This window comes from Primulina eburnea, chromosome 6, assembly GCF_022965805.1.
Source record: "Primulina eburnea isolate SZY01 chromosome 6, ASM2296580v1, whole genome shotgun sequence".
Lineage (NCBI taxonomy): Eukaryota > Viridiplantae > Streptophyta > Magnoliopsida > Lamiales > Gesneriaceae > Primulina > Primulina eburnea.
In genome coordinates this window covers 23,421,821-23,565,999 of record NC_133106.1, presented here as the reverse complement: position 1 = coordinate 23,565,999, position 144,179 = coordinate 23,421,821, and the positions used below count along the sequence as shown (strand labels likewise).

Here is a 144,179-nt window from a genome sequence, read left to right as displayed (position 1 = left end):
TAGTTTTGGCCAATTTGCCAATATCTCCTATCTCAGGACTCGAATATAAATCAATAAACAATACATTACATAATCAAATGTAATAACAATCTAGTATGTGATTTAGGGAAACTCGTATCAAATCTGAATCGAGTTGTGCAATCCCGTGACCACATGAATTATACCTTTCGTCGCACAATGTCTGTCGAGATCTTGAAGTCGGAATGTCGAGTCTGACAATAACAACTCTGAAAGGCAATGTAGACATACAATATCAATTCCCAACTCAATTCAGCACATATACAATTCAATAATCCATCTCGATACAATTTTGACAGTATAACGGCGTAGCCTCGCGATACCGATAATTCAAACTCAACATAACAATATCATAATCAATCCCAATAACTCATAATCTCATCTAAACATCAACATACATTCTGAAATCGGCATAATTTTCACATAACATAAGCTGGAAAATCAAAACAGCATCATACGACGTCTGAAAATCGATCCGTTCACGTTTCTACGATGCTTATAATCTCAAGAACACACATTATACATCATATCACAATTTCCTCAACACACCTTTTTCAAACCATGCTGAAAGTTAAAAATACTCACATCCTTTTGAAGCTCTTGAGGAGAGGAATACAAATCTATGCTTGAATCACAATTTGGATTGGTAATTCTTGCACTAGGTGATTTCTAAGCTATGAAGAAGCTTGAGGGTATGAACTTGTTCTCGTTTCTTGCTGCCAGAAATTGAGGAAATGAAGACTCAGCTCAATTCATATATATATATACACGCCATGTGTCATCATAAGAAAAGGAGATGGATCTCTCGCATGCAGCACGCGGGTGCGGTAGTTCAGGAGCGGGGGTGCGCTGTGTTCACGGCGAGTTCATCCAAAAGTGCAGCACCTAGACCGCGGGTGCGGTCCCTGCATGACCGCGGGTGCGGTCTTGCTTGCACCGCGGGTGCGGTCTTGCTTCGGATAAATTCACCAACTTTCTGTCTAAACACCACGGGTGCGGTGCTTCCTAGCACTGCAGGTGCGGTGTGGCTTCGGCCAGGCTCATTCAAAATTCCATAATCCATGAAATCTTTGATATTTTCTTCTTACGACATGTATTCTCATATCCTCCGAGTATCATGTTAATGAAACTAATAATCTCGAGCCTTACAGTATTTTCTCGTTATCTACGATTTATGCATGCTGAGTCTTTAGGCTCACTAGACTTGATTGTTGTAGGTACCGATGAGGTCAGGGCCGAGGGCGGGGATCAGTGAGCCAGCTTGGGTCGGCAGTAGTGGCACCCGAGGACCTCATTTGCAGCATGTTACCATTTTATGCAAACATTTTTATCAGTTGTTGAATATTCTTAAATGGTTATTTTTGGCAAACTTTATTTTCTTCCGCTGTTATATTTTTAAACATTGAACTTGATTTATCAGTTGATTTTATGAATGAGGCAATTTAAGTTCTTTAAAAAGAAAATTTTTAATTTTCCGCAAATTTTTAAGCAAGGATTTTCGGGCCTTCACATATACTCTGTCTATTTCTTCTTATTTTATTGCATTTGATCACCACTCACTTAAGTATGTTAATGTGCAGAAAAATGGAGAAAAATCAATTGGAAGAGAAGCTGGGGATAGAAGATGTCGCGCTAGGGCGAGTGCCGCAAAAGAAATGAGTGTCATGCAGACGACCTTGCGCTAGGGCGGTCAAACTTTACCGCCCCAGTGCGAGAGGCTGCGGAAAACACCAGTAGTACAGTAGATCACGCGCTGGGGCAGGAAACTTGACCGCCCTAATGCGAATCAATATAGGAAAGTTTCTTATTTGGATTTTATTCAATTTGGAAGGTGGAGGGCTAAAGAAAAAAATCCTAGGCACGAAAAAATGACATCATTCAGGAGCCACCACAAGCCTTGGAGAGGATTTCGCGCTTGGAGTTGAAGAATCAAATATTTCCGGGCATCTTTCTTCACATTTTTTGTCAAATCTAGTATTTCTAATTTAGTTTTTAACTTTTAAACGTTGTTGACTTTATTTCTACCATGAATTCTAGTTGCTAAACAAACATATTTGTTGGGATTTAAGGGGATCCTACACCAAACTCTTATTTAGTTAATTCATAATATTTCAATGGTTGGTTTACTCATGATTGTGCTACTGTTTTCATTATCATTATTAAAGAATAGCTAACTTTAATAATAATCTTATATTGCGGGTGAGCTCGAGAGAATAGCTTGCGATAGGAACGAGTAGCATAGTTTGTGGATCTACAATTTACATAAACATATGAAATTAGACACGCGCCGATGGTCATAGTTCATTCGGACGAAAACTAGGGGATTTCATAGATCGATCGACGATTCACTCTTGATAAATAATTAAAGACATTTAATTACTTCAATGAGTAGAATTAGTTTGGCATAGCTCGAGAGTGTGTGTTCAATTGAATAGGAAATCATGTCGGAAGTGTAATCACTATCAAACAAATTGATAAATTAAGGAGGGGTAGGTGAACTGAAATTCCCAACAAATTCATTTCTCATTGAATTTTAATCAACCATTCTAGATAATATATCTCATTACTTAATTCCTGAACCGTTTTATTTGCATGTTTATGTGAGCATAATAGTAATAAACAACCATTCAAATTTCGTTGCTAAAGATTTGATAACTATAAAGTCCCTCACATGTTACATCTTCATTGTTTAAGAAAAAGCTACGAGCTAGAAAGCCATGTTGCAACCAGTAGTTGCTCCAACCACTACAGAGGAAAAATAATATGCCATTATAGAAGTTGTGAAAGAAGCCAAGTGGATGAAAGGATTTTGGAGGAACTTAGTTATGAACAAGCTACTGTGAATGTATATTGTGATAACCAAAGTGCAATTGACTTATCTAAACATCTAGTTTTACACGAAATATCAAAGCACATAGATGTAAGACTACACTTTGTAAGATAAGTAACTGAGAAAGGACAAGTGCAAGTATGCAAGATCAGCACACAAGAGAATCCCTCATATATGTGCACTTAGTGATTCCAAGAAACAAGTTTGATTACTGCTTGGAAAAATAAAGGTGTGCATTAATGAGGAACCTCGAGGAAGGGCAGATGGAGGTATCACTATGATAAATTTGAATTGACAACCAGGTGGAGATTTTTTGAACAAAAAGTGTTGTCAATTCAAAGAATGGTCAATGCATGGTGTGACTGGAAGAACCAATGCAACACATAGTTGGTTGGAAATCTGGCTCGAGTGGTTAAAGGCACAGTCACCTAATGTTCAAGATTGCAACAGATAACCAATCACTCAAACTTTTACAAGGCTGCAATGTACAAGAGGCACAAGGGAAGGTGATAAAACATAGCATGATTTTATATCTAGAACAATATACACAAGAGATTTCCAAGAAAGCATTATGATCACTTCTGGAAGAATTCAAGAGATTTTCTTTTCTGTGTAATTGAGTGAAAAAGGAACATTAGTGCATTCATGATGAAGCTTTGTATCGAGATATCTCCGGAGGACGTAGGCCATCTTTTTGAGGTCGAGTCGCCTAAAGTTGTGGTTTTCTTATCATTTTTTGATTGCATATTTGTTTATCATATTCCAGAAATCATCATCCTTTCATTAATCAAATTCATTCATCACTTTATAGTCAATCTTGGTTGTGTTCTTTCAACAACAAGAGTTGATCACATAGCTAATTCATAACAATCAAAATTGGAGAATGGAACCATTTCGGCTGCCGAAGTTAATGACCTTTTTCTACTGGATAAACACTATTTCAAGGCTAAATCAGACTATGTAAGAGCTCCCATATCAAAAACTGAAATAACGTCATGCCATCAAGATTCTTGAAAAAGAACCAAAAACTGAAATAACGTCTACTACTCATTTTTCTATAAAATGTATTAATTTTTTTATATATATTTTAAATATATTTTGCACCATTTAAAATAGATTCACCAACTAATTATTTGAAAATCCAAAAACGCAATTCCAAACATAAAATCGTAAATCATCAAACTAAATCTAAATCTAGCATTTTTCAAACATGGTTAAGCCCTATAATCGACCCTTAGACATAACGTCAGACAATGGTTAAGCCCTTTTTCACTCAGAACCAGTGCCTAGGCTCCAAACATCAGAACCGTGATAGCCCCTCATGTGAGGCCAATTCTATTCAGCTTTCGAGTTTCTGGTTCTAGCATTCTACCCGACCATCTAGACCATGAACCACCACCACAAGAATCCTCCTAGAACCCTAAGACATGTCCCAAACTATAGCCAAGAGCCCTGGTCCAGCCCTGACTGAAACCCTAAGGCCGAATTCCTACAGCCCATCCATGAGACCCAATCTGCGCATCTGTTGGTTTTCTTATTCCAGCGCTTTCCCTAGCCAACCAGACCCTAAACAACCCTAACTAGTCTCATCCTAGGACCCTTATAGAATGCATAAACCATAGCTAAGAGCCCCAACCCAGCCCCTGGCCTAAAACCATAAGCTCGACCCTACAGCCTACACGTGTGCAAAGAAAAAATATCGTATATATTTCCAATGGTTGCGCTGTCCTTCCAGGCCCTTTCTAACCCTTATCAGATTAGTTAACCATGTCTAAACACATTTCAAATCATAGCCATACAGCAGCAGCAGCAACGTCCAGATGGATCCAACCGAAGGATTGATCAAGAAAACCAAGAAACGAACCAATTCATACATAAAAAGGATATGATATATGATTATTGGGAATAACGTTTACGGGAGAAGGACTCAGAGGGAGCACAACGATAGTATTTCCATTTACGTTGGTGCCTATTGCTCGTCCCTGTGCGCAATGGTGAGCTAAGACTGATTAGTCGACCAAATGATACAGCTAGTCACTTCCAATGATCAAACTTTTCCCAAAGCGATAAATGATGGAAAGTTTTATGATTTACCGATTTATGATATTTAAAAATTTATGCTAGCTTATTTTGAATAAAAGTATGATTTTTAATGCATGTTCTTGTATATGTATTATTTGCTACTCCTGTTTAGAATGTGCTGAATCATTAGACTCACTAGTTTTAAATGTTGCAGGTGAGAATGAGATTGAGGGAGGCGCTGATGTTTGAGTGGATCGAGTCTGGCAGTACACTCCCGAGGACATCATTTTCCCCATTAGCTTGATAGTCAAAGTTTTAACAATTTTGTTAATGATTTAATTAGAGATTTTTATGCTTTATTTTGAAGTTAGTGTTGATCATGTTAATGGTTGACGTATGATTTTGTTAGACGAGTTAGGGATTTTATGCACGTGAGGTTTCAAATGTCAAATTAATTTTTATGCATTTACGATTTTTTAAAAGTTGTGTGGTTTTTAATTAAAGGTTTCAAATTTTATAAAGAAAAAAATTAGTAAGAATTTAAGGTTTAAAAATAGTGGACGTTTCAAAAAGTTTTTCTAAGAATTCAACTAACTACCAAGCCAAATTGATAGTGTCAGAGAGATACTGATAGACAAAATGATATAAGGATAACTGATAGAGCCTAATTGATAGTTTATTTTGTTCGATCAGTCACCTCAAATCCAAATATTTTGCGAAGAATATCACTATACTTAGTGATTAAGAATCAGAGTCCAGGTGAAATATCGGACATACTAACAATCACTGATTCTCAAAAGAATGTCAGAATCCACGTGCACTAATAGAATTTGTCAAAAAGAACGAGGACATAGCAACAACGACATCTGTATTTGGAAACAAAAATATGATCTAAAAATATTATAGTTGTAGATAAAATCTATAAGTAAGTCAGTTTGACAAGCTTTCAAAAGTTATCCATCTCTAAATTTCTGAAATAACTGATTTATTGTATCTTTTTGACAAAAATTCTGCGAGCTCAACTGATAAAGGCAAGTGCATGCCTATAGTTATTATCTGATTATTTTAAGATCAATACGTGTTTAAACTTTATTCTGAAATAAGTTTAATTGAGAGTAAAAGTCTTACTTCTCATTTTGATTAAGATTGAAGTTTACTAAGAGTTTCAGATAGGCAGTGTTAAGTCTTATTGAAGTCGGTGGTTTCAAATTGATTGTAGTTTTCAAAGTCTTTTAGTTCAATCCTTCTGTGAGGAAGAAGGGGTGATGTTGGAATATTGAAATCTCTGAACATCTAGAAACAAACTCGTGCCAATTTACTTTTCATTTTACTTTCTTTACCTCTCATTTGATAATCCAACTTAGTTTTGATAAGTCATTTCGTTCACTCAATTTCTGCACAGTTCTCACTGTTGACGTACTAAGAACCTAACTGACAAGAATTTCATTTCAGTGTTATTAGCCCAACCAAAATATTTGTAACATTGTTGAGAAAAATTTATTCACCCCTTTGTAAATTTATTTCCTATCCTTATAATTATTATTATTTATTGTAGTTTCCAACAATATTATATTTTAATTAGTCAATCAGACGTTAACTTTAAAAAAATATAAGTGATAAATTTGTGAACTTTTAAGGGGCAAATTTCAAAAAAATACCTCTATACATCTTTGGTTTAAAATTCAGTACCTAAATGATTTTTTTTTTACAAATCAATATCTGACAACTCTACAAACTTAGTTTTAGCTCCCTACAAAGATAAATTTACATTTTTGCCCTTTTATTATTTAAATAAATATATAATTTTATCCACCTAATTAATTGTGTGTTTTCTATCTACCAAAGTATTAGTACCTATTATGGGGTTTCAGATACTTAATTATATTATTTGAATACTCCAAATATGTAAAAAAAATACTATATTTTTGAACAATAACAATAAATTCAGTCATTGTTGGGTTTTCATTAAAAATATATTATGATGACTTATTCATGTCATTTTATTTTTTAAAAAATAATTTTGACATATAAAGTATCTATTTTGAAGTTCCAGATACTTGATTTGGCTCTTTAAATATTCTGAATGTGTTAGAAAATACGACGATCATCATAAATCCAATCATTGTTTGTCTTTTCATGAAAGGTATATTTGGATGATATATTCATCTCATTTAATATTTTTTTTGTAAAAAAAATTAAATTCCCAACTAAGCATGTAAATTTAAAAATACTTAGTTTTACTTGAGAAATACCTATTTTGAGTTTGCAAATATGATTTCATAAATGAGATACTCACAATATATATTAAAATACTGGATATTCGAATAGACAAAGTAAATTCACCAAGTATTGGTATTTCAATATAAAATGCATTTGGATGACATATTTATCTCATTTAATATATTTTTTGTAAAAAAAAAACAAATTCTCAAATAAGCATGAAAAATTTAAAGTACCTAGTTTTACTTGAGAAGTACTTAATTTGAGTTGACAAATACTTGATTTCGTAAATGAGATACTCATAATATGTATTAAAATATTATATATTTGAATAGGCAATGTAAGTTCTCCAAGTGTTGGTATTTCCCTGGAATATGCATTTGGATGAGAAATACATAATTTGAGTTTGTAAATACTTGATTTGATATAAGAGATACTCATAATATGTCATAGAATACTGCATATTCAAATATGCAATGTAATTTCACCAAGTGTTGACTTTTCATGGAAGATGCATTTGAATGACATATTCATCTCATTTAATATATTTTTTGTAAAAAAAAAACAAATTCTGAAATAAGCATGAACATTTTAAAGTACTTAGTTTTACTTGAGAAGTACCTAATTTGAGTTGGCAATACTTGATTTCCTAAATATTTGGCAATACTTAATAAATACTGGATATTCGAATATGCGATGTAAATTCTCCAAGTGTCGGTATTTTCATGGAATATGCATTTGGATGAAAAGTACCTAATTTGAGTTTGCAAATATCGATTTAGTACAAGAGATACTCATAATATGTAATAGGATATTGGATATTCGAATATCTAACATAAATTCACCAAGTGTTTGCTTTCCACGGAAGATTAATTTGGATGACATATTTATCTCATTTAATATATTTTTTGTAAAAAAACAAATTCTCAAATAAACATGAAAATTTTAAACTACTTAGTTTTACTTTAGAAGTACATAATTTCATATTGCAAATACTTGATTTGGTACATGAGATATTCATAATATATAATAGAATACTGAATATTCGAATATGCAACGTAAGTTCACAAAGTGTTGGTTTTTCTATGGAATATGCATTTGGAGGACATATTCATCTCATTTAATATTTTTTTGTAAAAAAAAAACAAATTCTCAAATAAGCATGGATATTTAAAAGTACTTAATTTTACTTGAGAAGCACCTAATTTCATATTGCAAATACTTGATTTGGTACACGAGATACTCATAATATGTAAATAGACTATTTGATATTTGAATATGCAACGTAAGTTCACCAAGTATTGGTCTTTCCATGAAAGATGCATTTGTATTACATATTCATCTTATTTAATATTTTTTTGGTAAAAAAAAATTTCTCCAATAAGTATGAAAATTTTAAAATACTTAGTTTTACTTGAGAAGTATCTAATTTGAGTTTGAAAATACTTGATTTCGTAAATGAGATACTCACATTATGCATTTAAATAATGGATATTCGAATATCCAAGCTTTCCATGAAAAATTCACTTGGGATACTTATTCATGTCATTTAAATAAATAAACATAGTTCATTATTCATCATGGACTAATTGGGAGATGCATTATAAACATATTTCGTAAATGAACTTGAAGTTTGCATTTTAAGTATATCTATCGATTTTTGGATTAATGATTTAAAAAATACTCATCAATATTAATTGACAATACTTTTGATATTCATTGAATGACTTATTTGATAATTATTCTTATTTGACATAATAATATTGGTAATTATTAATTATACTTATTAGTATTTTTTTCTTTATACTTATGAGTATTAATTTATAATATCATTAATATTCATTCACAATACTTGTTGGTATTCATTAAATGACAAGGCAATACTTTATTTGATATCATCCTCATTAGTATTCATTCATAATATTTATTGGTAATCATTCATTATATGTATCAATATTCTTTCATTATACTTATTATCAAATTTGAGTTTTTAAATGATAAAATCAATTATCAGTTGAATCTAATTATGTAATACTTTTAACAATTTAGGTAACACATTTTTATTTCACGGATCTCATCATCAAAGGTCACTCAATATTGACTTCAAATTATATATTTTGACATCATCAAATAATCGAATTTGAGTTTTTAAATGGTAAAATCAAGTATTTGTGGACTCGTATTAGGTATTATTTGTATTAAGTTAAGTATCACACATTTTACTTTACGAATGTCATCATCAAAGACCACACAATATTAGCTTCAAATTATATATTTTGACATCCCAAAATAGTTGGATATAAGTATTTAGAGAGTAAAATCAAGTATTTGCGAACTCGCATTAGATACTCTTTGAACTAATTTAGCTATCATATTTTAACTTCGCCAATTTAGATACTCTTCATATCAATGCATCTTCCATGAAAAGAACAACACTTGGTTAACTTACGTTGCTTATTCGAATATCCAGTATTTTAATATATATTGTGTATCTCATTCAAGATATCAATTATTTACAAACTCAAATTAGATACTTCTCAAGTAAAACTAAGTATTTTAAAGTTTAAATACTTAGTTGGGAATTCGTTTTTTTTTTCAAATATTAATTGAGATGAATATGTCATCTAAATGCATCTTCCGAGGAAATATAAACACTTGGTGAGCTTACGTTGCATATTCGAATATCCATTATTCTATTATATATTATGAGTATCTCATTTACCAAATCAAATATTTGCAATATCAAATTAGGTACTTTTCAAATAAAATAAGTACTTTAAAATTTATATGCTTAGTTGAGAATTTGTTTTTTGTTTTTTACAAAAAAAATATTAAATGAGATGAATATGCCATCCAAATGCTTATTCCATAGAAATATCAATACTTGGTGAACTTACGTTGTCTATTCGAATATCCAATATTTTAATATATATTGTGAGTATCTCATTTACGAAATCAAGTATTTGCAAACTCAAATTATGTATTTTTCAAGTAAAAATAAGTACTTTAAAATTTTCATGCTTAGTTGAGAATTTTTATAAAAAAAATATTAAATGAGATGAATATGTCATCTAAATGTATCTTCCATAAAAATACCATGCACTTGGTGAACTTACGTTTCTTATTCGAATATCCAGTATTTTAATACATATTGTGAGTATCTCATTTACGAAATCAAGTATTTGCAAGCTCAAATTAATTACTTCTCATTTAGGAAGTAAATTTAAGTATTGATATACTCGAATTAGATACTTTTTGTACAAATTTAGGTATCATATTTTAACTTCACAGATGACACATCAAAAGTAACTCAATATTACTTGAAACTATATTTTTTATATCCAAAATAATCAAAATTGAGTCTTAAAAGAGTAAATCAAGTATATGTGAAATCAAATTAGGTACTATTTGTATCAATTTAGGTAGCACGTTTTTTATTCACAAATCTCATCATCAAAGAACATTCAATATTATCTTCGAACTATATATTTTGACATACTCAATCGAATTTGAGTTATTTATAAGGTAAAATCAAGTATTTGTGGACTCGAATTATGTATTATTTGTATTAATTTAAGTATCACATTTTTACTTCACGAATTTCATCATCGATGTCACTTAATATTAACTTCAAATTATATTTTGGCATCCTCAAATAATTGGATATGAGAATTTACTGGGTAAAATCATTTATTTATAGACTATAATTAGATACTCTTTGTACCAATTTAAGTATCACATTTTAACTTCACAAATGACACCATCAAAAGTCACTTAATATTACTTGAAACTTAAGCATTTTATTACACATTTTAAGTATTCAAATAGCCAAATAAAATATTTGGAACCCCAAAATAGGTATTTTATCGACCAAAATAAGTACTTTTTTTTTTCTAATTCAACAATGAGTGAAAAACTATGTTTTTTCAAAAATTAGATGACATGAATAAGTCATCTTAATGCATTTCCAATGAAAAGACCAACAATTATTGAATTTATTGTGATAGCTCGAAGATCCAGTATTTTCTTACATATTTAGAGTATTTATAGAGTCAAATCAAGCATTTGGAACTCCAAAATAGATATTTTATAGGTCTAAATAAATATTTAATCTTATTTCATGATAATTGATGACCTATGTTTTTTTTAAAAATAAAATAAAATGAGATGAATAAGTCATCCTAATGTATGTTTCATGAAAAGACCAACAATAACTGAATTTATGGTCAATGCTCGAAAATATAGTATTTTCTTATATATTTGAAGTATTCAAAGAGCGAAATCAAGTATCTGAAACCTCATAATAGGTACTTTGTATGTCAAAATAAGTATTTACTTTTATTCCTGATAATTGAGAAACAATATTTTTAAAAAATTATATTTTAAATGGAAAAGACACATGTAATGTTTATGAATAAAAAAATATATTTATTTAAATAATAAAGGATAAAAATGTAAATTTTACTTTATAAGGGTTAAAACTAATAGTATATAACTTTCAGGTACTAATTCCTAAAAAAATATGTCTAGATACTGAATCTTAATTAAAATGTTGACAAAGTCATTTTTCTTCAAATTACCGACTTTTAAGTTTCTTTTGTACTTTTTTTTTTTAAAAAAAGTGTTACTAATAAATTAATATATTATCAACTTCCTTGTCAGTTTCGGATTCTTCAGAAAAGCTAATTTTTAAAATTTGTTATAATCGTTTTACAGTTGATATAGGATATATGCAAATTTAGTAACTGATATAGGCCAAAATATTGTCTTGTGAGCTATTGTTTGTATGCAGAGAAACGAAAAAAATTAAACCTTTAAAGTATCTTACTTGGAAGTTGTAGCCCTCACTGAATCCGAAAACAAACCACAATCTACGTAGTAATTATATAGAGTATAACTGTGATATCTTTGTTTTTGAAGGTTAACGATAAATCACGGTAACGCAAGATTATGCTTCATCGGTAATTCAAGATTATGCTTGAGCAATGTATGTTGTTCAATGAATTCATTTTGTATTAATTGATACTCACGAGAAATTTAGGGTCCGCTCCCAGCAAGTGTCACTAGTACAGACGCAGGGTTTTGAAATTGTTCTGAGTCTGAAATCACGAAAAAAACTGTTAAAAGTGGTCCAGGAGGGTGTCCGGCATAGTCTTTCCGACGCTCTAGTCAGTGACTGAAGATATATGATGGGAGCAGTTAAGGGTGCTGCTGAAAACAATATAGTCAATCCATAATTAGACACCAAAACCTCGTATTTATAGGAGAATATCTGGACTCTTAGTGGACCTTTCTTCTATTTAGACTAAAGATGAGCCATGGGTGATGGATCCATCCAGAGTATCATTAATAAATATTCATGTGGACATGGACTATGAAGCATTTTGACTCTCCTCGATTTCAGATTCGTACCTGCGATCCATGTGGCAAATTAAGAAAAAAATTTAAAAAACGGGACTGTTGTTATAAATATTGTTAAAATTCACTTAGCGAATAATAAATGCAATAAATATTATACAAATACATCAGAAACACTATATTAAATAAAATAAACAAGTCAATAAAATTAACATTCTTTTTTATTTAATATTAGATCAAATTAATTTTTTATTTCAATAGACCATCAACTCAACGTATACGATGAAATAAAAAAAATTTGGGCCCTCTCCAGAGCAGGAATTTGAGGCGGTTGCCCCTTGGCCTCGTAGAAGGTCATGAGTCATGACATGCTCTAATTAAGCTGGTTCTTTTGATTAGAGATGAAATTTTGGTTAAAGCTGGTTCTAACTCTCATTGCGGCAACGACTCTAGATTCTTTATTCTTTACTCTTGAACGTCTCTCCTGGTGCTAATCGTGCTTGTCCATGTTTAAGGCCTATCAAAGCTCAAGTACCATGGGCCTCTGTTGTTTGGGGCCCCTATATTTTAGACAAGGATGCATTCATGCTATGGTTATGTGCGAAGGAACGTTTTGACACTCGGTATCGTCTTCCCTTTGTCTTAGAAAAGGGTTATAGCTAGTCTTTGCGATTCTAGACTTGATAGCGTGGATCGTCTCTCCTTTGAGTGTGCTTTAGTAAATACTTATGGGGGAGAGTTCGTGCTTGAATAAAGATGAGTTATTCTATGACCACTGTTAGGAATGTGTTGACATGGTTCAAGAAGACTTTCTGGGGTACTTCCAAAATTACAAAGGCGAGATAACTTGATTTTTTGGATACTGTTTATTTCCTTTGGTCTACCAGGAACGCCAAGGTCTTTGACAGGGTGATTGCTGATTTATAACGTTTTTTTCTCTATGTTTCCGATATATGTTACATCTATATCCCCTGGATGTACATTTGGGTGACGTGATTGTTGTGTACCGTTTTCTTGTATTCAAGACGGAGAATTTTAAATTTTTGTTTTGACGTTCAAAACTGTCATTTGGCGTCGTATGTTAAACCATCCATAGGGTGCTTAGTTTTTATACTTTTGCGTTTATAATGCTAGACACCAAATCAATCTGTGGCTAGTAGAGTTTACCCTTCTGTTATATCCCTATGAACGAATATTTCTTCTCTTGATCATCAAATTATGTCCTCGATCAGATACTGTGTACTTTGTTTGAATTGTACTAGAAATCATAAACAATTTCTTCGTGGAGACTTCAAAAATCCGGAGTTAGTGCAGCAGCACGGGGCGTGGCCGTGGAAGAAGTCAATTAGCTGAAAATTTTCTTTCAATTTTTACAAAAGTTGCCGAGTGTTTACTTTGAGGGAGGATGAGATTCTGGTTGTTTTTGGTGGTCAAAAATTCCTTGTGTTATATACCCCTAATGATATATTTATAGAGTGACATACTTGATCGGATTCCTTAATTCCATTATAATAAAATTTTCATATTATTTTTATCATTAATATATCATGTATTTATCAACTTTTGATAATACACGATATATTAAATGTTGTTTATGACAATTACAGAATCCTTCTCCACATGACATAGTAGGTTAGATTTACAAGATTCAGATTCTTGACTTTTCCATAGATAGTGTGCCCCAAAAGCATTCAATTCCTATCCTAAAGGAATCGCCACAAGTTGGGATGCTAGGTGTGACAGTTAGCTTTGTCCTCCACTCATTATAGAGCTTTTATATAAAGGGAGTTCATCTTTCACAGTCCAATCAATCAAGAAACAAACCTAAAATCATTTTTCTTCCATTCTCAAACAAGCATTGCATGCATCATGGGTCTTTTTTCCTCAGCGGATGAAAAAATGGGAAAAAAGGGGAGGCCTTCCACTAGAAAAAATTCAGTAAATGGTGCATCATGCACCGGACCTGACTGTGTGTACCAGTATCAGGCACAAAAGACTCATCTTTGTCTGGTAGAACCCATGCTTGCAGCTGAAGAGACCATGAAACAATACGAAGCGTCTGAATCTAGTGATGGAGTGTTGAACACGGACGATTCTATGAGGAAATCTACTGCTTTGGCTTATTAGAATCTCGGGTTTTTTCATGTATCAGGATTTGTACATGTAGTTAATTATCAGTTTTAAGTGGTGTAGGCTTAGTCTACAAGTTATTTTTACCTCGCGAAGTGCTTTTGGCTTTAAGACTTTGATGATATGATATATTTGGTGAAAACTTCCAAGGCATTATTGTTCACTAAATTAAAGCTCAGCCAAAATATCAAGTAAATTACAAATGCATATATGGAAATTAACAACATCTAAGACTATAGTAACCTAAGTAACCACAGCACCATTATGGAACATCAAATATCAGGAAAGTAGATAAAGGATAAGCTACGTCTTTTACTCAAACCAAGCACGAGAAACCTTCCATTTCTTTCACCATAAATTCCATAATACATCCTCTCTTATTCTTTTTCCTACTTCAAAAATGTAATGACCCAGCCCATTGTGAAATTGTCCGTTCTGACCCAAGCTTCATGGCTTTAAAAGGTGTCGTAAGAGGTTGGTACACACTAATTTAAATGTCCAACATATCTCTCGTGGTTTGGCAATTTTGGGATTTCGCCTAAGGGTCTTCGAAACAAAGCGGAAAATTTCACAAGTTGTCTGGACCGTTACATTTTGTATTAGAGCGACTCCGTGTGAGTTTGGGATGGTGGGGGAAACCTCAGCGAGGACGCTGAGTCCTGAAAGGGGAGATGAAGGTTCTTAGGCGAAAATCTCACATCGCAAAATTACGGGAGAGATGCTGGGCATTTAAATGAGAGCATATCAACCATTTGTGACACATTTTAAAGTCGTGAAACTCTTGGCCAAGACGGACAATTTCACAAGGGGACTGAACCATTACATTTTGTATCAATTTCACAAGTGGGCTAGGTTGTTATATTTGATATCAGAGATCCTCCATGTGAGTTTCGATGGTGTTGCAAACCTCAGCAAGGACGCTAAGTCCCGAAAGGAGGGGTGAAGGCCCTTAGGAAAAATTTCACGTCGCCAAACCACGGGAGAGATGCTAGACATCTAAACGGACGTGTAGCAATCCATTGTGACGCGTTTTAAAGCCGTGAGGCCCTGGGCCAAAGCATAAAATTTCACAAATGAGATATGCCATTACATTTGGTATTAGAACTACTCCAAGTGGGTTTGGGATGTTGTGGCAAACCTCAGCGAAGACGCTGAGTCCTAAAGAGGGGGGGGGGGGGGGTTTAAGTCCCCTAGGCGAAATCTCACATCGTCAAACCACAGGAGAGATGCCGAGAATTTAAATGAGCGTGTAGCAACCCATTGTGACGTTTTTTAAAGCCGTGAGACCCTTCGACAAATCTATTTTAAGAAAAATGTACTTGCTACAAGTATCGGTTCGGTTTTGTTCTTACCTACACAATACTCATAATGGCATACTTATTCCGTTTACTATCTTGTCTTTACTAATGTAATCCAAACTGTGCAAGACAAGAGATTTCAACTCCAATATGGGTGGTTTATCTTTGTTCTCATATTTTTCCTCAAATTCTTTCTCTGAACCTAGTAACGAGTGATACCTGAAAAAATCATCAATTTCAATATTTTCTTTAACAGTATCAATTGAATAAATATCTAATTGGTCAAGAGTACTCCCTTCTTGAATGTTTTCTTCCACAAGATTTTCAATAAGATTTTCATCTTCACTTTGATCTCCTTTGTCATGTGCTTGCTTAAACGGTGAGCAAAAATGGTGATGTTAGTTTACCTTGCCTCAGGAGTATCAATCCTCTTTTTCTCCCTTGGTCTTTCATTAATCCTTGATAGACACTTAGCAACTCCAAGAGAATTGGAGGATCATGCATATTTTTCAAAGGGCGGCAAAAACAGCTGCTAAATCACTAGGGGAATTTCCATGGAAGCACATAGGTAAAAACCTAAATCATCGTGAATTTCGACATCAATATTAAGTAGACACAATTAACACAAATTGTAATAATGTTTGACATTAAAAACTTGTAGAAAGAATACAGCAGTTGTGCAACACACACTGTGACGAACAAAAATGAATTCAAAACTCGTGATATCAATGCAGTTTAAAGAAACAAAATGAACTTATCCCTTGTGCATTGAGTTATGAAGGACGATATATGGCATCTGGCAATATTATAGCTGAAAAGAATACCACTTGTGGGAGAGGAGACGAATAATATTATTCCAAAAATACACTGAATTTTGAGGTTGTTGAGTACAAATTATAGCAGCAAAAATGGATCTGAGAATCCAGAATGTCACTTTCCTGCCATCTTAATCAAGCGATGAATGGTACTTCTTGCAACACTATTACCCGGATCAAGTTTCTTTACATTTCTAAGGTCTTCAGCTCCAAGTTTGTGTTTCTCCATGCTCTCATAAAGAATGTAGTGTTGCACAAGGCTGACAACTCCTTCATTATTAGGCTGAAAAAAAATTCACGAATTTTGCAACTAAGTTGACACACTCAGAGGAGAATCATCAAATATTTAGTTTAATGTTGATGTACCAAGACACATTAAAAATGATATTAAAAGAAATTAAGCTTGTTATTTGGACAATCCGGTTGCTGGGGATTTCAATATTATCAGCTGCAAGGTTAAGAAATTATTGTAAGACTTCATCGATCGAATTTCGTTGCTTTATGTGACTTTTGGCCAGAAAATTTGATTTTGAAATTTTCTTGAACTGAAAATGAGAGGCTAAGAAAAAATTCACTGGTGCTAGATTTGGATGTGTAAAATTACAATGTTACATGTTTGGTCAACCATTGCCAACCTCCTTTGTTGTGCACAGTTTGGATTACATTAATAAAGACAAGGCAATAAACGAAATAAGTGTACCATTATGAGTCTTGTGTATGTAAGAACAAAACCAAACCGAGGCTTGTAGCAAGTACAGTTTTCTTATAACAGATTCGTCGAAGGGTCTCATGGATTTAAAACACGTCACAATTGGTTGCAACACGCCCATTTAAATGCCTAGCATCTCTCATGTGGTTTGACGATGTGAGATTTTGCCTAGGGGCCTTCAACCTCCCTCATACCTTAGGACTCAGCGTCTTCGCTGAGGTTTGCCCCAGCATCCCAAACCCACTCGGAGTAGTTCAACTACCAAAGGTAACGGCATATCTCATTTGTGAAATTTTATGCTTTGGCCCATAACCACAAGGCTTTAAAACGCGTCACAAGGGATTGCTACACGTCCGTTTAGATGTCTACCATCTCTCCTGTGGTTTGGCGATGTGTGATTTTTCCTAGGAGCTTACGCAATAATGTCAATCGTGATGAAATTGATGTTAAATATTATGAAAAACAATGATAATGTCAATGGTAGCGTAGTTCTTAGTGATGGAGTGCGACAACGCGATATAGATAGAATCATAAAAATTTCATAAATTAGTTTATCGTTTTCTTGTTTGTCATGATATTTTTAATGATTTTATGTTTTTATGCAGAAAACGGAAATGAAACAACCTTTGACCCATGTGATATGCCAAATTATAATATATTTCATTTTTTCCAATTTGTTTTGTAAGTCATTATGTCACTGCTGATGACATTCTCATTGACCATGTATGTTGTCCTAATAAATTTTTTATTGCGATGGATATAACTTCTTTTTGCTGATCATTGTTGCAATAATATCTCTACTTGATATTATTTTACCAACATATATAAGAACAAAGTTTCACAGATGTTTATATAGTGGTTCATGGAAAGGATTTGCATCGAGGGTAGCATTAATTGTTGTACTGACGACAGTGGGTGCCGTGAGATTAATTCACTGTTTGAAAGGGCGTGCTAGTCTTTTATATCTAGGAATTAATATCGCGGCAATGATAGTTTTACGGATCACACAACTTAATGACGTGGATCATGAGTATCAAATATGCTAATAGAATTATTCGTCGGAAAAGTAGATGTGGCATATAAGTATTTCAGGCCTATACACCTACTGGTGAAAATTTCTGCAGTTGGCAGGATTAATTTTCGGATTACTAGGATGATGGTGATGAAAGAAAGTAAGGGTGAGAAAAATGTAAAATAAACTCCCTCATTATTAGGCTGAAACAAAATTCATGAATTTTGCAACTAAGTTGACAGACTTAGAGGAGAATCGTCAACTCTTTAGTTTAATGTCGATATACCTAGACACATTACAAATGATATTAAGAGAAAATTAAGGTTTTTATTTGGACAATCCGGTTGTTGGAGATTTCAATATCATCAGCTGCAAGGTTAAGAAATTATTGAAAGACTTCACCGATCAAATTTCGTAGATTTATGTGACTTTTGGCCTGAAAATTTGATTTTGAAATTTTCTTGAACTGAAAATGAGAGGCTAAGAAAAAATTCACTGGTGCTAGATTTGGATGCGTATAATTACAATGTTACATGTTTAGTCAACCACTGCCAATGTCACGCCCCGAGACCGGGGTTAGTCGACACCGGCGTTATTCAACAATCACATATTGCTAAACAACAAGCTCCGTAGTACAGTATAAACCAAAACCAGTTTATATCATAAATGCCATAAAAATGGAATCGTCTTTACAATAGTAACTCTGAAAACGATAAAAATCTGCGGAAGAGTTTACAACTTGAATTAAAACTCACAAGAACATATTCTTAATTAAAATTCTTCATGCGTCCACTATCAGTCCAAAAACTGGTGTCTGATTCTTCTTTCTCTATTTCTTCCTCTGATTTATCTGGGGAGGGTAAAGTAAGGGGTGAGTATTTTGGGAAATACTCAGCAAGTGGGGGCCGTTCGAGTACAACAAAACAACATACAATTTCGAATATACATACCATGCAAACATAATTCTTATCATGTGCGCATCATTAACCCGACACTGAGATTCATCTACTTTCAATGGTTTACTGATATCAGTCCCTAATTTTTACTCCTCTAAGGGGACGAGGTCATATAGCGGTTATCTCCCCCACCGCGTAAGGGTATGTATGGTTGGGATTCCCACCCATATCAAGTTGAATTCTCACAGTGTCAAAACATTTATTCATGCAAAATATCGTAACCAGAAGGGTGTAGAAGAAGAATTGTTCTCGCCCGAATTTTTATAAAACCGAAAATATATGCATCGAAATTCAATAATTTTAAAAAGTCCACTTACCTTAAATTCTTGATGAAAAACGTAAAAAGGCTAGGGTTCTTCGAAATTCCTCTTCACTGGTTGGACGGCGGCAGGGCTTCGCTGCGTTCGAAAATTCCTAAGGAGACTAGAGCACAAATTTTCGAAAATTTGGTGTGATATGTGGTGTGATTTTCGAGTCTACAAGGCCCTCCTATTTATAGGGGTTTGATGCTATCGTGATCGAGTGATATCGCATTTGAATCTGAATCAAATCTTTATCGAGAATCGTGATCTATCCGTGATATAAATTCGAACTCTAAATCTTTTATCTCTCAATTTTCGATAATTCTCAAATATATACACTGTAAATTTCGAATTCTAGGGATTTTACTATCCTTTGCCTGATTTTTATCCCGGTATCTCTATCTCAACTCAAATCTTAGGCATTTATCTGCAAAATTTCAAATAATAATATACACGATATTATTATTCACTCAATCTTGGTAAAATCTTACAAATCTCACATCCTCAAATGAGATAAATCCTGGTATCCAAAATATACTATCTTGATAAAATTTAAATGATAAAACCTGGTATCCAAAATATACTATCGTGTTTTATAAGTCATTATGTCACTGCTGATTACATTCTCATTGACCAAGTATGTCGACCTAATAAGTTTTTTTTTATTGCGATTGATATAACTTCTTTTGCAGATCATTGTTGCAATAATATCTCTACTTGATATTATTTTACCTACATATTTAAGAACAAAGTTTCGCAGACGTTTATATAATGGTTCATGGAAAGATTTGCATCGAGGGTAGCATTAATGGTATTGCATATAGTATTGTTTGTATTGACGGCAGTGGGTGCCGTGAGATTAATTCGCTATTTGAAAGGGCGTGCTAGTCTCTTATATCTAGTAATTAATCTCACGACAATGATATTTTTAAGGATCACACAACTTAATGACGTGGATCATGAGTCTACGAATATGCTAATAGAATTATTCGGCAAAAAGTAGATGTGGAATATAAGTATTTATGGCCCATAGACCTACTAGTGAAATTTTTTGCAGTTGGAGTAGTTCTAATACCAAATGTAAGGACATATCTCATTTGTGAAATTTTATGCTTTGGCCCAGACCTCACGGCTTTAAAACGCGTCACAAGGGATTGCGACACGTCCGTTTAGATGTGTAGCATCTCTCCCGTGGTTTGGCTATGTGGGATTTTTCCTAAGAGCCTTCGCAACAATGTCAATTGTGATGAAATTGATGTCAAAGATGCTGAGAACAACAATGATAATGTCAATGATAGTGTAGTTTCTAGTGATGGAGTGAGAAAACACGATATAGATAAGATTTTAAAAATTTCATAAATTAGTTTATCGTTTTCTTTTTTGTCATGATATTTGTAATATTCTTAAGTTTTTATGCAGAAAATGGAAATGAACCAACCTTTGAACCATGTGATATGCCAAATTATAATATATTTCATTTTTTCCAATTTGTTTCGTAAGTCATTATGTCACTGCTGAACAGATTCTCATTGACCAAGTATGTCGACCTAAGAAATTTTTTTTTTGCGATTGATATAACTTCTTTTTGCAGATCATTGTTGCAATAATATCTCTACTTGATATTATTTTACATACATATATAAGAACAAAGTTTCGCAGACGTTTATATAGTGGTTAATGGAAAGGATTTGCATCGAGGGTAGCATTAATGGTATTGGATATAGTATTGTTTGTACTGACGACAGTGGGTGCCGTGAGATTAATTCGCTGTTTGAAAGGGCGTGCTAGTCTCTTATATCTAGGAATTAATCTCGCGCTATTGGTATGTCGATGAGAAAATTAAGGTTTTTATTTGGAAAATCCGGTTGTTGATGATTTAAATTTCATCAGCTGCAAGGTTAAGAAATTTTTGTCAGAATTCATCTATCTAATTTCGTAGCTTTATGTGACTTTTTGGCCTGAAAATTTCATTTTGAATTTTTTTTGAACTGAACATGGGAAGCTAAAAAAAAATTCACCGGTGCTAGATTTGGATGGGTAAAATTACAATGTTACATGTTTGGTAAACCACTGCCAACCTCTCTTGTCGTGCATAGTTTTGATTACATTAGTAAAAACAAGGTAGTAAACGGAATAAGTATAACACTATGAGTATTGTGTATGTAAGAAGAAAACCAAACAGAGGCTTGTAGCAAGTACTGTTTTCTTAAAATAGATTCGTCGAAGGGTCTCAGGGCTTTATAACACGTAAAAATGTGTTGCTACGCGCTCAATTAAATGCACAACATCTCTCCTGTGGTTTGACAATGTGAGATTTCGCCTAGTGGCCTTCAACCCCACCCCCTCCCTTTAGGACTCATCGTCTTCGGTGAGGTTTGCCCCAACATCCCTAAACCACTTGGTGTAGTTCTAATATCTAATGCAACGGAATATCTCATTTGTGAAATTTTGTGAAATATTATGTTTTGTCCCAGCACCTCACGGCTTTAAAACGCGTCACAAGGGATTGCTACACGTCCGTTTAGATGTCTAGCATCTCTCTCATGGTTTGGCGATGTGGGATTTTTCCTAAGGGCCTTCGCAACAATGTCAATTGTGTAAAATCGATGCCAATGATGATTATAACAACAATGATAATGTCAATGATAGTGTAGTTCTTAGTAATGGAGTGCGACAACGCGATATAGATATGATTATAAAAAAATTTCATAAATTAGTTTATCGTTTTCTTGTTTTTCATGATATTTGTAATGATTTTATGTTTTTATGCAGAAAACTGAAATGAACCAACCTTTGAGCCATCTGATATGCCAAATTAGAATATATTTCATTTTTTCTAATTTGTTTTGTAAGTCATTATGTCACTGCTGATGACATTCTCATTGACCAAGTATGTCGACCTAATAATTTTTTTATTGCGATTGATATAAATTCTTTTTGCAGATCATTGTTGCAATAATATCTCTACTTGATATTATTTTACCTACATATATAAGAACAAAGTTTCGCAGACGTTTATATAGTGGTTCATGGAAAGGATTTGCATCGAGGGTAGCATTAATGGTATTGGATATAATATTGTTTGTACTGACGACAGTGGGTGCCGTGAGATTAATTCGTTGTTTGAAAGTGCGTGCTCGTCTCTTATATCTAGGAATTAATCTCGCGGCAATGATAGTTTTAAGGATCACACAACCTAATGACATGGATCATGGGTATACGGATATGCTAATAGAATTATTCTTCGGAAAAGTAAATGTGGAATATAAGTATTTCTGGCCCACAGACCTACTAGTGAATATTTCTGCAGTTGGCAGGATTAGTTTTCGGATTACTAGGATGATGGTGATGAGAGAAAGTATGGGTGAGAAAAATGTAAAATAAACTCCTTCATTATTAGGCTGAAACAAAATTCACGAATTTTGCAACTAAGTTGACAGACTCAGAGGAGAATCGTCAACTCTTTAGTTTAATGTCGATGTACCTGGAGACATTAAAAATGATATTAAGAGAAAATTAAGGTTTTTATTTTGACAATCCAGTTGTTGGGGATTTCAATATCATCAGATGCAAGGTTAAGAAATTATTGTCAGACTTCATCAATCGAATTTCGTAGCTTTATGTGACTTTTGTCCTGAAAATTTGATTTTGAATTTTTTTTTAACTGAACATGAGAGGCTAAAAAAAATTCACTGGTGCTATATTTTGATGCGTAAAATTACAAAGTTACATGTTTGGTCAACCATGCCAACCTCTCTTGTCGTGCACAGTTTGGATTACATTATTAAAGACAAGGTAGTAAACGGAATAAGTATACCATTATGAGTATTGTGTATGTAAGAATAAAACCAAACAGAAGCTTGTAGCAAGTACTGTTTTTTCTTAAAATAGGTTCGTAGTAGGGTCTCACTGCTTTATAACACGTAACAATGAGTTGCTACGCGCTCATTTAAATGCACAACATCTCTCCTGTGGTTTGACGATGTGAGATTTCGTCTAGTGGACTTCAACCCCCCTCCTTCTTTAGGACTCAGCGTCTTCGCTGAGGTTTGCCTCAACATCCCAAACCCACTTGGAGTAGTTCTAATACCAAATGTAACGACATAACTCATTTATGAAATTTTATGCTTTGGCCCAAAACCTCACGGTTTTAAAATGCGTCACAAGGGATTGCTACACGTCCGTTTTGACGTGTAGCATCTCTCCTGTGGTTTGGCGATGTGAGATTATTCTTAAGAACCTTCGCAACAATGTCATTTGTGATGAAATTGATGTCAATGATGATGAAAACAACAATGATAATCTCAATGATAGTGTAGTTCTTAGTGATGGAGTGTGACACGCGATATAAATAGGATTATAAAAAATTCATAAATTAGTTTATCATTTTCTTGTTTGTCATGATATTTGTAATGATTTTATGCTTTTATGCAGAAAACAGAAATGAACCAACCTTTTACCCATGTGATATGCCAAATTATAATATATTTCATTTTTTCCAATTTGTTTTGGAAGCAATTATGTCACTGCTGATGACATTATCATTGACCAAGTATGTCGACCTAAGAATTTTTTTATTGCGATTGATATAACTTCTTTTTGCAGATCATTGTTGCAATAATATCTCTACTTGATATTATTTTACCTAAATATATAAGAAGTATTGGATACAGTATTGTTTTTACTGACGACAGTGGTGCCGCGAAATTAATTCTGCAACGTACCGTATTTTTACTACTCAAAATGTGCGGAAGAATTAAAAATTTTCTTAAATAAAAACATTAGCATTCAAAATTCGATAAAATAAATTATACGTCTCAACAAAGATCTAAAATAGATTTTGACAAAAGTATTTGAACATTTTCAAAAAGACTTAAAACATGGCGGTCCTCGGGTTTAGCCTCCCGCTCAGTCCAAGCCTGCTTCTTGGTCCCCACCTCTTGTCTCCTCATAAACATCCTCACCAGTATCGATAAAGTCTAGTGAATCTAAAGACTCAACACGTATAAACTGGAAGTTACAAATACTACATAATAAGATCACACACAACTTTAAAATAGGACATACATACTTTAAACTTGAACTTGCAAGATAAAACTTGAACATACGTACAAACATACTTAGACGTGCCATAAACTTTTCTTAAACATGCTTGCATACTTGAACATACTTAAACATACATAGCTTCATTATTTTGCGTATATGCATGTTTTAAAGCAAGTGACCCATAACATAATTTCCTGATCAGACTAAACCACAGTACTGGAATGACAGGGACGTATCCACTGCCACATACATGAGATCCCCGTTCATAATTTAATGGGCTGATTGGTCCACGTTCATAATTTAACGCTTTCCAATCTCGATCTAAACTCGTTCATAATTTAACGGGCGGATTGGTCCCTGTTCATAATTTAACGCTTTCCAATCCTAAACATAATTTGGTCACAAGAAATTTAGCATACCTCAAAAACTTAAAATATTTTATTGCACGTCAACATACTTACTTGGCGTTGAGGGATTCGTTGGATTTCATTTGGGGCCGCTGCTGCACATACTAACGTAATTACATGCACTTACATTTCATAGCTTAGACGTAGGTACTCGTGCTCACCACCGAAGTAATTAAATATCTTATAACATTCTAGATCTCTCGCGACTTGATCTCATTAAATCATCGTAGTAACCCATGACATTGAACCCCGAACAATCTCTAAAATGATGTGTGAACCTTTCCCAAAAATAAAAGACATGCACTTACTATCAAAACTTGAAAAGAAGAAAGGGCAAAATATTTGGACAGAAGGGGTGGCGCTCGGGCGGTAAAACTTGACCGCTCGAGCGGCAGGGTCTGCGCTCCGGCGGTAACAAATTTACGCTCGAGCGCCGAGGTTTCTGGGAAGAAACTCGGACAGAAAGAATGGCGCTCGGGCGGCAAAAAGTTACCTCTCAGGAGCCGAGCAAACTGGACTACGCGACTCATAAACTTATACTCCACAATTTCGATTATATATACAGTAATCAACACCTCGAGACTCATCCTAGGACACTATGATCCATACTCGACTCCATAAAATGTCTCAAAAGTCAACGCACTCCAAACTAGCAACAAATCCGTAAACTCAAATTTTGACACCAACTCGTTTCCTACGACTTCTAATACATTCGAGTGCCAATCGACACTACGCGACATATCAAATAACATCCCAACATCATACTAAGCATACCTAGATGCAGCAACGATCACTCGTCGATTCCCAACGAAGCCTGCAACAATAAAATCTCAAGAACGCATCAATACATAATTTTTTGAAAAACGCAGTTTGAGCAGTCCCACGAAAAACGTCATAACTCACTCAATTTTTATCCAAATATTTTGAATGTACTGTCAAATCGAAGGTATAAAAAAGTTCTACAATTTTCACGTTGAAAGCTTTCATACGTGCCTTTGATATTTAAAATATCGTAACGACGATACCGAAGCGGAGATGGCACGAGGATTGATCCGGGACGAACGTGGCGCTAAAATCTTTGAAGAAAACACACGAAAGTTTGCTGGACGATGGAGAGGGAAGGGGCGGCTGCAAAGTTCTTAGAAACCTAGGTTTTCTCCTCTCAAAACTAATAAAATCTGAATAATGAAGTGTGTGTATGTGTGTTAATCGGTTTTTAGTGTGTGTAAAAACGTGTAAGTGTGTGTGAGTGTATAAAACGTGTGTGTGTGTTTTAGTTAGGGGAAATTATAGCTAAATTAACTAACTAAAATACTAATTAAAGGTTAACACACACTAATCTAATCAAACTCTTCAATTAAAATAATTACACAATAATTTTAAAAGTTTTAAACTCTTAAATCCACAAAATAAATGAAATAGGATTTAAAAAGTGAAACTTAATAAATTATTTTAAATTGCCAAGAATCGACCCCGGTCTTTTCCTCGATTCCGCCTCGAATAATCGACTGAAACATGAAACTTGGAGAACATTTTAACGTGCATCACGTAGACATTAAAATAATGCAATTAAATAAATCATGCACTACTAAGACTCGTTTTAAATTTAAATAAATGCTTTAATAATTAAATAAATGCATGGGTTATACGTGTACTGAATTTGGGCACTACAGTTCCTCCCCCACTTATAAAAATTTCGTCCTCGAAATTAAGTCTTACCGAACAACTCCGGGTAGCGAATCCTCATATATGCCTCTGACTCCCAAGTGGCCTTTTCCACTGATTGGTTTAGCCACCGGACTTTGACTAGCTTAGTCACCTTGTTTCGAAGTCTTCGCCCTGTCTGTCCAGGATCTGGACGGGTCTTTCCTCATATGACAGATCTGAAGCAAGTTGCAACGGCTCATAACTCAACACATGTGAATGATTAGCTAGATACTTCCTCAGCATTGATACGTGGAACACATTGTGTACCCCGACCAGATTCGGCGGAAGGGCAACACGATAAGCTAGTGTCCCAACTCTGTCAAGAATCTCAAAAGGTCCAATAAACCTCGGACTCAGCTTGCCTCTTTTCCCAAATCTCATAACATCCTTCATGAGTGCTATCTTTACAAAAACGTGATCACCTACGGCAAATTCGAGGTCTCTTCTCCTCTTATCGGTATAGCTGTTTTGACGACTCTGGGCGGTCTTCATTCTGTCTCGAATCTTGACCACCCTGCAGTCTGCTGAACTATCTCCGGACCAAGTTCTGCTCTTTCACCAACCTCATCCCAATGAACTAGTGACCTGCACTTCCTTCCATACAACGCCTCGTAGGGGGCCATACCTATAGATGCTTGGAAACTGCTGTTATAGGTAAACTCCACTAGAGGTAAATTTGATTACCAAGTCCCCTGGAAATCGATCTTACAGGCCCGCAATAAATCCTCCAAAATCTGAATCACTCGCTCAGACTGGCAATCTGTCTGCGGGTGAAAAGCTGTCCTGAAAAGTAATTTCGTCCCCATGGCTGCATGTAAGCTCTTCCAAAAGGACGGTGAAAACCTCGTGTCCCTGTCAGACACAATAGAAACTGGGATTCCATGCAACCGAACTATCTCCTTGATATAGAGCTCCGCATACTGCGTCACGGAGAAAGTCGTCTTCTTTGGCAAGAAGTGTGCCGACTTAGTGAGTCGATCCACTATAACCCAAATAGAATTGGATCCCCTGACTTACCTTGGCAAACCAACCACAAAGTCCATTGTAACATTCTCCCATTTCCACTCTGGGATGGGGAGTGGCTTAACCAATGCTATTGGCCTCTGATGTTTTGCCTTCACCTGCTGACAAGTGAGGCATTCAGACACAAATCTGTGGATGTCTCTCTTCATTCTTGGCCACCAATACAAAATCTGTAGGTCCTTGAACATCTTGGTACCTCCTGGGTGAATAAATTACAGAGATGCGTGTGCCTCTGTAAGAATATCCTCTCTGATCGAATCAACACTAGGCACCCACATTATACCTCTGTATCTCACAATACCATCTGACACTGTGTAAAGTACATTGCCATTGGCTTCATCCTTCAGCCTCCACTTATGCAACTGCTCGTCTGAAGGCTGGCCCATACGAATACGATCTAGCAAGGATGATTGGACTGTCAGATTAGACAGCCTTGGAGCTCTGTCCTCGCGATAAACTTCTAAATCAAACCTCTGAATCTCAGACTGAAGAGGTCTCTGTGCTGAAAACTGTGCTACAACTGCCACTTTTCTGCTCAAGGCATCTGCCCTTTTTCTGCTCAAGGCATCTGCCACAACGTTAGTTTTTCCCGGATAGTAGCTAATCTCGCAGTCGTAGTCTTTCACCATCTCTAACCACCGTCTCTGTCTCATGTTCAGTTCCTTCTGCGTGAAGAAATACTTTAGACTCTTGTGATGGGTAAATATCTGACACTTCTCGCCATACAAGTAGTGTCTCCAAATCTTCAACGCAAATACGACAGCGGCTAGCTCAAGATCATGATTCGGGTAGTTCTTCTCGTTCACTTTCAACTGCCTGGAGGCATAGGCTATAATCCGACCCTGCTGCATCAATATTGCGCCTAACCTGAGCTTAGATGCATCAGTGTATAGCACAAAATCAACTTGCCCTGTTGGCATGGCTAACACCGGCGTTGAAATAAGAGCTTGTTTCAAAGTATCAAAGCTCTTCTTACATTCATCACTCCACACAAACTTAGTATTCTTCTTGTTCAGTGAAGTGAGTGGCACGTCTATCGACGAAAACCCCTGAAAATACTTACAGTAGTAACCGGCTAAGCCCAGAAAACTGCGGATCTCTGATGCATTCTTCGGCTCAACCCATTCCTTAACGACTGCCACCTTGGCTGGATCCACCTCAATTCCACTGCTAGATATTATATGAGCCAAAACTGCTACTTTCTCCAACCAAAATTCACACTTACTGAACTTCGAAAATAACTTGAGACTCTGAAAGGTCTGTAAAACTGTCCTCAAGTGCTGGTTGTGCTCTTCATGGCTCTTCGAGAATATGAGAATGTCGTCAATAAATACTATGACGAACTGATCAAGGTAAGGTTGAAATATTCGGTTCATGATGTCCATGAAAATTTTTGGAGCATGCGTCAGTCTGAATGGCGTCACTAAGAACTCGTAATGTCCATATCTGGTCCTGAAGGCTGTCTTGTGCACATCTGCATCTTTCACCTTCAGTTGGTGATACTCTGATCGAACATCTATCTTAGAGAACACCGTGGCTTCCTGAAACTGATCAAACAAGTCTTCGATCCTAGGAAGTGGGTACTTGTTCTTTATCGTTACCTTGTTCAACTCTCGGTAATTGATGCACAGACTTATACTCACATCCTTCTTTTTCACAAAAAGCACTGGTGCGCCCCACGGTGAGAAACTAGGGCGAATGAATTCCTTGTCTAGAAGCTCCTGAATCTGTTGTTTGAGCTCTAACATTTCAGCTTGAGCTAACCTGTATGGTGCCTTAGAGATTGGCATAATGCCTGGCATAAGATCGATTGCAAATTCCACATCTCTCTCTGGTGGAAGACCTGTGACGTCGTCAGGAAAGACGTCTGGAATGTCTCTGACTACTGGCACCTCTGATAGTGACGGAGTAGGTACGTCAGGTGTTGAAATGATGCTGGTCAAGAAGGCCTGACACCCCTTGGAAATGAGTCTCCGCGCCTGCATGCAAGAGATCATGCGAGAAAAACTCCTCCATCTAGCTGGCTCGAAGAGAAACTGCTCCATATCCAAAGGTCTTACTAACACTGATCTCTTCTGGAAGTCAATAAGGACTCTGTTCTTGGTTAGCCGGTCCATTCCAAAAATAATGTCGAATTCTGGCATCGGCAAGACAATCAAGTCGGCATACACTAGGTGGCCGTGCAATTCCAGATTGATATCCCTGACCACACTAGTAGCTGATAATTCTTCCCCGGATGGGATTGTTACTGAATAATTCACATCAAGGCCGATGGTCTTTATATCCAAGTGACTAGCAAACGTCTCTGATATGAAAGAATGGGTGGCTCCTGAGTCTATCAGGGCTTGAGTGTAAGTCCCTGACCACACTAGTAGCTGATATATACATGTATGCTAAGCATTTTTAGCGACATGGTTGAAATTTTTTGGAGATTTTCAAGGATGATTTAAATATTTTTTGGAATACATTTGATAATTGTCTTGAAAATTTGGAAAAAGTTTTAAAAAGATGCGAGGAAAAATGTCTTATTTTAAATTTAAAAAATGTCATTACATGATTATTTTTGGGATTTTTTTGGGACATGTCGTGTCATATCATGGAATTGAAGTTGATAAAGCAAAAGTTGATGTCATTGCCAATTTACCCCATCTAAAAACTATTAAAGAAATTCGCTCATTTTTGGGACATGTTGGATTTTATAGGAGGTATATAAAGGACTTTAGTTTAATCTCTAAACTCATTTGTAACCTCTTAAAAAAAGACACAACATTTGAGTGGACTCAAGAATGTCAAAATGGTTTTGATAAAATCATTCCACATTTAACATCAGCTCCTATCATGCAACCTCCTTATTGGTCTTTACCATTTGAAGTCATGTGGAACGCGAGTGATTATGCAGTCGGTGCAGTATTGGGTCAAAGAAGAAACGGTAAGCCTTATGTGATATATTATGCAAGTAGAACTTTAAACAATGCTCAAATGATTACTCCAAAACTGAAAAAAAAAAACTGCTTGCTGTAATATGTTCATTAGATAAATTTCGTTCTTATTGATTGGATCAACGACTATTGTTTTTACTGATCATTCTGCTATTAGATATTTATTGACCAAACAGGATGCAAAGCCACAACTGATACGATGGATTTTGTCGCTCCAAGAATTTGACATTGTGATAAAAGATATAAAAAAACCGAGAATATCGTAGCCGATCATTTATCGAGACTAGTAACAAGATCATCTTGTGAAATGACATCAATTAACAATAATTTTCCTGATAAACAACTATTTTCAGTTACTACTACACGTTGGTTTGCTAACATAGTAAATTTTCTTGTGACAGAAAAAACGCCACCGCAATGGAGTTCTCAAGATAAAAGAAAATTTTTGAATGAGGTAAAAAAAAATTATTGGGATGATCCGTATCTGTTCAAGTATTATCCAGATAAAATTTTTCGACGTTGCATACCAGATAATGAGGTAAGTAGTGTCATTAAATTTTTTCATTCAGTAGAATGCGGAGAACATTTTTCTTCAAAGAAAACGGCTGCAAAAATCTTGCAGTATGGATTTTATTGGCCCACTTTGTTTAAAGACACCCACAAAATCTGCAAGATATGTGAAAATTGTCAAAAATTGGGTGCAATTTTCAAAATGAAACATGATGCTTTTGAATCCTATCATTGAAATTGAAATATTTGACTGTTGGGGAATTGATTTTATGAGACCTTTTCCACCGTCGTTTGGATACTTGTATATTTTAGTTGTAGTTGATTAAGTTTCCAAATGGATAGAGGCAATTCCATGTCGAACAAATGATCATAAATTGTCATCAAATTTTTGAAAAATATTTTTAGTTGATTTGGAATTCTTCGAGCCATGATAAGTGATGGAAACTCACTTTATTAATAAACCATTTTCTTCATTAATGAAAAAATATGGTATTACTCAAAAGTAACTAATCTTTATCATCCTCAAACAAATGGACAAGTAGCTAATAGGGAGATAAAGAAAATTTTGGAAAAAAACTGTTAACCCAAATAGAAAAGGTTGGTCTCTGCGACTTAATTATTCACTTTGGGCATAACGAACAACTTTTAAAACATAATTGAATATGTCTCCCTATAGGTTAGTTTACGGAAAACATTGTCATTTGTTGTAGAATTGGAACATAAAGCTTATTGGGCGATCAAAACTTTTAATTCAAGCATGGATGATTGCAACAAATTGCGCAAATTGCAACTTAATGAACTTGATGAACTCAGAAATGACGCGTATGAGAATTCAAGGATTTATAAAGCAAAAATCAATTCATTTCATGATAAAACAATTCTTAGAATTTTTTTTGAGATTGGTAAAAAAGTTTTGCTTTATAATTCTCGAGTTCACATATTCCTAGTAAAATTACGATCAAGATGGACATGCTCATATGTTGTAAAACATGTGTATCCTTATGGAGCTGTGGACATTGAAAATCCTAAAAATGATGATTTCTTTAAATTAAAAGGACAAAGGCTTAAAACATTTTTAGAAAATGAAATTTTTCAAGAGGAGTTTATTTCCCTTACCGATCCTTGATTTTTTTTTTTGTGTTGTATTTATTTTTTTGTTTTTATTTGAGGCTTCCTTAATATTTTAATTTTCCCGGTTAAATGGCGGATAACGGTACTCTATGACTCTTATAGTCGGTTATATCAGTTTCCCACAATTGATGATTAATTTTTTTAAAAAAATCATTTCTTTTCTTTTCAAAATGGATGAAATTGTCTCAAAAATTTGTAAATAATTTCCCTCTGTTTCTGAAAATGTTTTAAGAAAAATTTATGCAGTTAGGTGCGAAAGATTGAGATTTCTAATGCAAAAAGGAATTTCAGAAGAAATAATAGAATCTAAGGTCCGATTAGGAGGAGAAATTTAACAATCATTGCTCATTCGGTGTTTCCCTGGATTAGGAAAAAGCACTAATGCGAAAAAGCGAAATGCCAAAAGGTTAGAGGTCATACATGTGCAAGATGAACTGTGACAAACGATGCAGATCCTTGGGATGTGTTTCCAATAACAGAAAAGATAAAATTGGTTTCATTAAGAATGAACTGAGTAAAGAGTCTTTAGATAACATCTTTTTGACTCTTGAAACGCATTCTAGTGGACACGTTCTTATTGAAATTTTCCGTTTATGGAAACAATTCCAAGATAAACATCATCTTAATAGTCTTGGGAATCTGACTAAAAACAACTATGTTTGCTAATTTATAAGAAAATTGGATGGGAAGCATATCCTCAACTCATAGAAGGCGTTGAAGTTGTTTCTGGACGTAAAACCAGAGGAAATTGTCGAGTCCTGGAAAAAAATGAAGTGTTTGTAAAAGCAGCGAATAATCTTGGAAATATATTGGCTGAGAGAAAAATTCACTTGGTATATGGGGGAGGTAATATTGGGTTAATGTGATCTGTTTCAACATCTGCTCATGTTGGAGGTAGTCAGGTTTTGGGTATTATTCCTATAGCCTTAGCTGAAGGACATATTACAATTGTTACGATTGGGGAAGAATTAAAATTTCTTCTATGTATGAAAGAATCACCACAATGATTGAAAATTCTAATGCTTTTATCGCACTATAATGTGGTTTTGGTACATTAGAAAAAACATTTCACACTGTTTCTTGGGCACAACTTAATATCCATAATAAACATGTGAGCTTGTTGAATATCAATAATTATTATGACAGTTTGTTGAAATTTCTTGATAAAGCTTTGGAACAGAATTTCATTTCAGAAAATTCACGACGGATGCTCATCTGTACTTTGACTGTCGACCAATGAATTGATAATTTGGAAGCTTTTGTTCATAAGGCCGATCCGAGAAGAGTTAGACCCCTAACCTTGAGTGATTAACCATTGTGATAAACCATTTGTTCATAGGGAATTTATAAAATCTTTTTGAGTGATTAACCATTGTGATAAAATCAGTTATTAAAGTATATTGCCCAAGATATACCTGATAAGAGTGCCTAAAATTTTTAAACTGACACATTTTGTGAGTGAGTGGAGAGGATTGAGAAAACAGCTTCCGAGATTTTATTGATCATGATAGAGACTATCTATTATTTAGATCTTAAGTACTTATTTTGAAAAAAACAATATTTCCTGAAAGAAAAAAAAATAAAAATGTGGAAGATCTATGTAATTTTAAGTTATATACTACGATCCATTTATCTCTCATAAAAAAAGAAAAAAAAATAGAAAGAGAGAAATATATTGTAAAAATTAAATAAACATGTGGTCAAGAAGCATAAATTTAGTCTGATTCTGTGATGTTATAAAAAAAATCAGGAAAAATATATATAATAAGAAGAACTAGATTTTGAATCAATGAATTTCCCATCTTTTGATTAATTTGGCTCGTTTGTCTGTCTGTATTTTGTAAACCATTTTCCTGGGCATTTATCTGTATTCCAACTCCATGAGAGAAATCGTTCCCATGAATTGAAACATTTATTAACATGTGAGGATATGGAGTTGAGACTCTTACTAGGAATTTCTGAAGACCATGTACATTTAGTTACTTCAAAATAAGCTTTGAATTGATCAGCTTGGATTATTTCATAAAATATAATCATGATTTTGATATAACTTTGACAGTTTTCAAATTTAACTCAAACACTTGGATATTTCTGATTACATTTCTATTTAAATTAATCAACATGTTTTATATTGTTATTAAAGCTTAAATTGCTAGAGACTAGCAATAAGCTGGTTGGGAGTGTGATAAATATAAAAATTGTACATTAATTAAATGTTTTATAATATAAATTTATAGTTTTTTTTTTATTAAATGTTTATGTAAAGGCCCGTATTTCATACTCGTATTTTTGCGGAATTATAAAATTTTTTCTAAATAAATTATCATCTTGCCTCATTTAATAATTTTAACTTTAAAATAACAGCGGAAACAAATATTGTTTTCAACCAACAATTTAAAAACAATCCAACGTAAACCACAATTTAAAAATACTCCAACGTATTAAACTGAGTTTGAATAATAAAAGGTTCATAAACTAAATCATGAGGTCCTCGGGTTTACTATTGTCGTCCCAAGATCGCTCACTGGTCTCCGCCCGCAGTCTCGGTCTCATCAATACCTACAACAATCAAGTCTAGTGAGTCTAAAGACTCAACATGTATATATCGTGAATAACAAGTAAATATATCATAAAATCACATGCAACGTAAAAATAAAGTATCGTAAAACGCATTGTAAAAATCGTATCATGAATAATTATATCTACGTGCATATCTGATAATCATACGTAAAAGCTTTGCTCAATAGAGCTATGTCATAACATATCAAAAAATTTTTGGTAGAGATAATGTTTCTAAGCTAGTGGCCCATAACATAACGTGAGCGCCTGATCAGACTAAACCATAGTATACTGGACGGTAGAGATCAATTACAGCCCTTAGACTGGATGTCCGCACCCATACATAATCATAAACCGCTCGTAAGTCACCGGGCGGAGAGGTCCTCGGTTGCGCCTACCGACTTCCAAACCCATAAACGTAAGGTGGCCACAAGACATATAGCATATATCTAAAAAATAAACATTTTATATTTTTATGCACGTAATATAATTATAACCTTATTTTTACCGAATGAGTTGGATCGTTCCAGGCTTGCTGCGACTTACTACTAATATGTGACACATGCAATAAATCTTAACTTGACAAAATTTTAACAATAGAACCAAAAACGAGACGATTCGGACCAACAACTTGATTTTTAATCATGGCATATACCAACCCGAACCAACATTAAACCGACGTTTAACCATGATTAAAAATACCCCAAACATACTGAAAAATATACACAAGGACTGTAAAACACGAAAAATAGGTGAATGGAACTCAAAAACATAAAACACTCTTTCGAGAGTTATTTTGGCACCTTTCACTGTAAATTCTCGTACGACCTCTAAACTCGACTAAATCACCAACGGCCAAAAGCACGACTTTCCTAACTCATTATGGTAGTGTCTAGTCCAAGGCCATAGGCTAAAAGCCCACCAAGAACTCACACAAGCCTTCTGAATCGGACTCACAGTTGCTGTCACATACAGAAATTTCAGCAGCAGCTATGGTGTGTGCATGAGGTATATAGATGAAACAAATGGCCGTGGGCTTGAACCATCAACCAGAGACTCATACCAACATCATAATGCATGGCTTGGACCATGGATAAGGGCTAAAAGCCAACCATAACCCAAACCAATACCTAGGACTAAAGTCAAGCTCTTACCGAAAGCCCACTTGTTGTGTAGTGTTTTGTATTGCAATATTGTACTATCTTGTCTCGTTCCAAGGGCCATTTGATCGACCTTGGCTCGATCTAGACATGATGGAGAGTTGTATGAATCATGGATATGGGCTAGAAGCCAACCATAATCCACACAACATCCAAAAACCGAAACCACCTTCATAAAAAAAACAGAATTTTAGAACCGTGGGACACTTGACATGTTGCTGTAAAAAACTGAATGATCCGTGAACTAAGCTTGGAGAAACTGATTTGGTCACTTCCTAGACATGATAAGGTATGGTTCTAACCATGGCTACAGTCCCTATGACAGCCATGATTCGAACACACTCACCTTACCCGCTCAATGTCCAAACCGAGACCCATTCTGCACATAAGGGAAATTCTGCTGTCATTCTTTCGTTTTGTGAGGGTATGGACTGAAACAAATGAACCAAAAACACCCTAACACATTCTAAATTATGCCTAGAAGCAGTCATAAAGCCTGGAATCGAAACAATTCCTGAAACCAACCAAAAATACAGCAACCGTGAAGCACAATCAAAGGTAAAGGTGCTGTACAGATTTTTCGAAAGTTATTTTGCTGTCAAAATGCATTTGTCACTAGATTTATGATCATATACTGATTTAAAATAACTAATATAACTTGATTGTAGAGCAAAGGAATGATATATACATGCCTGGAATTTGTTTTGACACAAAACAAATAAACACGACGAATACGAGCGGCGGAACGGAGTTGGTTTCCTTGTTTCTAATTCAGCTGTTGTTGCACGATTTTTAGCTGTTGTTCTTTTCTGAAATTTCGAACGTAATGGAGTGTGTTTGCTAGAAAATAGAGATGAGTATTATAGGAGGTGTTAAATGGGTATTGAAGTGCATTTAGTTGAGAGTTACAAGTGAGAATTTGAATTGTTTCTTCCAACTTGCTGTAGTTGTTCTTATTCTCTCTTTGTTGCTGTTAATTCACGCTTTTATCAGCTGCTTACTTCTGATATATTCGAGCATATAGTTGTAGGATATGTAGGTAAGGAAAATGAATGTTACAAGTAGTGTTAAAGGTGCCATAGCATACATTAAAATGGGAGTTACAAGTGAAGGATTTGAATGGTTTTGAATTGTTCCTTATTCCCCTTGCTGCCGTCGGTTTTTGTTTCTTATTTTTATGCTTTACACGTTGATCTGATAGGGAAATGAGTTGAGAAGAAATGGGGTGTAATATGGTATTTGAATTAATCATAATTGGTGACTTAAAGGTGGAAAATGAATACACTATAAAAGTTCAATTAGAGATGGTTTGATTTGAGAGTTACCAACCTTTGAAATATTTTAAATGTTGAACCCAAAATTATTTTTACCAATTTTCATGGTATTTTATTATTTAAATCTTTTATTCTAAATGCTTGAGGTTTAATACATCTATTATATAATTTAGTTGATTTACACCTTAATTTAAAATGAACTCTTGTATGGTATTGCATGGTTACTAATTTAAGTATTTAAATTTTATTTTTAATTTTTTGAATATTTTATACCTAGATTAATTCACCACATATGTTTACATATTTATATTTAATCTTTAATTAAATATTAACTAAAGAGTTTTATTTAATAACTTAGCTCTAATTAATTTAAATAAATCCTAAAACATTATATTTCTTTAAATTAAATTATTTTTTGTCTTAAATTAAATTTAAGAATATTTTCTTATTATTATTCTTATCTCTAATCTCCAAACTCCGGTCCGTTTTCGCATATTTATCTTAAAAAGATAAAACTAAACATCTACCTTTAAAATAAATAATTATGACTTAAAATTATTAAAATAAATCAAACACTTCATATTTATATAAAATATTCATTTTTAATTTAAATAGTAGAAATTATGCATGTCTTGTACGTAATATGATTTTCGGGTTCTACAGTTTAAATATTATATGTTTTATAATAAAGTATATAAAAAATAAGTTGTTGTGTAATTATAAGTTTTTACTGTTTTTACAAGTTCGATAAAATAAGAATAACTTTGGCGTTGCAAATGAGATTAAGATTATTCTTGGATCTGTAGAAAGTTGATGATAATATCTATAATATTGGTGAAAAGCATGAGATAAAAATCTTATCACAATTGGGATCAAATTAAGCAACAAATAAAGTTACCAAAACAGTGGCAGTTTTACCATGATCTAGCATTTTGATCATATCTCTCAAATTACTTGGTCAAATGGTGAAAACAAAATACCACAATTCAAACAACTCAATTATCTACATGTTTTGTTTTATGTGGAAAAGAAAATTCGGATGAGAAGATTTTCAAAAGTGATGTTGACATAATATCTTGGAACACTAATGAAGACTTATATGTAAAAAAAATAATATTTTATTTGTGGTTGTCTCCTCAAATTTGGCTGTAAATTGGGGTGCATTGTAATATATTGAGATATCCCTCATTTTATTAACAAACCTTTGAGTGCATAATATTTCTCTCTTTGTTTTTCCTTTATTTCTTCATTTAAATATAATTAGCATGTTAATTTCATATTCAAAGTTTTACACTTTGAATAATGAATAGCTAACTTCACAAAGTTGAAATGAAAATGTGAAACTCTTGGCATGATAATAAGGTTATTAAAAAGTAAGAATATATGTTTTATATTTTTTAATCAATATTCATTGTTTTTGTTATATTTATTTCTTTAAGCATTATTATACCCTACTTATAAGTGGGAGTTTTGATTTATTGTAGCTATATGTTACACTAAATTCTTGGTACCATTTAAATGTTTGTTTGGTATTACCAACCATTTAAAGTGGATGCCTTGATTTATTGTATATGAATATATCATAATATTAATTTCTTGGTATCGTTTAAATATTAGTTTGGTTTTACCAACCATTTAAAGTAGATGTCTTGAAAAACAGTTAAATCATCCATGAAAATCTCCAAACAATTTTCAACCATGTCGCTAAAAATGCTTAGCATACATCTTTGAAATGTTGCTGGGACATTGCATAATCCAAATGACATCCTTCTGAATGCAAATGTTCCAAAAGGACATGTGAATGTAGTTTTATCTTGATCTTCGAGTGCAATGGGAATTTGATAATAGCTTGAATATACATCAAGAAAATTGTAACGCCCCAAAAATTTAAAGGTCAACGCGAACCACATGCATGCAATTATTAAATTCTCTTGTATTTTCATTAATTGTGTTTATTATATTAATTAATTATGTTGTGCATATTGGCATGTTTAAAATATATTTTTCTTCATGGTTGCATTAAATTGTATTTTTAAGGATTATTCAAATTGCGATCGAAGAACGGAGACCGAAGGCTGAAACACGTAAAATGTTTTTATTAAATAATTGTTTTTAATTATTTAAAATATGGGTGTTGATTTTTCTTATTTTTGAAAATAAGGGATTTTAGTTGATTTTATACGCCGGGACGTAAATTTTATTGGTGTTGGTTTTTAAACAAAAATACAAACTTTTTGACAACCTGGCTATTTAATTTACAAACTATTTTTACCAAAACCATTTTATTATTCTAATTATATCCTAACTAAGACTAATGGGCCTAAATTGTTGGCTTATTAGGCCTAAAGCCTTGTTAGTGATTAGATAGTATATATTATATGTTAAATCTCCTATTACCCTACAAAACTACACGTCATTTTCTGAATTTTTTGCACCGAAAACTCTCCTCATAGTACACGGCACGCACACAAAATTTTGAGGCAAAAATTCGGTGGAAGCCTCAAGGAGATTTCAAGCCACGGTTCTTGTCTGTTCTTCGCAAATCGTCAACGGTTTTTCGTGCATTAAATACGCAAAAGCACGCCATATACTTTCTTTCAAACATCTATCACACCATAGTATTTTATTTAATTGAATTTGCATGAAAAACAAGTGCATCATGTAACAATTTTCGTTTTTGTGGCATATGTAAATTTTAAAGCTTGTATTTTCATCCAAAATCATGTTTAATATGATATAAAAGGGCTTCCATGATTAGGAGAGGGTTGAGGGTTGATTTTACATGTTTTAGAGAGTCCCAATTTACCCCAATATGCTGCAAACGTGAATAAGAACAAGCTGGATGCCATCGGGTAGCATGGGGTTTGAGGGGAACGGGTTATGGACTTGGATGCTTGGATTGGATTTGGTGGGGACCAGGGCATTGCTAGGGTCCTCTAAGGGTCGGGGGCAGGGTCCTAGCATGGCTAGGACCCGAGTTAAGAGGGATGGGAGGAGTCCTAGCAAGCTAGGACTCCACCCGAGAAGCATGGGAGAGATGCGCAGTGTAACGGCCCGAAAATCCTTACTTCGAAAATTTGCGGAAAATTAAAATTTTTCTTTTTAAAAATAAATGGAGTGCCTCATCCATAAAATCAACTGATAACTCAAGTTCAATGTTTAAAATATAGCAGTGGAAGAAAATAAAGTTTGCCGAAAATAACAATTTAAAAATATTCAACAGCTGATAAAATGTCTAAGCATAAAAAGTGGCAAGTGCTGAAACTGAGGTCCTCGGGTGCCACTACTGCCGACCCAAGCTGGCTCACTGGTCCCCGCCCTCGGCCCTGGCCTCATCAGTACCTACAACAATCAAGTCTAGTGAGCCTAAAGACTCAGCATGCAAATATCGTAGGTAACGAGTAAATACTGAAGTAAAATGTGCATGGGATAAAATAACATGTCATGAGGCATACTGAAAATAACTTGTACTGAGCAATTATAATATGTGCATAACTGAACTGAAATCATAGTAAAAATGTTTGCTCCTTGGAGCCCTGTACTGAAATAACTGGTAAAAATTTTCTGTTGAGATTATGGTCTACGCATGTGGCCCCTGCACTGAACTGAACTGATCGGTAACTGGCTACCGGGGAGTATCAAACTGAACTGAACTGATCGGTCACTGGCGACCGGATGGTACCAAACTGAACTGATCGGTCACTGGCGACCGGGTAAAATAATGCTCCCATAATAGTGAATTGACCACAAGCAATATCGCATAAATCTAAAAAATAAGTATTTTCTAACTTTTATGCACGTAATATAATTAAATGGCATAATGAAAATATCCTGTATATTTTACCAACTGGATTGGATCGCTCCAGGCTCGCTGCAACCTAAATATGCCATGAAAAATATGCAATAGCTTATACTTGGCCAACTATGCGCTTTAATTTCAAAAATGCGACTATGACGCCTAATGACTTCGTATTTAATCATGACTCCGAACCAACCTGAACCAACACTGAACCGACGTATAGTCATGATTAAAATACGCTTAAAATACTGAAGTAATGCTTCTAAAATGATGAGGGTCGAAATCTAAGTGAAATGGAGGCCAAAACATGAAACGCTCTTTCGAGAGTCAATTTGGCACATCGCACCGTAAATTCTCGTACGACCTCAAAATGATCCGAATCACAAACGGTCAAAAACACGACCTTCCTAACTCGATGAGGCACTGTCCAGTCCAAGGCCATAGGCTAAAAGCCAACCAAGAACTCAAACGAGCCTCCGAACCGACACAACAACTTGCTGGAATTTCCAGCAGCTGTACAATCGCGAATCTTGTGTTGTTTTCGAGACTACCGACCATTGGGGGCGTGAACCACCGACCAGAGACTCTTACCAACATCCCAAGGAATGAGTTGAACCATGGCTAAGGGCCCTAGGCCAGCCACAACTCGAATCATTCCAGCACCCACTCGAAGGGTCCAACCGAGACTTGCGTGCATGCGTGTGTAGTGTCTTGCTTTGATCGATGTCTCGTGTCGTTCCAGTGGCCATTTGATTGACCATGTCACGATCTAGACATCTAGGGGCATGGTATGAACCGTGGCTAAGGGCCATAGGCCAACCAAGATCCACACCAAACCAACCAAACCCGAAGCACAAGTGCTGTCCAACCGAAGGGGCGAGAAGGGGAGGGGGCTGTTTTGATGTTTTGCGTAAAAACCGATGAGCCATGGACCAAGCCACCAAAAGGGCAACTTGGTCACGTCTTAGACATGCTAGGGAAGTGATCTAACCATGGCTATAGGCCCTTGGGGCAGCCAAGATCAGATCCTTCCTCCTTGACAACCAAACTGAATTTTCGAACTCAAAAAGGGACACAAATGGTGTTGCTGTCATTTCTTGCTTTCCAGCGAGCATGGGGTGAAACCGATGGACAAATGTGGTCCTAATGCATCCTATTACATGTATATAAGTCGCCTTGGGAGCCTGGAGTCGATCCAATACCTGAAACTCACAAACCAAAAGAAACCGTGAAGCTTGCCAAGGAAAAATCGAAAATTCTGCATGTGTTGTTTCAAAATGTTTTGACATGTATCTCGGTTTTTGATTGATAAAACATGATCATATACTGAAAAATAATTGATAATATGACTTGATCGAGGTTTGAAAGAAATCTGGACATGCCTGGTTTCGTTTCGAAAGAAAACGAACGAAACGACGACGACGCGGCACGGAGGAGTGGAACGCTTCTCTTGTTTTCTTTTGCTCTCGGTTTTCACCCTTCTTAAAGCTATGGACCTCACGACTTATAATCTGAAAAGGGCTTCTGAATGGTGCCATATTTCGGTGGGGAGGGAGAGGATTAAGTGGTTAGGAGAGTGAGGGAAGTGGGTGCAAGATAAAGGGGATAATGCAAGACCAAGTCTCCTCTCATTTAAATTTTGAATTGTTGTTTGATATTAAGTCTTTGTTGGGTGTTTCTAGAATGTGATGGCCGATTATTCCCTTGCTAAACTAGACTAGGAGCATGCTTATTATTTAATTAATTGGTGCTAAACAAATTGGAGGAATTATCCTACTAATTAAATATCAAGAAGGGGTCAAAGGTGGCAAGGCAAATGAATTGTTTAATAGTCTAAGGGGGTGGCCGAAATTCACTAAATAAAAGGAAGGGAAAAATAATTATCTAGTGAATTAATAACCCTTAAAAACTTTACTAATCCTTTAATTAATTTAGTGAGCTAACCCCTTAATTATGCAACTTAAATGAGCTTATTTTCTACTCACCTCAAGTAACTTAAATTAAATCCTCAAACCTTCTTACTAACTTAAATGAACTTACTTGCTAGCTAAATTAACTTCTGGAAATATTTCTCGAATCTTAAATTCTATCTCAAAACTCCAACTCCAGTCCGGCCTCACTGAAATAACTGAAAAAATCAAACTACTGAAATGAAATAATAAAATAATTAACTTCAAAGAAATGCATTAAAATAATCATGCAATGAACTCAATTAAATTTTAAAAATCTAGAATTATGCATGGCTTATACGTAGACTGATTTACGGGTTCTACAATCCTCCCCCCTTAAAAGAAATTTCGTCCTCGAAATTAGAACTCACCGAATAACTCGGGGTAACGCTCTCTCATCTCCGGCTCAGACTCCCATGTAGCTTCCTCCTCAGAATTGTTGAGCCATTTGACTTTGACTTGCTTAACCAGCTTGTTCCGAAGCTTATTCTCCTGTCTGTCTAAGATCTGCACTGGTCTCTCCTCATAAGATAAGTTCGGAGTAAGCTGCAACGGCTTGAAATTCAGCACATGCGAAGGATTTGCCATATACTTCCTCAGCATGGAGACATGGAACACATTTTGTACTCCGGCCAGATTCGGCGGAAGAGCAACACGATAAGCTAGCGTCCCAACTCTGTCAAGGATCTCAAAGGGTCCAATGAATCTCGGACTGAGCTTCCCTTTCTTCCCAAATCTCATGACACCCTTCATAGGTGCCACTTTCACAAAGACATGGTCGCCCACTGCGAACTCTAGATCTCTCTTTCTCTGATCTGCATAGCTTTTCTGTCGACTCTGAGCAGTCCTCATCCGATCACGGATCTTGACTACTACATCTGCAGCCTGCTGAACAATTTCTGGACCCAACTCTGCTCTCTCTCCTACTTCATCCCAATGAACAGGAGATCTACACTTACGGCCATACAAAGCTTCGTACAGAGCCATACCAATAGAAGACTGGAAGCTGTTGTTATAGGTGAACTCACCAATGGTAAGTTCGACTCCCAACTCCCTGAGAAATCAATGACGCAAGCGCGAAGAAGATCCTCCAAAATCTGAATAACTCGCTCCGACTGCCCATCTGTCTGCGGATGGAAAGCTGTGCTAAACAGCAACTTCGTACCCAAAGTCGAATGCAAACTCTTCCAAAATGAGGAAGTGAATCTGGGATCTCTGTCGGATACGATCGAAACTGGAACACCATGAAGTCAGACTATCTCCCGGTTATACAGCTCTGCATACTGAATCATGGTGAATGTCGTCTTAATAGGCAAGAAGTGCGCTGATTTGGTAAGACGATCTACAATCACCCAAATAGCATTCGATCCCCTGGCTGACTTCGGCAATCCGGTCACAAAATCCATGGTAATGTTCTCCCACTTCCACTCAGGAATAGGAAGAGGCTTGAGCAAACCTGCTGGTCTCTGATGCTCGGCCTTCACTAACTGACAGGTCAGACACTCGGACACAAATCATCTGATGTCCTTCTTCATACCAGGCCACCAATACAATAGCTGCAGATCTTTGTACATCTTCGTACTCCCAGGGTGAATGGAGTACGGGGACATATGGGCCTCTGATAAGATTTCTGCTCGGATAGAATCACTGCTAGGAACCCATATCCTGTCTCGGTATCTCACAATACCGTCGCTGACTGTATACAAGACACTGCCCTTGGCTTCATCTCTCTTCTTCCACTGTGCCAATTGCTCATCTGCTGACTGACCACTGCGAATACGGTCCATAAGGGAAGACTGAATGGTCAAGGTAGATAGACGAGGAACTCTACCTCGAGGATAAGTCTCAAGATCAAACCTCTGCATCTCAAACTGAAGAGGTTTCTGAATCGTCAAATGGGCCATCACTGCGACTTTTTTGCTCAAAGCATCCGCAACTACATTAGCTTTACCCGGGTGGTAGCTAATGTCACAATCGTAGTCTTTCACAAGCTCCAACCAAAGCCTCTGACGCATGTTCAGCTCCTTCTGCGTAAAGAAATACTTGAGGCTCTTGTGGTCGGTAAAGATCTGGCACTTCTCCCCATACAAATAGTGCCTCCAAATCTTCAAGGCAAAAACTACTGCGGCCAACTCTAGATCATGGGTGGGGTAGTTCTTCTCGTGGATTTTCAGCTGTCTAGAAGCATATGCTATCACTCTCCCATGCTGCATCAATACTGCGCCAAGACCGAGCTTCGAAGCATCGGTATACAGAACAAACTCGCCGGGTCCTGACGGTGTGGCCAAAACTGGTGCTGAAATAAGAGCTTGCTTCAAAGTATCGAAGCTCTTCTGACAGTCATCGCTCCACACAAACTTCACATTTTTCTTGGTCAGTGCTGTGAGTGGAACGGCAATGGAGGAGAATCCCTGAATGAACTTTCTGTAATATCCTGCTAGCCCAAGAAAACTGCGGATCTCGGATGCATTCTGAGGCACAACCCAATCTCTGACTGCTGCAACTTTTGCTGGGTCTACCTCAATACCACTGCTAGAAACAATGTGGCCTAAGAACGCCACCTTCTCTAACCAGAATTCGCATTTACTGAACTTTGCGAATAGTTTGTGCTTCTGCAATGTCTGCAACACTGTGGTCAGATGTCTGCTGTGCTCCTCCCGACTCTTGGAGTAGACGAGAATGTCATCTATGAACACTATCACAAACTGATCAAGATACGGCTGAAATACGCGATTCATGAGATCCATGAAGATCGCGGGCGCATTCGTCAGACCGAACGACATCACAAGGAACTCGTAGTGACCATAACGAGTCCTGAAAGCTGTCTTGGAAACATCTGCATCTCTCACCCTCAACTGGTGATAACCGGAACGCAGATCTATCTTAGAGAAAATCGAAGCTCCCTGCAACTGGTCAAACAGATCCTCAATCCTCGGCAAGTGGGTATTTATTCTTCACTGTAACCATGTTCAACTCCCGATAGTCAATGCAAAGCCTCATCGAGCCATCCTTCTTCTTCACAAATAAGACCGGCGCGCCCCATGGTGAAAAGCTCGGGCGAATGAACTCCTTGTCGAGAAGTTCCCGAATCTACTTCTTAAGCTCTGCCATCTCTGTCGGTGCTAATCGGTACGGCGCTTTGGATATAGGAGCCGTACCTAGCATAAGCTCAATGGAAAACTCCACCTCTCTCTCAGGTGGCATACCAGAGACGTCTTCGGGAAAAAAGTCTAAGAAATCTCTGACAATCGGAACATCTGAGGCTGACTGGCTAGGTTCCTCGGGAACAGATAAAAAGGTCTCTAGAAATGCCCGACACCCTCTATGCATGAGCTTCCTAGCCTGAAGATATGGAATAATGCGCGGTAAAGGAAAGTACCTGTCCGGCTCAAATAAGAACTGCTCCATTCCAGGCGGTCGGACGAGGACAGATCTCCGCTGGAAGTCTATCAACACTCTGTTCTTCAATAGCCAGTCCATCCCTAGGATAATGTCAAATTCCGGCATCGGTAGCACGATCAGATCCGCATAAACAAGATTATCGTGCAGCTCAAGGTCTATATCTCGGATAACATTTGTAGCTGTCATCTCCTCGCCTGACGGCAACACTACTGAAAAGGCTATGTCTAGCCCAATGGTCTTGATCTTGAGAAAATTTGCAAAGACCTCCGAAATAAACGAGTGAGTGGCCCCTGAATCTATCAAGGCCTTGGTAGCGGAACCAGATATAAAAATTCTCCCTGAAAGATCGGAACTCTAAGTTGAATCCAATAGCTACAAGAACTAAACTTATAGACATGCTAAGGTCAAAGTTCTTCTAACTTAAATCCCCAAACTAATACTGAGTAGAGCATGCAATCCTATCGCGGTTCTAAGTTCAAATCTAAATCCCGATTCCCAAAACACGGAAATTCAAATGACAACTTAAAGCTTAAAGGTACCTGTCAATAACATAGTCTCCGGGTTTGTTTCCGCGGCATGAAGAGCAAAAACTCTGCCTTGAGTAGGCAGATTCCTCTGGGGGCACTGCAGCAACATGTGGTCTGGACTGCCACACTTGAAGCACTTTCCTGAGCCAGACATACATGCTCCAGGATTGCGGCGTGAGCACCTGGGACAGACTGGGTGCTCATAAGTCCTCGGGGCTGGGCGTCCCCGCTGCTGCTGCTGCTGCTGGCCTCTGTTTCTCGACGGTCCGTGAAAAGACCTCTTGTTCTGCTGCTGATGCTGATGAGGAGGAGGGCGGTGGGGTGCATGGACTGGGCGCTTGCCCTGGCGATCCCTCTCGATATCCCGCAGGTCCTGCACTGCGGCTAGGGCTTTGGAGACAGCAATCTCATAAGTAGCAGGGTCAGACACCCTAACATCCCGGCGCAAGATCGGTCGTAAACCCACCAGGAAATGCATCAACTTGGCCTTGGCATCATTCGCGATCAGGGGCACAAAGTGACAGCCCCTCTCGAACTTACGGATGAACTCTGTAACCGTCATATCCCCCTGTCTCAGACTCATGAACTCGGTGGTCAACCTGGTGCGAACCTCCTCAGCAAAATACTTGGAGTAGAAAACCTCCGTAAAGTGTGTCCATGAAAGTGTAGCCAAGGTCAGGGCTACCGACGCTCCTTCCCACCATAAGCGGGCGTCTCCAGTGAACAGATAGGTGGCACATCGGACTCGGTCTGCGTCTCCTAGCTCCATAAACTCGAAGATGACCTCGAGGGATTTGATCCATCCCTCGGTAGTCATGGGGTCAGACGTCCCAGAAAACTCCTTTGGACGCATCTTCCTGAATCGCTCGTAAACAGCCTCTGGCCCTGTCGGCCTAGTCACCACAGCATTGTTCCCCGCAAACTGTGCGAAGAACTGTGTCATCCCAGCTAGCATCTGGGCACTCATGTCAGGTGGGGGCGGTGGTGGAGGTGGAGGAGGTGTCTGCCTCTCTTGTCTCTGATCGTCATCGTCCTCGCGACGGTGCTCGCCACCACCTCTCGGGCATCCTACTTGACGTCTAGGGGGCATACTGTTCCAACATAACCCATACGTAACTAACATGCATAATTCCATAATTTATTTTAAATGAACACTGAAATACTGAAAATCTGGTCGTAAACTATTTCATGGAAGCATGCTGTCAAAATAATTCATGCTTTAAATAAAATGCTGAAATGTAAAACTTACAGACCGAAGGCGTGGCTTCGTGAGCTTCTCGTGGTCAGTAGTAGTGTAACCCTATACAGAAACATAGGCTCTGATACCAACTGTAACGGCCCGAAAATCCTTACTTTGAAAATTTGCGGAAAATTAAAATTTTTCTTTTTAAAAATAAATGGATTGCCTCATCCATAAAATCAACTGATAACTCAAGTTCAATGTTTAAAATATAGCAGCGGAAGAAAATAAAGTTTGCCGAAAATAACAATTTAAAAATATTCAACAGCTGATAAAATGTCTGAGCATAAAAAGTGGCAAGTGCTGAAACTGAGGTCCTCGGGTGCCACTACTGCCGACCCAAGCTGGCTCACTGGTCCCCGCCCTCGGCCCTGGCCTCATCAGTACCTACAACAATCAAGTCTAGAGAGCCTAAAGACTCAGCATGCAAATATCGTAGGTAACGAGTAAATACTGAAGTAAAATGTGCATGGGATAAAATATCATGTCATGAGGCATACTGAAAATAACTTGTACTGAGCAATTATAATACGTGCATAACTGAACTGAAATCATAGTAAAAATGTTTGCTCCTTGGAGCCCGGTACTGAAATAACTGGTAAAAATTTTCTGTTGAGATTATGGTCTACGCATGTGGCCCCTGCACTGAACTGAACTGATCGGTAACTGTCTACCGGGGAGTATCAAACTGAACTGAACTCACCGGTCACTGGCGACCGGATGGTACCAAACTGAACTGATCGGTCACTGGCGACCGGGTAAAATAATGCTCCCATAATAGTGAATTGACCACAAGCAATATCGCATAAATCTCAAAAATAAGTATTTTCTAACTTTTATGCATGTAATATAATTAAATGGCATAATGAAAATATCCTGTATATTTTACCAACTGGATTGGATCGCTCCCAGGCTCGCTGCAACCTGAATATGCCATGAAAAATATGCAATAGCTTATACTTGGCCAACTATGCGCTTTAATTTCAAAAATGCGACTATGACGTCTAATGACTTCGTATTTAATCATGACTCCGAACCAACCTGAACCAACACTGAACCGACGTATAGTCATGATTAAAATACGCTTAAAATACTGAAATAATGCTTCTAAAATGATGAGGGTCGAAATCTAAGTGAAATGGAGGCCAAAACATGAAACGCTCTTTCGAGAGTCAATTTGGCACATCGCACCGTAAATTCTCGTACGACCTCAAAAATGATCCGAATCACAAACGGTCAAAAACACGACCTTCCTAACTCGATGAGGCACTGTCCAGTCCAAGGCCATAGGCTAAAAGCCAACCAAGAACTCAAACGAGCCTCCGAACCGACACAGCAACTTGCTGGAATTTCCAGCAGCTGTACAATCGCGAATCTTGTGTTGTTTTCGAGACTACCGACCATTGGGAGCGTGAACCACCGACCAGAGACTCTTACCAACATCCCAAGGAATGAGTTGAACCATGGCTAAGGGCCCTAGGCCAGCCTCAACTCGAATCATTCCAGCACCCACTCGAAGGGTCCAACCGAGACTTGCGTGCATGCGTGTGTAGTGTCTTGCTTTGATCGATGTCTCGTGTCGTTCCAGTGGCCATTTGATTGACCATGTCACAATCTAGACATCTAGGGGCATGGTATGAACCGTGGCTAAGGGCCATAGGCCAACCAAGATCCACACCAAACCAACCAAACCCGAAGCACAAGTGCTTGTCCAACCGAAGGGGCGAGAAGGGGAGGGGGCTGTTTTGATGTTTTGCGTAAAAACCGATGAGCCATGGACCAAGCCACCAAAAGGGCAACTTGGTCACGTCTTAGACATGCTAGGGAAGTGATCTAACCATGGCTATAGGCCCTTGGGGCAGCCAAGATCAGATCCTTCCTCCTTGACAACCAAACTGAATTTTCGAACTCAAAAAGGGACACAAATGGTGTTGCTGTCATTTCTTGCTTTCCAGCGAGCATGGGGTGAAACCGATGGACAAATGTGGTCCTAATGCATCCTATTACATGTATATAAGTCGCCTTGGGAGCCTGGAGTCGATCCAATACCTGAAACTCACAAACCAAAAGAAACCGTGAAGCTTGCCAAGGAAAAATCGAAAATTCTGCATGTGTTGTTTCAAAATGTTTTGACATGTATCTCGGTTTTTGATTGATAAAACATGATCATATACTGAAAAATAATTGATAATATGACTTGATCGAGGTTTGAAAGAAATCTGGAGATGCCTGGTTTCGTTTCGAAAGAAAACGAACGAAACGACGACGACGCGGCACGGAGGAGTGGAACGCTTCTCTTGTTTTCTTTTGCTCTCGGTTTTCACCCTTCTTAAAAGCTATGGACCTCACGACTTATAATCTGAAAAGGGCTTCTGAATGGTGCCATATTTCGGTGGGGAGGGAGAGGATTAAGTGGTTAGGAGAGTGAGGGAAGTGGGTGCAAGATAAAGGGGATAATGCAAGACCAAGTCTCCTCTCATTTAAATTTTGAATTGTTGTTTGATATTAAGTCTTTGTTGGGTGTTTCTAGAATGTGATGGCCGATTATTCCCTTGCTAAACTAGACTAGGAGCATGCTTATTATTTAATTAATTGGTGCTAAACAAATTGGAGGAATTATCCTACTAATTAAATATCAAGAAGGGGTCAAAGGTGTCAAGGCAAATGAATTGTTTAATAGTCTAAGGGGGTGGCCGAAATTCACTAAATAAAAGGAAGGGAAAAATAATTATCTAGTGAATTAATAACCCTTAAAAACTTTACTAATCCTTTAATTAATTTAGTGAGCTAACCCCTTAATTATGCAACTTAAATGAGCTTATTTTCTACTCACCTCAAGTAACTTAAATTAAATCCTCAAACCTTCTTACTAACTTAAATGAACTTACTTGCTAGCTAAATTAACTTCTGGAAATATTTCTCGAATCTTAAATTCTATCTCAAAACTCCAACTCCAGTCCGGCCTCACTGAAATAACTGAAAAAATCAAACTACTGAAATGAAATAATAAAATAATTAACTTCAAAGAAATGCATTAAAATAATCATGCAATGAAGTCAATTAAATTATAAAAATCTAGAATTATGCATGGCTTATACGTAGACTGATTTACGGGTTCTACACGCAGGTACAACAACTTGTGCATGGTGAAGGAGCTTGGCCAGAGGGCTTGGGCTGGGTTAAGCTAGGTCCTTTAGGGTCTAGAAAAGGTGGTCCAAGGTTGGGACAGGGGCTGGTATGGTTTGGTTCAGGAAGGTCACGAGCAGAAACGTGAAAAATGAGGGAAGCTCCTACGTACGAGAGGCTGCTGTGTTGTTCAGTTGGTATCAGAGCCGACCTCTCTTAGTATGGTGTGGTTTGGAGACGAACCAAACGGAAACTGGTGGGCATGTGAGGCCCGGGGCCGAAGAGGGCAGGGGGTGATCGCCAGTGCCATGAGGTTGCACGGACAATGATCGGCTCCTGGCAAGTTTCTAGGTGGAGGGAACATAAATGAACCGATCCCACACCGGTATGAGAGGAATTCCGAGACTGTTCAATGTAATGGACTGTACTGTTGAAGAGGGCTTAAAAGATTTGATAGGTACTACTCATATCAAGAAAATGAATCTTCTTTTCGGTAGCTCATCACATAAGAACTCCAAAGTTAAGCGTGCTTGACTTGACTCTTGAGGCAATTTTGGGATGGGTGACCCCCTGAGAAGTTTCCTAGGGTGTGTGTGAGTGAGGAAATAAGCATGCTGGAAATACTCGTCTTGGTACAGTGAAGGACAGCCGTCGAATCTGAGGCGTTACAAAAACAGTAGTAGGGATGACCTGCTACTATTTCTAAAATTTTATCCAAAAATGGTAATGGAAAATGATCTTTTCTAGTGGCGTTATTTAATTTTCCATAATCAATACACATCTGCCAGCTAGATGGGACTCGACTTGTTAAAAATTCAACTTTTTCATTTTTTATCACCTGTGATGCCAAATTTTTTTGGATCTACTTGTGTTGGGCTTACCCACTTGCTATCAGAAATAGGGTAGATAATCCCAATATCAAGTAGTTTGAGAACTTTAGTTTCCAAAACATCTTTCATGTGTGGATTTAATCAACTTTGGGGTTTTTGAGATATGTTAGCATTTTCTTCTAAATGAATTTTGTGAGTGCAAATTAGTGGATTAATGCCCTTGAGATCTTTAGTGTCCAACCAATTGCATTTTTATGTCTTTTAAGCATATCAACTAATTTACCTTCTTGATCACTTGCTAGTTTGGAAGAAATTACCACCGGATATGTTTTATCTTCTCCAAGAAATGAATATTTCAATTCTTCTGGCAAGGGTTTTAACTCCAATAGAGGTGGTGTGTATTTTTTCTCATATTTCACCTCAAATTATTTCTCTGATCTTGGTAACGAGTGAGACTTGATAAAATCATCAAGATCAATTTCAATATTTTCTTTAATAGTTTCAATTGAACAAATATCTAAGTGGTCACAAGTACTCCCTTCTTGAATGTTTTCTTCCACAAAAGTTTCAATAAGAATTTCATCTTCACTTTCATCTCCTTTGTCATGTGGTTGCTTACAAAGATTAAAAACGTTAAGATCCAAGGTCATGTTACCAAATGACAACTTAATTTTTCCATTCCTGCAATTTATAGGAGCATTATAAGTTGCTAAAAATGGACGACCCAAAATTACAGGAATTTCATTACAAGTTTTGATAAGTTGTGTATCTAAAACTGTGAAATCGACAGGATATACAAAGTTATCAACTTGGACCAACATGTCTTCTACCATACCTCTTGGAACTTTAACAGATCTATTGATAATTAAAAGTGTTGCCGAAGTATGTTTTAACTCGCCTAGATTGAATTCTTGATAAACTGAATATGAAAGCAAATTCCACTAGCTATAAGATCAAGCAAGACTTTTTTAATCTTTCATTCTCCAATAATACATAAAATAGTAGGACAACCAGGGTCTTTTTATTTCAAAGTATTATTATTTTGAATGATTGCACTTACTTGTTCGGCTAAAAATGCTGTCTTTTTCACATTCGATTTTTTTTAACAGTGCACGATTCTTTTAAAAATTTGGCATATGATGGTACCTGCTTTATTGCATCTAATAAAAGAATATTAACTTTTACTTGTTTAAAAATATCATATATATCAGAATTCAAATTTGATTATTTTGTATTTTTCAATGCATGAGGGAATGGTGGTGACATTATCTGTTGATGCTCCTCTTCGCAAGTTATGGGTTCCACTTCCTTACTCTTTGGAGTTGATTTATCATCGTCTTCACAAGGTTCAAGAATGGATTTTTTTACAACCTACCATTACAAAGGGTAATAACAGAATTTACCTGATCCATCAGTTGAATTCCAAAAGTTCCAGTTTGTGAATGATGATCCTTAGGATTAGGATAGGTTGTGAAGGAAATTTATCTTTTTCATGAAAATTAAGTGCAGATGCAAATTTAGCAAGAGTATCTTTTAAATCAGTTATAGTTTGAGCTCTTTGAGTATTGATAGACTCTTGCTTTGCAATTAAAGAATTCAATATGTCTTCCAAGTTCCTTTTAGGTGGAGGAACATAAAGTGCATAATTTTGAAAATTTTGTTGATTTTGGAAATGTGGTTGTGAAAATTGTGCAGCATTATCATTCTTCTAACTAAATTTTGGATGATTTTGCCAACCTGGATTGTAATTTTGAGAAAATGGTACAAGCCAAAGAGGTAAATCTAGCTTGGAGATCATGTTCATCTTTGAGGGTGTACATACCTCCACCAGATGTGGGAGATTGAATCTTGTTTGATAGTTCCATTGTACCTATAGTGTCCCAATTTTGAGCATTTTCAGCTAATGAATCGAGATACTCAATTGCCTCGTTTGTATCTTTATCTTCAAAGGTTCCATTACACATAAATTCAACCATTTGCCTATCTTTAGGTGTTAAGCCTTCATAAAATTGAGAAACGACTCTCCAAATTTCTAAACCATGATGTGGACAAAGATTAAGCAATTCTTTATATTTATCCCAACAATGATAAAAAGTTTCTCCTTGTTTCTGAGTGAAAGTGATGATTTGCCTTTTGAAAGAATTTGTTCTATGAGATGGAAAAAACTTTTTCAAAAATTGTTGTTGCAATTCATCCCAAGTTCGAATGGATCCCGATCTAAGATTTTGTAGCCAATTTTTAGCTTTATATTTTAAAGAAAAAGGAAAAAGCTTAAGTCGAATTATGTTTATGCTATAATTTAGATCAATATATGTGTTGCACACTTCTTCAAATTCTCTTAAATGCATGTATGGATTTTCAGAATCTAAGCCATGAAAGTTGGGTAAAATTTGGATAATACCAGGCTTAAAATTGAAGTGAGATGCATCAAGTGGAAAAACTAGACATGAAGGTGCACTAGTACGTGTAGGATTCATGTGATCTCTAAGTGTTCTTCGTCTATCATGATTATGTTGAGATTGAATTTCATTTTCATTTTCTTGGATGAGTTCTTTCGCCATGTTATGTAAAAATAAAAGGTTATTTCCAATGAATCGACCACTAAGTGTACGTGACCAAATGCTCATGCAAATGCAAATGCAAATGCCAAAGAATAAAAACACACAAAAGCAATAAAAATTCAAATAAAGAAAAATAAACTATAAACAAAATTAAATAGACTTGAAATTAAATTATACTTCCCCGGCAACGGCGCCAAAAACTTGTTGCGACTTTGATTGTTGCACTCCCAAGAGCAGGTTGTCCACAAGTAATATAATTCAGGTGAGTCTGATATCGTATCCACAGGGAAGCTAATGTAATTACAAGTCCACTACAATGTCTTTTTGTTTTTGTTTTTCTTTTAATTGTTTGAATCTTTAATTGATAATTTTAATTGTACAAATTTTAATTTAAGTAGTTGAGATTAAAGGATTTATGTTAATAATATTTTACGATTTTATTCGATTATAGCATTATACTTTATCTGTATACCCATGCAAGCTGCATAGATAAAGTCATTGAATATACAATAGGTACCATGAGGTATGCGTAACATCGTAAGATCATGAAACTCATTAGGAAGTGTATCGTATATTTTTAACAGGTTCCTAGTCGAATCAGCCACCTAAAGCAAGGATAAAATTCGTTCGAGCTTGAGACTAGTATCTGTGGTGTAAATGCCATGTTTCATTGACAAGGGCATGGAGATGTCCATTCACACAGATGAGTGATCATATGATGATGCACTGAACAACTGTCCCTCGGACTATCCAAGTGGTTCCTACTTATCGAGTGGAATTGTCTACAGTTATGGTTGTACACCATTAGTCCTTTGACCCGGGACAATGTAGGGTCTATACGTACTAGCATACACTTTGATCCGTTTACCGACTCCATCGAGGCTCATCAGGTGGCGAGGTTGGTTGTAGTTTTGAAATACGTAGGAGCAAATGAATTGTAGTCGGAGATTTACCGTTCGACTATTTACAAAAATGCTCTTCTGGAATTTTACGCTAAAGCAACATTGCATGAAGGAAGGATTGTATCATACTCAAGGAGATGCATCTATCTCTATTGATGCCGCACACTTAGGAGCAACCTTCCTCCTTCCACTTTCAGGTACATCTGAACTCTCTGATATTTCCATGACAGATATGTCTGTTGCACTCAGCTCTTTCTCAGCATCTGGAGAAGAAGTGTCTCCTTCTTGTGCACAAGAAATTGCTCAAAATAGAATATAAGATTCTGGCCGATATTGTGGCTAAAGCTATTTTGATCAAAGCTGGCACCTTCGACAAGTTGACGAAAGAGAAGGTTCAAGTAATGAATGCCATCACTAAGGGGATTAAGGTGGACTGAAGTCATTTTATTTTCAGAATTATGAAGGATATGGTTGTCAGGAGGAGTTCTGGTTTTGCTGTTCAGATCAGCGTTATGCTCAAGGATGCTGGTTTCGCATCTACCAGTGATCTAGATGCTACTTCAGTCACCATGATTGATGTAGCAAATGTACTGGCTCTAAGGCCTAAGCCAACCGTGGCGGAGTTTGTTGCGTTGAAAAAGGAAATTGGGGAAACTGCTTCTGAGGCTTCAAAACCTCAAAAGAAAATTTCAAAGAAACGAGTGGTTATTTCGACGGATTCAGACAAAACAGCATCAGAAGAGTCTGCTACTACTGTTCAACCAGCAGTGCCAACCCCAGCCTAAGAAGAAACCGCGCACCATTCTTAAGATTAAAAAGACAGCAGCACTGTCTGAAATTGAGAAAGTACCTATTCGTCAGGTCTTTCCAGAAGCGGTTCCTTCTGCTCGATCAACTGCTTCTTCGACTGCACACGCTACTGCGTCTGTTTCAGCACCTTCTACTGCTACTGTTTTTAAGCCAACATCTGGAATAATTATTCAAGAACCAGCAAGCGGGTCTTCTGCTTTTCGACCCATCGTGCCTATTTCATCTTCTGACAAAGGCAATGGGAAAATGGTTGAAGAACCACCTATTTTTGGTCACAAGACCACTGTCACCACCGGCGTTGATCTTCATCTAGCCGAGATTGAGACCTCTGCAAACGATGACATGTGTTTCTTTGATGAATGGCATACTGTCCGACTATTCCACTCTTTTGATTACTTCAAAACAAAAGGGAATTATAGCAAGATGATGAATGCAGAAAGGAAGATTTTTCAGCTGGCAAAAACAGAAAATGTCATCGAGGCCTTGCGAAGAAGGAATTTTATCCTCGATCAGCTGAAATGTCAGAAATTAGAATCGGTTCTGAAAGTTCTTCAATCAAATTTTGATCCTGCTGTTCCTACTGCTGTTCAGGATCAAAATGTTATTATGATTCTCTCTGACAGATTAAAGCAGATGAGTGGGCAACTTCTTGCTCAAGAACAAGGCTTTGGAGAGCCTATTGTCTATCATGTTGGCCTTGTCCCGATCTTTCAACAGAATCAGACAGTTGAGGAAAGGACTACAGCCTCCCCAAAGGCTGCTGCTCTTAGTACTCCTGCATCTCCGACTAGGCTCATTCAGTCATCATCACTATTGTCCGTGCATGAACTGGCTTCGGTTGAGGAAGTCATTGAATCGATTGTCCCTTCAGTCTCCACTACTCTGGAAGCAGTACCGGCTATTTCCTTGCCCCCTTCTGGTTCTCCTAACCCAGGGCAACAAATAGCAGAACCAGATGCTACTTCTTTACTGCCGAATTTAGAGATGTTTTCTGCTGCCCATCAAGCAGAAATGAACATTCTTCTGGAACAGCCTTTTGCACCTTCTACTGAAGCACCATCAGATTCACAGGCTGTTATTGCCCCACAACAGAAGAAGCTTTGGCCTCTGACTTGGCCGTTCCTACTGAAGAAATCGCTCTTCCCTTGATTGTTGTTGAACCTACTGTTTCTGCAATTCCAGCAGAAAGCACAGCAGATCCTGCTCCTTCTACTGCCTTGATGGATGCTAATCTTGTTTTTACTGCGTTGACTGTCTCTCTTCTGTTTTGACTGAGACGAACTCTCGTCTTTCTGAGATTAAACAATGCATTCTTGCGCGAACTCCCTCCCCGAAATCAGATGCATTTAACCTGGAACATCAGATTGAGTCTCTACAAACCGAACTCAACAACATCTCTGCTTTAGTGAAACGTATATCTTGTGAAAACATTTCGGAATTCAGTGGTGCTCAATCTTTCAGAGAACGAATGGGCAAACACATCTATAACACTAAGGAGACCATGGACAAGATGTATGCTGAAACCGTCGTTTTCAGACAAGCTATCTCAAGAACTCACGGCACCATCATGCTTGCTCAAAATGATATACTCACTCGAATCACTGAGCATGATGATCTCTTTCGATCACTCTCTACTTCTGTGGAACTTTTGGATGCCAAGATTGACTCTCAAAATCAATCTATCACTGCATTAGATAATTGCATCTCTTCTCAGACCCCTTATCTGGAGATGCTAACCGATGGCATTCAAAATATTTCCGGCAGACTGAATGATCTCTTTACCCATGTGGTTGCCGCTGATGCCAAAAAGGGGGAAGGAGAGAGCAGCTAGAGGAGATCAAGCAGGAGTTAGGCAAACAGAAGATGAGGCTGAACCTTCTAACAGAAGAGATCAAGAACCTCAGAATGAAGAAATCATTTACAGGGATATTGGAACCGATTGATTTGTTTACTTTGATGCTTTATTAACATTATCCTTTTTGTTTAAATGATTATCTGTTTTACTTAACGACTTTCTACTGTTTAGGTTTTGACATCACCACAAAGGGGGAAATTGTTAGACATGAATTTTATTGTGGCGATGATAACTAAAACCAGTAGACCAGCAGACCAGAACAACAGAATAACTTATCAGTAGCTGCTGTTCTAGTAAAACTAAACCAGTAGAAAGGGATAACAATACAAAACCAGTAGAGAACAGTTTTCTAACGTTGCTATCTTAATTATTACCGTTAAAGAGTTCCTAGTACTAGTATTAATTGCAGCATTAAATACTATACGGAGTCATTTAATGCATATTACCTAATTAAGTATAAAACAAGACTGATTGTTTTATAGCTTTTCTGCAGGAACTTGTTTCGGTAATAAAGCTGATTGTATCAGTTATCTGAAGACTTCTCTGATTGTGAACGTTGAACTCAGTCGATTATATATACTTGGATCAAATCCTTGTTCGACACGACACTTTGCTTATTATCATTTTCAAGGAACAAAGCTTCTCTCTTATCAGACGAATATCAAAATTCCTTGAGCATTTAAAAGTTCAACACAAAGAAAAGTAGCACACGCTTCATAGCTTGTATCTGATCTTTTAAAAGATCATCTTGTGCTACTAATTCTTACACTCTTCACAATCTTTACATCACTTATACTTTATCAAGAAGAGTTTGTAATCTGAAAAGAGTCTTTTCAGAACTGTGTGTTTCGTATTTTTCGTAAGTTGAGAAACTAAGAGTTTCAGTAGGCTGAGGTGTAAGTCCTTCTGAAGAGGGTGTGTACAAGATTTGTACTGTAACATCCAAAGTCTTTTAGTTATACCTTCTGGAAACAGAAGAAGGGGAGACGTAGAAGAGTTTATCTTCGAACTTCCATAAACAACTGTTGCCTACTGTTTTACTGTTTTTCAACCACTTCATCAGATTGTTTCCGCACGTTTTTATTGTAATCAGGTGAAAGTATTCGCACAAGATCAACTACTATCCTTAACAGGATTTTAGTACCTCATCAGAACGAAAAACGAGTAGAGTTTATTCACCCACCCCCCCCCCTCTAAACTCAACTTCGATCCTCAACAATTGGTATCAGAGCCAAGGTCACGGGTTCGATTCCCATTCATTGCACGGAGTGCAATTATTGGGAGGAAGATTGTTGGGTGCAATAATTGTCCCTGCTTGGTAGAGCGATCGAACCGTGGTGCTTGAGCTGCTGTGCGGTTTTAAAGATTTGAGTTGCACCATTACTACTAGCTATAGCTTTTGGTAAAACGGTAAGCACTCGGTCCTACATGTATTATTCAAGGTTAATAAATACATTATATATTAAATATATGGGAGTTTAATTATAATGAAATTATTAGAGTCCTTGTGAGAGAAGAATTCCTAATTAGATTATGAATCTAACTCTATAAATACACCATAAGAGGGCATAATTCAATAGAGATTTTTTTCCATAAAAATTCATAAAAATTTCCTTTTGCCAATTGAAAAGTCACGGCCAAGCTTGGATTAAGTTACTTAATTAATTTACATAATAATTGATTAAGAATCAATTATGATTTAAAGAAAAATCTTCTCATCTTTTTTCCCATGGAAACTCTCGGCCATCACCAAAATTTGGGAAGAACATTTTGCTCAAATAAGAAAATTGGATTTGCTTAAATTTCGAATAAGAATCAATAATGATTATGCTAATTTTGGATTAAGAATAAATAGGATTTATTCAAAAATCCTCTCCAATTTTTCTCCTTGAAGGTCACGGCCACCATGAGTTTCTTGTGAAGAAATTTGGCCACCTTGTGTCCTTCCACCGCCTCGCCAACACTACACCGTCACCGGATTTTGGAAATTTTGAGTGCGTAATCTCAACGCACAAATCGCTTGCGATTTCTAGTGCAATCCACAATAAGAACAAAGTTTTCGATCGTGGGCCTAATTAGGCGATCAATATTGAAGAGCCGTTCGTAAGAATATACAAGAAGGGCTATCTACGCTTAAAAATCGGAATAGTTTGGAGCCCAGCGTTTAATACGCAAAGGTATAACTCTAAACATCCTATGAATGTTTTTTTTGACACACGACGCCCAAGAAAAAAATTTAAACTTCCAATGCGTCTTGCATGAAAGAATACGATGTACCACTGCAACAGTGGTATCAGAGCCTGTAATTTTCAATCGTGTGTTTTAATTAAATTGTTCTGAGTTTATTATTTGTAACTGCGTAAAAATTTTTATGAAAAACACCCCTAAAAATTATTTTTGAAAATTTTTTCCCTAAAAATTATTTTGGAAAAAAAAAAAATTTCCTGGTCTTCCCTGAACCGCGCAGCATGCCCTCACGGCGTGTGCACAGCCGCGCCCGCCAATGCCCGATCGGATGGGGCAGCGGGCGAGCAGCGCGGGCGGGTGCCTGGGAATGTCTCGGGCACCACGCTGGATTGTGGGCTTGAATTGTTCAGGAAAAGGGGCGATTTTTTGATTTTTTAAAACTTTGGGTTAAATTGATATTTTGTGAAAATACGGACGATTTTACCAATACGATAATTTTGATAAAATCAGTTTCTTACAAAATAAATAATTGAAATGCGATTTTAATTATTTTATGGTAAAATGTGTTTTACAAGAAATTTAATTATTTGAAATTAAATAAAAGTGTTTATTTAATTTGATAATTATGGTAGGTAGTGATAATTTACGAGATACACGATTTATTTATAATATGTGATATTATCATACTGATACAATATATGATATTATATGTTAAAAAGATGATCGAGAGTCCATGATCAATGTGCTAGGTGTATGTTAGGATATTTTAAATATTTTAATTTTGATTATTTGATAATTAAGAGTGGACCTGGTTTATGCTCTGTTCCTACCCCCCTAAATTTGTATCCCAATGTGCCATGGATATTTAATGTAAATATTAGAATTAGTGAGAGAATCAAGATTTGAATATGGTGGGCCCGATCTTTGTAAGGAGTTTTGAAGATCGAAGACATGTAAAATATTGGAAGTTTATGTAATATTGCATTTGTATCCCTGCATTTACCTAGGTTATGGACATGGATCCGTATGTGGCTCGTACAGATCAATTAGCTCTCGGTTATCGATCATCCTTTATTATTTATGAATGTATGTGATATATTATAAATAATCAATAAATGTGTTATTAATAATATAATGACAAGAGTTGCGTGAATCCGGCAAACTTACAAACAATCAGTCATGAGTTTTAAAAATAACGATGAGACAAATTTTTAAAATTAAAATCCCTTATTTTGGATGAGATCCAAAATTTAAATCAAGCCCATTAAAATGATAATTAAAAGAAAGTTTAATAATTCCTTGCCTTCCATCGACGGTGGTTGCATGATGAACGCTACCCGCAGTCAGTGTCTGGCTCATACTATTGGGGAGGCCTGGACGCCGGAAAGTTGTGACTCCTACTGACATATTTAATGTGAACTACATGGAACTCCCATTACTTCGGCTCATATTATTGGGGTATCTCATGATGACCGCCCACTAAGGTTCAACATTGATGGGCCGGGCTCGACACGTGAAGAGAAAGGAGATCATATTATTGGACCCTCCTCAAAAGTAAGGCAATATTACGTAAGGGTTGCAAGGAGTTGCGATTGGGCTCTACCTTTTGGAAGTTATGATTGGCTGATATTATTCGGGACCATAATTTCGCGATTGAGCCTTGCATACTCACTAAGGAAATTGGATTTCTCTTTTTTCATTAGAGGGTGGTGAAAATGTCAAAATAGTGGGAGACAATTCGTAAAAAAAAAATTCCATATTTTACGTCTTAGAAAATATTTTAAAATAGTCGGTAACGTTTATTTTGTTTTCATATCAGTATATTTATGATTTCGTCGTGTAATTCATTTCTGTTATTAAAACAAGCTAACCGAACACTAATTTTCAAGATTGGCTGAGAAAATTGTTCTAAATTCGGAGAAAATATCATAGACACTAATGTCAGTCTTGTTGAACTGACAAAGCATGCAAGATAGTAGGACCATAGTATGCAAGCTAAATTGTAATATGATCGCTTTAATGTCAATTGAACTGTAGAGACAGTTCGAGGAAATGTTGAATGATGTTGACATTCAAAAACACATGCAAGAGTTGCATAGTGCATGAAACTCGCATAATGATGCACACTACTTTCAAGGAACACATGACTACACGCATGCAAAATGGGCTCTTGCCTATGAGCGTGGTGTAAGTATGATTGGGTCTATTGAGAAGTTGGCGGGCCTAGAATTCGACAAAGCCTGATAAATTAGAACATGTTTGCTTCACTGCAAGAAGCCTGGACATAAGAAATTACCTGGGCCAGAAATGATTTGACAACGATAAGTGAATGTCCAAGTAAACATGATTTTAACAAAAATCAAAAGAAAACAAGATAGTTTAAACCAAGCACATTTGTGACACATTAGGCTAAGACATTTTTCTCAAAGAAGGATCCACAAGATACTGGGAGAGGACATGTTTGACTCATCAGACATAAACTCTCTAAGAGACATGTGAGTCCTGTCAGAAAGGAAAAATGACAAAGGCCTCATTTCCTAGGGAAAGTGGAACGTGCATATGATCTGTTGGATTTGATCCATACAGATGTGTGTGGCCCGCTAAGTGTTAGCACGAGATTTGGCCATTCTTACTTCATTACCTTTACCGATGACCATTCGAGGTCTGAGTATGTATATTTAATGAAATACAAGTCTGAAGCCTTTGAAAAGTTCAAAGAATTCAGAGCAGAAGTAGAGAAACGGTTAGGAAAGAATATTAAAACACTACGATTAGATCGAGGTGATTTATACTTTAGTACTGAGTTTCAAGACTACCTTAAAGAGAATGAGATTCTCTCACAGTGGTCTCAGCCTGCCATATCCCAGTTTAATGGTGTGTCAGAACGTCGTCATCGGACATTAATGGACATGGTTCGATCTATGATGGATTTCACTTAGTTGCCGCCATCTCTTTGGGGATATGCGCTTGAAACAACGCAATGTTGTTGAATTAAGTCTATACAAAGGCAGTGGATAAAACTCCATATGAGATATGGATAGGAAAGCCGCTCAAATATTCTTATCTAAGAATATATGGATGCCTTGCTTACGTGAAGCAGACAGTGGGAGACAAATTGGATAGTAGAGTCAATTTGTGCTACTTTTGGGGATATCCAAATAACTCTGTTGGATACTACTTCTATTATCCTAGTGAAACAAAGGTGTTTGTTTAAAGGAATGTCACCTTCTTAGAGAAGGAGTTTCTATTGGATAGAAAAGGCGGGATGATATAACTCGATGAGATTCGAGAACCATCTACTACACAAATAGCAGAAACCGACACCCCAACAACCAATCAAAGAAACACAAGCTCTTAGAAGATCCGAAAGAATCTCGAGGCCGCCTAATAGGTTGAGCCTGCTTCTTGAAGAGGGCCAAGGTGTGCCCATTCCTGGATGTGATCCAAGAAATTTCAAGGAAGTATTGTCTGATGCCTATTCATCTATATGGCTTGAAGCCATGCAGTCCGAGATAGACTCCATGTATTCGAACCAAGTATGATCCTTAGTAGATTCACCTAATTAAGGTAATTGTTCCCATATGAAGCAAATGGATTTACAAAAGGAAACTTGGAGTGGATAGGAAGGTGGTGACCTTCAAAGCTAGATTGGTAACAAAAGGATATACTCAAAGACAAGGTGTTGACTATGAGGAAACCTTTTCTCCAACCGCAATGTTCAAGTCCATTAGGATACTGCTAGCCATAGCAGCATAGTATGACTATGAAATATGGCAGTTGGATGTGAAGACAGCGTTCCTTAATGGAGATATCAAGGAAGAGATTTACATTTCTCAACCTGAAGGATTCGCACAGTGAGCATAAGGTATGCAAACTTCAGAGATCCATTTATGGACTCAAGAAAGCATCAATGAGCTGGAACTTTAGATTTGACAACACTATCAAAGAGTTTGATTTTGTCAAAAATCCTGAGGAACCTAGTGTATACAAGAAGGTTAGTGGGAGTGCAGTGACATTCCTAGTCCTTTATGTTGATGACATACTACTCGTTAGGAATGATGTAAGGATGTTGCAGTCAACTAAAGTATGGTTAGCTGGTAAGTTCTCCGTGAATGAAATGGGTGAAACATAATATGTATTAAGAATACAAATCTATAGGGATAGATTAAAAGGATGCTAGGCCTCACTCAATCCACATATATCGATATCATACTGAGGAGATTCTCTATGGATGAGTCCATGAGTGGATATCATCCAATGTATCATGATGTGAATCTATCCAAGTCTAAGTGCCCTAAGACTGATGAAGAGATAGAAACCATGAGGCGCATTCCATATGCGTCTACCATAGGTAGTATTATGTATGGTATGATATCTAATCGACCTGATATTGCATATGCATTGAGTGTTGCAAGCCGATATAAGTCGAATCTCGATCTACTGCATTGGAAAGCAGTAAAGGACATTCTTAAGTACTTGAGAAGAACTAAGAATTTGTTCTTTGTATACGAGAGTGGAGAACTAAAATTGGAAGTATATACTGATTCTAGCTTCCAATCAGATGTGGATGATTCGAAATTGACCCTTGGATTTGTATTCAAGCTCAATGGTGGTGATGTCTCTTGGAAGAGTTCCAAGCAAGACACCACAGAGGATTCAACCACTGAGGGCGAATACATAGCTGCATCGACTGTAGCAAAAGGGGGTGCTTGGATGGGAATCTCATCCAAGAGTTGGGTGTCATTCCTCAAACATTTGATCCAGTCTCGATCTACTGTGACAACATCATGCTGTTGCGCAAGCAAAGGAACCAAGGTATCATCAGCGAATCAAACATATACTGAGGAAGCTCCACATAATCTGGGAGATTGTGGGAAGAGGAGACATTTCGGTAGAGAGAGTCGCCTCCACAGATAACGTTGATCCACTGACGAAGCCCCTGCCATGACCATTGTTTGAGAAGCATCACGAAGCAATGTGTCTAAGATCTATGGGTAGTTTGTTATAGGGCAAGTGGGATATTGTTAGAGTAGGTGCCCGGCAAGTCAACTTGTGGCTCGGGCTTTATTGACTCTAATGTAAAACAATCTTTACTTTAATAATATTTTACGATTTTATTCGATTATGGCATTATAATTTATCTGTATACCCATGCAAGCTGCATAGATAAAATCCTTGAGCATACAATAGGTACCATGAGTTCTCCGTCGCAAAGTAAGATCATGAAACTCATTAGGAAGTGTACCGTATATTCTAAACAGGTTCCTAGTCGAATCAGCCGCCTAAAACAAGGATAAAGGTCGCTCGAGCTTGAGACTAGCATCTGTGGTGTAAACGTCATGTTTCATTGGCAAGGGCATGGAGTTGTCCATTCACACAGATGAGTGATCATATGATGATGCACTGAACAACCCTCCCTCGGACTATTCAAGTGGTTCCTACTTATCGAGTGGAATAGTCCGCAGTTATGGTTGTACACCATTAGTCCTTTAACCCCGGACAATGTAGGGCTATACGTACTAGCATGCACTTTGATTCGTTTACCGAATCCATCGAGGGACATCAGGTGGCGAGGTTGGGTGTAGTTTCGAAATACGTAGGAGTAAATGCATTGTAGTCGGGGATTCACCGTTCCCCTACGGATGAATATATCCTATGTGATCTGATGAGTTAATAGTGAAAAAAGTCTCTGGCCAGAGCAAGACATGTGCTTTAGGGAAATGTGTTTTCCTAGTTGCACATTCCATGCCACTATTAGTACTCAAAGATAAATCGCATCATTATCGAATTCATATGTAACTCTCGATATATCATTAGTTGCAGATTCGATCGTGATATATGTGTTGAAAGGACCGTACTGTATGCTAACCATGACTAGAGGTTCTTGCTGGCACTATCAGTGATACCTTAGGGGATCATGGGACGATGCTACTAGACGCTCTTATCATGATCCGATTGGTGCAATCAGAAATGAGTTCTGACATTCTTGATCAAGATTTTGATGAAAAGAATGGGGTTAACTAGGATAAACCCGAATAAGAATAAATGTTATTCTAAATCAATGGAGATGTAAACCCATGACTAGCTGTATCCCTGAACCATTGAAGGTCACACAAGTATCGGATTATGTATTCCCGTTGTGATAGTCAAATTTCAATGAGTTGGAATTTGGCGACTATAGTTTGATGGAGATCAAACAAGAAGCTTATAAAGTAGTTTACTGAGCTGATTCCATAGGATGAAAGAAATGGAAGTTGGCATGATTACTAAATAAGGAAGGAGAGTGGAACTGACAGTTTTAGTGAAGTTTTGTGAAGGAGTTCACTAAACCTAGGCAGCTGCCCAATATGGTAAATGAAATTTTGATCTTCGAAATTTTCAATTTTCATTATATGAACAAGATTTGTATTCTTGATACATCGACGCTTTCAGATCGTCGATCGAGGTTATAATGAGTTCAGAATCATTTTTTTTGTGAATTTGGAATTTACTAATTAAATGATTGTGCTAGTAGTGGTTTCTACTAACATGCACAAATTCTTATAAATATTCTAGAGGAGACTGGAATTAAATTAACCATGGAGTTAGTTTATAAATTAAATAATGGTTATTTAATTTGATATACATATACATGTATATATTTTATATGGTGATATAAAATATGTGTATATGATATTATTATATAATGTATTATTCAAGATTAATAAATACATTATATATTAAATATACGGGATTTTAATTATAATGAAATTATTAGAGCTCTTGTGAGAGAAGAATTCCTAATTAGATTAGGAATCTAACTCTATAAATACACCATAAGAGGGCATAATTCAATAGAGATTTTTTCCATAAAAATTCACAAAAATTTCCTTTCCCAATGGAAAAGTCAGGGCCAAGCTTGGATTGGAAGAAAGTCAAGTCATTAATTTTTGGATTAAGTGACTTAATTAATTTCCGTAATAATTGATTAAGAATCAATTATGATTTAAAGAAAAACCTTCCCATCCTTTTTCCCTTGGAAACTCTCGGCTGTCACCAAAATTTGGGAAGAGCATTTTGCCCAAATAAGAAAACTGGATTTCTTTAAATTATTGATTAAGAATCAATAATGATTATGCTAATTATGGATTAAGAATAAATAAGATTTATTCAAAAATCATCTCCAATTTTTCTCCTTGAAGGTCTCGGCCACCATGTGTTTCTTGTGAAGAAATTTGGACACCTTGTGTCCTTCCACGGTCTCGCCGACACTACACCGTCACCAGATTTTAGACTTGTAAAATTGGGTCAGGCCCGTCGGTCAGCCCGCCCTGCTATAAAAATTGAGTGGGTTGAGTTGATAAAATAGCAGCCCGTTTGGAGGCGGGCCAAACGGGCTGAACCCATTTGGATTGCGGGCCTAAACGGGGCGGGCTGGCCAGCCAGAATAGAATGTTATATTTAGTAAGGAATGAGATTCTCCATTCCTTTGATGTCCTCTTCCTGTCCCTAATTGCCTTTAGTTAATTGTATTAATACTAAAATTCTACAATATACAGAACTTTAACAGAAGAAATTGACCAACAACCACTTGTTAATATAAAGAATCATACCTGAATCAAAACTTATATCCATCCTCTTATACGTTTTTTTGAAACTAAAAAAAATAATATATTAGCATCATCAACTAACATAACAGAATTTTATATTAATATCATTTTGTAATATTATCAATAAACAAATTTAATACCCGGACCTGGAAAAAACTCAAATAACTCGACATGGAAAAAATCATATTATTTTATAATATCATTTTACCGTGATATTGTTTAATATTAATATCATTTTTTATTATTGTTTACTACGATATAATATTAATATCATTTTACTATGTTAATGTTTCGAATTTTTTTAAAAAAAATAAGCGGGTTGGCCCGTCTAACCCGTGACCCAAGGTGGGTTGGGTTGGGTTGGCCATTTAGAGGCCCGCCAAAATGGCGGGCTGGCCCGCCTCGCACCGCCTAATGGCGGGTGGCGGCGGGTGGCAGGCTGGCCCGCCCCGCCAGCCCGTTTTGACATGTCTACCAGATTTTGGAAATTCGGAGTGTGTAATCTCAACGCACAAATCGCTTGCGATTTCTAGTGCAATCCAAGCGAGGAACAAAGTTTTCGATCGTTGACCTAATTAGGCGATTAATATTGAAGAGCCATTCGTAGGAATATGCTTAAAAACCGGAATAGTTTGGAGCCCAGCGTTTAATACGTAAAAGTATATTCTAAACATCCTATGAATTTTTTTTACCACACGACGCCCAAGCAAAAAAATTTAAACATTCCGCTGCGTCTTGGATGCGAGAATACGATATCCCAACACATGCAACCCTCTTAGGACTCCTGTACACATCCCTTAACCACGACCGAGCCGCCCCTCCCTTCAAGCAACCCCAAGCCCAAAACCCATAGGGACTCTAAGAAATCCAAATTTTTGTTATCCTCTGGCCCTCCTCCTTTCCAGGCCTTTAACATGCACCTAGGAACCCGTAAACATGTGGAAAAGTATCCTTTCTAGTAACCTTACTGTAAATGCCCGGAAATTTAATCCTGGGATCCGTAATTATTGATTTATAATTTGATATGATTACGAAAGGATTAATCGGGACACGAAATACAAGTACGTGGTGAAAAGTGTGTGTAAGTGTAAGGAGGCAGCACGCACATGCGCGGGACCTATGCGCGCACATGCGCGCATCGACAGTGGGCTTTCCGAGCATATGGCGCGGTGATTGCCGCGCATATGCGCGAAGGGGACAGTGAGCCCCCCCTAAATTTTGATTGGGCCCGCGCATATGCGCCGATAGTAGCGTGGCCGCGCATTATGCGTGAGGCGAAGTTGTGTTGCGACGCGCAGAGACATGGTCTCTCGCGCATATGCCGCGGCAACCAATGCGCGCAATAGCGCGAGAGGCTACGCACGAATTCTCAAGGCTGACACGTTTCATGTGCATAGCAGAGATAATATATGTCTACATACAGAATTTGTAAAGCGGAGAGAAAAAGAATTAGAGTCCCGGGTCCCCAAAACAGTGGGTATCAGAGCCTAGGTTCTATAGATTGAGGATAGAATAGAATGAGCGGGGTAGGTAGATCGAGTCTTCTTCCTTTGCTCGATGATGTGCTAGCATGTTTATTTCTTTCCTTGTTACATGGTTGTTCGTTATTTGATTGATTACAGCATGTATTGGTTAAGACTTGAATCAGAACCGATTCTGGATCAGAGGTAACTGAATTGGAGGAGGGCTGTGAGACAGTTGTCTATCTTGTATTTCCTAATCAGTGGGATTATTAGAATACATGCCTCCTAGAAGAGCATTTGTGCCAGTACGAGCCACCTCGGCCAGAGCAGGGTAGGCACATCCGGAGATACGATGGATGTCATCTGCTACGCCCATATGGAGACTCTATTAAAAGCGATTCCAGTCATTCCGACCACCGACCTTAAAGGGTCCAGGGAATGAAGAGAGAGATCGTGATTAAAGTGGTAGGCCACCGGACTGGACTAGAGGATAGGTGAATTGAACACTTGATAGTAATTGTCAAACCCTAGTTTTGAATAAAGGCTGTTTGTAATACAGGATTTGTTATTGTAATATACTGATATGTATATATGTTGTATGTCACTACGTTCCGCATTTTAAAAAAAAAATTATTAGACCCTGTTTTAATGATTAATTTAGTCCCAATTGTGGATAAAGAACTTGATTTAGCGTCCGGGTCCCCACCTTTACCATGGCAAAGCCCCTTAGTGCATCATAAGCAAAAGTTTTAAAAGATGAAAACTTTAGTTGTGTTTCTTGTTATATGCCATAAAAAACGAAAATGTACAAAGTGCATCATGTTTTTTTCATTCAATCATGTATCAAAACATATAATATGGTGTGAAAGATGAACGAAGAAAGGATTAAGGCATGCATTTTGCGTATTTCAGGCACGAAATTCATTCATTGACGCTAGGGACGTGGCGGAGAGACAGGGGAAGAAGTTTGCTGAAATTTTTCTGTTCAAAACTCATGTGAAGTGCTGCCCTAAAAGTGTGTGTTGTTGCTCGGCTGAAGGAGGAGTCCGATGTGCTCTTCTAGAGTGAGGCATGTGTTTTATGTAGGAGCTAAGGGTTTTCAAACACTAGTTTTAATATAAAGTACTATGGAAAAGGTTTATGCTCAATAACCTAAGCATAATATGTCCTTTTACAGTCAACGGTCTCCGTTCTTCGATTAGTCTCGAATAACCTTTGAAACACATTTTTATATGCATTCTAATAGAGATTACATTTTAAACATGTCTACCAATCACTTCATGCAATTAAAAAAAATTAATTAAAATACATAAGAATTTGATAACTTGCATGAATATGGTTCACGTGGACCTTCAAATTTTCGGAACGTAATAAAACTGACACTGAAATGTGATAATATAAGACATCTAAATCAGGAAAATGCAAAAAAAAATATGGAAAAATACGTAAGTTTTCCTAATTATAATTGTATATATAATTCTTTAAGGCTGTGTTTGGTTTGAATGATAGGATTACTTAAATGATTAACACATAAATGATTAAAAATGTGATTACTTCAGATTTGAATGTAGTGCTGAAAATAGTGTTGCATTTGGTTTGATTTCAAAGATTGTGATTAACTATTAAATTAACAACATAGTACCCAAAATACCCTTTCCCATTTCTGTTTAATTATTAAATTATGATAGACAGCAACTCTTATCCTCAAAGTTGCTTCGACCACTATCGTCCACCCAAAATCTTGGAAGAAAACTCTAGCCGACATCAACTTTAATAGATCCGGATAGCCCACATCAACGTCCACCCAACTGTCATCGTTTGTTCCAGCTGAATCACACGGAAGAAGGACTGAATTTTAGATTGTTCTCCTTCTCTTTCCGTCTATCTATCCAGAAAATTTGACAGCTAAACAATTGTGCGGAACGAAATTTGATCTCCAACCTTGAGGCTGGCCATTACTGTGAGTATTCGTGGCAAAAGTCGTACCGTTTGTGTTTTTTACAATTTCAGTTTCATTTCCGAATTGTTTATTGTAAATGTGTGGGAAAAAATTCTTTTTGGTAAGTTTACAACAACCGAAGTGGAATGCAAGTTATAAGTGTGTATTTTTTAAATGTTATTCAACTATGATTTGTGTGGATCTCGTTGATGTAGGAGTTCATTTTCATATTCTGTGATGAAGTTGAAAAATATTATGCTTGTTCTTTGTAGTAAATATATTTATGAAGTTTACGGATGAGTAGTTGGGTTAAACTTCAATTCGTTGACATGTCTGTAGGTACCTAACTAATTTCATAATTAATTAAACAAAGCTTTTCCATAGCTTCCATGGATGCGAAGACCCCACCACAATGCGAGTGCGGCAATGGGTCTATGTTATTACGTGAAGCTGGGCAATACTCAACCCGACCGGGCCAATATTACTTTATCTGTCCCGCCGGTTTAAAACATCGGAACCGATTCTTTTGGTACGATGAGTACAACGTGGAAGAGATATCTGGGAACAATGAAACATCAGCGCAAAATATTGGGGGTTCAAATGCGTCACAAATTCCCACGTCTCCTTTAACATTTCGTCGGCATACACAAGCATCCACTGCACCTTCGAGTTCACAAACTTCAACTGTCAAGAATACCGATTCACTTGACACATAAACAACAAGTAACAGCGGATTCTATTACGGCATGTACCACATCCGGGAGACTCACTACCGCAGTGCAGCAGACACCTGTATCTGTGGAACAACTTTGTTGTTGTTTTGGATGCTTTTGCCTATTCCTGTGTTTACTGATGTTTTTGATGGTTCTTATTCTAATTTCTAAATAAATATTGTGTTCTGCCTACGTTTTGTGTTATGTAGTATCTGTTGCGAAAAAGAAAACACGTTGATGTTAGATATCGTATGTGTGATTGAGTTGTGGTTGTCACTATGTTGTTATACTATTTAAAAGTTTTTGCGTGTGTAATTCTTTTGTTGCTTTCACTTAAAATGTGGTTTCAATATTTAATTTTAGTTTAGATTCTTATCTTCAATATAATTTTGAGTCCACGGTCATCATTACATTTGGCTTCTTACCTTCATCGATCATTGCAACTTCAGTAATACGGCCATCCGGAAGATGCATTGACGCAATTGTTAAGATGACAGTGAGTAATTGTCCTCTCTTTTTCATTTGTTTACGAAATTATTTTTCATTACAAAAGAATTTCTGTATACAACTCTTTGCAGAGGATTTCCTATAATGCAGAGGGCAATTAATTTCCAGGGTTTACAGTACATGACTGTGGCTGAGTTGTGGTTGTTCACTGCGATGCATGATTTGTACGAAAATAAGTAAGCTGAAATTTCAATTTTCATGCATCCCAAGGTCAGTGAGTAGTGTATGTTAAATTCACGCTTGTCAAGTTTCTTTACAAACATATAGGCAGGTCTCAATAATAATTCTTTACTTTCTGTCTCTTTACTTCTCAATTAATTTGTAATTGTCACGTAGTGAATGAAAAGTAATGTCTATGTGTGTAGTGTTTGACCTAGCTTGCCTAAAATATCACATCAATTTATTTTTATATCTTAGAGGATATGACATTAGTTGTGGTAGATTTCTGTGTAATAAATGCATGTTGGTGTGTACTTAAATGGCTTTGAGAGGCATGACTTATTCCTCATCTGAAAATAACACAGCTCTTACATTTTGTAGGGAAAAAAATGTCCGTCACATTTCCCACCTACTCTGAAGGGTCTGTTACTAGCAAATACACCATTCCAGTGGTGTCCCTACTGTCAGATGAAGAATGGAAGGTGGTGATCAGCCTCCAGAAGCCTCGAAGAATAAAAAAAATGTTCGTACGACATCTACTACTGTGTTGAAGAGAGCTGCTGGCCGAACTACGAGTTTTGACCCTGTCGCCGACATGTACTACAAAGAACTAATGGAAGGTTTAACGACCAACAAACGTGCGTGTATTGCAGATAGTAGGCCGAAAAAGATTCGTGTTGCAAATGATAAATGTGTTCATGTTGTCAACCTCGAAACATCGGATGCTTCAAGTGGCTAAAATGTTACTCTGTTACGTAGGGCATGTCGTCTTGCAACCACCATTTTGTGTATTTTTTATTGTATTATATTTGTATATATCTACTGCATGGTTAGGTTTGCAAGACTAGTTTTCTTTTGGTGTTGCGTAATGGGATTTCTTTGAATCATTAATGGTATTTTGTAATGAAGTTCCGATCTTCAAATTTTCCCCTGAAGTGAATTATGTGTATTTACGAAATTCCCTACCAACAAAAATGTTCAACGTAAGTGTCCATGTTTAGAATATTTGCTCGAACAAATTCCTTACATGGTGTAGGTGATAATTAAACAACACATTACAAACTGCAGTATAATTGTTTCAGAAGACTTTTAATTCACGTATTTACATATTTCGTGACCTACTTGATGCTATATGAAACTAACCTGGATGACTTCTTCACAACTTAATTCTCATCAACAAATGAGAATACAACATTCGTAGGAAGTTCAAATCACACCAGAGTTCATAACACAAAAGATTGGATGTCAAGCTGAAAGTTACACCAAAACAAAAGATTATCAACTACAGGCATAGAGACAACGTCATTTTAGCAAGCGCCTTGCTAAGCACAATCTCCCCGCGTCACCCAAACGCAAGAAAAGTGATAACTTGGCAGGGTTGTCCACCAATATTTCAATAACAGTTACTTTCTCGTCTTCGCTCAACTCGGGAATTGTGTCCATAACCTTTAAAACATTGTCTTGTGCAATGCGCATCTTCTCATCCTCTGCATCTTTTTCTTTTGTCAATTGTTTGATCAGATCTGTCATTGTATCTTTCGTGATGATGGCGAAATTATTAATGGCTTCCACTATCGCATCATCATCGTCATCCACCTGCTTCCGTTTCTTACCCTTCGACTTTGCATTTGACGACAGTTGTGAAGATGGTGTTACAGACACAGACATTGACTCAGCACCTCCCTCGTCAACAAAGAACATTTCGTCGAGGCTCATACCTATATTGTTTGGTAGTTCAGGTGTCATTGTAAGGACCTCTTGAACAGCTGCAGTAAAATGTTCCGCTTTATCTCCGATAGCACGATCATTACCAAATATTTCGCACCAGTCATGGTAATACATCCACCTTTTGTGTCTCATTGCAAGTGCATTGTTGTCTGCCTATCAATTTTAAAAACAACTCAATAAGGTTAAAACTTTTATTGAAGAACATAAGTGGAGAACATTTTGGAAAAATAAATTACCTTAATTAGTGCTTCCCATATTTCGTTTGGTGCTTCAATTGTCTTATCTGTGTCGTTCCACCCGACACCACTTTTACTTAGAATTGTCACCAACGAGCCATACAATTTCTTCCACACATGCACTTTGGAGTTAATATGTGGGTTGCCACGTAAGTTTGTGTTAAGAAATGAAACTTTCATACGATTTTCAAGAAAAGATAAATATCCTGGCCTGAATCCATTGCCGCTCCTCCAACCTTCTGTTGAAGCATCTTTCAGTGCTTGTATCAAACACTCTTCCTCACGTTCACTCCAAGTACGTCTTGTCTTCTCTGCTTTCTTAGCTTTGCCAACAAAACTCTCCGAAGTTCCTCCGCTTTACATAATTAGGATGTTGCCACTTCCGTTGTCTTCCTGCTGCAAATAACACAGACCAGTACTTAAGCATGTGAGAAAACCATCAATAACTTACACTGTCACATTTAAACTAAGAAAAGAGAAATTCAAAGTTGGACGAGATATCAAGCAAACAAAAATAACATAATTTACAATGCAATCATGTTGTCAACAGCTAAAATTAATTAACATCATCAGGGAAAAATACAGGTCCTGAAAAGGTACAACTACATAAGTACAGGAATCCGAATGCTTTAGTTAAAATTATTCCACATCGACATGGCCAGGTTTTCCCTCCACGTATCCCACTCAGAAGATGATTCGAAGCTGTTGATGAAATCATCCTCGGTGTCATTGGCCAAACTTACTACGTCATCATTGAAGTCCTCAATTGGATCATCTGGCATTTCAGACCAAATGAAGTTATGCAACAACATACATGCCAGTATTATTCTGTTTTGTGTCTTCAATGGATAGAACGAAGGACTTCGAAGTATGGCCCATCTTTTCTTCAACCAACAAAAGGTTCTTTTGATTATGATTCGGGCATGCGCATGTCTCCAATTGAATAACTCCTTATAATTCTGTGGACCAGTTGCACGGTTTCCCCAAGCATCCCTATGATATCGTACTCGTCTGTACAGAGTCAAGCATCCCTCGACATTGGCATATCCATTGTCACATAGGTAATAACAACCTGGAATTAATAAATATTTAATTATCTCGTTAACATTATGTAAGCAACGAATTGATGCGGAAATGAATAAAAATGTTTGCAACCGAAACAGATAAGTACAAAATTTAAAAAAACATGACAGTTAATAACACCAAAACAATAGTAACAAAACCTCTGGGAATTTTCATAGTATCGTCACGAGTCAATGCATCTTTAAGAACTCTAGCATCCGCTGCAGATCCCTCCCACCCCGTAAGTGCGTATATGAACTTCATGTCCTGGTCGCAGACTCCAAGCACGTTCACTGCAATAGTACCTTTTCTTGTTCTATATCGTGCCTTGTCCATGGTAGGTACATGTACACTTATATATGTTCCGTCCAAAGCTCCAAGACATCCCTGTACAATTTATGAATAAAACGTTCCTACGGATGTATTTATCAACATGGTCGTACATGATAACATCAAATGTTTATTTTGTACAAGTAATTAACAAGGGCTTCAGCTTACCTTGAACCATTTCCAAGATTCGTTGGTGCAAGCATCATCCACAGGCTTTGGTTTCACCAGTAGTATAGGATGTAACATGAGAATCGAACGGAGCACTTGATGGAAATGGGTGCTGATTGTATGGCCACTACGTATGTAGTCATGACCAACAAGTCGAGTTTTCTTGTGATGGGCCAATATAGACAGAAACATTGTCACATTCTCTTCAATACGAACATATGTAGAGTCGACTAGTCGTCCAACATTAGTTAATAGGTAACACAATCGTGCAAATGCATTCCTATTCATTCGCAAGTTCACCACACATTGAACATCTCCTAGTTCAATAATACGGTGCAAATGGTTCAATTGGACATTTATTCTCTGTGTAATGCTGTAGCTGACTGTTGTTGTACGCGAATTGCACCGTCGTTTCGAACGTGTCTTCATTCGTTGTCGTCTCAAGAGTAACATTATCAACGAGGATCGACACATGATTTGGTGAAGCATCACAAAAAGCAGAATGCGTCTACGCATAATGGTCATCTATTGCGGATACTTGAAAACATATTAAAATTTTAAATTTGTTAAAAACTACAGTTACAAATTCCCAATACAATTTCATTTCCAAACCACTGGAAGTTGGAGAAAAGATTTTCTTCTATATCGTTTCATTCCACAATCAAAAGTAAGATTTAAAAAACATATTTTTGGTCAGTACGTAACGAAAATTCATCAAGACAACAAAAAACCCGATCTGTTTACATATGGATAATTAAATGCACACCTACCACCATGTCTTAAATAAGCAGATGAGAAATTATTAATCGCTTTTCCAGTGTAAGTAAATATTAATGAAGAAATCGCATAAGAAATTAACCAGGAAATTATTACGACAAAGGCGAGAAACAACGATTAACATACAACGCAAACACAAAACAAATCAAGAATGAGTTAAAAGTAGGCAAGACAAGGTTTTATGCAGAGTAAATAAACAGGAGGAAAGGTCAGATGACGACGCAGTGAGAGCCTCTTCACCGTGATGCGAAATAGGGCAAAGTAAATCCGCGATTTGAACATTAGATAACTTGAATTCCAACAGATTCGGCAAATTAAACTGTGACACGAGGAGGTAAACACTGAAATCACCTGATTTCCGAAGCTTTGAAGGCGGAGACGAAATACGTAAGCAACACTCCTTGATTCCGTCGTACCTTGTTCTGTAGTGGAGCGAAGAGTTTTGGGTTCAGCTTTTGGGTTGGATGAAGGGGTAAAATAGGAAAAGATACGTTGGATAGAAAGCATGACTAATAATAATGAGTTGGGCCATGGGTTAATTTAACCCAACCTAGTACAACACAGTCCATTGCATAGGGAATTGGTGGGGTTTAGTTATAAACGAACCAAGCTTTGGATTTGGAGGGACAAAATTAAACAATCAGACTTTGTCAGGCCAACCAAACGCTGCATAAAAGATCGAAATTTACACATGTGAATCACATGGCTGTTAGGGCACCCACATTGGTATGTTAATGGGTGTTATTAACACCCATTAACATTAAAGCACCAATGTGGGTGGAGGTGTTATTAATTTTTTGTGCCAAGTCAGCAGAAAAATTCATCAGAATGAACGCCGTTAATCCGAAATTTGCGACGGTTTTTCAAAAACCGTCGCAAATTCAAAAGCGTCGCATCTTTCGAATTTCTTTAAAAAAAAATTGCAATCGGCGACGGTTTTTAAAGATTCGTCGCTAATTAAAGATTCCAATTTTTTTTCGTTTCTTAATAATATTTTAATGAATATTGGAATGAAGTTATTTGTAAAATAATAATAGTACTTATTTTTAGTAATAGTTGTTGTAAAATTTTAAAAATATTAGAAAGATATTGAAATAATTAAAAATAAAAAATAAGTGAGTAAGTAGATAGTGGGACCCATAAATAATGAAAGTTGAAATTAAATGAATGTGGGTGTGTGTTAATAATGGGGAAGTGTTAATGTAATGAATATGTGGCTCATGGACCCCATCATTTTTGATGAGATGGAGAGTTATTAACATGGATTAATTCCGACGGATGCGGATGCCCTTAGATAATCGAACTTGTCGATATGTATCGATGCCACACTTTGCAGTTAGCTGAGGAAAGTGAGGATTAATAAAAATAAAAAAAAAGTTTTTAAAAAATGGGTCTTCTCTCTCTTTCGGCGAAGCTTCTCTTTCTCGGTTCGTTTACCACACGTACAACTACGTCTTAGTATCAAAAGCTGCGCTTTACGGGATTCCGAGGGGCTGTTAAAATTTGTGGAATTCAAGAAGATGGACTCCGATTCATGGATTCGAAGTTCTTCTGGTTACAGGCGATACCAATTTCGATCGGGTTTTCTTCTTTTTACCTCCATCGTTGCATTTTTTCTCTTGGTTTCTTTCTTCGTTAGTCTTCTGGTTTTTCCCTTTCGGGGGAGGGTGGGGACTGGGAAGGTTGTGGTTTCGAGGGATTGGGCTAATGTTTTTATTTTTTTGGCTATAAGGTTGGTGAAATTTTGATTATGTTGACGAGGAGCAGGAGAAGTGGGAAAAGGAGCTGAGATTTTTTTATTTTCTTAAAAAAATTGTAAATGCTTGTAAGATTTTGATTTTTACATGGGTATAGATTTGAAGTCTGGAAATTTCAGTTATTGATTTATTGGGCTGCTTCTGGTTGTCGAGAGGAAATAATGATCGAAACTTCAAGCCTTCTTTTTCTACGTGTTTTTAACGTGGATTTGGTAGTTAAGCCAATGGAATATTCCTTTTTGTGATGGAAAATATGGATTTTGCGTCTGGAAGTGGGAATTTTTGGGTTCCGAAGTTAGAATTGTCTAATTTCAGTTGTTACACTCTTTAGAGATTAGGCATTTTAGGAGCAGGGAGGAAATTTTCCTCTTTCACCTATCCCCTTCCATAAATTTGGCTGTTGGTACAGAAGACTGACTGGTTTCTGAGGGACAACTAGTGTTAGATGATTCTGTTTGTGAAGTGTATGAAAAATATGTTTGGATTAATCTGGTGTTGTATGGTGGATATACTGCAGATGCATTTCGTGGAGAAGAGTATGAAGGAGAAGGGGAGCTGAGGGCGGAGTTTCTATGCCCTTTTTGTGCACAGGATTTTGATATGGTTGGACTTTGTTGTCATATCGATGAAGAGCATGCCATCGAAGCCAAAAATGGGGTATTACCATCACTTTCATTTTATTTGTTTTCGTTTATGCTTTGCTGTTGACAGTGAGTTTTTATTCAATGTTATAAAATTATTGTCATGAACCGATTATGGGATTAAGTTAGAGCGTTGTTGTGGCACAAACACTTGGCAAACAAACTTTGTGTTGGCGATAGACAGAACAGTAAAATTCTAGGCGGGGTTTTATTTTAGCAGAATTATAGGTTATGTAGATTTATTTGATAGTTTATTTACCTGAACACAAAATAATGTTTCCTAAGATGGGATGCAGTGTGTGGCGCGTCATCTTAAGATTATGCTTGTCAAAGTACTTGAGTAAGGTTCTTATGTGATTCATTCTGGGTGTTAGGTGCTTAACTTTGGAAGTGGTTATTTGAAGAAGTAAAAGTGTTCACAGATGACATTAATCAATATTATAATGTGTGACTAGACATTAATTTACCATTATTGCTGTCTTTTTTCTCATCATTCCGCTGTGTGCCTGTATATACCTGAATACATAGTGCTACCTAGCAATTATATTGTTATTTTGAAGTGATACAGAAACCTACTTTTTGGAATGTGGATTTCGACAAATTTATATCTGATTTTTTTAGATGCAGAATCTTAAACCCTTCAATTCAAGTTCTCGATTTTGAGATACAGTCAATCATACTATTTATTGTCGAATTTATATCATTTTTTTTGCCTTGTCAACATGCTGAAGTTGATCCTTCGTTGCCTTGATTGAGGGATTCTGTTCTACTAGATGTCGTGATATGGCCGATATCATGATTGCTCAAATATACAATTTTTCAGATGTTCTGTCATAGCAGTTCATTATGATGTATTGTGTTATATATACAGGTGTGCCCTCTTTGTTCAAAAAAGGTAGCATCAGATTTAGTTTGCCACATGACCTTGCAGCATGGAAGTCTTCTTAAGATATCCTTTACAAAGCTATAAACTGCTTTTGAGTCTTCATGTTTATTACCAGTAAATCATTATCAATCTTGTCCTTTCAATTTATTTTGTTCAAGTATTATTTTTCTAGATTGTGGTTTCTTTAATTGTGTAGCACGTGCATGGAAAAAGGAGATTGCGCAGGGGGTTATCTAATCTGTCACTTTCCTCTTTGAGAAAAGATCTACGGGAAGGAAAGCTGCGATCCCTTCTTGGGGGATCTTCGTTTGTGGTTCCTACATCAAATTCAGAACCCGATCCATTGTTGAATTCTTTCATATGCAATCCAACTGTAGCTGATAAATTTCCTAGTGTTCAGACTCTATCTTCAGTTGAAGCTAGCCCCATGGAAGAAAGCATGGTGGACAATGTGGCACATGGGTACGGTCATCTTGGTTAAACTTAGGGCTGGACCCAACAGAGGGGAGGTGGGGTTGTTCCAATAAAACAGAAAAACAAATTAAAGTACCATGTTTAATTTTTTTCTTAAACTCAAGTTTTCCCCCTAATTCAATTGAGCTACCGTACCCCTTTCTCCGGTTCAACCTCTTTCCTGAAAATCCTGGATTCACTGGGATAAACTTATATCACATGATTTGCAATTTCTTCCATCGAGTTTTGTCACTTGCAAGCTTTTCATGGATATGTCCCCCCCCCCCCCCCTCCTCCTCCTCCTCCTCTCTTGGGATAGATAGCAAAATGTGATTGTTGTTACACTACTTGCCTTGAAAGTGCAGTTAGAGAACCGAAAGAACACCATGCTTTAGAGAGAGAAGCATGTTAATAACTTGTGACGACGTTTGACATCTGGTTTGTTTCATTGTAGCAGAGTTGTCCCACAGCCTCCCTTGTCCGAAGAAGACCAAAAAGAGAAGACAGTAAAATGCAAGTTTGTCCAAGGTCTACTACTGTCTACTTTTCTGGATGATAACTTGAGTTAGAAATGTTACATATCACATGTAAGTTTTCGAATTCGAGCTGGAGATTGATCTAGTTTGCAGAGAGTAAAGTCAAGAGAAACCGCTTGAGGAAGAGAATATGGCCTTGTTGAGACCTGTTGTATGCTGTCGACATATTTAATGCATTTATTGAAACCATTGAAGTGCTCAATTTTATTGGAATTTACTTGTACAAGATTGATGTTACATCAAGTCGCACCAGTCACTGAAAAAATTCATCGAGGATGGTTTGTGAAAACGTGGCTTAAATTTTATCTGCAAAATTGTGCTAGGAATTAAGAATGCTATACAAAGGTTCAAATAATTACGAACTGACAAGACTCAAGGCTTCACAAAACTCAGAATTTGAACAAAGTTATTAGTGCACGATCTATAAAAATATGCATAGCCAGAAGTTGAATGAATGTAAAATACTATTTGTCATCTATTGCAAACTAACACCATAAAGTCAGTATGACAACATTTGATACACTACAGTTCCATCCCACTTCCGTGTCTGCATTGGCTACAGAAAAATGCAACATAGAGTAGGCTGCTATAAACTTCTCCATCTGCAATTCTCGCCAACTTTTCACAACCATAATCCATTAACACTTGAATGCGAGCATACAGTAAGAAGCGAATTCCACGGTGCAGAATCATACATTTAAGGCCACAGCCTGGAGCTCATAGAGGAAGAGAGATGCTAGCTTACCGACTACTATCTCCAATTCGTGTTGTGCGACACAAAAAAGCTGTAATAGGGGTGATCAACATCAAACAACCGAAGCCAATAGTCAGCAGCTTGCATGCAAGAGTGAATTGACCTTTTTGGTCTTCAAAAACTCCATTCACAATCCAATTGGAGGCCTTAAACTTGTACGAAACAAGTCTAAAAGTTGGTAGCATGAGCTTGCAACCACCATCACGCATCCTTTCACTGCCTGTGGGCATGAAATTCTGTATCAGTAATGTTTTAGCATTTATATTGTAGTAGTACAGAGTTGGGGCTGGACTTGCCTTATCAGCTAATGGTTCACGATGAAATGGAAGCTCCTTCTCAAAGTACTCAAAATAAGTAGACCTGGGCGGTTGTCAATGTCACCAACTGTCGATCTCATGGAAGGATTGTTTCTTCCTGTGAGCTGATTATGCTCTTGGACAGTCGCAATATGTTGGTTTGATAATTTCTGATTATTACTAATCTCTGTCTGTTCGATATTTGTTGCCATCATCACTACTTGTCTCCCTGGATGAATTAGCATTACCATCATCACGAGGTCCACACAGAAGGTTAATTAATCGAAAAAGAGCGCAAATCAGACTATGAATGCTTCTGTTCTTAGAAAAAAGAATTATCAGACTATCAATGTTTCTGTTCTTAAAAAAAGAATATCAATGTCTCTCTGTATCAGAAAATGCAACTATAAAAAAGGATTCACCTTTTTTCCACGCTTGAGGGATCTATGTATGGTTGAATGCCAGAAAAAGAAGGCACATAATATTGGACAACAAAATCACCTCCGTTCAAAACCATAGGAACTCTAGCTCCATAAACACTCCACTCTACGAAAAATTCCCAAAGATTCACCAAGGATGAAGTATGGATGGAACTCACTATCAAGATTTCTCCAAGTTCTAAGACTAGTATGCAGATATCCAAATGCACTCATTATAGCACTATTTTGCTACCATTGTATTTTAATTCAGGAAAAAGAGGTGATTAAAGAAATAGATTGTAGACTAACCCCACTACATCGATGACCCTAATATTTCATCATTATTAAGTTCCATAAACCAGGATTCCCTCAACAACAATGGACTCTATATTTCATTATTTTAAAACTCTCATATAACTAATATATATATTAGTACAACCATTTAAACAGTAAATTCTCAAATAATTCTGAAATCATTATAACTCAGATCGACGATCCGAGAGCTATAATAAAAATGAAAATTTTCGAAGATTAAAATTTTCACTTACCATATTGGACAGCTGCAAGTTTAGTGAACTCCTTCACCAAAACAAACAATTGCACTCTCCTTCCTTAATTAGCAATAAAGCTAACTTTCATTTCTTCCATCCTATGGAATCAGCTTATAAACTCCTCTATAAGCTGCCACCATCAGACTATAAATCGAACTTTGACTTTCTCAATGGAAACACTGAGTCCGATACTTGTGTGACCCTCAATGGTTCAGGGATACAGCTAGCCGTGAGTTCACATCTCCATGTGATTTAGAATAACATTTATTCTTATTCGGGCTTACCCTAGTTAGCCTAATTCTTTCCATCAACAGATTGATCAAGAATGTCAGAATTCATTTCTGTTTGCACCTATTGGATCATGGTAAGAGCGTCTAGCAGCATCGTCCCATGATCCTCTATGTATCACTGATAGTGTCTGCAAGAACCTTAAGTCATGGTTAGCGTACAATACAGGTCCCTTCGTCACATATATCCTGATTGAAACCATTGGGATATCGAGAGTTGCATATAAAAATTCGATAACGATGTGATTTATCTTTGAGTACTAACAATGACATAGTATGTGCAATAAGGAAAACACCTTTCCCTAAAGCACATTTCCTGCTCTGGCCAGAGACTTCTTGTACTATTAACTCGTCAGATCGCATAGGAGATCTTCACCGTAGGCAAACAGTGAATCCCCGATTATAAAGTATTTGCTCCTATGTATTTCGAAACTACATCCAACATCGCCACCTGATAACCCTCAATGGAGTCGGTAAATGGATCAAAATGCATGCTAGTACGTAAAACCCTATATTTTCCAGGTCAAAGGACTAATGGTGTAAGGTCCAGGAAATTTAATTCATGTAACTTGAATACACGCAATCTACGATTTTATTTAAATTATGTGTTTAATGATTTTATGCATAATTATTGCATGGTTATGATTTATTTCACGATAATTTAAAAGTTCCTGCATTAAGGTTTTTAAGTTGTATTTTGCGCTCGAACGATGAATGGAGACCGGAGAAATTAAGAAAAAAATTATTTTTATTGAATGATTAATTTTAATTAATTAATATAAGGTGTTTTAAATGTTTTTTTTTTTCAAGAAATAGGTTTTGTTGGGTATTTTTACCGCCAGACCATATTTTTATGAATGTTTATGATAAAACCATACAAGTGCCCAAACATAAACATATTTTGATTGTCAAAATCAAATAAAAATTTTAAAACTTCCGCTGCGTTTGGGGCACGAGAAAACCGAGATCTAACAGTGGTATCAGAGCCAGGTTTTCTAAATCGTATAATTTTGATATTGAATAATTTATTTCTAACCACACAAGAAAAATTTTCAGAAATGTTGATGCACCATCAAAATTTTTTTTAGAAAAAAGAAGATTTCGAATCTACTCGGAACTGTTCCGGGCAAACCCGGGTGCATAGCAGCACGCGGCTGCGCACACAGCGTGGCACGGCGTGGTGCGACGTGCGCTACCTTGCGCAGCACGCAGCGTGCGGAGCATCTGCATGCCGCGCGTGCCTCACTGCCCGAAACGTTCGGGCAGCAGGCGGGCAGCGAGGGCGGCTGCCCGGGATCGTCTCGGGAAACGTGCTGAATGGTGGGCTTGAGTTGTTTGGGCCCAAGGTGCAATTTTCTGTTTTTCAAATTTTTGGGCAAAATTGATATTTTTGAAAATTTGTTCAATTTTTATTTTTGAAAATTATATTTTTCTTTAAAATAAATAATTAGAATATGAATTTAATTATTTATGGTAAAATTGAGTTTTACAAGACATCAATTATTATTGATTTAATTGAAAATTAAATAAAGATGTATATTTAATTTATTAAATTATTTAATAATTGTATTGGTTAGTGATAAAATTATTAGATATATGATTTATCAATTAATTAAATTGATGTTAATTTGATATTAAATGCATAAAGGATGATCGAGAGACTTGACCAATGTGTTAGGTGTATGTTAAGATATTTTAATGTTTTTATTCATTTTGTTAATATTTGATATTATTAAAGTGAGCTTGGTTTATGGTCCGTTCCCACCCCCATGAGATGTATCCCTTATGTGTCATGACTATTTAAATGTAATTATTAGAAATAGTGGGAGATCAATACTGGAAGATGGTGGGCCCGATTAACAAGATGAAGACATGTAAAATATTGGAATTTCTTGTAATAGTTGCATTTGCATCCCTGCATTCACCTAGGTTTTGGACCTGGATCCATGTATGGCTCACATGGATCTAATAGTGTTGGCGATCGATTATCTTTATTTATTGTTGAATGTAATATTTTGATATATGCGATATATAGTAGAATGAATGTATGTATATTATTAAATAATATAATTGCATTAGTCTGGCAAACATACAAACTCATGGCACGAGATTTTTAAATTAAAATGATGAGACAATTTTAAAATTAAAATCCCTCATTTTGAATAAGATTCAAAATTTATATCAAACCGAAAAATTAAAAATTAAAAGAGTTTAATTTTTCCTTGCCTTCCATCAACCGTGGTTGCATGTTGATCGCTATCCGCGGACCTTGTCAGGCTCATATTATTGGGGAGACCTGGCCGCCGGAAAGCTGTGACTTCCACCGGACATATGATGTGAATTGAGTGGAACTCTTATGACTTCGGCTCATATTATTGGGGAAACTCACGGCGACCGTCCACTACAATTCAATATTTATGGGTTGGTTTGACACGTGAAAATAAACGGCGTCATATTATTGGGTCCTTATTAAACGTGAGGCAAAACACGCGGAGGTTGCATAGAGATGCAATTGGATTATACCTTTTAGAAATTATAATGGGCTGATATTATTCGAGATTATAATTGGCTAATTAAACTTTACGTGCCTACTAAGGAAATACGATTTCCCTTTTTCATCAGAGGATGGTGAAAATGTCAAAATAGTTGGAGGAAGATTTATAAAATGAAATTAATATTTTAGAATTATTTTAAAATAATCAGCAAACCTTATTTTGTTTCCATATCAGTATATTTTTGATTTCGTCACGTAACACATTTTTATTATTAACAAGCTAATCGAATCTAATTTTCAAAACTGGTTGGGAAAATTGTTCTGAATTTAGGAGAAAATTACATACACACTATTGTCAGTCTTGCTGAACTGACAAAGCACGCAAGATGGTAGGACCATACTATGCAAGTTAAAGTGTAACATGCTCGCTTCTATGTCAAATGAACTGTAGGGACAGTTTGAGGAAATGTTGAATGTTGCTGACATTCGAATACACATGCAAGAGTTGCGCATGGTTCATGAAACTCATACAATGATGCACACCACCTTCAAGAAGCTCATGACTACACGTATGCAATATGGGGCTTTGGCCCATGAGCGTGGTGTACGTAAGATTGGGCTTATTGAGAATGTGGTGGGCATGGAATATGTGATTCCTACGAGTTACTAGATAACATCAATTTGTTGTCTTTCTCTTCCTCATTTGACGGAGTTATGGTGAACTTCAATTTGAATAAGATAGATGATATCCTTAAAGAGCTAGTCAATATGCTTATGACTTATGAGATCACCATAAAAGAGGAAAATGTTGTTTTTCTAATGGGTCTCTCGTCAGACGAAAAATGGCCCACAAGGTAGAAAAAAATGTTCTACCCCTCACAAGAAAAACAAACCCAATGAGAGGCAAACTCTGAAGGACATTTAAAAGGCCTACAAAGCCGGATAAGTCAGAACATATTTTTTTAACTGCAAGAATTCCGGACATAAGAAATTATATGTGCCAGAAATGTTCTGGAAATGATAAGTGAATGTCCAAGTAAACATAATTTAAACAACAAACAAAATAAAGTTAGATGATCCAAATCTCGCACAAATATGGCACGCTAGACTATGTCACATTTTCAAAGAAGAATGCACAAGCTAGTGGGAGAATGAATGTTTGACTTGTTAGACATAAATTCTCTACCTACTTGTAAGTCCTGTCTAAAAGTAAAAATGACCAAGACTCCATTCAATGGAAATGTGGAACGTGCACGTAGTCTACTGGATTTGATCCACACAGACGTTTGTGGCTCGTTGAGTGTTAGCACAAAATATGGGCAATCCTACTTCATTGCCTTTACTAATGACCTTTCGAGGTATTGGTATGTTTATTGAAGTATTTTGAAAGGTTCAAAGAATTCAGATCTGAAGTAGATTACAGCTAGAAAGAAGTATTAAGACACTTTGATCTGATCGAGGTGGAGAATACTTGAGTTCTGAATTTTGGGTTATCTAAAAGAGAATGAGATTCTCTCACAGTGGACTCCACCAGGAACACCACAATTGAATGGTGTTTCTGAACGTCGAAATTGAATCTTGATGGACATGGTTCAATCCATGATAGGATTCACTGAATTGCCTACATCGTTTTGAGGCTTTGCGCTTGAAACTACGGCAATGTTGTTGAATAGTGTCAATACTAAAGCAGTTGATAAAATACCATATGAGATATGGATGGGAAAACTCTGAAATATTCTTACATGAGAATATGGGGATATCATGCTTACGTGAAGCAGGCAGTGGGAGACAAATTGGATAGTAGATCCACTTTGTGTTACTTTGTAGGATATCCAAAGAATTTTGTTGGATATTATTTATATCATCCCAATGAAGCAAAAGTTTTTGTTTCAGGAAATGCCACCTTTTTGGAAAAAGAATTCTTATTAAATAGAAAAGACGAGATGATAGAACTTGAAGAAATTCAAGATACTTCCCCAACTATAGAAGTTGAACCCATTTCCCAACAACCAGTAGTTGAAGTAGAAGCTCCTAGAAGGTCTGATAGGTTTATTAGACCACCTGCAAGATATACGCTACTTCATGAACAAAGCCATGATGAGCATTGTGTTGGATATGATCCAATGAATTTCAAAGAAGCAATATCTGATACTGATTCAACCAAATGGCTTGATGCCATGCAGTCAGAGATGGACTCTATGTATTCAAACCAAGCATGGACATTAGTGGATCCACCTGGGGGAATCGTTCCTATAGGATGCAAATGAATCTACAAAAGAAAGCTTGGGGCGGATGGGAAGGTAGTGACCTTCAAAGCAAAACTGGTTGCAAAAGCTTATATTCAAAGGCAAGGAATTGACTATGAGAAAACTTTTTCATCAGTTGCTATGTTTAAGTCCATTAGAATACTACTAGCCATAGCAGCATGGTATGACTATGAGATATGGAAAATGAATGTAAAGATTGCATTCCTCAACGGAGGCATCAAAGAAGAAATTTATATGTCTCAACCTGAGGGATACACATCAGTAGGAAGTGAGCATAAGGTATGCAAACTTCAGAGATCAATATTGTTCTCAAGCAGGCGTCAAGGAGTTGGAACCTCAGATTTGATAGCACTATCAAAGAGTTTGGTTTTTCTAAGAATCCTGAGGAACCATGTGTGTACAAAAAAGTTAGTGGGAGTGTAGTGTCCTTATACTATATGTTGATGACATCCTACTCATTGGGAACGATGTAGGACTACAGCAATCGACTAAAATATGGTTAGAAAGTAAATTCTACATGAAAGACTTGGTGAATCATCCTATGTATTGGGAATAAAAATCTATAGAGATAGATCAAAGAGGATGCTAGGACTCACCCAAGCCACTTATATCGATACCATTTTGAAACGATTCTCCATGGAAGAGTCCAAGAGAGGACACTTACCAATGTGTCATGGTGTTACTCTATCTAAAGCTATGTGTCCCAAAACTTATGAAGAGATAGAGATGATGACACGTATTTCATATGCGTCAGCTCTTGGTAGTGTCATGTATGATATGATATCGACACGTCTCGGTGTTGCTTATGCTTTGAGTGTTACAAGCAGATATCAGGCGTACCCTGGTCCAATACATTGAAAGGCTGTGAAAGATATTCGTAAGTACTTAAGAAGGACTAAGAACTTGTTCATGGTCTATGGAGGTGGAGAATTGAAATTGGAAGGCTACACTGATTCTAGCTTCCAATGTGACGTAGATGATTCGAAATCGACCTCTGGATTTGTATTCATGCTTAATGGTGTGGTTGTCTTTGGAAAAGTTCCAAACAAGACACCGTTGCGAATTCCACCACTGAAGCTGAGTACATTGTTGTGTCTGCTGCAGCCAAAGAGGCAGTTTGGATGAGGAATTTTGTCCAAGAGTTGGGCGTTATTCCAAATGGAGTTGATCCAGTCCCGGTGTAATACGATAACACTGGTGCCGTTGTGCAAGCAAAGGAACCAAGGTCTCATTAGCGATCCAAACATGTACTGAGGAAGTTCCACATCATCCGGGAGATTGTGGGAAGAGGTGGTACATCAGTCGAAAGAGTCCCCGCCGCAGATAATGTTGCCGATCCACTTACAAAGCCCTTGCCAGGACCATTGTTTGAAAAGCATCGCGAAGCAATGTGATTAAATTTTATGGGTAGTTGGCTCTAGGGCAAGTGAGAGATTGTTAGAGTAGATGCCCTGCAAGCAACTGTTATCTAGGGATTTTATTGACTCGGCTGTAATTAACAATCTTTACTTTAATATAATTTATTATTTCAAGGTTTGTTATTTCTTTATCTATATACCCGTGTGAACAACATAGATAAAGACCTTGATTATACTTTAATACAAATGAATCGTAATTCGATGTTGAAACTCGTTTGTAAACACTGTATGATCTAAATTCTTTCCTAGTCGATTCAGCCGCCTAAAACATGAATAAAGCTCACTTGAGCTCGAGACTAATATATGTGATGTTTTTTACTGTGTTTCTTGGTAAGGGCAGAGATATGTCCAAACATGCAGATGGGTAGTCATGTGATGATTATACCGAACAACCCTCTCTCTGACTTTCCAAGTGGTTATCATTCGTCGAGAGGATAAGTCTGTGGTTATGATTGTACACCATTAGTCCTTACGACCCGGGACAACACTGAGGCTCTATATGCTAGGACTGTGCTTTGACTCGTTTACCGGCTCCAGGAGAGTCATCAGGTGGCGAGGTTGGATACAGTTGCGACACATATAGGAGACAGTGCATTGTAGTCGGGGATTCACCGCTCACCTGTGGGTGTGGATATCCTATGTGATATGATGAAATTATAGTGCATGGAATCTCTTGCTAGAGTATGAGTTGTACGTTCGAGAAGGAGTTCTCCAACCGTACATGCGATGCCACTATTTATAGTTATCACATAGTTATCAAATTAATATGCAAACCTCAGTGAAGCAATGGTTGCAGATTCGATCGGGATATATGAGATGAAGGGACCGTACTGTAAGCTAATCATAATCAGTGATACCTAGGGAAGGCACATACTCCAGTTCAACTGGTACCAGGATTGTGCTAAGTACCTATATATCCATGTGGTCTTAGGTTCGATCCTGGGAAGGCACATACTCCAGTTCATGGGCTGGAGGAGTTCTATGAGTAACCCGTACGACGCCTATGGAAAGCCCGTGAGGTAAAAGGTCCCATAGAGGGAGCCCAAGATCGGGATAGCCTTAGGTCGATCGGGCAGTGGTCCGTATGGGCGGTCCACTGGGCCTGTAATGGGTCGTTACAAAAGTTGAGTTCATTAAATAATAAGTTAAATAAATTGGTGAGAAATATGTTTAATGGGTTTTTAGGAGTACAAGCCAAATATACAAAATAATTAAAGTCTTAATGGACTTTGATTAATTAATTAAACTAGTTGGACTAGTCCAATTAATTAATCAAGCTCATTAATGTTAATTATGGTTATTAGGTTATGACTTCATTATAAATAGAGCTAATCAAGCCATAACCCTAGCGACCACTAATTGAGAAATTCGAAAATCCCTCTTCCCAAAGCTTGGAAAAATCGGCCTGTGACGTCTCGAAAATTTGAAGTTCAAATGAACCACGTGCGTGCAAGTTATTAAATTCCTCATGTATTTTATTAAATGGTTTTAATGCATGTTTATTTCATTAATTTGTGTTTTAATTCATGATCTATGAATTTGCATTATTTTAAATTATTATATGATGCACATTAAAACGTTTTCCTTGAGTTTTATATTTCAGGCGATTATTCGAGGCGGGATCGAGGAATAGAGACCGGCGACGATTTTGGAAATTTTAATGCGGTATTTTATTTTAAGCTAAGGATGGGGCATTTTAAATAATTTATTTAGTTTAGTAATTTTAAAGCCTAATTTATTTATTTAGTGATTTTAGAATTTTAAAACCTTTAAAGATATTACACTTGTGTATTTTATTTTAAATTAGGAGATTTTATCAAAAGTAATAGTATGTTAGTATTTCATTAGCATTTTGATTAAAATTTTATGTGGCATTTATTTAGCCTTTGATTTACCTTTCTAATAATGTGATTAAGCTATATTATCCCCCCTAATTACCCCCAAAACTCACACACACACTCTTACACCCACACACATACACGATATTTCACACCCACACACATACACATTCAGATTTTATATTTTTAAAAGAGAAAAACCTAGGGTTCCTCAAGCATAAGCAGCCGCCCCTTCCCTTCTAAATTTCCAGCAAAGTTATGTTGAGTTTTCTTCAAAGAAATCGTTCCACGATCGACCCGGATCAAGCCTCGCTCTGTTTCCGCTTCGGTATCGCCGGTTCGGTAAATTTAATTATCAAAAGGCACGTATATTATGTTCTTTCTGCATCGATCTCGTCATATTATGTGTTTTGTTATTTTTTATGCGTAAAAATATATGTGTGACGTTCGTCGTTTGAGCATAAAACGATTCGGATCAGTTTTGAATTAATTTTAGATCTAAAATCACGTTTTTACTGTCTTTTTAAATACTGCGACTTTTCGGTCGTGATTCTGAGAAAACTTTAAACGTAAAAATTGTAGAACTCTTCGATGCCTTCGATTTGACAGTAAATTCAAAATATTTGGTTAAAAATCGAGTGAGTTATGGTATTTTTCGTGGGGCTGCTCAAACTACGTTTTCAGAAAATTATGATATTGATGTGTTCTTGAAGTTTTAATGTTGCAGGCTTCGTTGGGGATCGACGGGTGACCGTTGCTGCATAAAGGTATACTGGTAATGATGTTGGGAGTATTATTGAGGTTTTGTTTAATGTCGACAGGCACTGGATTAATTAGAAGTTGTAGGAAACGATTCGGTGTCAATTGTCACGTTTTTGAATGATATGTGTCGTACGGTGAACATCGTTTCTTTGGGATTCTATACGAATGTGTTTTGATGTTATGGCAAGCTAGGATGGGTCTCGAGGTGTCCACTCATAGTCCGTACAATCGAGTCGAGAGCGTTAAACAAAACATGTACAAAATTTTCGTAACTTCGCTTGTCCCGCAGGTACACGGACCCGAGCACGGACCCTGGCACGGGGTCCGTGTCTTTGTTTTTCCCTTGGTGCGCCATTACAGTGAGTACACGGACCTGTACCCGGATCTTAGCATGGGGTCCGTGCCTCTCTTTTTCCTTCGCACACATTTTACCGAGCCTACACGGACCCGGGGCCGGACCTGGGCACGGGGTCCGTGTCCTTCATATTTTGGGGAAAATCTTATAGTATGCTTTGAGGTTTTACGTCATGGTTTAGTAAAATGATTTACGAGGTCGAGTCATGGGAATTTTAGAACGTCCTAAGGAATTGAATGAACTTGTAAATATGATTGATACGTTTAAGTTATGCAAGTTAAGTATGCAAGTTCATGTTAGTATGTTGCAGCAATGGCCCCGATCGAAGTCCAACGAATCCCTTAACACCAAGTAAGTATGTTGACATGCAAGAAAATATTTTAAGTTTTGAGGTATGCTAAATGTCTTGTGACCAAATTGAATGGGTTTGGGAGTCGGTGAACGTGACCGAGGACCTCTCCACCCCGTTAAATTATGAACGGGTTAGATCATGGTTGGAAAGCGTTAAATTATGAACGGGGATCTCATGTATGTGGCAGTGGATACGTCCCTGTCAGCCCAATACTGTGGTTTGTCTGATCAGGCGTTTATTATGTATGGGTCACTTGCTTTGAAACATCCTCTACGCAAAATGATGAAGTTATGTATGTTCAAGTATGTTCAAGTATGCAGCATGTTTATGAAAAGTTTAAGTTATGGCACGTTGAAGTAAGTATGTACGTATGTTCAAGTTTTAATACGCAAGTTCAAGTTTCAAGTTATGTATGTCCTATTTTAAAGTTGCATGTGATTTTATTATGTAGTACTCGTTATTCCAGTTTATACGTGTTGAGTCTTTAGACTCACTAGACTTGATTGATGCAGGTGAGTATGTTGATGAACAGACAGGAGGTGGCGACCAAGGGACAGGCTTGGACTGAGCGGCAGGCTAAACCCGAGGACCGCCCATGTTATTTTAAGATTTTTATGCAAGTTCAAAATACTCTGATGTTATGTTTCATTTCAAGACTTTTGGAACAAGTGTTTGTTTTTAGCAAATTTTATTGGTGATGTCGATTTCAAACATTTTTATTGAGGAAGGATATAGTGACGACCGTATTTGATTTCATTTCCGCATTCCTTTTAGTTTAAAAGAAAATCTTAAATTTTTCCGCAAATTTTAAGTAGTGGGAGTACGGTTCGTTACAGTTGGTATCAGAGCGGTGTTCTTGTAAAGGGTTACGCCTACTGCCAGTCGCAAGAAGCTCACGAAGTCACACATCAAGTCTGTAAGTTTTAAAATTTTAAATTATTTCATGTATTAAGAATTCAAGTCATGATTTCAGCATGTGCATATTTTAATGCAACCACTTGTATGTTTATATGACATAAGTTTTAGAGTACCGGTTTATCTGTCGTTATGAATTGAGATTGGATCCTTAAAACTTTTATGCATGTTACGACATGAAATGAGAAATTATTTAATTTTCTTGCATGCTGGTGCGGTGGAATTGGACATGAGCAAGAATTTTGCTTTTGGGCGTCTGGAAAAGTGGATTGGTCTATATTAATTTTTGGTTAGTAGTACTGATGTTATATTTGGGGGTAATAAGTTAAACTTGACAAATACGAATGCTTTTGGGACTTGTAGATTTTCTAAAAAATTACTGATGGTTTGTGGTTGCTAGCTGAGTTGCTTTTTGAGAACTCCATGTAAGGATTTATTTATTTGAGACTACGACGATATTTGGAAGTATACAAGCATAGAATTTATTTAGGATGCATGCTCCCCTAGCTGGATTTAAGGATTTAATTGCACGAATTGAGAATTTTAAGGACCTAGTGGTAATGACCAATAGTTTCAGGAGCAAAGATAAAAACCCTAAGGGACTGGTTTCGAATTTATCGTTTGGGATTAAATTCAGAGTTTCGAGGATTTTAAGGTTTTATGAGGCTAAAATCGAAAATTTTATGGGGACCTAAAATGCAGAATTAGAAGAGTTGTAGGGCCAAAATTATAATTTTGAGGACTTTAAGGACCAAATTACAAATTTCGAAATTTTTGAGGATTAAGTTCGAACTTTTGAGGAACACTTGAGTAAGATCAATAGCTTTTCGAGGTTATGAAATTGACTTTGGGTTTAACAAGCTTAAAATTATTGAACTTTATGTTACGTAAAATCTATAAGATGGAATTAGGAACGCCAAGGACTTATGGGTAATTGTAGGATTTTCAAAATTATGGACAAGGTTGAGTAATTATCCAGGAAATTAGGAATTTATTTAGCAATTGTTAAGAGATTGGGGCAATTAGTTTAGCGGTAAGTGAGAATTGAATGTTTTAAATGATATGAATTTTCGGTGATTTAGGCTAGAAGGATATTTAGAACCTTTATATATATGGGTTATAATGTTATAAGGAATAGTAATCAAGGACATTGTTGGATGAATCAATCTCGGACTTGAAACTTTAAGCATTTGTGAAATGTAAAGTTGAGCAGTTAATTAAGTTATAAGAGTAGACATTGAGATAACACATTGTTGGGAACTGAAGTTTGAGGTGTCATAAGTTTTAGTTATGATCTTAACAGTTAGGACTATTCTTTTATTGGAATTTGATTTTTCTAGAAAGTTGACGATGATTGACGGTTAGGTTACTCGATAGATTCATGTAAGGATTGAGGTAGACGCCTTGTCTTGAGGAAATTTTGTAATCCATTAAGCAACTTGGGAATAAGTAAACGTGTGTGTTTGAAATTATGTTATCCAAAACTATTTGGGTTGCGTAAGTTTGAATTGCAAATGTACGAATATGGGTGTTCATGTGGAGGTTTTGGGTGAAATAAAAACAAAAGGGGATTAGTTGCGTTCAATATGGATTATCAATGGACGAATATTAAGTTTTTTTATCGAGTAAGAAATCTAAAATCTCGACATGGGGATTCTAGAACACCATGGTTTATAAGTGAATTTTATTTATTAGAGTTAGTCTAAAGTTACTATGGGATAACTTATTAACTTTTATGCGCTAGAATTAATTAAGCATTGAGGATACTTAAGAATGCGACGTTTGTTTCAATGAGAAAAGTTCAATGTCATAGGCCTCAACTATATTGTAATTGGGAAGAAAATAGTTTAAACATATAATTGAGGTTAGAAAGATTTTATATAACAGGTAGAAGATTGGTATTGGATATCTTGGGTTTTATGGATTAACACTACTCAAATATAAGACTTGCAGCAATTTTGTAATTGGGATGTACTTGTAAATAACTAAATTACGTAAGGTTGGTATCGTAAGATAACGATTCAATTCAAGGATGTTGGGCTGATATTACTATGGAGTTGAGATAAGATTTAACTTTTAAGTGTATCGCCGAGGATAGAAGTTGATCAGTAACCTTTGATGCTAAGAGTTCTTAAGTTGAACTGCATAAATGCTAATGTAATAGGTCGTTAAAATTACAGGTATAGTATAAAGAAGGTAAGATACGATAAGTTTGAACCTTCATTTCTAATATTGGGAATGACGAGAAAAGTCAGAATTCGAGGTCGTAGTAAAGTAAACTAAGTTACCATAAGTCGTTTTAAGTTGTGATTCGCAAACGAGGTTTTTGGAAGGCAATTTAATTAGGATTGAAGAGACGTAAGGACAACATAAGACTTAATTTTATTCAGAGTAGCGCAGCGGTAGCGTGGATCCTTGGGATACTAGAATTAAGAATCTAACTTTCGTATTATCGAGAATAAGCGAATTTCGGGGACGAAATTCAAATTAAGGGGGATAGATTGTGACGTCTCGAAAATTTGAAGTCTAAATGAACCACGTGCGTGCAAGTTATTAAATTCCTCATGTATTTTATTAAATGGTTTTAATGCATGTTTATTTCATTAATTTGTGTTTTAATTCATGATATATGAATTTGCATTATTTTAAATTATTATATGATGCACATTAAAACGTTTTCCTTGAGTTTTATATTTCAGGCGATTATTCGAGGCGGGATCGAGGAATAGAGACCGGCGACGATTTTGAAAATTTTAATGCGGTATTTTATTTTAAGCTAAAGATGGGGCATTTTAAATAATTTATTTAGTTTAGTAATTTTAAAGCCTAATTTATTTATTTAGTGATTTTAGAATTTTAAAACCTTTAAAGATATGACACTTGTGTATTTTATTTTAAATTAGGAGATTTTATTAAAAGTAATAGTATGTTAGTATTTCATTAGCATTTTGATTAACATTTTATGTGGCATTTATTTAGCCTTTGATTTACCTTGCTAATAATGTAATTAAGCTATATTATCCCCCCTAATTACCCCCAAAACTCACGCACACACTCTTACACCCACACACATACACGATATTTCACACCCACACACATACACATTCAGATTTTATATTTTTAAAAGAGAAAAACCTAGGGTTCCTCAAGCATAAGCAGCCGCCCCTTCCCTTCTAAATTTCCAGCAAAGTTATGTTGAGTTTTCTTCAAAGAAATCGTTCCACGATCGACCCGGATCAAGCCTCGCTCTGTTTCCACTTCGGTATCGCCGGTTCGGTAAATTTAATTATCAAAAGGCACGTATATTATGTTCTTTCTGCATCGATCTCGTCATATTATGTGTTGTGTTATTTTTTATGCGTAAAAATATATGTGTGACGTTCGTCGTTTGAGCAGAAAACGATTCGGATCAGTTTTGAATTAAATTTAGATATAAAATCACGTTTTTACTGTCTTTTTAAATACTGCGACTTTTCGGTCGTGATTCTGAGAAAACTTTAAACGTAAAAATTGTAGAACTTTTCGATGCCTTCGATTTGACAGTAAATTCAAAATATTTGGATAAAAATCGAGTGAGTTATGGTGTTTTTCGTGGGGCTGCTCAAACTGCGTTTTCAGAAAATTATGATATTGATGTGTTCTTGAAGTTTTAATGTTGCAGGCTTCGTTAGGGATCGACGGGTGACCGTTGCTGCATAAAGGTATACTGGTAATGATGTTGGGAGTATTATTTCATGTCGACAGGCACTGGATTAATTAGAAGTCGTAGGAAACGATTCGGTGTCAATTGTCACGTTTTTGAATGATATGTGTCGTAAGGTGAACATCGTTTCTTTGGGAGTCTATACGAATGTGTTTTGATGTTATGGCAAGCTAGGATGGGTCTCGAGGTGTCCACTCATAGTCCGTACAATCGAGTCGAGAGCGTTAAACAAAACATGTACAAAATTTTCGTAACTTCGCTTGTCCCGCAGGTACACGGACCCGAGCACGGACCCTGGCACGGGGTCCGTGTCTTTGTTTTTCCCTTGGTGCGCCATTACAGTGAGTACACGGACCTGTACCCGGATCTTAGCACGGGGTCCGTGCCTCCCTTTTTCCTTCGCACACATTTTACCGAGCCTACACGGACCCGGGGCCGGACCTGGGCACGGGGTCCTGTGTCCTTCATATTTTGGGGAAAATCTTATAGTATGCTTTGAGGTTTGACGTCATGGTTTAGTAAAATGATTTACGAGGTCGAGTCATGGGAATTTTAGAACGTCCTAAGGAATTGAATGAACTTGTAAGTATGATTGATACGTTTAAGTTATGCAAGTTAAGTATGCAAGTTCATGTTAGTATGTTGCAGCAACGGCCCCGATCGAAGTCCAACGAATCCCTCAACACCAAGTAAGTATGTTGACGTGCAAGAAAATATTTTAAGTTTTGAGGTATGCTAAATGTCTTGTGACCAAATTGAATGGGTTTGGGAGTCGGTTGTGAAGACCATGCACTATAGAAGTGCACCAATTGTGGAGGAACTCATACAGCCAAAATCACTCCATTTCAGCATGAATCTCGAGTGAGCACCTTGAACCAAAATGTGGCCACATTCATCTGGGAGAAGTTAGTGCAATCACACATTGATTAAGCCATCAGCGTCATTCGTGGAGCCATCAACGCAGCGTCATTCGTGGAGCGACTTCAGAGCTTACCTTGTAGAAGGTTATTCGTGCCTATAAAAATGAGGGCTCCTCATTCGAAACTTGCACATCCAAATTCTCGAAATCCTCTCTAGCAGCACCGTATTCTCGAAGCTCTTCGCCCTCTAGTAACTCCGCCGCAATCTCACCGTTCACGTTTACGTTTCCTTGAGCAGTCGGAATACTGTAAGTGGTTTTTGCTACTACTTCAATTGGCATAATATATTTCGAAAATAGCTATGACCTTGAAAATTATATCGGCATGATATATTCGTTCTGCTTCGTATGTAACCCTTTTTGGAATTTTCGTTTACTGAAAGCATGTTGAGTATTTGTAAAAGCACTGTAATGATTCGATTTAGAAATGGTAAAGGAAATTCCGAACTTTGAAATCTTTGTTTAGGCCCTGATGCGGTGGGTTATAATAACCGTTCCTTTGGCCTCGCCCTTAGAGGAGTAACATATAGGGGACTGATCAGTTAAAAACCATATAAAATGAGATGATTTCAGTGTTGTATCCGTTTTTTTTTTTGTATCTGATTCGACATGCTAAATATTGAAATTGTGATAATTCGTGTATATGTATAACCTCGATATTTCTCATGCACGATTGTCCCCCCCCCATTTACTGAGTATTTTCCCCAAAATACTCACCCCTTACTTTCCCACCCAGATAAGAATGAGAATCAAATTGAGGATGAGGAGCAAGAATACTTTTGGGGATGGTGAAGAAGCAGTCTAATTCGTGATCGATTGATTATTCAGTCTTATGATTTTAGTATTACGTATTTACGCTTCCGCATGTTTCTATTTCTTTCTGAGTTGTAAAGACGTTGAACTTCTGGGAAATTTATGATAATAAACTGGTTTGGTATATGCTGTACTACGAGGCTAGTTGTTTTGCAATTATGTGATTGCGAGATAACGGCCGGTGTCGACTAACCCCGGTCTCGGGGCGTGACATTTTAGTGGTATCAGAGCCGCCAGGTTCATAATCCGGTTGGGGAAGGAAATTGTCAAAAAAAAATAAATAAATTTATTCGGTGGAATTTTATAAATCGGCCAATGCTATCCCCTCCGAAACGGCCCAACGATCAAGACTCCCCACCCTAATCAGGAGCTCCAGCGAAAAATCGCGAAATTCCTTCGTTTAGGCCTCCGAAACCTCGATTTTGCCGTTTTAGGAAAGTTTCGTAACTCCTATAACTTTTCGTAGGAAACTCCGAATTCGATTCCGTCAACTGTTCTGGAATCCGCTCGACATATGCTTCGAATCCATATATCTATCTCGAAACTTTCCATTTTTGGAAATTTTCGAAAATTTTTATTTATTTTCCTTTATTTGACTCTATATGACTCTGATATTTTATTCTGTCCTATTTTTGATATTCTGAGCATTTCTTTTTTTCCAGGAAATGGCTCGCATACGTTTAACTGCCTGTAAGAGTGTAGCTTCGATTACTCATAGAGAGACGTTCCAGCTAGACAGTCCCCGACCTCGCCCGCGCGCTCAGTCTCCTATACGTTTAGATTATTTGGCTCTAGCACGCCACGATAGGACAGTTAGGAGGCTGAGAGCTAGCAATCTGGAGAGGAGGAAGCAAGTGGAGGATCTGACTACCAAGCTATTGGCAGCAGAAAAGAGGATCGATCAGGTATATGAGATGTTCCAACTCGTTAATGAAGATAACGGCGAACTGCGAGAGTCATTACAACTGACGAGGGGCCAAACCAAACAAGCTATGAATGAATTGGACCGACGTACCGTAGAATTGGCTGAAGCTCGTCACGCACGGGTAAGAGATAAGGAGAGAATGGAAGAGTCCTGGAAGGTGGTCATGCAATTGTCAGAAAATAACCAAAGGCTATCAAAGGAGATAGACGAAAGGAAGGCAAGAGAGAAGGCACTCATCCAGAAGGATCAAGCAAACTGCGCGCGTGCAAAGAATGAGTTGGACAACGTGATAGGGAAGATTCTGACTCATAGGGAACAGATTGCTGAATTAGAATCGGAGAATCAAGACCTGCAGATGCAGCTGGCAGAGTTTTTAGACCCGGAGGTGCCGGAGGAGGATACCGAGGAGGAAGAAGCCCCACCTGACGTAGCCGTAGGGAATGGAGAGATATCAGATTAGAATATTTTAGTGAACCATTTTTAGTTTATTTCCGTTGTTGCTATTTTCCATTCCAGTAAATTCCCATTCAGTTGTTCATGTTTATTTGAGAAATCAATAAAAGTTGTTATTTCGATTACTGGTTGGCGTCAATTTATTATTCAATGAATTCTATCAGTTTGTGCAACAAATATCTTAGAAACTTGTACGCTTGTAGGAGATGGCCGGAAGACCTCCCCGAAACAATCGCAACCCGCGATACGCAAACGTTAACAACCGCAACAACAATGATGAAGATCCGAATGCTGACGGCAATCCACCTCCCAGAGTGGGCCTGAGCCAAGTAGATTTAATGGCTATAGCCACCATAGTGGCAACAACTATCCAGGGTTTGGGAAACCCCAATGGTAACGGTAATCAGCAGCCACAACCACCACCGGCACAGAATGGGATCAAGTATCATTATGAGTCCCTTCGTAAGAACCGTTGCCCAGTGTTCAAGGGAGACGCCGACCCTGAGAGTAGCCAGAGTTGGTTGAAAAGCGTGGAAACCCAACTGCGACTGCTAGAGATACCGGAGGCACTTAAAGTAGAGGTGATAGTGCCATTCCTGGAGGATAAGGCAAGCAAGTGGTGGGAAACCGTCTCACCTACCCTGACAGCCGCCGGAGCAATCACTTGGCAACAATTCAGAGATGTCTTTCTCAAACAGTATTTCCCAGCAGAAGTCAGACTTCAGAAACTGAGCGAGTTTGAGAACTTCTCGCAAACTCTAGACATGTCAGTGGTAGATTACACCTCCCAATTCAATGACCTGGGAACTTATGCCCCGACAATCATGGCAGATGAAGTTCTAAAGATGCACAGATACAAGAAGGGTTTGATCAGCCGTATCCAGTCATCCTTAGCAGTTTACCAACCTACAAGCTTTGCTGATTTAATGGGAGCAGCGATAAGAGCTGAGACGGATATCAAGCGTCGGGAGAACGAGAACAAGAATAAGCGACCTCTTACTAGACAGTCATCTCAAGGGAAGCCACCATTCAAGAGACCAAATCAGTCCAATGGACCCTTCAAAGGTGCTTCGTCCCACCCAACTTACCAAGAACCAAAGATGTGCCCCAAATGTAATAATCGTCATTCTGGAGAATGCCACCGACAGACGGGAGCATGTTTCAATTGTGGGAAATTAGGGCATCGAATTGCTAATTGCCCCGAGCCCTTGAAGAGAAGTACCAAGCCTAATGCTGATGCTAACCCCAACAAGCCAAGGGAGAATAAGCCCAACGCTCGTGTGTTTGCAATAACCCAAGAAGAAGCAGATGATGCAAACGATGTCGTGGCAGGTACCATTTTTGTCAATGAAATGCCAGCTTATGTGTTATTTGATAGTGGTGCTACTCATTCATTTATATCTAAGAGGTTCACTAAGAAACTAGGGCTTACGCCTGTATTACTAGTTGAACCATTTAGAGTAGCGACTCCTACTAGTAAGACAGTCGAAACACATAGAGTGCACCGAAAGTGTAAAATCTGTATCAATGAGCACCTATTCCAAGCAGAATTGATACAACTGAACATGGTGGAGTTCGATATCATCTTAGGAATGGATTGGTTAGCAAGAAACAATGCGATGGTAGATTGCAAGGGAAAGAGTGTTAGGCTCCGAACCCCGAACCAAAAAGAGGTCGTGTATCATGGCAAATCCAAGGAACGGAAGTCACTTCTTTCCGCATCCCAAGCATGGAAAGCCATGAAATCTGGAGCAAATATCTATCTAGCAACGGTTAACGTAGTAAAGGAAGAGATTGAACTTAAACCGGGGGACATCCCTATCGTGCGAGATTTCCCAGACGTCTTTCCAGAGGAACTACCAGGGACAGTCCCGGATCGAGAAATTGGGTTCGAAATCAATTTAGTGCCCGAAGCGGCACCCATCTCCAAGGCACCGTACAGAATGGCACCAGCTGAACTTAAGGAGCTAAAGGAGCAACTTCAAGAATTGCTAGACAAAAAGCAGATTCGACCAAGTGCGTCTCCATGGGGAGCTCCAGTACTTTTTGTCAAGAAGAAAGATGGGAGCATGAGGCTGTGCATTGACTATAGGGAATTGAATAAGATCACTATCAAGAACAAGTACCCTCTTCCGAGAATAGATGACCTGTTTGATCAGCTTAAGGGAGCCACAGTATTTTCCAAATTGGATTTGAGAACGGGCTACCACCAATTGAAGGTCAGGGCTGAAGACATCCCAAAGACGGCCTTTCGGACAAGGTATGGACACTACGAATTCACAGTGATGCCTTTTGGTCTGACAAACGCGCCAGCAGCCTTTATGGACCTAATGAACAGAGTATTCAAGCCGTTCCTGGATCGGTTCATAGTGGTATTCATTGATGACATCCTTGTCTACTCTCCTAGCAAAGAAGATCACGAAGAGCATCTTCGCCTCACTCTACAAAGTTTAAGGGAGAAAAACTCTATGCCAAGTTCAAGAAATGCGAATTCTGGCTAAACAGTGTGTCCTTTTTAGGGCATGTGATATCGGAAGCAGAAGTATCAGTGGATCCAAAGAAAGTGGAGTCAATTCTAGATTGGCCGAAACCGAGAAACGCCACAGACATTAGAAGTTTTCTTGGATTGGCAGGCTATTACAGGAAATTCGTTGAAGGATTCTCTTCCATAGCCGTACCACTAACAAGGCTTACTCAAAAGAATTCTAAATTCATTTGGGATGACAACTGCGAGAAAAGTTTTCAGACATTGAAAGAAAAGCTCGCATCTACACCAGTGTTAGTCTTGCCCACTGAAGATAAGGATTTCACCATCTACAGTGACGCATCGAAGGAAGGGTTGGGATGTGTACTCATGCAAGAAGAAAGAGTGATTGCCTATGCATCAAGGCAGTTGAAGCCACATGAACGAAATTATCCCACTCACGACCTCGAACTGGCAGCAGTCGTCTTTGCTTTGAAGATATGGAGACATTATCTCTATGGCTCCAAGTGCGAAATCTTCACGGACCACCAGAGCCTCAAATACTTGTTCACCCAAAAGGAATTAAATATGAGGCAAAGACGATGGATTGAGCTGTTGAAGGATTACGACTTGACTATAAGCTACCATCCAGGTAAGGCAAACAAAGTAGCTGATGCTTTGAGTCGGAGGAATATGAGTAAGGTTACCCTAGCTGCAATCTCCGCTCAACCATGTCTGCGAGAAATCGTCAAGTTGAACCAGGATCGAGACCCAGTTCTAGTAAAACTTAAGGAACAAGCTAAGGAAGCAAAGTCTCAAGATACTCAGATCGACGACAAAGGAGTCCTTTGGATGAAAGGACGATTGTGCGTACCAAACATAGATAACCTTCGACAAGAAGTAATGTCAGAAGCACATAAGTCGAAATTTTCAGTCCATCCTGGCAGTACCAAGATGTACAGAGACCTAAAGAAGAATTTCTGGTGGAGTGGAATGAAAAAGGATGTTGCGATATTTGTTTCCAAATGTCTTGTGTGCCAACAGGTCAAAGCAGAGCACCAAAGACCTGGAGGACTTCTTCAACCTCTAGAAATTCCAGAATGGAAATGGGAACATATCTCCATGGACTTTGTGGTTGGGTTACCAAAGTCTAGACAAAGCCATGATGGCATCTGGGTAATCGTAGATAGACTCACAAAATCTGCGCATTTCTTACCAGTCCGCATGAACTATAATTTGGACAAGCTAGCCACATGGTACATGAATAACATCGTACGATTACATGGGGTTCCAGCCAGCATCTTGTCAGACAGAGACCCGAGGTTTGTATCTCGTTTTTGGAAGAGTTTTCAACAAGCCATGGGAACTAAGGTCACCCTCAGTACGGCCTACCACCCTCAGACCGATGGTCAAACAGAGAGGACAATTCAAACTTTAGAAGACATGCTGAGAGCATGTGCCCTAGACTTTAGCGGTAATTGGAGTGAACATTTGCCTTTGATTGAGTTTGCTTACAATAACAGTTTTCACAGCAGCATCGGAATGGCGCCGTATGAAGCTCTGTATGGGCAAAAATGTCGGTCACCACTATATTGGGATGAAGTAGGAGAAAAGGCCATCACTGGACCCGAATTGATCCAAGAAACAGTGGATAAAATCGCTATAATCAAGGAGAGACTTAAAGTGGCACAAGACCGACAGAAAAGTTGGGCTGATTTGAAAAGAAGACCAGTGGAATTCATAGCGGGAGATAAAGCATACTTGAAAGTATCACCAATGAAAGGTGTGGTTCGATTCAACAAACCCGGGAAACTGAACCCTAGATATGTTGGACCTTTTGAAATTCTAGGGGAAGTGGGGACACTTGCATACAGATTGGCACTCCCACCGAGTATGTCTAGAATCCATAATGTTTTCCATGTGTTACAACTAAGAAGATATGTTTCGGATCCAAGCCACATCTTCGAAGCTGAACCACTCTTAATCGAGGGAGACTTGAATGAAGGCCTTACTTATAAGGAAGTCCCGATCAGAATTGTGGATGCCAAAGACCAAGTGCTAAGACGACGAACGATTCCATACGTCAAAGTACAATGGTCCAATCACACTGAAAGAGAAGCCACTTGGGAACTCGAAGAGAAAATGAGAAACCATTACCCTTACCTTTTCGAAGGACAAGATAATCCAAGTTTCGAGGACGAAACTTACATTAAGGAGGGGAGAATGTGAAGACCATGCACTATGGAAGTGCACCAATTGTGGAGGAACTCATACAGCCAAAATCACTCCATTTCATCATAAATCTCGAGTGAGCACCTTGAACCAAAAAGTGGCCACATTCATCCAGGGAAAAGTTAGTGCAATCACCCATTGATTAAGCCATCAGCGTCATTCGTGGAGCCATCAACGCAGCGTCATTCGTGGAGCGACTTCAGAGCTTACCTTGTAGAAGGTTATTCGTGCCTATAAAAAGGAGGGCTCCTCATTCGAAACTTGCACATCCAAATTCTCGAAATCCTCTCTAGCAGCACCGTATTCTCGAAGCTCTTCGCCCTCTAGTAACTCCGCCGCAATCTCACTGTTCACGTTTACGTTTCCTTGAGCAGTCGGAATACTGTAAGTGGTTTTTGCTACTACTTCAATTGGCATAATATATTTCGAAAATAGCTATGACCTTGAAAATTATATCGGCATGATATATTCGTTCTGCTTCGTATGTAACCCTTTTTGGAATTTTCGTTTACTGAAAGCATGTTGAGTATTTGTAAAAGCACTGTAATGATTCGATTTAGAAATGGTAAAGGAAATTCCGAACTTTGAAATCTTTGTTTAGGCCCTGATGCGGTGGGTTATAATAACCGTTCCTTTGGCCTCGCCCCTTAGAGGAGTAACATATAGGGGACTGATCAGTTAAAAACCATAGAAAATGAGATGATTTCAGTGCTGTATCCGTTTTTTTTGTATCTGATTCGACATGCTAAATATTGAAATTGTGATAATTCGTGTATATGTATAACCTCGATATTTCTCATGCACGATTCGCCCCCCCCCCCCCCCCCCCCCCCCCCATTTACTAAGTATTTTCCCCAAAATACTCACCCCTTACTTTCCCACCCAGATAAGAATGAGAATCAAATTGAGGATGAGGAGCAAGAATACTTTTGGGGATGGTGAAGAAGCAGTCTAATTCGTGATCGATTGATTATTCAGTCTTATGATTTCAGTATCACGTATTTACGCTTCCGCATGTTTCTATTTCTTTCTGAGTTGTAAAGACGTTGAACTTCTGGGAAATTTATGATAATAAACTGGTTTGGTATATGCTGTACTACGAGGCTAGTTGTTTTGCAATTATGTGATTGCGAGATAACGCCGGTGTCGACTAACCCCGGTCTCGGGGCGTGACATCGATGAACGTGGCCGAGGACCTCTCCACCCCGTTAAATTATGAACGGGTTAGATCATGGTTGGAATGCGTTAAATTATGAACGGGGACCAACCAGCCCGTTAAATTATGAACGGGGATCTCATGTATGTGGCAGTGGATACGTCCATGTCAGCCCAGTACTGTGGTTTGTCTGATCAGGCGTTTATTATGTATGGGTCACTTGCTTTGAAACATCCTCTACGCAAAATGATGAAGTTATGTATGTTCAAGTATGTTCAAGTATGCAGCATGTTTATGAAAAGTTTAAGTTATGGCACGTTGAAGTATGTATGTACGTATGTTCAAGTTTTAATACGCAAGTTCAAGTTTCAAGTTATGTATGTCCTATTTTAAAGTTGCATGTGATTTTATTATGTAGTACTCGTTATTCCAGTTTATACGTGTTGAGTCTTTAGACTCACTAGACTTGATCGATGTAGGTGAGTATGTTGATGAAGAGATAGGAGGTGGCGACCAAGGGGCAGGCTTGGACTGAGCGGCAGGCTAAACCCGAGGACCGCCCATGTTATTTTACGATTTTTATGCAAGTTCAAAATACTCTGATGTTATGTTTCATTTCAAGACTTTTGGAACAAGTGTTTCTTTTTAGCAAATTTTATTGGTGATGTCGATTTCAAACATTTTTATTGAGGAAGGATGTAGTGACGACCGTATTTGATTTCATTTCCGCATTCCTTTTAGTTTAAAAGAAAATCTTAAATTTTTCCGCAAATTTTAAGTAGTAGGAGTACGATTCGTTACACGGCCACCTCCTTTTGAAGGATTTGTTTGAGCCGCCTCTCGTTTTAATCTCCAACACAAAATCTTTTCTACTTTTCTAGTGCAAATTAGAAGAGGCACATGATTAGACTAAAGGAGTTCTTGAAGAAAGTTCGTAGAGATTTCATCAAGAGCTATCGCCGCCAAATCCGGAATAGGTGGAGCCGTGTGATTAATTCACCATAAGGTATGAAATTCTAATGCACCCTATGAATATTTATGATAAAACCATACAAGTGCCGAACATAAACATATTTTGATTGTCAAAATAAAATAAAAATTGCGTTTAGGACACGAGAAAACCAAGATCCAACGATAATTTCCTAATATCTTCATCATTTTTTTCTTCAGTTCAAAGGTACTTAAAGCGTACTTGGAAACTTCAGACTCTATGATGAAGGAGATTGCAAAAAAAGAGCTGAAGCCCTTCATAGAGAATGGTGTTCCGAACAGTGTGCCTTTCACTGAATGTGTCGATTAAAAAAATCCGAGAAATTGAGTCCTTTAGAATGCATTAAATGCAAAAATTAGCCGGTTTATATGGAGAAATGAATAGCATCCAGGAGATTGTCTCCTCTGTTCATTAGTTCTCTGGGTTCTTCCTTGGATATAAGAAAGTTTTGTAGATGACACTTGGCGAATTATCCTTTTGTTGCAACTACATACAATGAAATGCCAATTTTTATGCTTAATTTATCCTAATATTTTTGCCTGTTTCAGTATTCAGAAGTTATTTTGATTTTGAATGTTGATAAATGTACACGTGACAGAGGCAAAATTACCCGTAATATGATGCCTGGATTCGGGATTTGCATTAAACATGAAATGGTGAATAGAAGTTGCATTTCTGGCAATTTCAGAAATTATGCATGTAGCTTTGTAGTTACCAATAGTATATCTTTTTTACTAGATTGCATTTTGTATTGAAGAGGATTCGCAAGTTACTTGTAATCTTCACATAAACATTTACCAACTAAGAATCGGGGGAAAAAAAGAAAGAAATTTTACTTTTGAAATATTCATTAACCATCGTAAAAATACCAAGAAAAACAAGAAATACTAGAACAAGTTAAGTACGAGATAACAGGAGCTGAAAATTGATCCCAATTCTCGGTCCAATTCCCCGGAATTCATCAACCAAATAAAAAAGTAAAACTAGTATAGAGATTTTGAGCTTCATTATTGTGGGAGAGAGAATCTACATATCCAAGAGCTCTATGAAGTGCCAATCTCAGATTCGTACCAACATCAAGAATGTAGAGCAGGTTAGTGTCAACCGTCGTATCGGTCTTTCAGCTGTTCAGGAGGCTCCTCTTCCATTATGCCTGCACCTGTTGCTGAGAGGTACTCACGTATGGTTGTTTTACGATCCCCGAGATACGTATGATCCATAAAGTTATCATAAGCCATATCACCAAGGTTCATTGCTGCCAACATACTGCAGAATGATTTCATATCTTTCAGCTCAGCAGCACGGGTGATAACTATAACATTAATGTACATGAATGCGATAACGGAGCTTTCACCACATATTGATTGAGGAACATAGAGAAATAACCAAGTAGAGAGGAATGGCCCAAACCAAACACTCCACAGAACAGCATTAAGAAAGGTCTTATTTTACGAAATGAAGATATGATGGCAAACATGTGAAAATCTCGGTCATATAGAAGTTTGATAAAGATAGCACTCACCAGTGCCGGAGATAAACACGACAGGGTAGAATATCATCCAACCAAATCTTGTGTATGCCATATCGTCCATACCGTTGATAGAAGATCTCTTCACTTCCTGCCCCAAACGTCTTTTAATGTTAAGAGATGAAAGACCCAGGTGAAAAAATTGGTTTCCAAAAGAAACAAAATCACCTTTACATCTCTTTAAGAAGTATTCTTCATTACTATAACGTGCACACAACACCTGCATTAATGATGCCATATGCGATTCTTTATCGTGCAAACACTAAGAAGTCTTCATGTCAGAAGAAAAAACATTTTAATTTTGCTCACCGACGGACTTGTGTAGAACAACCCGTTAAATGTTTCTGGTGTCACCTAAGGATAGAGATTTAAAATTAAATACCACGTCAGTTAGTATCTTTACCCTTGACCATCCAAGAATAAATGAAGATATTTGCAAGTAAAAAATAACTATGAAACTCACGGCTAAGAAGCGGAATTCATGCTCCCTCTCCATAAAAGAGGGTACCTGAGAAAGGAAAACAAATAACATGTCAAATTCAGCTGCTCAAGCTCCATATGAGATGTTGAACAGAGAATTTGAGTGTTAGGTGTTCTTACCTCAGTTCTCTGGATCTCAAAAATGGTAATCACAATAGTTTCAGCTTCACATGGCTCCACGCTCAAGCTTGATATCTCCTGATAAATAATAGAATATTAGCCTCGTTCACTTCAAAAAAGGCAAGAATCGAAGGTAGAGGAGCTTCCTAGTATAACCAATGACCTAAAGAGAATATAAATATATGAAACTTTTTGTCTTTTCCTACACTCAGTTCAAAAAACGCAAATTCCAAATTCAAGTGCCAAAAACATTTACTCTACAAAATCATCACAAAGTTTTATTCTTAGGATCATTTTCCTGGTAATTAGTCGAATCTTGTCAGTTGAACATGATACATTACTAGGAAGCGTCGAGAGACACCAGCAACAGCCAACACACACGAAGGGAGCTCCGAGGAATTTGGATTTTATTTCCTCGATGACTCCTTTTGTATGCAATCTAATAAGCGTGTGTAGGATGGTAGAAGCAAACACGATTTTTCTCGTAAACAAATTACTTGGGAGAACTTTGTAAGCGTGAGTATAAATAGTGAAATAAAATAAAGAGGGAATAAGAATCCCCTTTTCATAAAGTTTTCTCTTCCGATGATTTCTCACTTTCTTCTCTGTGATTTCTGATCTCTGGCGTGAATTCAATGGAGACAAGCCTTCTCGAATTGGCTCCATCCTAACCGATCGTCTCAAAGAAAATTCAAACCAATTCAATTATATCCAGTCACGAGTTTCAAACATTATTCAGAAAGATATTGCTATTTCGACTAAATAGCTAAGGTAAATACATAATTCAAGCCTTGCATGCTAAACTATGCCGCAGCAATCATGGAAGGATAACTCAATACATTGATAAAACGAAAATGAAGACGTAATCCCTCCTCTTTCAGTTATGTTATTTGGTTGTAGCATAACGAAAACAGAAGGCATACCTTGGTTTCAGACAAAGCTATGCCGTGCTCGAAGAAAATAGGAGCAACATGGGCAAACACTCTCCTAAATCCACTCAGTTTAGCCATTCTAAAGTTTATCAAACTCGGAAAGGTACTCCTCGCACTCCTCTCTGCATTATCATCTCAAATATTACATTGGCGTTCCCAATCTAGTTAAGGAACTATAGAACAATGGAATCGGCTATCGTAAATAGGAATGAACAATCATTTTAACCCCAAAAATAAGAGCGATCAAATTGCGTAAACCATTCACTATGACTTTGAGTAGTGCAAAACCAGCAACGTTTCTGCAAGCGCACCGGACAGAAGAGAACCGAAGCCACAGATGGAAACAAGTCCATCGGACGACACGATCAGATCGAAATCGGACTCCTCCTTGAGCTCGAAAGGCGATGTATCGAGCAGAGACGACTTCTCAGACGGCGGAGACGACGGAGAAGAATCGCCGACGGACATGCCTTAGCTACGGCTGGGTACGGATGATAAGGTGCGGAGGCTCGCTGGAGGAGTTGTGGGGGGTGGAGATAATAAAGGCGGGGAGCACGTGAGGGGCACGTGGAGGAATAAAAATAAGAATCACGTGTCGAATTCGAGGAGGAATAGAAGGGCATTTGAGATTGGGTCTACCCTTTTTTACGGTTTATTTCATCCTATCTTGTGAGGCACTGTCCCCATGAGATGATCAAAGATCCAGATTTAAATACACATACACCTCATGAAGTGATCAAAGTCCCAGATTTAATCACCATGTAAAATCAATGGCTGAGATCCTGTGAAGACACTGCCTCCACAAGGTAGCATCTACTCTACCTTTTTGACTGCCCCATTTCGCCGGATCCCATTTTTAATTTTTATTGAGATTTTACTTTAAATATTTTTAGTCAAAAAGCCAAATATTTATATCTTAATTATCTGAAACTTTATGATATTATTGTTTTGTTATATCTATTTTGGAAATCATATGTTTTGATAATTGATTAATCGGAAAAATATAAAAACAAAATATCCAATCAGGATATCATTCTATGCAAGAAAATATCTTATTTTGAATTTAAACTCCAACCCGCCACAAAATTAAAAAAGAATTGTCATTTTTTTAAAAAAATATTTATTATTATTTCAAAATTAATCAATCATATATAAATCTTATAAATTATAAATAATGAAAATCTTTCTAAATTAATCAAATATATATAATTATAAATATTTCAAATTAATAGACCATACATAAATCATTTTAAATAATTTAAATCTTTCCAGAAAATATCGACAATACATAAACCATTAAAAATAATATAATAACCCCACACACCCTTTCGTCAAAATCATAACCCGATGTAGCTTTTTTAGTGGTGGGGGAAGTTGGTCATACGACACAAGTCCAAATTGAAATCTCTATATTAACACACTTAATATTTTTTTTTTTTTTCAATTATGACTTAAGTGAAACAAAGATTTATTATACGATTAGATTTGATTAGTGAATCGGTTTGTACAATTGCCAATTTAACTGATTAGAACTCGAGATGGTTGCAGAGTTAAATGGAACAATGATTTAATGTTATAGTAAGTGTCCAATAAGCTAACTCGTGGCTTGAGCTTTATTGACTCTAATATAAGAACGATCTTTATTTTAAATAATATTTTATGGTTTTATCTAATTATGACATTTACTTTATCTGTATACTCATGCAAGTTACATAGACAAAGCCCTTTAGCATAAAATTGGTATCATGAGATCTGTCTCTCAATGTAAGATCATAAAACTCATTAGAAATATACCGTGCGTATATCTTAAATTGGTTCCTAGTCGATTCAGTAACCTAAAATAAGGATAAAGGTAGCTTGAGCTTGAAACTAGTATATGTGACGTAAACACCATGTTTCATTGGTAAAGACATGAAAATATTAATTCATACAGATGAGTGCTTATTTGTTGAGGCACTGAATAACTATCTCTCGAACTTTCCAAGTAATTATCACTTATCGAGTAGATTAGTCTATGGTTATGGTTTTACATTATTAATCCTTAGACCCGGGACAACATGGAGGCTCTGTATACTAGCATGCACTTTGATCCATTTACGGACTCCTTTGAGGGTCATGAAGCCGAGTTTGGGTGTAGTTTCAAAATACGTAGGAACAATATATTGTAGCCGGAGATTCACTATTTACCCACATGTATGGATATTTTATGTGATCTGATTAGTTAATCGTGCAATGAATATCTGGCCATAGTAATACATGTACATTATTGAAAATTGTTTCCTTAGTTGTACATAACATGTTACTATTATTGCTTAAAGATACATCACATCATTGTCGAATTCATTTTCAACTCTCGATATACCAATGGTTGCAAATTCAATCGAGATATATGAGATGAAGGGACCGTATTGTACGTTAACCATAATTTATTAATTCTTGTAGGCACCATCAATGATGCCTATGGGATCATGAGTAATGCTACTAGACGCTCTAATATATATATATGATAAAAGCAGTTAAACTTGAGTCCTGATGTTTTTGATCAAGGCAGTCTATTAAGAAATATTATTCTCAAAATTGGTGTATGACAAAAACAAGTCAGCACGAAAACAGCTACGGTTCATATGTGTGACACATATCAATTCAAACCGCCCAGCTCAATAGTTATAATATCTTTCTAACCGACTAAAGCTCAAAGAAGTCTCAACCGCTTATTTCAGACCGGTGATATGATCTTCCTCAGAACTAGATCTTTAAAGATAACCTTTTATTGCTCAAAAACATTCTCTGACTGGTTTAATACATTCAAAGTATTACACCGCTTTGAAGTCAACGTAAGTGTACATCAGTTCCAAGAATGATCCGTATTTATATCTCTATCCCAGAAAATGAATATCATGTATAGACTTCAAGTTCTGATGCTAAAAAACAGTTACCATAAAAAGAACTCCTCAAGAAAAGCGCTTCAGAACTATGCTGAGCAAAAGGAACATTAAATGTGTTTATTGAAGAACACTTAATGCTCTTAAAGACGAAAGTGACACATCTGTTCAGATGATCAGGTTAATGTTGTTGTGCTCTTCCCGACCGTTAAGAAGATCGTGTCTATTAACGGAGGAGTTTGCTAGCTAAAACAACTCTTGATTTCACAGCTAAAATTCTCGTTGCTAGCATACTCAAAAATCTCAGAGCGCTATCAAAAGCCTACATACTTCATCGCTCTTTCAGCACGCTTTGAACATCATTACATTCGATCTTCTAAGGATCAACTTTGTGCTACTCAAAACAAACTGATTGTTCATATCAGTAATCTTTTGGTAATTTGATTTAGTCTTGGTATCTGGTGAACTAAGTGTTCTTAAAACCCAAAAGTGTAAAGTGATCACTAAGAGTTTCAAAATAGACAGTGTGATAAGTCCTGATTGGAGTGGGCTGTTGCAAGACGTTTGTAAAGCCAAACTCTTTTAGTGAAATCCTCTGTTGCAAGACGTTTGTAAAGCCAAAGTCATTTAATGGAATCCTTCCTAAGAAAGAAGAATGGGTGACATAGGAATATTCATTCTCCGAACATCCATAAAAATCTTGTGTTACTTTACTTATGGCAAGCACTTGTTTTTCAAGTATCTAACTGTTGATTAAGCATGTTAACGTGTTTAAGTTTCTATTGGATATTGTGAACCGGTTTCAGCACTTAATAGTGATTCACTTTTCCAACCGTTTGAGAATAATTTTTCTAACCGCCTAAAAATAGTTGAAACCAACACTTTACACGAGAAAATTTGAAATAGTTCATTCACCCTCCTCTAAACTCTTTCTTGAACCTAACAAGTGGTTTCAAAGCGGGGTTTTTTCAAACACTGATATCTTTGGAACACTTATGGCTTCTTTCAATAAAATTCTGATGTTCTCTAAAGAAAATTATGATGATTGAAAAATTCGTATGCAGGTGCATCTAGCAGCCCAAGATGATGATATGTGGTATATTATCACTGATGGACCAATGAAAATCTCGAAAGTTAATACAGCTGCCGCTACAATCGAAGGTGCTCCACAAATGGTATAAAAGCACAGATCTGAATGGACAGCTGAAGACAAAAGAAGGCAAATATGGATAACGTTGCAAAAGACATCCTCTACAAGATTCTGGACAAAAATATGTTTGCCAAAATCAATACTTTCACTACTGCTAAGGAAATATGGGATTCCAGCGTCCATTGTGTCAGACAGGGATCCGAGGTTTACATCTGCATTCTGGAAAAGTCTGGATCAGGAATTTGGTACCAAGTTGCTATTCAGTACAAATTTTCATCCTCAGACCGACGGCCAGTCTAAGAGAGTGATTCAGATCTTAGAGCATCTACTCAGGGTTTGGATGATCGACTTCCAGGACAGCTGGGAGCTGGAACTAACTCTCGTGGAGTTCACATACAACAACAGTTATCAAGCATCTATTGGTATGGCTCCATACGAGGCACTTTATGGGAGAAAGTGTAGATCACCTGTCTATTGTGATTAGGTAGGTGAAAGAGCAGAGTTGGGTCCAGATATCGTCCGATAGACGGCAGAGTTAGTAGTCAAGATCCGGATAGGATGAAGACTGCTCAGAGCCGACAGAAGAGTTATGCAATTACCGGCACAGATATCTAGAGTTTGCATTTAGTGACCACGTCTTCGTGAAAGTTGCAGCTATGAAGGGTGTAATGAGATTTGGCAAGAAAGGCAAACTTAATCCTAGATTCATAGGACCATTCGAGATTCTCAAGAGGGTTGGGATACTAGCATACTGAGTTGCTTTGCCGTCGAATCTGGCGGGAGTTCATAACATGTTCCACTTCTCAATGTTGCGAAATTACATGTCGAACCATTCGTATGTGCTGAATTATGAGCCTCTGCAGTTTACGAACTTGTCTTCTGAGGAAAGACCTACCCAGATTTTAGACAGACATGAGAGGAGACTCGAGAACAAGGTGATCCAAATGGTCAAAGTCAAGTGGCTAAATCATTCCGAGGAAGAGGCTACTTGGGAAACCGAGACCGAGATGAGGAGTCGCTACCCAGAGCTTTTCGGTACGTTCTAAATTTTGAGGACGAAATTCTTTATAAGGGGAGAGGAACGAGAAATGGACACTGGGGATTGTTAAGGAACAACTCCAATTTTTCACCCCAAGTTTTGGCAGTATTTCACGCTCGAACGAGGAACGAAAACCGTGGACTCTTAAGGACAAATATTTTTTTAATGATTATTTTAATTATTTAATACGCGATGTAATAGATATGAAAATTTTGAAAATGGTTACTTTGCAATATTTTTACACGTTGAATCGCATTTTTAACCAATAGACGAATTTTAGCAAAGTGGAGGACTTTTTGAGGGTTCAGATAATATATTTGAAAATTAATTTAAACAAAATATTTTAAGAGGGTGTTATTGGGCTTGGCAGGCCTATTTTGTTATATTTTGGGCCTAGACTCCTTCACATTTTCATTTTTAAACTAAAGTCCAAACACCCTAATATTATTATTGCATGTAGCGACCCCTCAACCCTAATCCCTCACTCTCTCTCTCGGCATCCACCCTCTCTGAATTGGCAGCAGCTTTTGTTCACATTTTTGCAAGAAACTCTAGTAGAAACGTCGCCCCATCCTCCGGTGTTCGTCCCTTGCTCCATTGATCATCGTTTTGGATACATTTTTGCCCTAAGGCATGCCCAATTTCCTTCTTTTCTCATCGATCACATCATATTATGTGTTTCAAAATGTATTTTCATGATATACTGGGGATATAGTGTTATGCATCGGTTTTACTTGGATTCTACACGAAAATACGCATTTTTCTTGTCATGTTTCTCACGTTTCTTGACTTATATTGAAGGGGCTGCCAAGACTCGAGATTTAGGAGTGATCTGATAGTAGATATGTAGGAGCGTACATGCTGCTCTTGAGATCGATGCAAATACTAAGGGCGAACCGATCGATTCCTGTGTTTATGGCTCGGTTTTGGAGAGTTTGGACGTTTTACTTGTATTCAAGGGCATGGGGTTGAGATCATGGCTAGGGCGGTGCAAGAAGGTTTGGTTGTGGTCTAGGATGGGTTGGTTCGAGCCTAGGCGGTCCGGGTGAGCATAGGATGCTTTGAGGTTGAAAATTGGGGTTTTTTCCCGCAGGATTAGCGCCGCCCGTTGATGCATGGTGCCTAGGAGCTTACAAGCATCGGAGCGCTACTCAGCCAACGCCTAGGCGCTAGTCCTTTACATGAGAGTACTTGATTTTGATGAGCATGGTTCGTTTTGGGTGTTGATATGTCATTGTGTTCAAGGTTTTTGACGATTTTATTTGGTCATATAGGGTTTGGCTAGAAACTTTTGAAATATGGTTTAATTTTGGTTAAGTTCGTACTAAAATGGGGACTTTAGTCTAAGTTTTAAGCGAATTATAGAAGTTAAGTTTTGAGCTCGAGTTTACGTCTAAGAAATGGTTACAATTATATTTGTAAGGTGTTCGGTAAGTGTGATTTGGAACATGTCATTTTTTCAGCTGAGCATGTTAATAGTCCTGGCGGTGCCATGACAGCTGTTCATGCATTTTTAAAATGTATATTTTTTTATTGAACATGGATTTTTATGTTAAAGTTAGAAACATGTTGCATATTTGGTTTTAAAAAAAGTTATGTATATGCGTCAGTTTTACAAGTGATGAATACGATGACATGTTTTTGAAGGAAGTGAGTTGGTTGTGACTAATACGAACACGAACATGTAAGGACAAGGCTCAGTGGATGGGCAAAACTATTGCTGATGTCCACGCCGTCGGGTACCGTGATTATACGTAGATGGATCCATCGACTTAAAGCTGATACGAAAGTCACAACTAACGAGATGAATTCAATAAGGAAAAATGAACACTTATATGTTGATATGATATGACATGAATTGAAACAAATATGTTTACACTTATGTTTATACGTTCGAAGATCATGAAATTTATGTTAAATAAAGTATTTTTCATTGTTGCTTGATATGTATATGTACTTGTTATTACGGTTCAGGGGTGTTGAGTCTTTAGACTCACTAAGTGTGATTGATGCAGGTGATCATGAGGATGTGGAGACTAAAGGCGTTGAAGACTGAGTAAGCGGAGCTGAGGTGCACATGTTAACCCGAGGACCTTGCACTCTTCCGCATATTATGTTTAAGAGTAATGGGTTTTAAACAGTAGTTTCATGTTTATGATTTTCGTTTGTGCTCTGGTGATGGCCGGAATTTTAGATATTCGTTGTTATCACATTTTAAGATTTTGTGCAAATGCAGTTACTTTTAGTCAATGATTGAGTGATTTTTAAAATGCATGTTTAACTTATTTAAATGTTTATGAGGGTGTGTATTTCAGTCACATCTTTAAAAAAAAATTAGTAGTATTTTAATAGTAGATGTCACAGAAACATTCGACCATGTTCACAAACTAATCGAAAACAATGGCTCCAAATATATTTATTTAATATATAATTATATTACATTGGAACAATATTAAAACTATTGAGCAACTCGTGATATATCGAATAAAATAATTCGGATTCGAGTTCAGCTCGAAAAATATTCAAACATATTCAAATTCATCTTTAATTCGATAATGTCTTGTATTAGAAAATTCCGAAATATTTGAATTTAAAAAGGTTGACAAAAATTTTTTTTAGTTAATTGTTTTTATTGATTCATAAAGAGTGTAATAATCATCTCTGTTATGTAGAATAATCAAAACAAGATATTTAAGTTGTTATACGATTTGAAACATTTGAATTGCGTAATTACCATCAACTATAAGTTTTAGTAAAACGACAAACGCTCAATCTTTCAGTTTGTATCAGAGCTATCACGAATTCGATTTCCACTTATATAAAGAGTGAAATTATTGAAAGAACATTATTTGGTGCATTAGTTGTCCCTACTAAGTAGAACAATCGATACGTAGTTATTGAACTGATATACGGTTTAAAAGACTCGAATTTCACCATTATCACCAATTTTAGCTTTTAATAAAGCAACAAACAATCAAACTTAAGTATACACAGTTCATCTAAATTATACCAACACAAACAACATAGAAAATATGGAAGACACTTGAAGAAATCTTACGTACAAAAATAAGACTCCTACTTTATCATCCCCGCACTCAAATCTGGTAACGATCCACAATCACCTACATTCAACCAACCAAAAAAAAACTTCGCATATATGCTTTGCATATCATGCACACATGTATATTTTCAATATAATGCCAAAAAAAAAAAGGACCAGAAAAAGCGACAAGATCCAACCTCAGGAAACACGATTTCAACCGGAATCAAAGGCACGTATCTCTGAGTTTCTATTGTTGTTTCATCTCATGTTTCATGTGTGCAGATGAACCGCACGTGTTTTCAAAATTACGAAGATTTAACACACGCGTCGTGCAACATTCATGAGACAGGAAATAAAACACAATTGTGTAGCACAAGATCTAGAGTGTGATTTCATCCGTAACTGCGTCTATATACAGAATAGGGGATGAGCTACACAATAAGATTATCCAAATGGTATTCGTCGAAGCCAAACTCGTTTTCCAGCGGTTCAATGCCTGCTTGCTGCTGGAATGTAGGAAGTTAATATGATTAAGAATCATGAAGCAGTAAATCAAAACATCAAATTTAATTAGGGAAAAAGCTAACCTGTCTGTAAAGTGTCATTAGATCCTGCTGGCCTAACTGTTCAGTAAAAAGGACATTCGGAAAGCCCATTTCAGGCAGCTTTTCGGCCTTAATTACTAATGAATTATTAGCCAAAGATGAGTTTATCTGCTGACCGATATTTGAGGTGCTTCCCACTAGTGCGGCAGACTTGTTAATCTGGTTGGAAGAAAATCCAGGTGGAATCAGAACCGATGACGAAGCGTTCAGGACACCTTGTAATTTCAAAAGTTGTGCTGATTCAAAGGCAGACCCGACATTTTGCAATCCCCAATCTTGGTTTCCGTCAACATTTTGCTCATTGAATACGTCATGATTTAGGAAAACGCTTCTAGATCCATTAGTTTCTGCGTTAACCTCGTTCTGGGTCATCCCTTTCGAAGTGAGGCACGAGATTCCTGAATCACTAGCAAGTGAAAAGCTGTTCGCTGCTGACTCCGTCCTCTGAGTCCTTGAGAAATCTACAGAAGTATATGCTGGTCCATGAACAATATCCATTTTGTTTCGCTCCAATACACCACTAGGAATTGCCTGGGACATGATGATCGGTGTTGATTTATTCTGTCTTTCCTGTGCAGATCGGTGCAAAGCGGCAAGCTGCTTCGAATCCACGTTAGTAGGAATCCCATGAAGTAAGTTCGCTGGTTTACCATTATTGTTTTGCTGTTGCTGTCCCTCCAAAAACCTTAACTTAGGATTTTCAAAGCTGAAAATATTTCTTTGATCGACTAGGGGCACAGATATGGCAGGCTTGGCTGCAACCCGGCCAAGCGAAACGAGACTGTGCTTTGGGAGTTGATCCGAAGCAGCAAGAGCTTGAAAATCGAAGCCACTGAGAGAGGATATCGACCCAAATGCTGCATCTCCCATAAAAGCATTTCCAAGTCCATTAGCGTGAGGTGATGCACCACTCAGCCTTCTCAGATATAGACGATACTTCTGCATAGATTTGAAATATAAGTTTCAGATTCTGCACAATTAAGCAAATGAATGATAAAACCAAATCATGATTTGTCAAACCTGAAGATGGCTAGCAACATTCTCTCTTGTTATTCCAGGCACATTCATCAATTCCAAGATTTTTTTTGGAACAGCCTCTGCATAACAAGGAAACAAACTTTACCGAAGAATCAGGAAAACAAACGGTAGTTCTTATACGAGCATAATGTCGAGAAAAACAGAAAGAATCGTGATAAACGACTCGTACTGTCGATTCCTAGCTGATTTACAGCAGTCACAAATTGCTGATGAAGCTCAACTGACCAAACAACACGAGGTTTCTTCAACGTAGAAGCTTCATCCCTATCTTCACCTCCGTCTTCCTCGTCCTTCTCCTTCCTTTTTTTGACACTTTTCCAATCCCCTTCATTAGAGGAAGGCGAATATTCAACATCTTCGGAAGGCTTTTGCTGCACTGTACCATCTCCGGCACTTTCCGATTGTTCCAAATCCTTATCACTCCACTCGTTCTTCTTCTTCCGAACCACGTGCTGCCATATGTTCTTCAACGCCTCCATGCGAACCGGTTTAATGAGATAATCACAAGCACCGTGAGTCACACCCTTCATCACAACATTTTTGCTATCATCTGCCGACATCACTAACAAACCACATAACCAGGACTCAGAAAAAAAATTGATAACCGATACCCAAAAGAAAGAACCAAATATGAATCTATAGTGCTTACTTATGACTGGCAAGTCCATCTCGAGTCCTACATGCTCTAGAAGTTTAAAACCATCCATGTCTGGCATGTGGACATCACTTATAACAATGTCGAAGCCATATTTGTTATCCCTAAGAAACTGTAACGCAATCTCCGCTCTGTTACATTTGGTAACTGGAAATCGCAATAACAATAATCAGAAACATAAGAGAAAAGATCGATCCCAAACCTATAAAATTACATATTTCAGGCCAAAAAACCTAACAAACAGCAAGCCTAATAACTTAAAATTACCAATAAAATCTATGTGATAATTTCAGCCATAACTTGACCTCAATGCATAAGATCAGAGGTCAAACTATCTCATCCCTCCAAATATTGAAAATCACAATCACAAATTACATTATTTCCAAAACCCTTCTCCAGTACTTCAAAAAAATCTCCGGACTTCCTCTGCTCAATCACAAAGTACCAAGTCAAGAATGAAACTAATTATGAAAAGAAACCAAATTATAACATAAGATCTGTTATTACAATAGAAAAAAACATCAAAGATTTGAACTTTAAAACAAAATAGCGGGGAAAAAAATAAAACTCGAACAATAGAAGCAGGGCATAAATTGTCAACTGGCTAATGAACAAAGAACACACACACACACACGCTATGTGCCTGTTGCTAATGCAATAGATATATATTATGTTACCTTCGTAGAGGCAATTTCTAAGCATCTTCTCTAAGATCCTTAGACAAGTGGGGTCATCGTCTACCACGAGTACTCTAAGACCAACCGGAAACTGGTCTGAAACGCCATTGTTGGACTTCCATGGAGAACTTGAGCTCGTAAAAGACATGGGCTTCGCCACAAGATTCATTTTTTTCCTTCAAAATTGACCAAACTTACCCAACTGACTGCATGTAAATCGCAAAACCCGTAAAGGGAGGGAATCACTAAAAATCACTGTTACAGGAAAAATTGATACGCGGGTCACGAACATCCAAGAAACGGCCAATAGAAATTGTTGAGGGGATAGGGGAGCATAATTATCAAAATTCAAGCTTTTTTTTGTTATTTTCGTTGGATGAAAGAGAATAAAAGAAGAGAAATGGCTCAACTATAAAAGCAAGCTTCTTTGGATTGAAGATGTTCGCAAGTTATATTTAATGTGATTATTTCTTTATACTTATTTAATTATTTTAAAATTTATTTTTGTATTTGTCAGTGGGTCACTTCGATAAGTGTGGATCCAGCTCATATTGCTCACACATGAGCTTAACTAACCCCACGCCAGCCAAAATCTTGGAGTTTTAATATTTATTATTTATCAAAATACTAGTATTATATTATATTTATTTATACATGGAAATTTCAAATTTTAAAAAAATATTGATTCAACATATAATTCTTCAAAATTCATCTATTTTTGGCTTTTTTGAATTTAGAAAACATAAATCTGTCATCTCACTCTTTTTGTTTAGATATGTTCAAGAAATGAAATTTACCTTAAAAACAATAAGAATGGGTGTCATTTGAGATCATTTCACGGATCTTAATTTGTGAAACGGGTCAACTCTACCCATATTCACAATAAAAAGTAATATTCTTAGCATAAAAAATAATATTTTTTCATGGATGACCAAAATAAGATATCTGTCTCACAAATATGACCCGTGAGACCGTCGCACACAAGTTTTTGCCAAACAACAAACGGTGTATTACAGCGCCGTTCAAGGTTGTTAACTTGCACCCAATATTGGTAGAAATAAAAAGCTCTGTTTGTTTTATCTCTGCTACGGTGAAATCTCAAATTTCATACCCCGTTTCAAATTTGAGTTTTAATGATAAACGGACTACTTGTTGTCGACAAACATTTGTGATTATTACAAGAATAGTAGGTTTTTTTATGAGACGGTCTCACGAGTCTTTATCTATGAGACGGGTCAACCCTATCGATATGCACAATAAAAAGTAATACTTTAAGCATAAAAAGTAATATTTTTCATTGATGACTCAAATAAGAGATTCATCTCACAAAATATAACACGTAAGACCGTCTCACACAAGTTTTTGCTTTACAGAAAATAAGTGTCCATCAATTATATTAACATTTGTTTTTTGCTTTTTGAATCATTAATATAATATTTCTTGCAACTTTTAAGGAAAAGATGTATTATAATAATTAATCAATTTATTTATTATTTAATAATGGTTCATTTTTAAGGGGTTTAGCTTTTTATGGAGGTTGAGATGCTTTTTGAGAGATTGGGAATATGAGAGCACAGTTCATGCGTAATATAAAAATCAATCATCCAGTCATAATTTGCCACGTAAGGCCGTTGAACTATTTCCCTTGTCCAATTTTGGCCCTTTAATTGCAATTTGGCCCTTAAAGATTAGTGCCATCCCACTCCCATTCTACCACTTCTACATATCGGTCACCTTTTTAAAATTCGGCACAAAATTAATTAAATATTAGCTAATTATATCATAAACTTAGACGGCATTTCGTATATATGAAATTATAATATATTTTTCGCAAAAAAATCAAAATTTAAATAATTAGAATTATAATCACCCCGATGTTATTTTTGATACATTAAATTTTGTTTGATATAAATAATTTGGGTCAATTGTTTTAATTGACCGATAATAGATACAATCTAGTTTTTACACGAGTTCATTATTGCCTAGATTTTGATACAAGTAATTTAAATATTGGCTAAGATTTAAGTTAAAAGTGATTTAATTTAATAATTATATAAATTGATATTTGATAATTTTTAATTATAGAAAAATAATTTATATATTAATTTTAAAATTAATAGCTGGACGCGTCGATGTGATGGGTTGTGGGCCCCGTCCTCTTCGGACCAACGCGGAGAAAGTACTTGTGCTGGGACCATTAAAGGGTAAAGTAGACCCTACCCCTGCGGACACTGCCCGCAGGGTAGATCTAACGGTTCGGAAAAATTTGAGTCAATTTTTTTTTTTTTTTTTTATACATGGTGGTGGGCCCGGATCACTCATGTGGAGTGATCCGGGCCGTTCCCTTCCCGTGCAGGCACTGCCTGCACGGGCAGGGTGAAATAATCCCCATTTAAAGCACTTATTAAGATTATGGCTTATTTTTTTTGAGTGAGTAAGATCGTTTCACGGATCTTAATCTGTAAGACGGGTCAACCCTATCCATATTCACAATATAAAGTAATACTCTTTACATAAAAAGTAATAATTTTTCATGGATGACCCAAATAAGAGATCCGTCTCACAAATATGACCCGTGAGACCGTCTCACACAAATTTTTACCTATTTTTTTTAGTCATTCATCCAAGGTAAATACTGATTTTAAATATAAAAAAAATCCGAAAATTACAATTTCTAAATTTATTAATGCCCGATCATATTATATCTCAAATCTTCCAGGTTAATATGATTGATGATCATATATTATTATTGCATTCTAATAATCAAATGTTACCATTATCAAGCCCACATGCCGTAACATCAACTCATTATCAAAGACATAATTAAAAAGCTCGAAGAAATCAACGTATAAATTGGATATAACAAAATTTGGGTAAACATAATATCGATAAAAAGTATTTATATAAAATAATTGATATTGACCACGATTGCCTAATGTCGTTTTCCGAATGGCAACCTGAGATAAGATCGATTAGTTATGAGACTTGAATGATTGGATGGTAAAAAGGGTTAAGTCGATGTTATCTAAGGGGACACTGTCTCCACATGATTTGGATGGACAAGATTCACACACATATTTAATTTTAAAAAAATTAGTGGCCCCCCGTGTATGTGGCTAAATTTAGACCATTGATTCTATCATGTGGATAGTACCCCTACATGTAAGATAGAATCAACCGGTAAAAAGAACATAATGTTGAGACAGAAAAGGATATGGTGTCCCATGGCATCAATTTGGAGCCTAAAATTCACCAAAGACAAATGTGTGATGTACAATACATTTAGTTGGTCATGAGTGGACAATTCATAATAGCACTTCTGTTTAATGATGAGAGTGTATAAGCATGTTCAATAAGACAGAAGTTAAAAAAATTTTAAATTAAATTTATTCTGATGATCAAAATTTTTTTGACGTCGTATAATTCAAACCAAAGTCATAGGATGTTTAGATGTTTATATTTGCGTTTTAAATGCCGGTTTCAATCTATTCTGGATTTTGAGCGGATATTGTCATTCTTGTGTCTCTCTAAGAATGATCGACTATAAACACTCATTTCTTCAATCTTCTAATCAGGTCCACGATCGAAAACTGTATTCTTTGTCTAGATTGCGTTAGAAAACTAGATAATATTTTTCGTTGAGATCAACAATGTCTAGAAGCCTGCGGACACGAGACGGTGTTCTGAGTGGTAGTCGAGATTTGCTTGATTCTCAATCAACAAAGTTCCCGAGACTTTGGTTGACTTTCATTTACAAAGTGGCCGTGAGTTGCTTGACATACTAATCAAATATTTTGGCTAAAACATTTTGATTAATACCTTAACCAAAATTAGTCAATAATTCATTTGGATTCCTAAATCAAAATGGCCAAGAGCCTTGTCAAACAATGGAGTGGCCTAAATATAGTCTTCGAGGAGAGAAAAAAAAATTTCTAACCTCTAAGGGCATCTCCAACCGTCCTCCATAATGGAGGAATCCTCCATTACGGAGGATGAAATCCTCTCCAACCGTACTCTATTTGTTTTCTCCATTTAGAGTATGCAACAGTGATCCTCTATTTATAGAGTATCACTATTCATATGGAGGATTGAAAAAGACTAGAAATAGTTACAAAATAGATAATTTAAAAATTATAATATAATCTTTTTGTTGATCGACTGGTGGCTTGAAGAAAAAAAGATCCACACACAAGTTTGGTCGACTCACGCACCCACACTTGGGTCGACCAAAGCAGATTTGGTGGTGCTTTGGTCGACCAACCAAAGCACCATGCTTTGTTTGTGCTTTGGTCCACCAAAGCATACCAAAGCATACACCAAAGCATGGTATGCTTTGGTCGACCAAAGCATGCTTTGGCTGCCAAAGCAAGATGGTCGACCAAAGTAAGATGCTTTGGCATCTTGCTTTGGTCGACCAAGATAAAGTACCAAAGTGGGTCGATCTTGTTAATCAAACTTTGTTTTAATTTTTTAATAAATTAATTATAATTTACTATTTATAATAGTTATCAAATAGAAATAATGAACAATTTAATCACAAAGAAATACATAACACAATTTATTAAAAACACTTGTTATTGAATTAATTTAAATTGATAAAAATTTGATATTTTTAGACATAAATTAAAGAAATAGAGTCGAATACACATGTACTTGTGTCATGTTTAGCGAATTAATTAAGTTCAGTTAAATATTATATTATGAAATTAATTAATTATATGTGTGTGCATGTGTATTCGAAAATGAAATAAATTAAAAAAAGAAAGTATTTGGTAATATTTAGAGGATATGGGTTAAAAATGAAATAAATAGAGAATTTGGTAATATTTAGAGGATATGAGTTGGAAAATGTTTTTGAAAATAGAGATAATGAATCTCTATTTTGGAGGATAGATGATGAAAAATAGAGGATATAGATTAGAGATCACCTAAGTACGACATCAAATGTTATATTTTAGATTTCATAGATTGATTTAGAATCTTAATAGAACTATAGAATTATAATCTTATTAGGACTCTTAATTTAGAGTTTTCTTTGCCAAAACTTTACCAGATTTTATAATCTAACTAGGACTCTTACTAGGTATACTTGTATTAAGATTCTCTAATCCAATTAATCCATGAATGAGTCACGATTCCATGTAATAATTTTCAGCTCTTGACAATATATGATATAATTAAATAACTATTAATTAATTCTAGACACTTCTAAAACATTCTATGTCATTCTTTCATAGTAGTCAAACTACTTGATAAATATTTAATTATCAAATTTTAAATGTCCTAATTAAATGATTGTGATTTTATTATAATCTTTATTGACAATCAGACATTGTCGATGTGACGATGGTGTAAATCTCGTTGTTACAATGAAAATGGAAAATCATTGTAATAACGAGATTTGGTCAAATATTTTCACTAACTCATAGCTGTCTATTTTTGAAACTTTTTAACTAAAACAGACAGTTGCACTCTCCTCACAAAATTAGCAATCATGCTAACTTTTACTGTAAGGTCCAGGAAATTTCATTCGCGTAACCGGAATGCATGCAATCTAGGGTTTTATTTAAGACGTGTTTATTTGTTTTTATGCATTTAATGTATAATTATTGCATGATAGGATCCATTTTCATGATTATTTTAAAAGTTAATGCATTAGGGTTTCTAGATGCATTTCACGCCCGATCGAGGAACGGAGACCGGAGAATTATCAGGAAAATTATTTTAATTACATAATTAATTTTTATTAATTAATATAAGATTTTTTGAGTGTATTTTTCAAGAAATGGGCTTTGGGTATATTTACCCACCGGAGCGTTTTTTTAATCGGTACGCAAATTTTATCGAAACAGGGGACTTTTTGAGGCTCGGTCGATATTTTCAAAAACTTATCAAAATGAAATATTATTCGGAAGTGTGTTTGGGCTGGATGGGCCTATTTTTATTGCTTAATGGGCCCAAAACATTTTTGTGTTTCTTGGAGGCCCATTAATGCATTTTTAATCCACCTAAACTACAATCAAAATAAACCTAAACCTAATTACATTTCATAATAGCCGTCCACCCCTCCATGAGCAGCACCCTTACGTGAAAACCAGCATCAAATCACTTTTTCTTCCTCCATTTTCGAGCAAGTCTCCTCCTCGCTTCTCCGGTGGTTCCCGACACGCGATTCTTCGAGTTTTCGAGCATCTACTCTTCAAGACACTCATGTATTCTCTTTTACGTATCATTCAAGCCATTATTATGTAAAAATGTGTGTATGTGCATGGTAATCTTTCAATCTATCTTGGGTGCACGTTTTGTTGAAGGTTTGACATGAAATTTCATCTTTTTTTTGTTGCATGCTCACGGTTTTTGGTTGCATCACACATTCTGTTGTTTTTGGTGCTAAGGGCTGCTGGTGTAGCGTTGTAGGGGTTGAATCTTGTCCAGACCAAGGATCTAGGGCTGTGTTTTGATCAATCCATGGCTGGTAGCAAGGGTCGTGTGTTTGAGTCGCACAACACGTCTAGGGGCAAGATCGATAGATTTGTAGGTGCAGCGATGCATGGTTCGACCCTGGTCAAGAAGCTGACCCACTTGGGTCAGTAACAGGGCTACGAGAGAGCCGCGAGCTGCTGATTTTGGTTCAGTAGCAGATCGAAGGGTGTAGGGCGAGGGGTGGCTCGGTAGTTTGTTGAGCGGTTTCGGTTGTGCAGCGTGGGGGTTGGTTGGTTGGTTGGGCTGTAGGATTAGTTAAGATGGTTCAAGGAGGGTCTCTTGGGCTCGGTCATTCTGGGTAGGTGCTGGACACGTCAGATTTTGATTGGGATCAATAATCACGTGGCTAAGTTTTAAGGCCCGAGTTTTGATTACCGTGATCTGAAATGATTTGGTGATAATATCTCGAGTCCTACATGCTCTAGAAGTTTAAAACCATCCATGTCTGGCATGTGGACATCACTTATAACAATGTCGAAGCCATATTTGTTATCCCTAAGAAACTGTAACGCAATCTCCGCTCTGTTACATTTGGTAACTGGAAATCGCAATAACAATAATCAGAAACATAAGAGAAAAGATCGATCCCAAACCTATAAAATTACATATTTCAGGCCAAAAAACCTAACAAACAGCAAGCCTAATAACTTAAAATTACCAATAAAATCTATGTGATAATTTCAGCCATAACTTGACCTCAATGCATAAGATCAGAGGTCAAACTATCTCATCCCTCCAAATATTGAAAATCACAATCACAAATTACATTATTTCCAAAACCCTTCTCCAGTACTTCAAAAAAATCTCCGGACTTCCTCTGCTCAATCACAAAGTACCAAGTCAAGAATGAAACTAATTATGAAAAGAAACCAAATTATAACATAAGATCTGTTATTACAATAGAAAAAAACATCAAAGATTTGAACTTTAAAACAAAATAGCGGGGAAAAAAATAAAACTCGAACAATAGAAGCAGGGCATAAATTGTCAACTGGCTAATGAACAAAGAACACACACACACACACGCTATGTGCCTGTTGCTAATGCAATAGATATATATTATGTTACCTTCGTAGAGGCAATTTCTAAGCATCTTCTCTAAGATCCTTAGACAAGTGGGGTCATCGTCTACCACGAGTACTCTAAGACCAACCGGAAACTGGTCTGAAACGCCATTGTTGGACTTCCATGGAGAACTTGAGCTCGTAAAAGACATGGGCTTCGCCACAAGATTCATTTTTTTCCTTCAAAATTGACCAAACTTACCCAACTGACTGCATGTAAATCGCAAAACCCGTAAAGGGAGGGAATCACTAAAAATCACTGTTACAGGAAAAATTGATACGCGGGTCACGAACATCCAAGAAACGGCCAATAGAAATTGTTGAGGGGATAGGGGAGCATAATTATCAAAATTCAAGCTTTTTTTTGTTATTTTCGTTGGATGAAAGAGAATAAAAGAAGAGAAATGGCTCAACTATAAAAGCAAGCTTCTTTGGATTGAAGATGTTCGCAAGTTATATTTAATGTGATTATTTCTTTATACTTATTTAATTATTTTAAAATTTATTTTTGTATTTGTCAGTGGGTCACTTCGATAAGTGTGGATCCAGCTCATATTGCTCACACATGAGCTTAACTAACCCCACGCCAGCCAAAATCTTGGAGTTTTAATATTTATTATTTATCAAAATACTAGTATTATATTATATTTATTTATACATGGAAATTTCAAATTTTAAAAAAATATTGATTCAACATATAATTCTTCAAAATTCATCTATTTTTGGCTTTTTTGAATTTAGAAAACATAAATCTGTCATCTCACTCTTTTTGTTTAGATATGTTCAAGAAATGAAATTTACCTTAAAAACAATAAGAATGGGTGTCATTTGAGATCATTTCACGGATCTTAATTTGTGAAACGGGTCAACTCTACCCATATTCACAATAAAAAGTAATATTCTTAGCATAAAAAATAATATTTTTTCATGGATGACCAAAATAAGATATCTGTCTCACAAATATGACCCGTGAGACCGTCGCACACAAGTTTTTGCCAAACAACAAACGGTGTATTACAGCGCCGTTCAAGGTTGTTAACTTGCACCCAATATTGGTAGAAATAAAAAGCTCTGTTTGTTTTATCTCTGCTACGGTGAAATCTCAAATTTCATACCCCGTTTCAAATTTGAGTTTTAATGATAAACGGACTACTTGTTGTCGACAAACATTTGTGATTATTACAAGAATAGTAGGTTTTTTTATGAGACGGTCTCACGAGTCTTTATCTATGAGACGGGTCAACCCTATCGATATGCACAATAAAAAGTAATACTTTAAGCATAAAAAGTAATATTTTTCATTGATGACTCAAATAAGAGATTCATCTCACAAAATATAACACGTAAGACCGTCTCACACAAGTTTTTGCTTTACAGAAAATAAGTGTCCATCAATTATATTAACATTTGTTTTTTGCTTTTTGAATCATTAATATAATATTTCTTGCAACTTTTAAGGAAAAGATGTATTATAATAATTAATCAATTTATTTATTATTTAATAATGGTTCATTTTTAAGGGGTTTAGCTTTTTATGGAGGTTGAGATGCTTTTTGAGAGATTGGGAATATGAGAGCACAGTTCATGCGTAATATAAAAATCAATCATCCAGTCATAATTTGCCACGTAAGGCCGTTGAACTATTTCCCTTGTCCAATTTTGGCCCTTTAATTGCAATTTGGCCCTTAAAGATTAGTGCCATCCCACTCCCATTCTACCACTTCTACATATCGGTCACCTTTTTAAAATTCGGCACAAAATTAATTAAATATTAGCTAATTATATCATAAACTTAGACGGCATTTCGTATATATGAAATTATAATATATTTTTCGCAAAAAAATCAAAATTTAAATAATTAGAATTATAATCACCCCGATGTTATTTTTGATACATTAAATTTTGTTTGATATAAATAATTTGGGTCAATTGTTTTAATTGACCGATAATAGATACAATCTAGTTTTTACACGAGTTCATTATTGCCTAGATTTTGATACAAGTAATTTAAATATTGGCTAAGATTTAAGTTAAAAGTGATTTAATTTAATAATTATATAAATTGATATTTGATAATTTTTAATTATAGAAAAATAATTTATATATTAATTTTAAAATTAATAGCTGGACGCGTCGATGTGATGGGTTGTGGGCCCCGTCCTCTTCGGACCAACGCGGAGAAAGTACTTGTGCTGGGACCATTAAAGGGTAAAGTAGACCCTACCCCTGCGGACACTGCCCGCAGGGTAGATCTAACGGTTCGGAAAAATTTGAGTCAATTTTTTTTTTTTTTTTATACATGGTGGTGGGCCCGGATCACTCATGTGGAGTGATCCGGGCCGTTCCCTTCCCGTGCAGGCACTGCCTGCACGGGCAGGGTGAAATAATCCCCATTTAAAGCACTTATTAAGATTATGGCTTATTTTTTTTGAGTGAGTAAGATCGTTTCACGGATCTTAATCTGTAAGACGGGTCAACCCTATCCATATTCACAATATAAAGTAATACTCTTTACATAAAAAGTAATAATTTTTCATGGATGACCCAAATAAGAGATCCGTCTCACAAATATGACCCGTGAGACCGTCTCACACAAATTTTTACCTATTTTTTTTAGTCATTCATCCAAGGTAAATACTGATTTTAAATATAAAAAAAATCCGAAAATTACAATTTCTAAATTTATTAATGCCCGATCATATTATATCTCAAATCTTCCAGGTTAATATGATTGATGATCATATATTATTATTGCATTCTAATAATCAAATGTTACCATTATCAAGCCCACATGCCGTAACATCAACTCATTATCAAAGACATAATTAAAAAGCTCGAAGAAATCAACGTATAAATTGGATATAACAAAATTTGGGTAAACATAATATCGATAAAAAGTATTTATATAAAATAATTGATATTGACCACGATTGCCTAATGTCGTTTTCCGAATGGCAACCTGAGATAAGATCGATTAGTTATGAGACTTGAATGATTGGATGGTAAAAAGGGTTAAGTCGATGTTATCTAAGGGGACACTGTCTCCACATGATTTGGATGGACAAGATTCACACACATATTTAATTTTAAAAAAATTAGTGGCCCCCCGTGTATGTGGCTAAATTTAGACCATTGATTCTATCATGTGGATAGTACCCCTACATGTAAGATAGAATCAACCGGTAAAAAGAACATAATGTTGAGACAGAAAAGGATATGGTGTCCCATGGCATCAATTTGGAGCCTAAAATTCACCAAAGACAAATGTGTGATGTACAATACATTTAGTTGGTCATGAGTGGACAATTCATAATAGCACTTCTGTTTAATGATGAGAGTGTATAAGCATGTTCAATAAGACAGAAGTTAAAAAAATTTTAAATTAAATTTATTCTGATGATCAAAATTTTTTTGACGTCGTATAATTCAAACCAAAGTCATAGGATGTTTAGATGTTTATATTTGCGTTTTAAATGCCGGTTTCAATCTATTCTGGATTTTGAGCGGATATTGTCATTCTTGTGTCTCTCTAAGAATGATCGACTATAAACACTCATTTCTTCAATCTTCTAATCAAGTCCACGATCGAAAACTGTATTCTTTGTCTAGATTGCGTTAGAAAACTAGATAATATTTTTCGTTGAGATCAACAATGTCTAGAAGCCTGCGGACACGAGACGGTGTTCTGAGTGGTAGTCGAGATTTGCTTGATTCTCAATCAACAAAGTTCCCGAGACTTTGGTTGACTTTCATTTACAAAGTGGCCGTGAGTTGCTTGACATACTAATCAAATATTTTGGCTAAAACATTTTGATTAATACCTTAACCAAAATTAGTCAATAATTCATTTGGATTCCTAAATCAAAATGGCCAAGAGCCTTGTCAAACAATGGAGTGGCCTAAATATAGTCTTCGAGGAGAGAAAAAAAAATTTCTAACCTCTAAGGGCATCTCCAACCGTCCTCCATAATGGAGGAATCCTCCATTACGGAGGATGAAATCCTCTCCAACCGTACTCTATTTGTTTTCTCCATTTAGAGTATGCAACAGTGATCCTCTATTTATAGAGTATCACTATTCATATGGAGGATTGAAAAAGACTAGAAATAGTTACAAAATAGATAATTTAAAAATTATAATATAATCTTTTTGTTGATCGACTGGTGGCTTGAAGAAAAAAAGATCCACACACAAGTTTGGTCGACTCACGCACCCACACTTGGGTCGACCAAAGCAGATTTGGTGGTGCTTTGGTCGACCAACCAAAGCACCATGCTTTGTTTGTGCTTTGGTCCACCAAAGCATACCAAAGCATACACCAAAGCATGGTATGCTTTGGTCGACCAAAGCATGCTTTGGCTGCCAAAGCAAGATGGTCGACCAAAGTAAGATGCTTTGGCATCTTGCTTTGGTCGACCAAGATAAAGTACCAAAGTGGGTCGATCTTGTTAATCAAACTTTGTTTTAATTTTTTAATAAATTAATTATAATTTACTATTTATAATAGTTATCAAATAGAAATAATGAACAATTTAATCACAAAGAAATACATAACACAATTTATTAAAAACACTTGTTATTGAATTAATTTAAATTGATAAAAATTTGATATTTTTAGACATAAATTAAAGAAATAGAGTCGAATACACATGTACTTGTGTCATGTTTAGCGAATTAATTAAGTTCAGTTAAATATTATATTATGAAATTAATTAATTATATGTGTGTGCATGTGTATTCGAAAATGAAATAAATTAAAAAAAGAAAGTATTTGGTAATATTTAGAGGATATGGGTTAAAAATGAAATAAATAGAGAATTTGGTAATATTTAGAGGATATGAGTTGGAAAATGTTTTTGAAAATAGAGATAATGAATCTCTATTTTGGAGGATAGATGATGAAAAATAGAGGATATAGATTAGAGATCACCTAAGTACGACATCAAATGTTATATTTTAGATTTCATAGATTGATTTAGAATCTTAATAGAACTATAGAATTATAATCTTATTAGGACTCTTAATTTAGAGTTTTCTTTGCCAAAACTTTACCAGATTTTATAATCTAACTAGGACTCTTACTAGGTATACTTGTATTAAGATTCTCTAATCCAATTAATCCATGAATGAGTCACGATTCCATGTAATAATTTTCAGCTCTTGACAATATATGATATAATTAAATAACTATTAATTAATTCTAGACACTTCTAAAACATTCTATGTCATTCTTTCATAGTAGTCAAACTACTTGATAAATATTTAATTATCAAATTTTAAATGTCCTAATTAAATGATTGTGATTTTATTATAATCTTTATTGACAATCAGACATTGTCGATGTGACGATGGTGTAAATCTCGTTGTTACAATGAAAATGGAAAATCATTGTAATAACGAGATTTGGTCAAATATTTTCACTAACTCATAGCTGTCTATTTTTGAAACTTTTTAACTAAAACAGACAGTTGCACTCTCCTCACAAAATTAGCAATCATGCTAACTTTTACTGTAAGGTCCAGGAAATTTCATTCGCGTAACCGGAATGCATGCAATCTAGGGTTTTATTTAAGACGTGTTTATTTGTTTTTATGCATTTAATGTATAATTATTGCATGATAGGATCCATTTTCATGATTATTTTAAAAGTTAATGCATTAGGGTTTCTAGATGCATTTCACGCCCGATCGAGGAACGGAGACCGGAGAATTATCAGGAAAATTATTTTAATTACATAATTAATTTTTATTAATTAATATAAGATTTTTTGAGTGTATTTTTCAAGAAATGGGCTTTGGGTATATTTACCCACCGGAGCGTTTTTTTAATCGGTACGCAAATTTTATCGAAACAGGGGACTTTTTGAGGCTCGGTCGATATTTTCAAAAACTTATCAAAATGAAATATTATTCGGAAGTGTGTTTGGGCTGGATGGGCCTATTTTTATTGCTTAATGGGCCCAAAACATTTTTGTGTTTCTTGGAGGCCCATTAATGCATTTTTAATCCACCTAAACTACAATCAAAATAAACCTAAACCTAATTACATTTCATAATAGCCGTCCACCCCTCCATGAGCAGCACCCTTACGTGAAAACCAGCATCAAATCACTTTTTCTTCCTCCATTTTCGAGCAAGTCTCCTCCTCGCTTCTCCGGTGGTTCCCGACACGCGATTCTTCGAGTTTTCGAGCATCTACTCTTCAAGACACTCATGTATTCTCTTTTACGTATCATTCAAGCCATTATTATGTAAAAATGTGTGTATGTGCATGGTAATCTTTCAATCTATCTTGGGTGCACGTTTTGTTGAAGGTTTGACATGAAATTTCATCTTTTTTTTGTTGCATGCTCACGGTTTTTGGTTGCATCACACATTCTGTTGTTTTTGGTGCTAAGGGCTGCTGGTGTAGCGTTGTAGGGGTTGAATCTTGTCCAGACCAAGGATCTAGGGCTGTGTTTTGATCAATCCATGGCTGGTAGCAAGGGTCGTGTGTTTGAGTCGCACAACACGTCTAGGGGCAAGATCGATAGATTTGTAGGTGCAGCGATGCATGGTTCGACCCTGGTCAAGAAGCTGACCCACTTGGGTCAGTAACAGGGCTACGAGAGAGCCGCGAGCTGCTGATTTTGGTTCAGTAGCAGATCGAAGGGTGTAGGGCGAGGGGTGGCTCGGTAGTTTGTTGAGCGGTTTCGGTTGTGCAGCGTGGGGGTTGGTTGGTTGGTTGGGCTGTAGGATTAGTTAAGATGGTTCAAGGAGGGTCTCTTGGGCTCGGTCATTCTGGGTAGGTGCTGGACACGTCAGATTTTGATTGGGATCAATAATCACGTGGCTAAGTTTTAAGGCCCGAGTTTTGATTACCGTGATCTGAAATGATTTGGTGATAATTGATATGATTATAGACAGGCTATTCCAGGACCAGATTGAGCAATGCATATGAAGGGTGCAATGTTTGGACAGAACTATTGGCACCCGAGCGGTAGAAAATGATCGCCCGAGCGCCAATGTTCAGCATAGAAATATATCAGACAAAAAGTTTGGCGCCTGGGCGGTAGTTCTTGACCGCCCGAGCGCCATTAGATAAAAAGAGTAGGGCAAAACGTTCAGCGCCCGGGCGGTAATTCTTGACCGCCCGAGCGCCGACCGAAGTTCAAGAAAAGAAGACATGCTGCCTTAACATGTATTAGGATATATATATATATATATACATATATCCTTCATAATTTAGTTTGAACGAAGAAAGGAAATCGAGAAATACTTCAGAAATCCTTACGCCTTTATATTTCGATCCGTCCGTTAGATTTTCAATCCGACTTCGGTACCGTGTTTCTATCGACGAGAGCTACAACTGGACGTAAGTTTTGTTACATTTTGATATGATTTGAAATTATGATATTGCCAGAATCAGATACGATTGATATATGTTGTTCTTGCGATATCAGACATCGTATAATCGAAACCAGATCGAAGAACATATACCGTATGAAATTATTATGAATTTCAGAGTTGCTTTGATTGTGATTAGATTGAATTGGCATCAGATTTGTGTTGTTATTGATTATGAGGTGTTGAGATTGATATTTGACTGATATTGTATTGCTGGGTATATTGATAATATTCAGACTTGTTGATTCGTATATACTGATATTGTATTGCCAGTATTGCAAGATTGTACAAATTTGAGATTATAATCTGTTATTGTTAAGATTATGGGTTGTACTGTTATTGATTATGAGCCGTGTTATTATACATGTGATGTGGAAATTGACGGATTACAGAGATTGTATTGTTATGCCGTCGAAACATCAGTATATTGATATTAATCAGATTCGTTATTGATTGAGATTGTATCTTTGTATTGTTGACATTGAGCAGATTATGTCTTGATTTGAGTATTGATTAGAAAAAGTCTTGAATTAAGTTGTACATTGACACAGTCTATTTGATATTGTCATTTCAGATTGGATATGGACATATTTGACTTCGAGACTTCGACTTCGTCAGACCGAGAAGAGAAATGTATAAATTGATGTTGATGTGGGATTGCACAACTCGAGTTAGATATGACTCGATTTTCCCAAAATAACATACTTTACATTATTGCATTGATATGTGCAATTGAATGAGATTGATATCTTTGGTCTATTGATTTATGCATTGAGTCATAGGCGGATGCGCCTAGTCGCAGACGATTGATCTTGTGACATAGGTGCCGGATAGTGATGGAATCGTCACTGGCACATTGCACATTGTCACAGGATAGTGATTTGGCGAAAGTGCCAAAGTCTGTGATGGATAGGTCAAGAATCGGATGTTTGGTTATATCGAAGTGGATAGAATGAGAGTTTTTCTATTACTGATATTTGATATGGAAAGAGCCAAAGTCCGTGAATAAGAACAAACCACCACCCCGATCGGGAGTGTAGGTGGGTGTATGTTCTTGTTCAGATCGGGATCCCTAGATTAGGATGAGTCGAGTCAGAGTCTAAGAATCACGGAGTGTGAATCAGAGTTTGTATTGATTCATGTTTCTGATTTTCATATATGTTATGAATATTTGTTTCATGCTGTTATACTTGTTTATATGAAATGCATGTATACATGATTTATACTGGGATTGAGTATTGATTTGAGTTAAGAATGACAGACTGATCGAATCTGAAAGTTTTATTTTGTACATCTAGACGTACATATATGATTAGATTACTGAGAATTCTGCCAAAGAAGTGATCAGATTTCACGAAGTGCCGAAAGTTGATTATTTTAGACCGTGATTTTCGGTTACTTCGCACTTCTGACAGAGTTTATAGCAAACTCTAGATACTAGATTATATCTGAATACTGCATATCATTCATCGACTGACGGACAGTCAGAGTGGATTATCCAGATTTTGGAGAATATTCTTAGAGTGGTAGTGCTTGATTTTAGCACTAGTTGGCAGGATTTATCGTCAAGTCGTGAATTTTCGTACCGTAACAGCTATCAGACAAGTATTGAGATGACACTAATTGAAACGTTGTACGGTAAGAAGTATAGATTCCCTCCTTATCGGGATGATATCTCTGAGGTACCTGATATTGGACCTGATAGGATCAAAGATATTACAAAGAAAATGAAGCTGATTTAGAAGAAATGAAGACAACTCAAAATAGACAGACTAAATATGCCAACATCAAACGATGACCGTTGATATTTGAGGCATAAGAATGAATATTGAATTGACTGGGATTAGACAGACTTAGTAGCAGATGATAGTGTTGATTTGTTATGAGCTGTTGATTGGTATATACAGATATGGTATAGCCAGTATTCTGAGATCGATTCTATCAGAGTTACTTCGAGTGGTACTATGATATTATACTTCTTAAATGATTATTCCATATTAGAATTAGAATCAGTAGAAGAAAGATAATTCAGAATGAAGATTATTCTGCTGCTGAAAGTTCAATAGAGTTGTTAGAATATCGAAATAGCTACTTGGAAGACAGAATCCGAGATGAGACAGAGATTCCCGAATTGTTTCATTGAGGTGAGTTTTCTTTTAGCTTCTATATATACCGCCTTTGGTATTTGATTTAATATCTGACTTAATTGCCTGTGATTTCGGAATTGATTGCCTGTGATTTCGGGGACGAAATCATATCTTAGGGGGTGGAGAAATGTAAGGCCCGAGATTTGGATTACCGTGATTTGAAATGATTTGGTGATGATTGATATGATTATAGACGGACTATTCCGGGACCAGATTGAGCAATGCATATGAAGGGTGCAATGTTTGACAGAACTATTGGCGCCCGAGCGGTAGAAAATGACCGCCCGAGCGCCAATGTTCAGCATAGAAATGTCTCGGACATAAAGTTTGGCGCCTGGGCGGTAGTTCTTGACTGCCCGAGCGCCATTAGATAACAAGAGTAGGGCAGAACATTCCACGCCCGGGCGGTAATTCTTGACCGCCCGAGCGCCGACCGAAGTTCATGAAAAGAAAACACATTGCCTTAGCATGCATTCGGATATATATATACATATATCCTTCAAAATTTAGTTTAAACGAAGAAATGAAATCGAGAAATACTTCAGAAATCCTTACGCCTTTATATTTCGATCCCTCCGTTAGATTTTCAATCCGACTTCGGTACCGTGTTTCTATCGACGAGAGCTACAACTGGACGTAAGTTTTGTTACGTTTTGATATGATTTGAAATTATGATACTGCCAGAATCAGATACGATTGATATATGTTTTTCTTGCGATATCAGACATCGTATAATCGAAACCGGATCGAAGAACAAATACCGTATGAAATTATTATGAATTTTTGAGTTGATTTTGTTGTGATTAGAATGAATTGACATCAGATTTGTGTTGTTATTGATTATGAGATGTTGGAATTAATATCTGACTGATATTTTATTGCTGGGTATATTGATAATATTCAGACTTGGGTCGGATGAGTTGTTGATTTGTATATACTGATATTGTATTGCTAGTATTGCGAGATTGTACAGATTTGAGATTATTATCTGTTTTTATTAAGATTATGGGTTGCACTGATATTGATTATGAGCCGTGTTATTATATCTGTGATGTGGAAATTGACGGGGTTAATGAGATTGTATTGTTATGCCGTCGAAACATCAGTAGATTGATATTAATCAGATTTGTTATTGATTGAGATTGTATCGTTGTATTGTTGACATTGAGCAGATTATGTTTTGATTTGAGTATTGATTAGAAAAAGTCTTGAATTGAGTTGTACATTGACACAGTCTATTTGATATTGTCATTTCAGATTAGATATGGACATATTTGACTTCGAGACTTCGACTTCGTCAGACCGAGAAGAGAAAGATATAAATTGATGTTGATGTGGGATTGCACAACTCGAGTTAGATTTGACTTGAGTTCCCCAAAATCACATACTTTATCTTATTGCATTGATATGTGCAAATGAATGAGATTGATATATTTGGTCTATTGATTTATGCATTGAGTCATAGGCGAATGCGCCTAGTTGTAGACGATTGATCTTGTGACATAGGTACCGGATAGTGATGGAATCGTCACGAGCACATTGCACATTGTCACAGGATAGTTCAAGACATCGTATGTGACGGATAGTTCAAGACATCGTATGTTTAATTATATCGAAGTGGATAGAATTGGAGTTTCTTCTATTACTGATATTCGATATGGAAAGAGCCAAAGTCCGTGAAAAAGAACGTACCACCACCCCTATCGGGGGTGTAGGTGGGTGTATGTTCTTGTTCAGATCGGGATCTCTAGATTAGGATGAGTCGAGTCAGAGTCTAAAATCACGGAGTGTGATTCAGAGTTTGTATTGATTCATGTTTCTGATTTTCATATATGTTATGAATATTTGTTTCATGTTGTTATATTTTTTTATATGAAATGCATGTATACATGATTTATACTAGGAATGTAATTATCACCGGAGTTATCGGGCTGTTGTCTTGTTTGTATGTGTGCATGACAACAGGAGGGACATGATCAGGATCAGGATCAGGAAGAGGATAAGAGATTATAGTTAGCGTGGAGATCCGGGCCCAGAAGCAGAATATGATTCAACACTGGATGTATAGTCGTTGAACCTAGTTGAGATAGAGACATGTAGTACATGACTTGTACTTTTATATTGATATGTATATCAAATAGATTACTAGTACGTTTCTGCCTTTATATTTTAAAAAAGAAAAAAAAATAGTCCCACTTTTCTTAATTGTTATATTTGACATTAATAATGATTAAGACATGAATTAGCGTCCGGATCCCCACATAAGTGAAACGTCTGCTTATTCGTTTTGCTTAAAATGTGCTAGAGTTTTTATTCTTTTCCTCTTACACACACACACACACACACACACACATATATATATACTTTGAAAATACCTTGTACCATTTTAAAAATAAACAATTAACTAACGTTTAAAAATCAAAGGAAAATATTTTAAATTGTAAAATCGTCAAATGTTTTACCAAACTAAAAAGCAATAACTATGAAAAATATAGCACATACTAAACCTCTCAAAAATCTCTCAAAAGAATAAACAAATAGTCGTAAAATCTTTAATATAAATCATAAACTTAAACTGCGGAAAGTAGAAGCGCTGGTCCTAGGGTTGTGTGCACCTTCAGTCTAGTCAGGTCAACCATCAAGACCTCCCATATCATAATTATTTATATCACCTGTATCAATCACATCTAGTGAGTCTAAAGACTCAGCACATCATATTCTTGATAACAAATAATACGTAATACAGATCATATACAACAGTGAAAAATACTTGTACTTAAAATAACATTTTCATATTAATGCATAAACTTTAAACATACCCATTTTCATTAACATGTAAAATCATAAACATTTTCATATCATCATAAACATATACGTATTCACATCCATGTTCGTGTTTTGTCGAATTCAGATCGTTGATTGTGACTTTCATGTTCGTATACGTGTTGGGCGATGGATCTATCTGCATGTAACCACAGTACTGTGCGGTGGGGATACCGGCGACACTCTCACCGGTCAATTGGGCCTTGGCCTTACGTATTAACATATCATCGTATTCGTATTCATATCCGTATCCAAGTAAATACGATCGACGGGCTCCCACTGAGACCATAACCCTTACGATATCTCCAACATATCATCGTATTAGTCACAATCCCTTCACATCCTTCAACATATTATCATAACTTAATAAAAATTATGCATATACGTATCATTTTTATTTTTTAAACTAAGCATGCAACATATCTTTTAAATTTCCAATAATTAAACCATAAAAATTCATGAACATTGAAAAATCATAATTTAACATATAAAAATTCATAAACATGTGAAATAACCATATTAGCATATAAAACAGCGTTTAGAGCACTGTCATGGCGTTTACTAATTTTTGGGTGTAAAATGGCCGTTTTACCCCTAGACATAAAATTCAACGTTCTTGACTTTTTCATAATTTTATGTAGCTTAAATACTAGACTTTTTAATTAATTCGTAATTAGTCATTTTGAATGCATTTTAATTCCGAAAAATCCCAGACTTTAATATAATATTCCTAAATTTAAAACTTAGTCTTTTTTATATTATTTTAGCCCTCGTGAACCATGACTCCACCCCGTGAGCCGTGTTCGATTATTTCCAACTTTAAAACCCTAACATGACCTATAAACTTCGACCCCGAGCCATGGTTGGATTTTCTCGAGCCACCCTCGAGCCATGCCAAACCAAACCCTGACCGACCACCTAAGGCACCATACTAGACCCTTGGAACCCTTAGGAGCCACCTCAACCAAGAAACCGAAGCCCCCAACCCCAAACATATGCTAGCCGAGAAACCCTATAGTGTAAAGACTCTACTCTTTGGTGCTTAGGACCCTAGCCATTGACCCAGCCCTTGAACCAACCTATTGTGCACTCACCTAGGACCCTTAGGACTCACCCTAGCCCAGCCCCTGAGCAACAGGTCGAGCCCATACTTCCCGGCAAGCCAGCGCAGCCCTGTGCGCGACTTGGATGACTCTCGGGTAGGAGTCCTTGTTGGCAAGGACTCCTCCCAGCCCACTTACTCGAGTCCTAGCGTGGCTACGACCCATTATCAGACCCTCACGAGACCCTAGCCCAGACCTGGTCCAACCGAACCAAGCCAAGCCACAAAGTCAAGGAAAACGAGCCCTACGATCAACCTACACCCAAGTTGGTTCCAGCTTGGGAGTTCTGATTGTGTGCAGTGTTATGGTGATATTATAAGGCTCTAAAATCATGTTAAACAATGCTTGATCAATACCTATATCATGGCAGCCTCCTTACCACAATTAAAACATGAATTTGGAAACAAAAGATCCAAGTTTAGAACACATGTACATGTAGTTTCGAAAATTCAGTGTGTGTGCCATGTTTTTTCCTTAAAAAGTATGCTCGAACAAATATTATGGTGTGATGATGTTTGAAGGAAAGAAATATGCGTGGCTTTGTGTTTTAAAAGCACAAATTCTCGCTGACGATTGCGAAGAACGGTGCAAGACCTTGGCTTGAACTCTTTCCTCGAGCTTTCGAATTTTTCCCTCAACTTGGGGGGTGTGTGTGTGCCATGAATGGTGTGAAATTTTCAGAAAAGTGGCGTGACTATGGGTAGGGTTTGGGGTGAGTTTAACATATGATATAGTTATTTATTTCCTTAATTCAGCTTAGGTCCATTAAGCTCACAAATTAGGCCCATAAATGCTTAATTAGGATTTAATTAAAATATTAAAATAATTTTGTAAAAATAAGTTTATGAATTTAATAGTCGGGTTGCTCAAAAGTTCGTATTTTTGTTGAAAAATCAACATAGATAAAATTTACGTCCCGTCGCATAAAATCACGTCAAAACCCTTTAATTTCAAAAATATGAAAACCATCAACCATATTTTAAATAATTAAAAACATTTAATAATTTTTCAGCCATCGGTCTCCATTCCTCGATCGCAACTCGAATAATCCTTAAAAATACAGTTTTATGCATAAAATCTTATTTAACATAAAATCATGCATG

General features: G+C 36.8%; 4 protein-coding genes and 1 long non-coding RNA gene across 14 annotated transcripts; 2 read left to right on the top strand and 3 right to left on the bottom strand.

Annotated features, from left to right (window-relative positions):
* Positions 1 to 71,394: 71,394 nt before the first annotated feature.
* Positions 71,395 to 73,914, top strand: LOC140833384 (uncharacterized). Of its 2 annotated transcripts, XR_012118453.1 has the most exons (3): positions 71,395 to 72,802; positions 72,897 to 73,035; positions 73,366 to 73,914. It is a non-coding gene; the product is annotated as an uncharacterized lncRNA (long non-coding RNA). The 2 variants fall into 2 exon arrangements; XR_012118452.1 differs by lacking the exon at positions 73,366 to 73,914 and having other exon boundaries at positions 72,897 to 73,036.
* A 365-nt stretch (positions 73,915 to 74,279) lies between these two features.
* On the bottom strand, positions 74,280 to 75,341 carry LOC140833383 (uncharacterized). The gene is made up of 2 exons (XM_073197738.1): positions 74,949 to 75,341; positions 74,280 to 74,865 (listed from the first exon to the last, which is right to left on the bottom strand). The coding sequence occupies exons 1-2, from the start codon at positions 75,126 to 75,128 to the stop codon at positions 74,287 to 74,289; spliced, it is 759 nt and encodes a 252-aa protein (XP_073053839.1). The 5' UTR covers positions 75,129 to 75,341; the 3' UTR covers positions 74,280 to 74,286.
* Positions 75,342 to 78,609: 3,268 nt separating this feature from the next.
* On the top strand, positions 78,610 to 81,780 carry LOC140833915 (protein DEHYDRATION-INDUCED 19 homolog 7-like). 3 transcript variants are annotated; one of them, XM_073198427.1, is made up of 5 exons: positions 78,610 to 78,866; positions 79,560 to 79,699; positions 80,555 to 80,632; positions 80,769 to 81,031; positions 81,477 to 81,780. In XM_073198427.1, the coding sequence occupies exons 1-5, from the start codon at positions 78,806 to 78,808 to the stop codon at positions 81,589 to 81,591; spliced, it is 657 nt and encodes a 218-aa protein (XP_073054528.1). In that variant the 5' UTR covers positions 78,610 to 78,805; the 3' UTR covers positions 81,592 to 81,780. The 3 variants fall into 3 exon arrangements, with proteins under 3 accessions (XP_073054528.1, XP_073054527.1, XP_073054526.1); XM_073198426.1 differs by lacking the exon at positions 80,555 to 80,632 and having other exon boundaries at positions 80,766 to 81,031; positions 81,480 to 81,780; XM_073198425.1 differs by lacking the exon at positions 80,555 to 80,632 and having other exon boundaries at positions 80,766 to 81,031.
* A 169-nt stretch (positions 81,781 to 81,949) lies between these two features.
* Positions 81,950 to 111,527, bottom strand: LOC140833914 (uncharacterized). Of its 5 annotated transcripts, XR_012118607.1 has the most exons (10): positions 111,294 to 111,525; positions 110,974 to 111,104; positions 110,051 to 110,128; positions 109,914 to 109,958; positions 109,760 to 109,804; positions 109,619 to 109,670; positions 109,445 to 109,541; positions 108,994 to 109,188; positions 82,605 to 82,837; positions 81,955 to 82,528 (listed from the first exon to the last, which is right to left on the bottom strand). XR_012118607.1 is itself a non-coding variant. In XM_073198422.1 (8 exons), exons 1-8 carry the CDS (start codon positions 111,448 to 111,450, stop codon positions 109,023 to 109,025), a joined length of 771 nt encoding a protein of 256 aa, XP_073054523.1. In that variant the 5' UTR covers positions 111,451 to 111,524; the 3' UTR covers positions 108,745 to 109,022. The 5 variants fall into 5 exon arrangements, 3 of the variants coding, with proteins under 3 accessions (XP_073054523.1, XP_073054525.1, XP_073054524.1); XR_012118608.1 differs by lacking the exon at positions 108,994 to 109,188 and having other exon boundaries at positions 81,950 to 82,528; positions 111,294 to 111,527; XM_073198422.1 differs by lacking the exons at positions 81,955 to 82,528; positions 82,605 to 82,837 and having other exon boundaries at positions 108,745 to 109,188; positions 111,294 to 111,524.
* Positions 111,528 to 118,989: 7,462 nt separating this feature from the next.
* On the bottom strand, positions 118,990 to 122,505 carry LOC140833913 (two-component response regulator ARR1-like). Of its 3 annotated transcripts, XM_073198420.1 has the most exons (7): positions 122,072 to 122,212; positions 121,662 to 121,820; positions 121,389 to 121,541; positions 120,909 to 121,301; positions 120,722 to 120,798; positions 119,684 to 120,640; positions 118,990 to 119,602 (listed from the first exon to the last, which is right to left on the bottom strand). In XM_073198420.1, exons 3-7 carry the CDS (start codon positions 121,453 to 121,455, stop codon positions 119,528 to 119,530), a joined length of 1,569 nt encoding a protein of 522 aa, XP_073054521.1. In that variant the 5' UTR covers positions 121,456 to 121,541; positions 121,662 to 121,820; positions 122,072 to 122,212; the 3' UTR covers positions 118,990 to 119,527. The 3 variants fall into 3 exon arrangements, with proteins under 3 accessions (XP_073054521.1, XP_073054519.1, XP_073054520.1); XM_073198418.1 differs by lacking the exon at positions 121,662 to 121,820 and having other exon boundaries at positions 122,072 to 122,505; XM_073198419.1 differs by lacking the exon at positions 121,662 to 121,820 and having other exon boundaries at positions 118,990 to 119,599; positions 122,072 to 122,505.
* Positions 122,506 to 144,179: the final 21,674 nt, after the last annotated feature.

Excerpts from the sequence above, each read along its gene's own strand:
- LOC140833383 (XM_073197738.1), bottom strand. The coding sequence starts at position 75,128 with ATGAAAGTTTCATTTCTTAACACAAACTTACGTGGCAACCCACATATT. Across the intron at positions 74,866-74,948 it reads TATGGGAAGCACTAATTAAG|GCAGACAACAATGCACTTGC; the intron begins GTAATTTATTTT and ends TAAAATTGATAG.
- LOC140833915 (XM_073198427.1), top strand. The coding sequence starts at position 78,806 with ATGGACTCCGATTCATGGATTCGAAGTTCTTCTGGTTACAGGCGATAC. Across the intron at positions 78,867-79,559 it reads GCGATACCAATTTCGATCGG|ATGCATTTCGTGGAGAAGAG; the intron begins GTTTTCTTCTTT and ends GATATACTGCAG. Across the intron at positions 80,633-80,768 it reads AGCATGGAAGTCTTCTTAAG|GTGCATGGAAAAAGGAGATT; the intron begins ATATCCTTTACA and ends ATTGTGTAGCAC.
- LOC140833914 (XM_073198422.1), bottom strand. The coding sequence starts at position 111,450 with ATGTCCGTCGGCGATTCTTCTCCGTCGTCTCCGCCGTCTGAGAAGTCG. Across the intron at positions 111,105-111,293 it reads CTTCGGTTCTCTTCTGTCCG|AGAGGAGTGCGAGGAGTACC; the intron begins GTGCGCTTGCAG and ends ATGATAATGCAG. Across the intron at positions 109,189-109,444 it reads CGTGTTTATCTCCGGCACTG|TATGTTGGCAGCAATGAACC; the intron begins GTGAGTGCTATC and ends ATCATTCTGCAG.
- LOC140833913 (XM_073198418.1), bottom strand. The coding sequence starts at position 122,240 with ATGAATCTTGTGGCGAAGCCCATGTCTTTTACGAGCTCAAGTTCTCCA. Across the intron at positions 121,302-121,388 it reads GATGGACTTGCCAGTCATAA|TGATGTCGGCAGATGATAGC; the intron begins GTAAGCACTATA and ends GTGGTTTGTTAG. Across the intron at positions 120,641-120,721 it reads ATGTTGCTAGCCATCTTCAG|AAGTATCGTCTATATCTGAG; the intron begins GTTTGACAAATC and ends AAATCTATGCAG.